The sequence below is a fragment of the Globicephala melas genome, chromosome 11 (assembly GCF_963455315.2).
Source record: "Globicephala melas chromosome 11, mGloMel1.2, whole genome shotgun sequence".
NCBI classification, from domain to species: domain Eukaryota; kingdom Metazoa; phylum Chordata; class Mammalia; order Artiodactyla; family Delphinidae; genus Globicephala; species Globicephala melas.
This window is the reverse complement of record NC_083324.2, coordinates 86,707,199-86,851,377: the sequence shown is the minus strand read 5'-3', so window position 1 is coordinate 86,851,377 and position 144,179 is coordinate 86,707,199. Positions and strand designations below refer to the sequence as shown.

Here is a 144,179-nt window from a genome sequence, read left to right as displayed (position 1 = left end):
CAAAAATGAGGAACTAATATATTAATGAGCATGTACCCATCACCTAGCTCCAATAATTCCCACTCTTATGTCATCCATCTCTGCCCCTTTCTACTCACATCTCTTATTTCTACCAGCAGAGCAGTTATATTTCTACATCACTCTTCTTATATAAAAATATATTTGCTCCTGTTGGTCACTGAAGACCAGGACTTGCCAGAAATAGCTAGATTAAACAATAAACAACGGAGTAAGAAAAGAAGATTGCTAAATACGTATTAAATAGTTACAACGAGTTAGGTGCTATTTTAAATGGATCACACGTAATCACTCATTTAAGCCTCTTAGGAACTCTAAGAGGTGGGTAAAATTAATTACCATCATCCCATTTTACAGATGAGGAAATAGAGGCACAGGAAACTAAGGAACATGTTCAAGTTTGCATAGCTAGCTAGTAAGTGGTAGAGACAGAAATGGAATCCAAGCAGTCTGGCTCCAAAGCCCATGCTGATAACTACCTCACTGCTCTTGAGGGAGCCTAATTTCTGTGGCTGGTTATAGCAAATTCGTTTGTACGACACACTGAACTGATTCTCTAATCCACCATTATCCCAGTTACTGGGGAGATATTTGAAGGTTGAAGATATATATGGTGCCATTTGACCAGATGGCTCAAGTACAAGTATTGCTGGTTTACGAGTGGAGTCTTGTGAAGAAAAAGCCAGTCTGTGACCACCTGGAGGGGGGGGGATAGGGAGGGTGGGAGGGAGACGCAAGAGGGAGGAGATAGGGGGATATATATATATGTACAGCTGTTTCACTTTGTTATAAAGCAGAAACTAACACGCCATTGTAAAGCAATTATATTCCAATAAAGATGTTTAAAAAAAAGAAAAAGAAAAAGCTAGGCTAGGAAAAAAGGCAACTGTGTTATAGCCTAGTAAAGTCAGGGTTTCTACTGCATATGGAATAGGTCTTTTTATACTGAAAAGGAAAAAAAATACAACTTCTGGATTAATACAGTGGAATAAAGCTGCATCTTACCTAATTCCTAAGGAAATAATGGAAAAAAGTAGAAGCAAGTCCTCCAGAAATTCACCAGCAGCAATCAAATGAGGGAAGGCGCACATTCCCATGGTATAAACCTTGACAAGGTGGTCCGGGAAGGACATAGATTTGGGAGTAAAGCAGGGCAGCATCTTGGTAGAGCTGCCAACCCCAATTCCTTGTGTCACAAGTTATAAAATCCTAAGCATTCTCATCAATACTCCAAACCTGCACATCGGTGTGGTTATCCTTATTTTTTCTGTTTTCTGATTGCAGGGAATGGAAATGGCTGCTGAGGTGAATTGGGTGAAAGAGTCCATTGGAATAACATAGAGGGGAAAGCTCTAGGGCTACCCTCTTAACTGGAGAAGGGATCCAAAGCCTGTGGAGATGCAGGACACCAGGTGGGATGAACTGAGAAGCACAAAGCTCGGGTTTTCCAAGAGGGCGCCAGCCTCAGCGGAGCCCCCCTACCATGCCCAGAAGGTGCAGAAAAACAGGAAACAACTGAGCCCGCCAATTTCCCAGCACCACGATGGAAACAAACTGGCCTCAGATAAGCTGGGAAGGCAGTCACAGAGTCACCCACACTCCATCAGGGCAAACAGGGGGTTTGACAGAGCTGCCCGAACTTCAGCAAGATGAAAAGACTCAGCCCTAGAAAGGAGGCACCGGTGTCTGCAGGGCTGGGAGTGGAGTAGGGGCGGAAGGAACCAACTGGAACAAAAGACAAACATGCACCGCAGCCTGCATGAAAATGTGACTCAGGGACAAGAAAGACTTGACCTTACCAGAGCGTCCGGGCAAGGCAGAGCCACGGCGGGATCAGGGCCTTCCAGAGACTGCCATAGAGAGGAGGGGTCGAGGAGAAGAGAACCAAGCAGGGCGTGTCCACGTCGAGGAGAAGAGAACCAACCAGAGCGTGTCCACGTGAGACAGCCTCCGAAGGCCCAGCTGGAGAGGATTGAGACCTTATTCCTTTGTGAGATTCAAGGCAGTGAGCCAGCTCCAGCCTTAGGACCAATACCGAACCCTTCCGAAAGAAGACAGCTATCTGAGTACCACAGTGTTTTAGGTACTAAGCTCCTTTCATGTATTAAATCATTGAATTCTTACAGCAACCCTGTGAGATATACTGTTATCATCCCATTTTACAGATAAAGAAATTTTACCCAAGGGCGCACAGCTGGTGAGGTGGTCTGGGTCCAGAATCTATTCTCTTATCCATTAAACTCCCCTGGCTCTCCCTTACTCAAAAAAAGAAAAAAAAAAAAAAAGCTGAATCTTCCTCCAGAGCTGGAGAAGCCCATGTGGTTTAATGGGTAGACCCAAGAGCTAACTGCAGCCTGCCTCATCTAGGAGAAGTTGAGCGTTTTTTTGATTTTTTCCTCCCCACTCCTATCCCTGGAAAGTAGCTCAAGGAGGAAGACGTCAGCCATCCAGTTGGTTGCACTTTCTTTTGCTAACAAACCTTATTTTCCAGGTAAATAACCAGGTGAAATTAATCTGATCTCTACTAAGTGTTAAGATCTTTCTCTTAGGTAAATGAAAATCCCTTCACCAACAGGTTTAGCCTCCCAGGCTGTGGACAACACCCATACATAAAACACCCACACAGGCACACACAGCTTGCAGCAGTGTTTTCACACAGACGTAATTATGACTCACAAATAACCATGGCTGGAGCATAAAGCACTCAACCAGAAGTTACATAAGCATGGATGGCATCCATTTTCTACTAGAGCAGTACTAACATGAGGCATAGTGGGTTGGAGAGTCAATTAACAGAAGGCAGAAAGAGGCCATTTATTGTAATGAATTCTTGAAGGGGGGTATCTGTCTTGTAATCACTAGTCCACTGCGGGGAGTGTAGTATTTCACCAATTAACAATAAACTCGGCGATAAGCCCAAATGTTGCTTCCAGAGAGGCATTTGGTCTGCAAACCAGTGACTCTAGAAACTTTCTCTGACTCAGTATCTCGTGTTCTAGAGTTGATTACCCTTAAATAATTCCCACATGTGAATGATTTTTTTTGGTATCTCCGAGAAAGTACATAAATTTTATTAAACTCCTCAAATAAAAAATAGGAGAGGGGGACAAAGCCAGGTTCTCAGCTCAGAAGCGTAAGGGACACATGAAATGCCTACAGCATGTGGGGCAGCAAAAGCGTTTGGCCCAAATGTTGTAACTCCCTCCCTATTTAACCCTCTCTGTCTTATTTGCTCCTTGATCTTTCCCTAAAGTTGTTGATGTATTAGCATATGGAAAACTTGTGAGAATAGGAGGGGTAGAAGAAGTTGATTATTGGAGCGTTGATTATAAGAAGTATAAAGAATAGATTGTTGGTTCTATTTTCTCTATTGCCCTGCTTCCAGTGATCTGTTCTCTATTATTATTAGTATTAGTATTGCTTTCTCTATGGTACACCCATCTGTTGGCACACGTAAAGGTGTTAGTTGAGAAGATAAGGAGGAAGAGAGAACAAGTGACATCACATGGAGGATAGTGGCTGAAAACTGTATTGGCACCAGTAAAATTTCTTCCTCCAGTGACAAGGCTTGGTGTAGGAAATTATCTCACATCTCTGCAGGCTCTGGGGCCATCCCTGAGGCAACCATGAGTGTTTAGATTCAATTTAGAACAAGTCAGTAAGGGACTTCCCTGGTGGCGCAGTGGTTAAGAATCCACCTGCTAATGCAGGGGACACGGGTTCGGTCCCTGGCCGGGAGTTGCCGCAGAGCAACTAAGCCCGTGCTACTGAACCCCACGCACCCTAGAGCCCATGCACTGCAACTACTGAGCCCGCGTGCTACAACTACTGAAGCCCGCATGCCTAGAGCCCGAGCTCTGCAACAAGAGAAGCCACCGGAATGAGAAGCCCACGCACCGCAAGGAAGAGTAGCCCCTGCTTGCCGCAACTAGAGAAAGCCCGCGTGCAGCAGCAAAGACCCAACACAGCCATAAATAAATAAATAATTTTTTTAAAAAAGTCGGTGAGAACTACTACTATTTAGAATCATCAAGGGTATTTAAGTACTTGTAGTGCTACATGTACGGGGACAGAAGAACGAAGTACATCAGTGGAAGAATTAGGAAGACTGAGAAAAAAAAGGACCAGTGAAAAGCAACTACACAGAAGCCAAGAAATTAGGGAGTTGGAAGAAGAGAGAGCAGAGCTAAAAGTGTCCAAATATTAGGTTTCTTGAAATGTTTTCTCCTTTAAAAAAAAAGTCCTGTCTGGATCCTACGTATCTCCCTTGTACTCTCCCCCAACTACTGTCTAACCACATTCTTCCTCAAGAGAAGTCCACTGTCCTTTTCCCACTCTCCGCCCCACCACTGAGTAATTCCATCTACTTCTGTAACCAAGCAAGACCCTGTGGGTCCTCCCTGGACCAACTCCTCCCCCATATCCTCTGCTGAAGCTCCTCTCTCAAGTGCCCAGATAATAGTATCTGTGGCACGTTTCCTGAGTTGTTTTACAGATGAGAAACCCCCACCAAATGGAAGAAATTAACTGCTTGATGACCCTGAGCACGTAGCCCTCACACCTACTAGGGCCTAAGGATTGATCACGTTAACCCCTGTGATGCCTGTTACCTCGAGCTGATCACATACCCTGGGACGCCCCACCCTCACCTGGCCTTTAAAAATGCTTCCTTGAAATCCATCGGGGAGGTCGGGGTTTTTGAGCACTAGCTGTCCCGGACCCTTTGCTTGGCGCCTTGGAATAAACACTGCACTTCCCTTCACCACAACGTGATGTCAGTAGATTGACTTTACTGCACGTGGGTAAGTGGACCCAAGTTTAGTTTGGTAACATTTCTCTTGTTTTAGCCACCTCTTGTCTACATGCTCAGGATTCTCAAATCTATTCCTCCTGTCTCAACCTCTACCTGAAGTTTAAGCTCATTTTTTTGACTACTTGCTAAACAATTTCACCTGGACATCCCACAGACCCAGCTGAACTCTTTATTGACATCCCTGGTCTATAGCTTTCAGCTGGACCCACCACTATCTAACAACTACCCACTCTGGAAGCCTGTGAGGCATCTTGGATAGTGCCTCTCCTCCAACCCTCATTTTCAATCCCTGAGACTTGCCTCTTTTGGCTCCTAAGCATTTCTCAGCTTCATCATCCCTTCTCCACACTGAGTTCCTGTCACGTCATCTCTCTCCTCGACCACCACTGTGATCATCTGTTACTGGTCTCCCCTTCTCTGGTCCTGCCTCCCTCAAATCCATCCTTCCCACATTCTCAGAGTCAGCTGATTGCAAAGCTCACTCTCCTGTTTAAAACTTTTCATTTTCTGCCATTATCCATGGACACTATGGAAACAACTTAAGTGTCCATCCAAGATGAATGGATAAAGAAGATGTGTAGACATTTCTCCAAAGAAGATATACAGACGGCCAACAAACACATGAAAGAATGCTCAACATCATTAATCATTAGGGAAATGCAGATCAAAACTACAATGAGATATCATCTCACACCAGTCAGATGGCCATCATCAAAAATCTGCAAACAATAAATGCTGGAGAGGGTGTGGAGAAAAGGGAACACTCTTGCACTGCTGGTGGGAATGTGAATTGGTTCAGCCACTATGGAGAACAGTATGGAGGTTCCTTAAAAAACTACAAATAGAACTACCATATGACCCAGCAATCCCACTACTGGGCATATACCCTGAGAAAACCAAAATTCAAAAAGAGTCATGTACCAAAATGTTCATTGCAGCTCTATTTACAATAGCCCGGAGATGGAAACAACCTAAGTGCCCATCATCGGATGAATGGATAAAGAAGATGTGGCACATATATACAATGGAATATTACTCAGCCATAAAAAGAAACGAAATTGAGCTATTTGTAATGAGGTGGATAGACCTAGAGTCTGTCATACAGAGTGAAGTAAGTCAGAAAGAAAAAGACAAATACCGTATGCTAACACATATATATGGAATTTAAGAAAAAAAAATGTCATGAAGAACCTAGGGGTAAGGCAGGAATAAAGACGCAGACCTACTAGAGAACGGACTTGAGGTTATAGGGAGGGGGAAGGGTGAGCTGTGACAGGGCGAGAGAGAGTCATGGACATATACACGCTAACAAACGTAGTAAGGTAGATAGCTAGTGGGAAGCAGCCGCATGGCACAGGGATATTGGCTCGGTGCTTTGTGACAGCCTGGAGGGGTGGGATAGGGAGGGTGGGAGGGAGGGAGACACAAGAGGGAAGACATATGGGAACATATGTATATGTATAACTGATTCACTTTGTTATAAAACAGAAAGTAACACACCATTGTAAAGCAATTATACCCCAATAAAGATGTTAAAAAAAAAAGATGTGTTATCAACATACAATGGAATATTATGCAGCCATGAAAAAGAAGGGAAATTTGCCATTTGCAATAAAATGGATGAACCTTGAGGGCATTAGGCTAAGTGAAATAAGTCAGAGAAAGACAGATGTATGATCTCTCTTATTTGTGGAATCTTAAAAAAAAAGCTCATAAATACAGAAAACAGATTGGTGGTTTCCATAGGCAGGAGGTGGGTATGGGTGAAATGGGTGAAGGTGGTTAAAAGGTACAAACTTCCAGTTATAAAATAAACAAGTCCTGGGGATGTAATATACAGCATGGCAACCATAGCTAATAATACTGTGTTGCATGGGCTTCCCTGGTGGCACAGTGGTTGGGAGTCCGCCTGCCAATGTAGGGGACACGGGTTCGAGCCCTGGTCTGGGAAGATCCCACATGCCGCGGAGCAACTAGGCCCGTGAGCCACAACTACTGAGCCTGTGCATCTGGAGCCTGTGCTCCGCAACGAGAGAGAGGCTGCGATAGTGAGAGGCCTGAGCACCACGTTGAAGAGTGGCCCCCGCTTGCCACAACTAGAGAAAGCCCTCGCACAGAAATGAAGACCCAACACAGCCAAAAATAAATAAATTAATTAATTAATAAAAAGCCAAGCATTTGAAGCCATTTAAAATAAATAAATAAATGAATGAAAATAATACTGTGTTGCATATTTGAAAGCTGCAAAGAGAGATCTTAAAAGTTATCGTCACTAGAAAATGTAACTGTGATAGGAGATATTAACTAGACTTATTGTGGTGATCATTTTGCCATATATGCAAATATCAAATCATTAAACTGTACACCTGAAACTAACATAATGTTATATGTCTATTGTATCTCAATTTTTAGAAACTGTTCACTTGCTGCCCATCATCCATTGGATAAAATTGCCATGGGCCCTCCATCATCCAGCCCCTGCCTCCCTCTTCCATCTCCTCCCAAGGTCCCCCTCCCCAAACTCCAGCAATAATGAACTTTATGAGGCTCTGATTACACATGATGCTATTTATTCCTTCATTTCTCTGCTTATGCCCCTTCCCTGAACCTAGCTCAGCCTGACCATCTCACATGCACACTCTAAGATTCATCTCCACTTTGCTTTCTCCAAAAACCTTATCTGGTCCTTCCAGGCTAGTTTCCCTCCCAATACCTTGTACATTTTTTTAGTTCATGCAGTGAAACACTCAGAATTATGCCTAATAGTAGCTTAGAGTAATAACTCCAGTGTACGCTAGACAGCTACTCCATCACATCCCACATTGTATTATAAGTGCCTGTTCTTATTTCTGTTAGATACTGAGCTCCTTGAGGACTTGCAGGATACCTTTCATTTGGCTGTCCAGATCCACCCTACCCTTCTCCCTCCTACTCTGCTCAAGGAAACTAATGTATAGACACATCAGTTGGCTTCCTCGTCCACTGGCTTCCAATTGGTTTGGAAGGGACACAGCAGGGTGAGGAGAAGTTCAGGGTATTTATTCCTCAGCTCAGTCCTCGCTAGGTTGTCATTGGCTGACTTCTCCCTTGACTGGAAGCCACACTGGACAGGAAGGATCTCTACATAGTTTCCTGGTACTTCTTCTCCTTCACCTCCCATGTTCCAGTAGCTTTGCTCGCCATCTCCCCCAGTTTCAGGCCTAAGGATGGTAAAGTGTTCCCACTGTCATTAGCTTTAGAAGACTACCCTATCCCATGTGGTTTCCCTACACTCCGTCTACATTCTCTTCAAGTTCACCAATTTTAAATACCATCTGTTTTTTCTACTGGGATGCTAACTGATCCAAGGATAAAGACGGATTCTTTTTTGTCTCTGAAGCCTCATATTAGGCATAGTGGCACACAGTAGGTGCTTAGTAATGACTGGGTAAATAAATGTGTCATCCTGCTGCAGTTCATCAAGTCACACCCAACTAAGTCTGAGATAACAGAAAACAGTGGTAATTGATGAACTAACTAAACTTTAGTTCAAGAGAAAATAGAAATGCTTTCAAAAGCCGAGGTAGGGGAGTAGTCTCAACAGAGGGACTTGTAATCAGTTAGGATTAGAGAAAGCAGGGATGGTCTTGATCTTCCTGGTAAATTTAGGAGAAAGGAAGTTCACCTCTGGAATTTGTAAAAGGTTGGAACAATTGATGAGAGGAATGAGATATGGAAGATATAGACAAAAGAACTGACAATTAGCAGAGAAAGCACAGTTGACACTAGTGTTTGTATTTGTGCGTATCTATAGTATGCCTGGATACAAGAAAAGAATTCAGATAAACACTATGTTGAGCACTCCCATGGGCCAGGCATTGGAGTAGGATCTGGAAACATGGTAATGAATGAGACATAATTTCTATCTTTGAGAAGTCTGCAGTAGAGAGAGGAAGACAAACACAAAAATAGATCATTTAAGGGCCACCTGGTAAGGACTATGATCTGTGGAAAGCTCCCACAGACACAGGAAGGTTTATCAACCCAGCGTGGAGGAGAGAATGGGAAAGAAGTCCAGAAAGACTTCCTGAGGAGGTGAGCTCTGAGAGGTGTCCTCAGAGAGGCAGCCAGGTGAAGAAGGGCAGCCCAGGCTTGGAGTCAGTACGGTGAGCAGAGGAGAAGGTCAAAGGGGTAGAAGCACAGGACTCATACACCCAACCCCAGACCCAAGATCCAAACACTATGACCTGCTTGGAAAACTATTGGTTTTTTTGTAATTAGTTTTAATTACAAAAGATATCATTAAAACATGTCTGCAAATAATGTAAAGAAACTTAAAGAGGTTTTCAGAGTAAAAATAGAAAGTCTGCTTTCTCTTCACTATCAATTCCCCTCTGTTCCTCAGCAATAAACCTCGCTAACAGCTAGGCAGGTTTCCCAAATATTCTTCTGGGTGTGATAGAATAATATGTTGGTACATTAATCAATGTGATTTTGTCTTTGATATTTGTTTTTGTTTCTGACTTCTTTTCATAATTCTTTTTTATCTGATGACCCTTTCAGTTATACTCCCTACACACCCTACACACACACACACACACACACACACATGCACACACACCATGAAAGCAGGACCATGAGGCAGGGGCATTGTAAGAATCAAGGCAACTCACGGCCAAAGCTTTAGATTCCAACGACCTGACATAAAAGTATTCTCAGTTCCCGAATCTTGTTGTTATGTATCAACATCAAAGCCCTAAGGTATCTGGGGCTAAAAACTCATGACGTAAACAGTCATTTGCAAATAGAAAGGTTGCAGAGGCCAACTTCCCTGCCACCAGAGACTAGACAGGAAGTGGAGTGATGGAAGGGACAGGACAGAGGGGTGGGGACCTCAGGCTGAAGGGCAGGACCTGAAGCAGCCACATCTGTAGAAGAGGAGACTCCGCCTTCCTTCCCTGTGAGCAGTGGAGAGCCACCAGGGGGCCAAGGCAGTGTCTGCAGAGGGTCCAGCAGCCGCTTGAATGAGCAGAACCAAGGAACCCTTCAGCTGTTCTGGTTGAACCTCTGGCGAGGGCTTCCTATAGACAGCAGCTGGACAGCCATCAGTTGTTCAGCAGATATGATGCCTGTTTATGCCCCAGAACGTTGCCCTTTTCAAAGGCCCAGGCCATTTATAGGCCTCCAGGATGGAGGGTGGAGCCAGGATACATAAGAAGTGATGTGCGGTCAAGCAAGCTCCGGCATCCACTTTGCGTGGCCTAACGAGAAACAGCTGGCCTCCCTGCTGCCTGGACAGAGGGGACCACAGCCCGACGTACGTCTGTACATAGATGCAGATTATTGTTTAACACTCACCTTACATTCCATAATTTCATACTTTTAACTTTCAACACCCAGAACAGTAAGGTCAAAGTAAATCCTCAATAAATATTTGTTGAATAAATGAACGATATATGGGTGATCTTTCCACGTAGAATGTATGGATTTCCATTATTCTTTCTATTGGCCGCTCAGTATTCTATCATATGATATAATCTATTTAACTATTTCCCTACTAACAGACATTTCAGCAAGCATATTCCTGTAGGCTAGATACAGAGTGCAACTGTTGAACCAAAGTATACAGACATTTTGATAGATACTGCCAAATTGTCCTCCAAAAAGCTTTGCCAATTTATGCTTGTAGCAAAGGCATATGATATGAGAGCCAACGGTGACTGAGAGTTTATTGTACCCAAGGCACAAATATTCTGCGTGGATTGATTTTCTGATTCCTTCAAATAGCCCTTTAAGATAGGTCTTATCTTCATTTTATATATTTAGAAACTAAAGCATAGGCAAGTCAAATAATTTGACCAAAGTCATGGATTAGTAAATTGGACTCCAGAGCATATGTCCTTATCCATGTGCCTCTCTAAGGGAGGGTATCTATTTCCCCACACCTTTATTAATAACAGGGATTTATGCATTTTTGTCAACTTCATGAGATAATGTATGTGAGCATACTATATGAGCTCTGAAGTAGATGTAAAGGTAAAACCTTAGAAAGTTGACTCCACGTGGCTACCTCTCCAGTAGACCCAGTTTTTAATATTTTTGTGACTGAAAGAAAAGTCCTGCTGTTCTTGCTGACAGTGTAAGAGTATTGGTGAGGGGTCTGATTCGGAGACAGCAGAATCACTGTACCTAGTCACAACAGAAATGGATTTATCATTGCTATCTAAGCTTAAGGAATTTCCAAGAGGGACGAGACCAAGTTTGGCAGCCATATGGCCAGAAACTATGCTGCCGGGAGAAACACCCAACCACACCAGGAGCCTGTCTAACACCAGGAAGCCTCTCAGCTGCTGCTGGTACCACTGGACACAGGACAGTTGTGCCACCACCCAGCTGCCCCGGAAGAATCAGTCTCCACCACAAGGTCCTGTCTCCCCGCGGGCTGCCAGCTCATATCATTTGCTCCACCTTCTAAGTTTCTGGTGGAAGCTACTGGAGTCTGCAAAGTGGATTTTTAGCTTTCCAGCCTCTGAAGTACCATCCGGAAGGGACTGAAGTGAGTTCTACACAACCGACAGATTCCACTACAAGGAAACATATACTTTTTCTCTCTAAGAGTTCAATAAAGTTTTGTCCTCTGTGAATGAGAGGGGAAAATATTTATTTATTTATAAATAAATATGATTTATAAATATGATTTATAAATAAATATGATTTATAAATATCTTTATTTTTCCTGATTTAGTACTCTTGCAATTTGTCCTAAACTTGAGGGCAGCGTTATAAGTGAGAATTAGTGGCTCCAGCTATGAGAGCAAAGTGAGAACTGGAAACCGGTGAAGATTTAACATTCCCAAACCAAGACAATCGATCACCTGTTTATATAGATATAATGGGGGGAATTCCCTGGCGGTCCCGTGGTTAAGGCTCTGCGCTTCCACTGCAGGGGGCCCGGGTTTGATCCCTGGTCGGGGAACTAGGATCCCGCATGCCACACGGCGAGGCCGATAGATAGATAGATAGATAGATAGATAGATAGATAGATAAAGGTAGATAGAAAGGTAGGTAGACAGATAAATGATATAGATATAACAGTAATGGATATCTGTGGCACTGTCCCCCCAGCACTGACTTCTCTGCTTCTGAGAAGGGCTCTCCCCAGCACCACTCCTATGTACATGGCTACTATAAGACCTTCCTTGTTCATCTATGCTCTTGATAATTCTTGCATGACTACAACTCCCAGCCAAATGTGACAAAGCTAAGGGTGAGCAACTGACCCAAACCAAAATAATGAGTGCCTTTACTGGTGGTTTTGAATTTGTGACTCGGTGGTGGAACCCATAAGATATGACCCTAAAGAGCTGTTGGTAGCCCGGTCTCTTACTAGTCTGCAGTGAAAGAAATAAAGCCAATCCAATTGAGCGAAGCCACGGCCATAGACAGAGTTCCAGTAGCGTTTGAACTTCTGGTTCAAGTCGTCCCCAAGACGTACCTGCATTACAGCCCTCTTTGACTTACCATACCTGATCAAGTTTAAGACACCATCAGTTAAAAGATGCACCACTACGTTATGTATGTATTTGATGTAAATACTCTTGTAATGAAATAGTAATGTGCTATCAATTGTTAGACTCATTTCGGAGCTGTTTTTTAAAAGTGTAATGCAAATTTTAGAATCAATGAGCTAGAGCAGTTATTCAACTCTTCCTTGGCATCTAAGCAAATTCAAGTTGGCTTGCCATGACTTACAATCACAAGACTAATATATTATGGACTAACATATGTGAATATGATGCAGAGAGAAGTTCTGACCTGGGAATAAGATAATGTGAAAAACACACAGCAGTAAGTATTTCTTAAGGGAAAAATTATGTCATGTAAGAATTTTAAAGAGCATAAATTACCCTGAAAGTAAGCATGATTGCCAGTGTCCTCATTTGCTCCAGTATTACTTGGAAGCATCCAGTGACCCATCTTGAGGTGAAGAACTAAAGACAGTAACAATCGTTTCAAGTAAGTCAATGAAGCCATTTTCCTATAATTATCAAACATAAACACAATTTCGGATATTGGTTAATATACATGAGCATCTTCTCAACAGTGAGAGAGTCCCCAGATTCCATCCTCTTAACGTAACTAAACCATATTCTAACAACTAGTGAAGAAAGAATGATTCAAACTAAAGAAAGCTTTAAAACTCCACAAATCAGCAAACTTTTCTTTGGGAACAAAACAGTTTAGAAACTCAGCTTTACCTTTGCCAGTACAGGTAACGGGCCCTATCCAAAAGGCTACAGAGATTTGCCAGCTGTTCAAGGTGGTAGTTTGAATTTATGGAACAAAACAAGAATTCATTCTTACGGGTTCAAGTGTCCTGTATCTCACTTTTATTTTAAATTTGGCTCGTGGTCTCCCGTCTGCCGTAGCGTGAGTGGTGAACTCACACAGTCTGCCAGATGGCAGAGGGAAGCCCATTAGTTATGCATCACACATCCTGATCAAAACTGAAAGAAAGTATGCTCAGATTGAGGAGGGATGCTCGAGAGCAAGGCAATGATTAGAATATTCTGTATTTCTACAGAAGATTTCACATCATCGTTGTCCATAAATAAACTCATTCTTATGATCTGCAGACCCAAATCTGGGATTGCTTCCAAAGGAACTTCTCTCATGGTTTGGGTCAAAACGCACACGTTCCTGTGATATTCATTAGAGAATGCCACAGAGCCGATGCCCTTTCAAGGTTATCTCGAGAAGTCTGAGAATTAGACTGTGAGATAATACATTAAATGTTGTGCCTTTCAGAGGAGGTCTGTTCTTTAATAGGTACTGGGGAGAAAGAAGAGGAATTCAGTTACAAAGGAAGCTTATTAGAAACTTCGAGAGAACAGGCTTGATGAAAATTAATGGGAAATGCAATGTATAAATACTGCTGACGAGAAAGATACCAAGAAGTACTCTGAAGGAGCTGAGAGACCCAAAAGTGTATAGAATAATATTAACTGATTGCTTTAAGGAAAACCAATCACTGTACATATGTCCATGGAAGCCAATCCCAGCTCCACTTGGAATTGTTCTTTTGACAAGGAGCAAATGAATAACTATTTCTACTCCTCGGTTGCCCCATCTATAAAATAAGAATAAAAATACCTGTCTTTCCCCACCCACTAGGATTCTGTGAAGAAAAATGATAGAGAGAGACGTTTCAAAGGGGGGAAATCTCTGTCTCAGTTGAAGAAAGGAAAAAAATCTTTCTTCCTATCCCGAACTTTCTGAAAAAGCTAGAGAAATAAACAGATATTCACTGAGCATCTATGATAACTCCAGGTCAGCTCTGAGGGTAGCTTAGAAGACCACAAACATGCAACCGCAGCAATAGAAGTAGAGAAAATAGAATAGAAGTGGTCCAGGGTAAAGATGGCCCTCCAGTTGTGAGGGATGCAACTTGTACAGTTCCTGTTCTCATGCAGTTTCTGGTCTAGTGCCCAGGGGAGCCCTGGGGCTGCAGTGTCCAAGCCTGGATCTCCATTAGAATTGTGTGGGAAGCTTCCTAAGATCAAAATCCCTGGGTGCCTCACCCAAGATCCAGTGAATTGGAGCATCTGAAATGAAGAGGGGTGTGACGGGTAGAGAGGTGATTGGATGACGACCCTGGACGTCTCATGCAAACTCGCATCAGTGTTGTTCTGCCCTTATTTACATTCAGCAAGATTTTGGTTGAATAGAGAATTCAACATCAAAAATAAAATAAGCCTTTGGTTTTGCAAAATCATAGGTCTAATGGGTTTCCTCATAGACAGGAAATTATTTCAAGAAATTCTTTCATTCATTCATTCATCATTCGTTCACTCAACAGACACTTCTTGTATGCCTCTTGTGGCCCTAGGGTCTCAGCAGTGGAAAGGACAAAGTCCCAGCTCTTATGAAGCTATCACCAACATAAACTGAGCATCCAGACCCCCAGCTTTTGTTTTTTCAGGTTTGATTCTTTAACTGAACCAGATGTTCTTCCCATAATTCCACACATTCCTTCTCACCCTACCCTCTTTCTGCCACCCTTTCTTCCCTCCAGAAATTCATTTCTATTTATTTGCAAACACAGATTTTAACATTTGCTCATCTGAAGTCTATTAGTCTCTGCATACTTCTGCCCTTGATTCTGAACCAGGCAGTGCAGTAAAACAAGTACGTCTGTGTAACACGTGCTTGTTCCTTGCTTCATTTTCTTCTGTTTTATATTCAGGATGACAGGAACTATATCTTGGAGCAAGATGTTTACATGTACATACCTTGGGTAGATAGGATCTGATGGGCGATGTAGACATGATCAATCGACAAATATTTATGAGACATTCCTGAACTTATAAAACAATCTCCTTATTCTCAAGAAGCGTATCAAGCTTCCTGTGATGGACAACTCAGTAAAGGTAACAGAGCCCTACTCTCTCCCTTCGGTAATGTGAGGAGAGGGGAGGAAGGATTTTCAAGGTGGCAGGCAAATTATCTCCTCTTGTAGTGCAAGGCCAAAATAATGCCTGCCTTGTATTGAACAGTTCCACATTAGGTACTGTGGGGGTGTGTGTGAGGCAAAAACAGGACTAGTGGTACCTAGAGGGATAAACTTTTCACTCTTCCTGGTGCATATCTCACCAGCTTTGCGCAGGATGAAAATAAGGGCAATTCTTGATAAAACCAACAAAAGGGAAGATGGGAAGTTGACCCTCTGAGCATCCTTTCCTCCTTTGTTCCTTCTGCTCCCCTCAAGTGGGCTTTCTCATCACCATCGCCGCATCAGCACCGCTCCCATCTTTCTGTTCCCAGAACATTGCTACCCAAGGCCCCACTGTTTGTCCCACCTCCTCGCTAGGGTGTGAGGGCACAGCATTCTACCGAGCCCCCTCCTTCATTTGTCAACAGAGTGAGTCCAACTGCTCCTTGGCAGGTCCTCCCTGCTCGAGAACGTCCCTCCTAAAGCTGGCTGGCCAAAGGGAGAGGACGACCTTCCCAGATAGAGAAGGACTGTTGTCCATGTGAAGAGTCTACTGATCTCTCCAACAGCCCTCCAAGCTCACATTATTGCACTTTCTCCGGTACCAAATTTAGCCTCTCTGATCCAGATTCTTTGACATTGCTGGTAAACTTTAACAGATCAAGTAAATTATTCCAGGCTAATCAGCTCATGGGAAAACAGCCATGGAGAATCTAAACACTCATCTGTTACCTGTCTCAGTGTCATCTGTGAATTATTACAACCTCTCACGACAACGTCCTGACCTTTGTTCTCTTAACCCAAGGAAACGCCCCTAAGAGAAGGAATTTCAGGCTACGGTAAAAAGGGCAGGAGATATATTAGCACTGGAGGGTCCTTCACCTCATACTATTATCTGTAGGTCATCCTCCAACACAAAACTAGTTCAACAAAGAAAATTCAGTGACCTTCTTGCAAGGAGAGGAAAAAATTAATATATACTTCAAGTATTAGCCATGTTTTATACATTTTCTGCCATAGTTTAAGTTGAAAATGTTTTCATAGAACCATAATGTGTAAGTAGTTCTCTGTGCATTTCCCCCGAAATAACTCAGAGTTTAAAAAAATATCCATTTTTGTAATAAAATGTTGGGAAAATAACCTTAGAGATTAAATATCAACTACTTGCTCTTAAACCAAGGACATGCCATTCACCTTTAAACCCTTAAACCATCACTGAGTAACTGAAAGATACAAATCATATTGTTTCTGGTTTTTTATAAGAGCTTTGTTTTGTTTTGAGCAACTTAACATATAAACAGAAAATATTACCCTGAAGAAAAGAATGTGATCACTTTTTTTGGCAAGTAAGATGTTAGCAAAGACATTTACCTTTGTAGAATTTATTAGAAAGAAATTTACCTGCTGTATTAGTGTTCTAGGGCTGCTGTAATGTGGGATTTTAAAACAAATGAAATTTATGTCTCGCAGTTCTGGAGGCTAGAGGTCTGAAATCATAGTGTTGGCCAGACCACGCTCCCTCTCAAAACTGTAGGGGAATCCTTCCTTGTCTTTTCCAGCTCCTGGGAGTTTTCTGGCAATCTCTGGCATTCCTCAGGTTGTATCCACACACTCCAAACTCTGCCTTCATTATCACATGACATTTTCCTTGTGTCTGTGTCTTCACATAGCCATCTTCTTATGCGGACACCAGTCTTGTTGGATTAAGGGGCCACCCTATTCCAGTATGACCTTGTTTAACTCAACTAATTATATTGCCAGTGACTCTATTTCCAAATAAGAACACATTCTGCAGTACTGGGGGTTAGGACTTCAACATATCTTTTGAGGGGGACACAATTCAAGCAATCATATCTGGAATCTGTAATTTCATTGGAGAATGACTTGGAAAGCAGGTCTTGCCCTCTGGAGAAGTTGGGTACTCGGTCTAAACCAGTGTTCCATTTTCAGAGCTATGTTATTGATATATATAGGCCACTGGGCTCCCATTTAGGGTGGTATGAGTTGTAGAAGGATCATTGAATCAAGAGTAGGAATATCTGAGTTAGAAATTCAGCTCTGCCATCTAGCAGGTGTGTGACTTTGCGCTAGGTGTTTGATATCTGTAACCCTTTGTGTTAGAGAGGGTAAAAATACCTAGGTTTTTCAGAAGGTTAGAAACACCTATATACCAATACTGCATAAGGCAAAGGCACCTAGCCTTGTGGATTATTATGAATATTTTTAATTATTCAAAACAAGACTGTATTCATGTATTACTTGTAAAATTAAAATACCTTCATTAAAATGCATAAGGCTTTATAATCTGTAAAGCACTCACAAATTAAGATATTATTACATTTAATAAATCATACCCAATGTCTTAAAAAATATTAATATTCCTCCCAAAATATCTACTATTCATCTTAGGTTTCACTCGAGCAAGTAAATGGCATTTGAGGTAATTGTCCAAAGCACTCCCACAATTCCATATTCCATCCCTTTATTTTTCTTCCTCTCACCTTTCGCCTTTCCCATTTGTTCTTCTTCTGCTTTTCCTCTGTTGTTTGTTTTAGGTCTTCTTCTCTGCTCAAGGGCATTCCTAAGAACACACAGGATTAACAGAGGTTGCTGACCATTAACACAGAATAGGTCACATATGTGGCCTGTCCACTCAGTGCCCTGTGTTATACTCACTTCCCACTCGTCTGTGATTTCAGAGTAGTTGTGGGGAGTTCCATGCACCCCAGTGCTGTTGCACCTCAGGTGTAAGCCCAGCATCTCCCTACAGTTCTGCTTGAAGTTCTCTCCAAAGGTAAGGCAGCCTACTCAACTGGGTGCACCAGCAGCTCCAAATTACAGATAAATGAGGGACGAGAGATGCTGGGTGGATGCCTCAGTTTCCCTTCCTTTGGAGGGACAATTCTGAGACATTCTACCCAGAGGGTCCCCAGGTCATTAACAAACCCCCTTTATTGGCTTTTGCTCTTTCACTCTCACTGCTCCTTCACCCCTGCTTTCTGATATCATCTCCCAGCACCCCAATACTTATCTCAGGCTCTGGAGCCCAAACTAACACAGCACCTGATAGGCTTCAGCTCTATAAGCCTTTAGACAGGAATTATTCCATTTGAAGTAACAGAAACTCAACTCAGACTAGCTTAAGCAATGAGGGTCCTTATTAACACACATAACTGAAAAGCACAGGAGTCCAGTTTAAAGTGCACCTAGACCGAGGGGCTCTAATTATATTATTAACACTTGGAGTCTCTTCTTTTTTTACTTCCATTGTCCTCTGCATTGACGTCATTCTCAGGCAGCCCCTTTCTAAATCATGATCTCAAGATGACTTTGTTTAACCCAGTTTAGAAGAAAGAGTTCCTTTTTTCCAATAGGTAGAGAAAAACAAAATCCTGAGTTGAGTTTCTCTGGCTTGGTTTAATCCATATGCCCACCCACGACATTTGATTCCACCTCATCTTATCTTATTATTTTTGGTGCCACGCGAGAACAGGACAAGTGAGTACCTAGAGGGGTAAATCTTTCAATTTTACTCATGGATCTCTCACCAGCTTTGGGTAGAATGAAAGTAAGGTCAACTCTAGGCAAAATCAACTAAAGGGAAAGTGACCCTCTGAGCTCCCAAGTAGGAAAACCTAAGGCTTAGAAAAGACTTACTGGCCAGGCCCAGGCCACATTCCCACTCTTGAAGCGGGGGTAAAAGTTTCCAGCTTCAAATAAGTCACATGGTTCCTGGCAATGGGAAGTAGGGACCAGCAAGCAAAAGTAGCTGATGCTTTGTGTATAACTATATATGTCTCACACCCCTACAAATCCACATACATCTATTTATCCAACAAACACTTAACAAGCATGTACTATGTGCTAAGCATCAAAAAGACAAAACTGACTAAAGAAAAATATCTACTCTCAAGATGTTCACAGTCCAGTGGAAGAGAGAAAAATAGAAAAACAATAAGAAATCAAGAGAGTATCATTTTAATTCACATGCTATGGAAAAGGAGAGAAGGAGACATCAAAGTCTGCCTGGGTTGTCTGGTCTAATTCACTAATATGTCTTACCTAAACAGGTCAGAGGTTGGAAAACTTTTTCTGGAAAGGGCCACATAGTAAATATTTTCAGCTGTGTGGTTTAAACTCTCTCCATTGCAACTACTCAACTCTGCCCTTGTAGCCATAGACAATATGGAAACAAATGTGTTTGGCTATGCTCTACTAAAACTTTATTCATGGAAACCGTACTCTGGATTTCTTTTAAGTTTTCACATGTCATAGGATATATTCTTCTTTTAATTTTTTTCGATCATTCAAAAATGTAAAAAGTATGAAAATCACTCTCAGATTTCAGGCTGTACAAAGACAGAGTGGGCCAAGTTTGGTCCGGAAGTCAGATTGCCCATCCCTGACCTAGATCATTGCCACAGTCCTGGCCACTCCAATACATTCCCCATCCTGCAGCCAGAAGAATGCTTCTAGACCAAATGTTATCTTGTCACACATCTGTCTCAATGACTTTTCATTGCCTTCAGGATAAATTCCAAATATCTTGATCATTGTAAGTTTCTTCACAACTCCTTGCTGAACCGCTTTTATTTCCTCCAACAAACCATGCATCCCATATTCCCTGCTCCCATTCCATAGTACCTAAATAATCCCTACTCTTTCTTCTACCTATTTTTTTTTTCCTCCAAGAAACCTTCCTTAAACTCTTCCCCAAGCCTGGGTTAGGTGTCCTTAGTGTTTTGATAGCACTGTATATTGCCTCACTTCACAGCACTTATTATATATTATAATTATTATCATAGTATATAATTACAATGATACCATTATTATAATTCCCTGTTTGCTAGCCGCATCTTCAAGCTGGATGAGGACACCCTTAAGCCTATCTCTTTCTCACTTATATCTGCCATTTCTAATTTAGGGTCTGGCACAAAGTAGATACTCAACAAACATTTATTGCATAAATGAATAATATGAAGAGGGGTATCTTAGGAGGCTTTGCAGAGGAGATGTTCCACGAGCAGAGTCTTAAAAGATGAGTAACAGTTTATAATTTTGACAGGGAGTGGTAGGTATTTTTAAGCAGAGTGACAGCTAGATCAGACGTGAAAGTGGGAAAGACCATTTGCGATACTCCAGAGAGTGTGGTATGGCTGGAGTTCATGCTAATTGGAAAATGATGTGAAATGAGGCTAGAGAGAGAACCTGAGAACTTGTAGGCTAAGATAAGGAATTTAGTCTTAACTCTTCAGGTAATGAGGAGCCTTAGAAGGACAGCTGGTTGAATTTACATTTTAGAACGCTCTTTTACATCTCATTGCCCATGTAGATAGTCTAGATACAATTAAAGTGCCTGGGATAAAGGAGACAAGATCATTCTGGCAGTAGAGTTGACTGAAATTTGATGCCAACCTCCCATTAGGAAATAATATTGGAGTCTGCAGCAACAATGCATGTAAGAAATAAGGACCACATGAGTCAAGGAAATGATAGTGGAAACTTAGTGGAAGTGTGTATTTAAAAGAGGAAAAATTGTGAGATTGAAAATACAGAATTAGAGGAAGTCACAGCCTATGGATATATGCTGTCCGATTCACTAGCCCACACGTGGCTATTTACATTTGAATTTAAATTAATTAAAATTATATAAAAGTTCAATATTCAGTTCATTCGTCACACTAGCTACATTTCACGTGATCATCAGCCATGTGTGGCTAATGGCTACTGTACTGGATAGTGCAGAATTACAGAACATTTCCATCATTATAGAAAGTTCTGTTGGACAACATTACATAGACTTAGTTGAAGTTATAGCTAAAGTCAAGATCATCCCAGGAGTTCCTCAAAAAGCTAAATATAGAACTACCATATGACCCAGAAATTCCACTGCTAGGTGGAATACATGCACAGCTCATTTTATATTGTGCTTTGCTTTATTGTGTTTCACAGATATCGCATTTTTACAAATTGAAGTTTTGTGGCAACACTGCATCGAACAAGTCTATCGGCACAATTCTTCAAGCAGCATTTGCTCATTTTGTGACTCTGTGTCACATTTTGGTAATTCTTGCAATATTTCAAGCCTTCCACCAACAAAAATATTATGCTTCACTAAAGGCTCAGATGATGGTTAGCATGTTTTACCAATGAAGCATTTTCAAATTAAGATATGTACGTTGTTGCTTTAGATATAATGCTATTGCACATTTAATAAACTACAGGATAGTGTAAAGATAACTTTTATATGTGCTGGGAAAACAAAAAATGTGTGTGGCTTGCTTTATTGTGATATTCATGTTATTATGGTGGTCTGGAACCAAACCCACAATATCTCCAAGGTATACCTGTATATTCAAAATAATTGAAAGCAGGAACTTGAACAGATATTTGTATACTAATAGTCATAGGAACATTATTCACAATAGCCAAAAGGTGGAAGCAACCTAAGAGTCCACCAACAGGTGAATGGATAAACACAATAAGTGTATACATACAACAGAATATTATTCAGCCTTAAAAAAGAAGAACATTCTGACATGCTACAACATGGATAAACCTCAAAGATACTAGGCTAAGTGAAATAATCCAGACACAAAAGGACAAATGTTATGTGATTCCACCTACATGAGCTACCTAGAGTACTCACATTCATAAAGACGAAAAGTAGAGGGCTTCCCTGGTGGCGCAGTGGTTGAGAGTCCGCCTGCCGATGCAAGGGACGCGGGTTCGTGCCCCGGTCCGGGAAGATCCCACATGCCACAGAGCGGCTGGGCCCGTGAGCCATGGGCGCTGAGCCTGCGCGTCCGGAGCCTGTGCTCCGCAACGGGAGAGGCCACAGCAGTGAGAGGCCAGCGTACCGAAAAAAAAAAAAAAGTATAATAGTGATTACCAAGGACTGTGGGAAGAGGGAGATGGGGAGTTATTGTTAATGGGTGCAGAGTATTTGTTGGGAATAATAAAAAAGTTTTGGGTATAGATAATGGCAATGGTTATACAACATGTATTTAATACCACTGAATTTTACATTCACAAATGGTTAAAATGATAAATATTATGTTATGTAGATTCTACCATAATAACAATATAAAAGATTATCCAGAGAGAATGACTAGAACAGGAAAAGGGGAAAGAGATTTTTAAGGCAATAAAGAAGGAAATGAAGCCATCAAGGAGATCCAGGAAGTCAGAGGGGTAGAATGGGAAACTAGAGGGAGTGCTGCCAAGGAAACTAAGGTGAGAAAGAAAACAGTGATTTTCTACCCACAGGCCCATTTGTGATATGCTGCCAACCATTTTCCCTATTTAAAACCCACAAGCAAGAGGTACACCCACACCACCAAGTCTGAAAAGGTAGCTTGCGACCCTCTGCTTACTCCTGTCCCAGATCTCACTCTAACCATTGTCTAAGTGAATGAAGGATCTTGATTCCACTTTTCTTCTTCGGTTTTTCAAGTTCTCTCTGAGAAACTGCGAAGAAAACAGCTCATAACTTTCCTTTCCCTTAATGCTTGTTGGAGACGTTTGCCTACGTGGCATCATTTCAATGACACTTCAGCGTGGTAGGTTCAAAACAAACGTTTAAAAAGGAAGGAAAGGTAAATCTGAATGGGCGATGAAGCAGCATCGTTCCTCAGTCTCTCCTTACTCCCACGTGAAAACAGAAAGCACGTCTACATAGGAAAACCAAACACCACGGGCTACATTTACAACAAGACTTAGTGGCAGAGGTGCCTCCACGAATCCCAGAATATAAATGAACGTGAACCAACCACCGGCTGCCATAAGAGTTGTGTGGTATCAGCCCCTGTACATGAGGAAGAAGGAAAGACTTGGGTGGTGTTGGGTGCCTGTTGGACCTAAGAACAGGAGGAGCCCCCAGAGAGCCAGTAGATCTTCACTGGGATGTGAGTGGGCTGATGGGGCCATGGCAGCTGAAACTGAGAGAGGGTTTTGCTCCCCAGAGGTAGATGACAGTAAGGGAGGGCAATAGGAAGGTCTAAAGGGACCACAGCAGTCTTATCCAACTCCCCTCAAAACTGACCCTCAGGGCTCCCTTTTCAGACAGGGAGGAAGACCAAGGAGGAACTGCTGGGGGTGGGAATCAAAATTGATCAGGACAACATGGAATCAACCTAAATGTCCATCAACGGATGAATGGATAAAGAAGATTTGGTTTATATATACAATGGAATACTACTCAGCCATGAAAAAGAATGAAATAATGCCATTTGCAGCAACATGGATGAACCTAGAGATTATCATCCTAAGTGAAGTAAGTCAGACAGAGGAAGACAAATATCATATCATATCACTTATATATGGAATCTAAAATCTAAAATTGATACAAATGAACTTATTTACAAAACAGACAGACTCACAGACATACAAACTTATGGTTACCAAAGGGGAAGGGGGAGGGAATAAATTATGAGTTTGGGATTAACAGATACACACTACTATATATAAAATAGACAACCAACAAGGACTTACTATATAGCACTGGGAACTATATTTAATATCTTGTAATAGCCTATAATGGAAGAGAATGTAAAAAAAGAATATATATATCTGAATCACTTTGCTGTACACCAGAAACTAACAGAACATTGTGAATCAACTATATTTCAATATAAAATTTTTAAAAAAGAGACTTAAAAGACATATCAACATTTTTTAATGGGCAAGACTAAACTATGTTTCCTGGAGATGCATATTTGGGTGACAAACTTTTTTAAAAACAAGGAAGTAAAGACTAAAAGATATTAGGCTAATGGTACTTTTAGTGGGAGGGAAGATGTTGTGATCAGGATTAGGGTGAATGAAAGGGACTTCAGGGGTGCAGGTCAAGTTCTACTTCTTGACCCAGGTCGGGGTTACAAGAGTGTTTACCTTATAATAATTCATTAATCCATGATTTGTTTTGTTTAGGTTTCTGTATCTGTATTTTTTGTTTTGATAAAAATCTGTTTCAAAATGGCAAGGAAACACACAGATTTGAGATAATACCTTTTTTTTCCTTCCAGTATATTTTGTCTGAATCACATTACTTGTTAACTGAGCAGAAAGAGCTTTAGTAGAAGAGGCAATTTGCAATCACAGTACAGTCTAAATAAATAGTTACTAACAGTGGTAACATTAGTTGCCCTAAGATTCTATTAACAAGGGAGTTTTCCATGTCATCATTGCCTAGAAGCCAATTTATAGAGCAGAGACTGCTTGGTCATGGGTGCCCGTGTGGCACTGTTTCCCAAGTGTACCACCTGCATCACAATTATCCTGTTTATAATGCATATTCCTGGACTCCAACCAGAAATTCAGATTCAGTAGATGAGATGGGCAGCAATGCTCTATGCTGTAAGTTCATCCTAGATTTATTTAAAAACACAAAAGCTCTATCTAAACAGTACCTTCCTGGTCTGGTCAAAGAACCGAAGACAAGAAACTCTACGCTCGTGCCCAAACCACTATCTATAACAATATTGGTCAATTTTCTAGGATGAGTACCTAGAAATTTTGTTATTAGTGTTTGATGTGGTAATGGCTTAAGGACATACTCCTCATTCTTCCTAACCAGGAAAATAAAACAGAGAATGTTATTTCTATGTGGGCAACTAACTGAATTGCATAGAAAAGACTTAGACTCAGATTAGTTTTTTCCAGACCCTAAAACTTAAAACTTTACACTCTCAATCCAATGTGACAACCAGATCTGGCTAAACTAAATTAGAGGCACAATTTAAACGTTAGATGTTCCAAAGATTTTCTGGGCTTGTGAAGAGTTTCCTTAATCTCAGAAACCTATAATATTTCCATCTGAAGATTTAATATTGAATTCCCAAAAAAACTGTTTAACAGTATTGTTTCTTGGGAGTTATTTATATAGATCTTATGGATGTTGGCAAAACTGTATCCAAAATGGAAAATGAAAGCTTTTAGAGAAAACTGTAATGTCAAATTTTATACCTATAGTATGTATAATGTACATATATAAGTGTATATATGTGTATATGTATATGTGTGTGTGAATAAAAATTCAGAGCTTGTTATGGTAACCAGCAGGGTGAGAAGGTGTAGTAGGGGATTGGAAACACCCATCAAGTTATTAGACAGAGGGGTGGCAACGCTAGCTGTAGCAATGGGATATAATGGGCGGAAGTCCAAAGTCATACAGCTGACTGTGGCCCTCGATCTCTAGAGCATAAAGGAATTACCTGGAGGGACTTGTTAAATGAGCTTCTTTGGTCCTGCCACAGGGATTCTGATTGGTTGCGAATCTGCACTTTTATAAGCTCCTTGGGTGAGTCTGCACCGGGTGGTCAAGAAGTGATGCTTTGAAGAATCTTCAACAAGCTGGCAATAAGTTTCATCGATGTCCAGTAAGGAATCATATCTTGGCAGCAATCCAGAACAAGTGAGTAGCAGCTAAGAGGTCTGAGGTGCAGGTAGGCAGGCTAACAGACTGCATTTGTTTCTCAGGGCTGCCATAATAAATGATCACACGCTGGGGAGCTGAAAACAACAGAAATTTATTCTATCACAGGTCTAGTGGCCAGGAGTCTGAAAGGAAAGTGTTGGCAGGGTTCCGCTCCCTCCAGAGGCTCTAGGGGAGATTCTGTTCCTTGCTTCCTCCAGCTTCCGGTGGCTGTTGGCATTCCTTGTCTTCTGCTGCTCATCCTAACCTCTGCCTCTGTCTTCATGTCTCCACGTGGCCAACTCCTCCTCTCTGTATGTCTCTCTTCTGGGTGTCTCTCTCTCTCTTTTTTTAATTCAGAGAGGAGCACGAGGCTTTGTGTTTCTTTCTTTCTTTTTTATAAATTTATTTATTTTATTTATTTTTGGCTGCATTGGGTCTTCGTTGCTGCACGCGCGCTTTCTCTAGTTGCGGTGAGCTGGAGCCACCTCTTCGTTGTGGTGCGCGGGCTTCTCATTGCGGTGGCTTCTCTTGTTGCAGAGTGTGGGCTCTAGGCGCGCGGGGCTTCAGTAGTTGTGGCTCGCGGGCTCTAGAGCGCAGGCTCAGTAGTTGTGGCGCACGGGCTCAGTTGCTCCACAGCATGTGGGATCTTCCCGGACTAGGGCTCGAACCCGTATCCCCTGCACTGGCAGGCGGATTCTTAAGCACTGTGCCACCAGGGAAGCCCCTAGGTGTCTCTTATGAGAACATTTGTCATTAGATTTAGGGTCCATCCAGATAACCCAGAATGATCTCATTTCAAGATTCTTAACTTAATTACACCTGCAAAGACCCTTTTTCCAAATAAGGTCACAACCACAGGTTCTAGAGATTAGGACAAAGACATGTTTTGGGGGGACAGGCACCACTCAAACAACAACACAGGTCGATTCTGGGACAATTAGCTGCCTTGGGTCACTGTCAGATCAAGGGAAAGGATGGCAGTGATTGGCAAGAATAGTCTGGCTCTAGTGCTAGAGCAGTCTGACCTTCGCGGGAAGGTCTTGGGGACTCAGACTAAGTAACCAACCAGAAGCTGCCTATGAACAGACGAGCAGGTTAGAGTAGGATGAGCAGCAGAGCTGACTTTATTACCTTGAACTTCTGAGTCAGGATTCTATAATCCCTACTAACCAAGACACGATTGTGCTCCTACCCTGTGACAAAGTGAAGCTGCCACAGTAAGTGGACATCTGGGGCAGTATGAAGATTAGAGGCTGGGAGTCAGCTTGGACTACAAAGAGCTGCAAACACAATCACACAAACAAGTAGAATCATAAATACCTACCACTTATTGAGCACTTGCTGTATACCTGGTAAAGTGCCATTATTATTGCCTCTTTTCCTCATAATCTTGCAATACTGGTACTACAATATGGGTTCCCATTGAACATACAAGAACACAGGATTTTAAAGATTAAAGTTATATAGCCAATCAGTGGCAGAGCTAGAATTTAAACCAGATCACTCTGGCTCCAAGGCCCATTTTCTTTCTTCTAAAACATGCTACCTCTCCACAAATTAATAGCCTGCCCCAAATTTTAGCATCTTAACTTCTAACACCTCGTCTTCTCTCTTTGAACCCTTCCCACCCCATCCTGTGGTTCACTAGGCATAAAATGTCAAAACATCTGTTTCTCTATCGAATACCCTACATGAAAAATTATAACTTGGCTAAGGTAGAATGGTAAATATTTCAAAGCTTTCTAAACCAGAACCACAGGTGTGAATCTAGATGGTGAACACTTGCTCCCTTGTGACTGTGTTATATCCATCTTACTGTGACCAGTGAAGAGAAGTGTGAGTTCAAGCAGAGATTCTGTGCACAGTCCCAGGTCCTAGGCTTGTCTCTAATCTTAAAATGCAAGTCTTATAATGACTGTGCATGTTGCACCATTCCCTCCTCCCACAATCCCCACAAGAGCCACCAAATGCATGCTGCCAGTGATGTTCTACAGCTGGTGATATCCAAGTAGTTACAGTACAAGTTTCCTCCATAGTGACCCACAGTGGAAAGTAACTTTGATGGAACAAGGTCAAGGAAGTTGCTAATACCTTATGCCTCTAGCCCAACCAGCAATTGATGCCCCTTGAATAGCACCTAATCTGCCCTAAAGATAGTGTCAGTTTGATGACACATATCATTTATGTCAGTAAATGTTTGGCTACTGGGCCTTGGATCCTCAATTAGCTTGAGTGCAAGACCAAAATATTCCTGAGCCTGGTGCAAGGTGTAACAGTACTTTGAGTTCACCCTATTTCAGGTAACAGGACTGAAGTAGTAAGGACTCCTAGCCTGAACTGACATATCTTGTCAGGCCTTTCAGAAGACTGAGCATATGAGCTTTGAAAATTAATAATAATAAAAGTCTTGCAAAAGGGCTTGAGGTATTGCAATGCTCACCACCCAGTGAGCACCAGATCAGCAGCTATTTTGTGCAGTTCTCAGTGACCAGAACTGTAAATGATGACCTGACCTAGGTACACCTTTTCCCACAACCTGCCAGGGTCCCTTTTCCTGCTCCGTCTCACAGGCGCAATCTTCAATTTTAAGACCCATGAACACTTGCACCAACACAGAAGACAATTTGACAATAATTTAATATTTTTCTGGTGGCAATTTCTAGTTTACTTAAAAAAATTCTTTTAAAATATTTTGGAAAAGGTTTGGGTCATTGTGTCAGAGAACTTGGTAGGATACCGAAATTGTAAAGTGCTCGTGGCCAGCGTGCAGTGTTTGTTAGGAGCAAGACGTCATCGTGGGAAGCACGTACTTCTTCGGATTACTGTTTGGCGGATTAGAAACACGCAAATAAGTCCTAGGTTAGCCCAGATTAACTGCCCTGGGTGCTTCTGGGCCAGTGGGTAGGGTTTTGGGGGTGTCTGCTGGACTCAAACCAGTACTTGTGGTAAGATTTCACTCGGCAAAGCATTCGGAGTTAATTTTTACTTAAACCCCAACCAGGCTAATAACGAAGCTACCGGTAATGATCTGGAATGGTAACTAAATGGTGCCCGCAATCACGTCAGTCGAACCTTCTGCCCCCACGATTCTGTCGGCCCACATGCTTCTGTCCATCAGCCTCGGCCTCGGGATCAGCTCTCGCCGCGGCATTGGTCGGATTTCAGGAAGAGAGAAACCCGCGATTTAAAGGGCTCGGTTTCCACCTGCCAGGCGTCGTTCGCAAGGTCCAACTTGCCTTTGGCACATACTTGGGAGAATCTCTCGCTGTTGTTCATATATTACACTGACTGGTCAAACAGAAGAGAGTTCCCGAAAGTGTCCCCTTTAGTCACCTTGACAATTTACAAAAGCGAAACTTGCGCTCTAGGTTAGATCCACACTGAGTCTGCGGGGCGCGGAGTCCCTGCCCAGGTCAGCAGTGCCCGCCCGGCTGGCGGGCGGGGACGGGGGCGGAGCCTTCACCAGGCGTGGTCTTCCGTGGGAGAGAAGGCGGACTTTACCCCCACCTCCTAAAACCCCTACTCCCTCCCAGCCAATCAAGGAAGCATATGCAAATAGGGCTCCTGTCGCCCCGGCAACCATGATGCACGGCAGCCAATGGAAACCGGCAGGTTGCGACCCTGCTCCGTGATTGGGACGGAAGGAAGGAGACAGAGGCCCAATGGGCTGTGGGAACGGTCCTCGGCGGGTTGAGGGGCGGGGATATGCAAATATGGTTTGAAAAGCCGGCGGGAAATCTGAGTTTCGCGGGAGGACCTTGGCGCGTAAACCGTATCCCTTCATTCATTGTCAGCAGCAGCTTCCTGGAGCCATTTTTCAGCTGCCGGCCGCAGCACCCGTGCTGCCGCCGCCGCCTCGCAATCCATTGCATCGGCCGCCCCCGACGCCTCCATCCCCCCTCGGGGCCCGATATCCGTGCGCCCGGGACCCTCCTCTCTCCAGAGCCCCGATTATTTTTGGCCCCCGGGGCCCGGGCGGTGCGGAAAAATAAAAAGAAAAGGGAGAGAAGGGGCTCGGAAGCGCCGGGCGGGGAGGAGAGAAGGAGAGACTTGGAAACTCCGACTGCAAATAATAAAGAAATTGAAAACAATACGTTAATATACCATAGCAATAAAAAGAGCAGGAGCGAGAGATGAGAAAGGGGATCCAGCCCGCCCTGGAGCAGTACCTGGTGACCGCCGGGGGTGGGGAGGGGGCGGCTGTCGTCGCCGCCGCCGCTGCAGCCTCCATGGACAAAAGGGCACTGCTAGCCAGCCCCAGCTTCCCCGCCGCCGCCACCGCCGCTGCTGCCGCCGCCCCGAGCGCGTACATCCAGATCCTCACCACGAACACTTCCACCACCTCCTGTTCCTCCTCCCTCCAAAGCGGCGCCGTCGCCGCCGGCCCCCTCCTCCCCAGTGCCCCCGGCGTGGAGCAGACCGCCGGCAGCCTCCTCTACACCACGCCGCACGGACCCTCCAGCAGAGCCGGGCTGCTGCAGCAGCCACCAGCGCTGGGACGCGGCGGCGGCGGCGGCGGCGGCGGCCCTCCGGTAATGCCCTCCCGTTCCCACCGTCCCCAGCCCGGGCGGGAGGTGGGCTCGCACCGCGCGGGGTGGTGGGCGCGCTGCGGGCCGCCCTGGGAGAGCGCGGGGCCGAGCGTCGTGGGCCTCGGCGGCTGCCCCTCCAACAAGAGTTTATTGTTAGACTTGTGTGTTGCCCCCGAACCCCCGAAGGGTCTGGGGGGCTCCGCCAGGCAAGCAGGGCAGCGGGGATCGCCATGGCGCGAACCACATCAAACACTCCGAAACTTTTCGCGGCCCCCCCCTTCCTTTCCTGCACTTTTCCCTACCCCCACTCTCCCCTCCCCTCCAACTCGAAGCTTCCTCTTTCTCGGGCGTAGGAAGGGGTCACGCCCCGGATGGAGAAGGGGGTGGGGGAGGGAGTAGTGAACTGGGGAGTGGGAGACTCCAGGGGGGTGGAAACCGGGGGGCCCTGGGGGTGATGGCCGCCCGCCGGCCTCGGAGGCCCTTTGGCAGCCGGGGGTCCCTAAGGCGTGCTCGGAGTGCAGGGGCTCTGCCAGGCTGCGCTTGACACATTTTGGGATCTGTAACTGCCGGCAACAAAGGGGCTGGGGGAAGCCGAGGGGAGAGGTGGAGCTGGAAGCCGGCTGCAGGCCGGGGCGTGGGCTGTCTGGGGGTGAGGGGCTAGCGGGCGGGCACCCCGGCCTGGGCGCATCCCGGTGGTGGCAGCGGCGGCGCCCGCGTGGCCCGAGCGCCCGGGCCTGGCTCGCCGGGCCCCGGGCCTGCCCTTGACCCGCCTCTCCCCTTGCCCCTTCCTTCCCCGCCCTGTCCCCCCTCTCCGCCCTCCGGCGACGGAGGGCGGGGGCAGCCGTGTTCCCGTCCCGCCGCCTGGGTCTGTCCCTCTCCCCGGGACCCGCCGGTGACGTTTCGCACACGTGCGCGGAGGACGCGCCTGTGACTGGGGAGGAGGCGGCGGCGGGAGGGGGCGCTGGAGGGGGAGAGGGGGCACCCACTTCCTCCTGCTCGCCGGCTCCCTGGCCTGGGACGGTCCCGGCGCCCTCGCACCCGCCCCCGGAGCGGCCACCCTCCCTCTCCTCTCCCCAACCCCCTCCACGGGCGCCCGCCCTCGCCCGGCGCCGCCGGTCCGTTCGGCCCTCCGGGCCCCCTCTCCAGCCGGCCCCCCCCCACCTCCCCCCGGAGCCAGGCTGGTTTCGGAAATGCCCTTACAGCAGCAGGTTAGTGACCGGGACGGCTCGGGGGCCGCCGCCGCCGCGGGGGCACCGGATTCTGTTGGGGGTTGGAGCCGTGAGGGTAGGCGGTTGAGCGGGGTTTTGGAGTGGGAACGGGGGGTTGGGTGCTCGAGGGAAATGAGTAAGCAAGAAAAATCTAACTAAGTAAATGCCCGGCCTCCGGTTCTAGGAACCTCGGGGCAGGAGTGTCCGCCCCAGGGGGTGGGTATGGTGTTTACGTGTGTGTTTTTCTAGGGGGCCGAGGGATGGGCGATCGAAAACCGGAGGGGGGGCTTCTCGCCAATGGCCGAGTTGAGCTCTGCTTTCTATCTTCCTTCCCTTGTGCTGGAGGGGGAGGGGGGCGGGTCAGAGGGTAGGGTGTCTGTAGGATTCCCAGGCCACTCGCCACCCCCTCCCTTTGTCCCTGTAATTTATAAAGCGCCTTTGAGAGATGATTTAGGTCAGTATGCGGCTTCTCTTTTTGTTGATACTAGAAAGAAGTGTGGCCCGGAGGTCTTCCTCCTTTCTCCTTTTCTCTCCTTCATTCCCTTCCTCCATGCCTCCTGTCTTCACCCTCGTGGTGAGGCTCGGCCCCCACGAGGCTAGAAACGAACCAAACCCAGTTAGATTAATGGTTGGCTGATAATATCAGTCGTTGACCTCACCTTGTCTCGGCTCCGAATGGGCTGAATTTTTGAAGAATCAAGATTTTGCAGAGGTCTTTAAGAGAGTCGGCACCCAGGCAACACTTTGGGGGATGAGATGGGTTTTGGAATAATGAAAAATTTTAATTCATGACTCTTCCCAATTTCTCCTCGAGTTGGATCTTAACTGCTTTGCAGCCCCAGAGATACTTGCTAGGGATGTGTGATACCGTCTCAGTCAAAGAAGCTCATGGTGTTTTAGTGACTAGGGTCTGCCAGCAGGGGGGAAAGAGTACAGTACCTGCTTACACATAACAGTATCCAGTGTGCCGGATTCTCAGACACGAGAATATGCCACGCTTTTATCAGCATTGAATACTATTACTGACTTGACCTAAACGTGCTTGGATATATTTTAAGCATATTTGCTCCCTCAGGGTTCTGTCACTATATCATAAACCTAATCTGAAACAGCCAGCTATTGACATACTTCTGGGACTTGATTCAGATTTATGGGAGGGTAGTTTTGACAATGGGAAATTGTGAGACGACCAGTTTGCTTTTTTTTTTTTCCTTTTGAATTTTAGCGCACCTGGGCCAGGTCTCTGAAACTGCCTAGCCAAACTTCTATGTAATTCATTGTATTTAAGTATTTAAAGTATAAAAATTACCCTCACCACCTTCCAAGCTACTTCAAAACTTTATCCTCCTTGCCACGAGATTATTATTCCAGAATCATGAGCACTGTATATAAAGTTTGGTTTCTTTTTTTTTTCTTATCAAAATTATATTAGACTTCTATTGAAGTCTTGAACTTTTGTTGATATTCTTTCCCTAAGCAGGAGGGACAGCATGGGGATGGCTAAGTGATTGGCTGAGCAAAGAGATCATTTAAACACTTTCCATCAAAGAAGAGGTTGAGAACTCCTGTTCAAGTGGCCACAGTTACAGACTCACCTGGCTCTGATTCCATGTTCTGTCTCTAGAACAACCAGGAGCATATTCTTCACCTTTTTTTTAACGTGGAAAAAAAAATATATATATATATATATATATGTATCTCAGTACTACCTTACTAGCTGTAATTGCCTCTGTCATTTACAAGTCGTTGGATCTTAGGCAAATAAACTCTCACAACACAGTTTCCTCTCTTGTAAAATAGGGACAATAACAGTACGAACTTGAAAGTTCTATTTAAGGGTTAAATATGATAATGCATGTAAAACACTTAGCACAGTGCCAGGTAAATAGTAGATGCCCAATCAAATGAATATTCAGAAATTTATATTTTTTTGGAACTTAGAGAAATAATGTAAGACCATGTGCACACTGCCCCTTTGTTGACATATATGAGTAAAATGGTTAAAAGTTTTAAAAAATGATATGTAATTAACTATTTATACCTAGTTAACTTGAGTTTTTAAACCCATAAATCATGGCTCTCCTAAGAATGGATAAAATAGGGACACGTCAGTACCACAGGCCTGTGTTAGAGATGGTGATGATGAACTGCCCCAGTATGAGCTTGTGCCTTGAGTTGTGACAAATTTAGATCAACTCATCCTCACTTTTTTGCCTCGCTCCTCCCTTGACTGCATGGACCGGCCATCTTTTGCGTGCAGCCCGTGCTTAGTGGCTTTTGTGGAACTGAACTCTTAATCATCACCATGTCAGAGACATGCACGAGATAAATTCAGCTCTAGATGGTGAACTGTTGGACGTGGAAGGAGTCTAGAGAAACCAGAGTCACAAGTGCTGTATATTTTCTGGAATTGAAAGGGCTTCATCATTTTCTGCCTCTGCTAAAAAGAAGCTGAAATGATTTCATTACGCTTCTAGAAAGTTTGGGATCTATTAATGCAAGAGACAATGGCCTGTCACATCTGATTTAATTTAATCCAGTCATAGCATCCCACTTATTAGACTTTGGGAAGGCACCCACAATGTTTGAAATTTCCCTGTAAGAATGGAGAAACCATAGGTGCTACAGCTGAGTTTCTTTCCTGTATAAATATAAAAGAAGAAAAATGCTGGGTTCCTGTGGTTCTGTAGTCAATAATCTTGCTTCTGCTGAGATAGATGGTTGGTGCCAAGTTTAAGCTAGGAGAGAATTTTTAGTCACTACATACCCCAAAATGGAAGTTTTAATATAATGCAGTGCCCAGACTCAGGCAGTTCAAATAGCTCCACTATAATCAGTGCCCAGGGCACCACTCTAATCATCTTCTGAAACAAAGCACCCGTAAACGTGGCTCTGTGAGCTAAGGAACCCAAGCTTGTGAACAGGAAAGGGTTTTTTTTGTTGTCGTTTTTCTATAAATCGTCACCTTATGTAATACTTGGAAGGGTAGATTCTGAGATTAATGTTGTGCTGTGTAAAGCTAACATGAAAACAGAAAATAATACTCTAAGCTTAGTCGCAAATAGATGATAGCACCTGGAGATTGAAAGGTTGTAGGGAAAAGTGGCTTTTATTCTCATTTCTCATAGGTATAATCCATAGTGGTCTTTTATTGCCATCCCCAAAGACACACCATCCGTACCTTTAGCCTTTTTCCAAAGGACCTGGACCCACTTGGCAACGCTTCAGATATTCATAGTTGATTTTTCTGGCCAGTTTTCTAATTTAACATGACTTAACATATATTCCATTTGTATGTCTAGTTTACATCCACTTTCCCAGGCCGACTGACTCCAATTCCTTTTTAATCACCTACTTTCTACTAACATTTTAAACTAGGAAGAGTGAAAAATCAGCCACTGCCTGTGCTGATTAAATCACATCCCTCCTAGATGCCCATGAAACCGCCCCAAATAGTGCAAGGCAAAGAAGGTAGATTGCAGTTCTTATCAGATGCTCTGTTTCATTTTGGTTTTTAAAGAGGAACTTCCCTGAATTCTTTGAGGTACTAAGCATGTGGTTTAATGCATATTTTTCGTGCTTGTTAGCAGCTTAAAAGTGTTTCGGGGACTATTTACAATTGCTAAGAAGCATTTTTTCTACTAATCATTTTTCATGGGACTAAGAAGGGGAGCTAACTGGGAAAGCAGTAAGTATAGGAAACCACTAATGGTATCTCCTTCCTCCTACCCTGACCTTCTCTTTGGCTTCCAAGAGTGGCTTGGAAAATGTATCTTACACAAGGAAAAGTTATACAACAGAAGGGACAAAAAGACAACAACTGGGATGGGGGTAAGGAATCCTGGAGGGCAGGAGTAGGGTTAATATAGAGGGATAATACATATAGCTTTGGGGCCAGTAAGAAGGAAATCGGTTTATTTTCTGTTGTCGCTTTTGCTTCAAACGCTCTCCTGACAAAGCAATGCGTTTTTAGAACTCAAAGAATGTGTAAGTTACAAGGATGCATTCTCAGTCCGCCTCCAACCTTAACTGGGGGTCAGTCTTGTTGCTGTGGCGGCCACGATCATCTACAATATAACTTTGAAGGGGAAGAGGTAAAGCCCACTGGTTGCCAGGTTGCAATCACAAAGCCTGGGCCCCTTGCTTTGCTGGAGAACCTGGTGAAACAGACCACTGCTTAGCTTTGTAAACTAAGGCCGGGGTTTATGTCAGCGGAGGTTGATAGCAGTGAGAATGGACAGCTGATGGAATAGAGAGGCGATAGGAGGAAGTAAAAATAAAAGTAATTGACTTTAGTCTGCTTTTTATTACTGTAGCCCAACCGTCTGGGGCTATTTCTAGTGTCCAGACAACATTCTTATAACTAATTCTTCTAATTAGCATAGGCAATAATTGATATTCCCAATGGTCTTTGATTAGTTCCCCCCCCGCCCCCCCCCCGTACGCGGGCCTCTCACTGCTGTGGCCTCTCCCGTTGCGGAGCACAGGCTCCAGACACGCAGGCTCAGCGGCCATGGCTCACGGGCCCAGCCACTCCGTGGCATGTGGGACCTTGCCGGACCGGGACACGAACCTGTGTCCCCTGCATCGGCAGGTGGACTCTCAACCATTGCGCCACCAGGGAAGCCCCTCAATGGTCTTTGAATCGTAACATGTGAGAGCTGTAAAGCAAGAGTCATCATCTGACCCGATCCCCTTCATTTTGCAGGGGAGGAAATTAAGACCCAATGCAGTTGTTACTTACCCAAGGTCACAGGCTAACTAGTGGCAAAGCCAGAACTGAAACTGGAGACTGGAATTCTTAGAAGCAGCCCCATTTGACAAGAGAAAGTTAACTAAGTCTCATGTACCCTATATGGGAAAATTGGGATGTGTAGAATACATTTAAGATTGCCTTCAGGAATGGTTACATTTTTAAAATAGACACATACAGAAGTGTCCTTTGAACAGTTGGCTTTAGAGTAACACCTCATTCTCAAAGGTACAAAATACGCCACGCTCCTTTAGATGTTCAATGAAAGAGAATTTTAAAAAATGGAAGGAATGACAGACTCTTATAGAAACATGATAGTAGCCTTTTTAAAGCTTTATTTGTTATTTGCAAACTTTTGTGGATATGACACTTCCAGTGCTGAAACGGTGAAACATACTTCACTGAGAATAGAACCTGAAAGGATTTTTGCCGCTCTCTTCAGGAGAAGGGCACAGTATAGCTCTGGTGTTGGAGGTTTGTCCTGGGCTGTCCACATCCTGGGTGACTGTTGTGGTTTTCAGAGGTCCTGGGGCCCTTGCCCAGTGACATTAGACCAGGTGCCCTTCCTTCAGGAAGATTGCTGGTTTAATGAAGTTTAACTCTTTCAGGGGAAGAAGTCCTCATCCCCTAAAAACCAGAACTAATTTCCTTAAAACGTCTTCTTTTACTTGTGGAATTGAGAAAGCTTAAAAATAGAATCACTTCAAGCCCTGAAGCCTAAAAGTGAAACATAATCCAATGTCGCTGTAGTTCACCAACGGGTTAGGGGCGGGGATATATGGCTTGTCTATAAACCACAAACCAGAAAGGTGCCATGTGTAGGTGCGGTCTTAGATCAGGGAGCAACTGCTGGTGAGACCTGTAGTTATCAGTGAAGCTGATCCCCCTGGAGGACTTTATGGCGGATGGAGTCCATCTCCGGGAGCAGAGGAACTGAACGCCCTTGGTCCTCCCAGTCAGCTCGTGCCTGGCTCCCCAGGAGACCCTGCTGGCTTCTGCAGCACGCACCTGACTGCTGAGAAGGGCTCCCCAAGCTCTGGTCTTCAGGATCCTGAAAGTTGCAGCTCGGGACGCTGGGGGTCACAGGAGGTCAGCTCAGAGCCTATAGATTTCACCCCTCCCTTGCCCTTTTTCCACGTCTGATGCTTTGAGGCTCCAGAAATATATAACCAGAGCAGCAGCCCTGTGACCCCATACCTTCTGAGCCTTTCTGGGCCTGGCAGCCCTTAGGAGAGGTGAAGGCTTTTATGGACCTAACCCACACCCTCCACCTAAAAGGCAAACTGAAGGGCAGCCAAGTATAAGAGTCAGACGATGGGGCTTGAAGCCAGAGTGTCTGGGTTCTTATTCTGTGTGACTTTGGGCCACTCTGCTTAACCTGTGCGTCTTAATTTCCTCACCTGTAAAATGGGCAAATCCTAGTAGCTACCTCATGGGGACCGGGACGATTAAAGGAGTTCCTATTTGTAAGGTGCCTAGGCCGGTCCCTGACCCATGGGAAGGATTCGGTAGATACGTGGCGGAATTGCCCTTTTCTTCCGTGGCTGTCCCTGGGGCCCACCCTGTGGTGGTTTAGTTTCTGAACCAGCCCTTGTGTTCATCCAGACCCAGGTTACACCTCTAAACATGGCGGTGAGGAAGCAGAGGGGTGACCCACAGGGCGGTTGTCTCCCAACGTACTCTTTAGGGCCTTTGTATCTCTTCATAAGCTGTGCATGGACTCGGGAGAATGAGCAGAAAGATAAGCGTCGCCTTATAGCAGTCCTTGTGGCAGTGGTAGTGTCATGACGAAAATCTTTATTTCTGTGATGATCTGCGTTAATGGAGTGGCACTCTTAACATGATTTCACTTCTGTACAGCCACCCAGGGCTTAAGACTGAATGGTGGAGATCAGGGTGTCTGAGGCGTGTGGGGCCCTGCGGGACTGGAGACGCCACTCCATGTGCGGAGGGGAGCTACCCCCGGGCCTCCCTGGCCCCTTCTCTTCTCCCTCTCGCAGTGTCTAGTTGTTCAGTGTGTTATGCCTGTTCCTCCCACTTAGCCCTCACCTCTCCCTCTGCCTGGCTCTTAGAAGGAGGCCAGAATCACAGCCTTCACGGGCTGCTTCCGTGAATTATCCAATTAATTACAACCCTTTCCCTAGCGTTTGAGGTCCAGTGAAATCTCGCCCTTCCCGTTCTGCTCCCATTCCTCCCCACTGGGATCCTGGCACTTATGGAGGCTGCTGCTTTCCCTCCGGGGCATTTATTCGCTTGTTCCCCTCGCTGCTGCCGTCCTTCCCACCAGCCTATCAAGGACACCCCCTGCACAGAGCCCTCCCTGATTCCCCAGGCCTTGGGCCCCTCCCTTCCCATAGGACATCTTCGTCCACCTTATATCCTCATCAGTGGTGCCCTTGACTTACTCTTCCTCTAAACCCACAAGCTTCAGGAAACCAGGCTGTGGTTTTCGCGTCACGTCGTCCTTGTGATGGCTTCTCCGTTGTGGACGCTCAAATATTTGACAAGAGGCGTTGTCATCAGGCACCCACAGTGTGCTTGGCACCCCAGTCTTCCTGTTGAGGATGCAAAAGAAGTATGAAGTATGATCCACCCACTCTTGAGTTTTATGGTCTGTTTGGGGAGACCAGCTTTAAACACAAGTTGAGTCGCAAGCAGGACTAAACAGGAGTCAAACAAGACTCATCTTGTCCTCGGTTGTACCGTGTCGACAGGATGTGCCAGCTGGACCGTGGGAATGGGCAGGCCGTGGCTCCCATGGTCACCGGCCTTAGAGCACATTTGGGTGCATATTTGAATCATCTTGGCACTTTTGAGAAATACCCCCATCCAGACCTGAGTATGTTTTGAAAGTGTCCCATGTCATTTTGACGTGCACTCAATTGGAACTGCTGGACTAGGTGGACGGGGAAGGTTTGGGAGGCTGTTCATGGCTGGGGGAAGGTCATGAGGCCAAGGTAGGAAGGCAGGAAGTGGGCTAGCATAAGGAGACCAGTTGGACTGGTGTCAATATGGGGGAATAATAGAACCTAACACTGGATACATTGGTAAAGTTGGTCTGGAATAGAGATTGCCTTCCTACAAGGGCCAGGCAGGGAATTAACTGGGGGGTATGGAAAGGTGGGGATAAGTAGTATGGGAGTTGGGCTTGAACAAAGAAGAAATGCCCTGTGAGAAGGCAGCCGAGGAGGGACCCCGCCCCAGGTGATGGCTTCCAGAGAGGAAAGCGGGTCCCATTTGTTGCCAGATCTTCAATTTTCTTAAAATGCCAGAAACCTACCAGCGTTAAAATGCAGGCTCAATTAAAAAGGAAAATGTGCAAGCCAAACAAAATAGGTCTCTGGGCCAGATTTGGCTTCGGGGCTGCCACTCAGCAGTCTCTGGTCTGTGGGATGATAATAGCTGATGTTTATCAAGTGCCCACGCGCATGGGGGGCACTAAAGTAAGTGCTTTATGCGCATTAACACGTTATCCACATAACCTGTGAAGTGGGTATCATTACCACGCTTGTCCTGCACAGGAAGATGCAGACAATGCGGGCTTAAGCGGCTGGCTCAGGGCTCCACTGATGAGAGAGGCAAGTGCAATTGAACCCAAGGAGCCTGGCTCCAAAGTCTGCAGACCCCAGAAACCTGGGCCAGGTGCACTGGTACCCCATGCCGACCCTGGTACCAGCTTCTGGACTTCCAGGTCATTGCCAAGGCAAACCATCCAAAGACGAGTGACCCAAAACCCAAAGGAGGTGAAACCAAAAGCACTCCCAAGGGGCTGAGAACTTAGGGGGTCCAAGCAAGCACTGTTGCCTGGCACCAACACCACTGGGAACCAGGGTGATACGCTGGACACCCGGCCCTCAAGGGATTTACTTTACCCTATAGCAGGAAGACTTTCCATTCTGTCGGGTCTGGGCCTGCCTGGAACAGGTTACCAACTGGACAGAAAGGCAGAAGTTCCCCTGGGAAGAAAAGTAGGGCATACCATTTAGAGCATGGGTGCTACAGAGCTGATGAGTCTGGAAGCAGGACAGCAACAGTGATGGTGTGAAAGGCAAGATGGAAGTGAGAGACAGGCTAAGGGAGAAAAGACATACAAGACCTTGACTCCCAAGATGGTTAGCTCCTGGGGCTGAAAGAATGGACAAGGCTGAGCTTTTCCTCCGTCAGGGTTTGCACCCTGTGGAGGGAATGGTGAGTTCGGAATGAGCTGGCTGTGAGGGAAGCCGTGGGCCACCCAGCTTTCTAAGAGGCTAGGACCCAGCCCTGGGAATGTGGTTTTGGCAACAGAGGTTGGAGTGGAGGCCTTGATGAACAGCAGCCAGCCAAGACTGGCCTCCTTAGCTTAAAAAAACAAAGAATTAAACGTGGTGCTACAAAAACCTTTCATCATTTTCATTTCTCCTTCTATAATATGAAAACAAGACAGATTCATCAGGTTGATTTGGGGGATCAATACTGTCAGGGCTCCCAGAGACGAGCCATCAGATGTTATTTATGACATACTTTCCCAGGTCTGGGCCTGGCTCCTAGCTGCTCTGAGAAAGCAGAGAGCCAGCTGCAGAGTGCTGTGCATAAGGAAAGGTCACGTAATTATGTCTTGAACTAAGATGGCTTTTTTGACCATTGTTTCCTGTGCTGATTTTGCAGATTAAAAAAAAATGTATCTTGGATATATTTTCTTAAGCCCTAGCATATTAAAGTTTAAAAATGAAAGAGCCATGTAAATTCTAAGTATCTTTATCATTGATTTTTAAACATGTAACTTGTATTTAAGCCTATTTGCAGTAACCCTTGAATTGACCAACTTTGTTGCTATGTTTGGTAGCAAGACTTGTGATCACACTAATAATGTGGTCAAGTTTTCAACCTTTTCTGTTACTGTTTTCCTTGCTAGCATCTCAGACACTCTAATCCTGGGACTGGTCTTTAGGAGGGAGGTTTTCAGCTCTGGGGACCCATGGCACGGTCGTGGGGTACGGAAGGAGCCTAGGGCTTGACATCGGGCTCCAGAAACGTGCTCTGTCGCTTAGCAGCGTGTGACCTTTCACAAATTCTATGAGCTGTAGTTACCTAAAATAGTGTTCCTGTCTCCTTCAGTGGTTGGAAGGATTAATTGAGATAAGTTTATAGGAAGTGTACTGTGTGTTCCTAACTTAGTGTGTTCACCCCGCTGCCCCTCCTCCATGGCTAGGAGTGAGTTCTCAGCATTTTTACCCATTTGAGGGAAAACAAAGTACAGGACACTTACTGAACACCCACTCTGAGCTGAATCGGTTCCCAGTATTCTGGGTGTTTCAATGACTAAGATGTTCTTCTGGCCCTCAAGGGAGGTAGGGGAGATGAAGCAAGTTCTCCAATAACTAAGACAAGATAAAAGACAGTGAAGGCTGTTAGAGAATATCGATGAAGTTTCTTAGGCATCCAACCTGGGGCGGGGGTGGGAGGGGTGAGACAGAGAAGGCTTTGAAATTGGAGCAGAGTTTCAGCACCATTGACATTTTGGCCAGATACCTCTTGGTGGGGGGAGGCTGTCCTGTGCCCTGTTGGCTACTCGCTACTCTAGTGAGTAGTGAGGACTCCTCACCAGACGCCAGTAGCACCCTCCAGTTATGACAATCAAAATCGTCTCTGGACACAGAGACATTGGACACATCTGTCCAATGTCCCCCGAGTGCAAAGTCGGCCCACATGTCTCCCCTGCCCCCTTCCCTGCCCTGTTGATGAACCACTGAACTAGCCCTTTATGGGGCATGCCTAACCCCCACATGGAACCCCGGCGCTGTGATTCAGTGTCCCACTCTTGAGAGATGATACAGAGAAAACAAACTGTGTAGCCAGCCGGAGCCGTGCCTGTTTTACGATCAGGCATACTAGGAATGGGCCACGTGAAGCCTCTCCGTAACTTGGAGAAGAAAGGATCAAAGTCTGCAGTTCAGAGAAGGCCAGAGAAGTTTTGCATTTATCATTTACTCAACTGGGTAATTAAGAGAGACCTTCTGCTTGGGACCAGCTTCTCCATAGATAGTTAGCTGGTTTGGGAGCATCACTTCCTTTCTAACCTGTTTCCTCACCTGGTAAATGAGGAGAATCAAGGTTCTCATCTCATAGGTTGTTGTGAAAACTGAACGCCCCAAAGCATGTAAAGTGCTGGCTCTAGCTCCGGCCACATACCAAACACTCTGACGTGTTTGTTAGCATCATGTATATTATTACTGCTGTCGTTGTTGTTGCCATCCTTGTTAGCAAGTTGAGCTTCCCTTTCAGGGCAAGTTAGCTGTTAAAAGCCATTCCCTTTGTTGCTGGTGTTTCCACAACCACTTCCCTTGCTCCTCCATCCCAACGCTGGCCCCAGTTTCCAGCACGGGGCATACTGATTCATTTGACTTACTTAGCAGTTATGTGTATAGGGCACCTAGTGTATGCCAGCCCCTGTCCTAAGTGCTGGGGATGCAGCAGGGTCGACACGGACAAAATCGCCTGCCTTGTGTGGCTTGGATCGTGAGTGATGCAGATATGGCCGTGTAACAAATAACCCCACCACCACCCCGCTTCCTGTCTTTGATGGATCCTGTCCTGTTTTTTTCACAACAGTGGTTCTTAAATGTGTGGTCCGGGACCAGCAACAACACCTGGGAGCTTTTTAGAAATGCAAATTTGGGGTTCACACCCGAAACCTACTGAGTCAGAAATTCTGGGTGTGACCAGCAGCTTGGGGTTTGACAGGCCCCCCCGAGGTCTTTCTGATGCCCAGGTTTGAGAGGCACAGTTTGGGAAAAGATACCTCTCAACAAGAAAGGACTAGGGGAAGCCAAGGCCTGGATTGGGCTGTCGTGTTACGCGACAAAGAGGGTGTTGCCCATGCAGTGCATTTCCAAAAACAGCAGCGCTTACAAAAGATCTTAGGTGTATCAAGACAGTTCAAAACTGGCAGTGCCCTTTGATCTCTTCTGGGCCTGGCATCCCTTTTTGAAATGGGAGGACTCTGGGAGGATCCTGTGAGCCACAGCAGAGAACTCAGTAACAGACATTCTTAGCCTTCTTTGGGCTTTTCAGCAGCATCCCGTGAACAGGAAAAACTGCTTCCCTCTCTTTTCTCCAGAGGCTTTTGATGTGTTTGTTTGACAATTATGTTCCTCCTTTTAATTTCTTCTCGTTTAATCGTCCTTTTATCTAGCACCAGTAAAAATCCTTTTATCTATAACCGAATTGCCAGCCAGATGTACCAGGCTTCTCTGGAAATGAAATGGTTGCTCTCCTTACATGTCTGGTAATTTGGGTATTTAAATATATCGTGAAGAGTAAATGAAATGAGAGACCCTGGGCCAGCGTCCAGCCTGGAGCTGGGCACAGAGTGTCCGGCCACTTGATAAATTCCCACCCCTGTTCCCAACCCATTATGAAAACCAGTAAAGGCAATAAGTAGATACCACAGTTCTTTATGTGAAAAGCTTTCGACTACCCACAGTTTGAATGGGTATGAATAATCATCATATAAATTATAACCAAAATCATGGAATCAGAAGTTCTGATCAGTTAAAACTTAAATATATATGTAATTAAATAAACTTAGAAACTTAAAAGAAATAGATGTTACCTGATTTTTTTTTCATGAAGATGGATTTTTTTTTAAAGCCCTAATCAGATTGACAAATTCTTTCCTTCTGCACTAGCCCAAGATTCTGCTCATACATCTAAATTGATAGATTTTTTTTTAACTCTACAAAATATTTTATTGCTTGGATGTGCGAGATAAATTTAGGAGGCAGAAGAATAAATATTGGCTTTCAAATTTCTTTGCTAGTGATACACAGAATACAAAAGGAATAGTTTCACAAGTTACAATCAGTTCAGTTTGGGATACATTGTTTGAGTATGAGTCTGAAACACCAAGAAGAGTCCTACATATAGAATTAAGTTGATTCTTTTCATGCAAAAATTTCTAGCACAATATATTGATTAATCAGTATAATGCTAATTTATAATAACACCAAATTCTCATTATATGTGTGTCATTTCCTGAACACTATGAACTGTTACATTGACATACAGTACTTGCCCACTCCCATGCCAACATTACACTAGTTTTATTTTAAAAGTCTTGTTATTGCATAAATAAGTCTCCACACCTTATCACTACCACATCTTCTTCTTCCTCTTCATAATTGTCTTGGCTGTTTTGGTTCTTTTTTTTTTTTATACAGCAGGTTCTTATTAGTCATCAATTTTATACACATCAGTGTATGCATGTCAATCCCAATTGCACAATTCATCACACCACCCCCCCCGCGGCTTTCCCCCCTTAGGTGTCCATACGTTTGTCCTCTACATCTGTGTCTCTATTTCTGCCCTGCAAACTGGTTCATCTATACCATTTTTCTAGGTTCCACATATATGCGTTAATATACGATATTTGTTTTTCCCTTTCTGACTTACTTCATTCTGTATGATAGTCTCTAGATCCATCCACATCTCAACAAATGACCCAATTTCATTCCTTTTTATGGCTGAGTAATGTTCCATTGTATACATGTACCATATCTTCTTTATCCATTCATCTGTTGATGGGCATTTACGTTGCTTCCATCACCTGGCTATTGTAAATAGTGCCGCAGTGAGTATTGGGGTGCATGTTTCTTTTTTTTTTTTTTGCGTTATGCGGGCCTCTCACTGTTGTGGCCTCTCCCATTGCAGAGCACAGGCTCCGGACGCGCAGGCTCAGCGGCCATGGCCCACGGGCCCAGCCGCTCCACGGCATGTGGGATCTTCCCGGACCGGGACACGAACCCGTGTACCCCGCATCGGCAGGCGGACTCTCAACCACTGCGCCACCAGGGAAGCCCGCATGTGTCTTTTTGAATTATGGTTTTCTCTGGGTATATGCCCAGTAGTGGGATTGCTGGATCATATGGTAATTCTATTTTTAGTTTTTTAAGAAACCTCCATACTGTTCTCCATAGTGGCTGTATCAATTTACATTCCCACCAACAGTACAAGAGGGTTCCCTTTTCTCCACACCCTGTCCAGCATTTGTTGTTTGTAGATTTTCTGATGATTCCCATTCTAACTGGTGTGAGGTGATACCTCACTGTAGTTTTGATTTGCATTTCTCTAATAGTGATGTTGAGCAGCTTTTCACATGCCTCTTGGCCATCTGTATGTCTTCTTTGGAGAAATGTCTATTTAGGTCTTCTGCCCATTTTTGGATTGGGTTGTTTGTTTTTTCAATATTGAGCTGCATGGGCTGTTCATATATTTTGGAGATTAATTCTTTGTCCATTGATTCGTTTCCAAATATTTTCTTCCATTCTGAGGGTTGTCTTTTCATCTTGTTTATGGTTTCCTTTGCTGTGCTAAAGCTTTTAAGTTTCATTAGGCCCCATTTGTTTATTATTGTTTTTATTCCCATTACTCTAGGAGGTGGATCAAAAAAGATCTTGCTGTGATTTATGTCAAAGAGTGTTCTTCCTATGTTTTCCTCTAAGAGTTTTATAGTGTCCGGTCTTACATTTAGGTCTCTAATCCATTTTGAGTTTATTTTTGTGTATGGTGTTAGGCAGTGTTCTAATTTCATTCTTTTACATGTAGCTGTCCAGTTTTCCCAGCACCACTTATTGAAGAGACTGTCTTTTCTCCATTGTATATCCTTGCCTCCTTTGTCATAGATTAGTTGACCATAGGTGTGTGGGTTTATGTCTGGGCTTTCTATCTTGTGCCATTGATCTATATGTCTGTTTTTGTGCCAGTACCATACTGTCTTGATTACTGCAGCTTTGTAGCATAGTCTGAAGTCAGGGAGTCTGATTCCTCCAGCTCCGTTTTTTTCCCTCAAGACTGCTTTGGTTATTCGGGTTCTTTTGTGTCTCCATACAAATTTTAAGATTTTTTGGTCTAGTTCCATAAAAAATGCCATTGGTAATTTGATAGGGATTGCATTGAATCTGTAGATTACTTTGGGTAGTATAGTCATTTTCACAATATTGATTCTTCCAGCCCAAGAACATGGTATATCTCTCCATCTGTTGGTATCATCTTTAATTTCTTTCATCAGTGTCTTTTAGTTTTCTGCATACAGGTCTTTTGTCTCCCTAGGTAGGTTTATTCCTAGGTATTTTATTCTTTTTGTTGCAATGGTAAATGGGAGTGTTTCCTTAATTTCTCTTTCAGATTTATCATCATTAGTGTGTAGGAATACAAGAGATTTCTGTGCATTAATTTGGTATCCTGCAACTTTACCAAATTCATTGATTAGCTCTAGTAGTTTTCTGGTGGCATCTTTAGAATTCTCTATGTGTAGTATCATGTCATCTGCAAACAGTGACAGTTTTACTTCTTCTTTTCCAATTTGTATTACTTTTATTTCTTTTTCTTCTCTGATTGCCGTGGCTAGGACTTCCAAAACTATGTTGAGTAATAGTGGTGAGAGTGGACATCCTTGTCTTGTTCCTGATCTTAGAGGAAATGGTTTCAGTTTTTCTCCATTCAGAATGATGTTTGCTTTGGGTTTGTCGTATATGGCCTTTATTATGTTGACGTAGGTTCCCCCTATACCCACTTTCTGGAGAGTTTTTATCATAAATGGGTGTTGAATTTTGTCAAAAGCTTTTTCTGCATCTATTGAGATGATCATATGGTTTTTATTCTTCAATTTGTTAATATGGTGTATCACATTGATTGATTTGCATATATTGAAGAATCCTTGCATCTCTGGGATAAATCCCACTTGATCATGGTGTATGATCCTTTTAATGTGTTGTTGGATTCTGTTTGCTAGTATTTTGTTGAGGATTTTTGCGTCTATATTCATCAGTGATATTGGTCTGTAATTTTCTGTTTTTGTAGTATCTTTGTCTGGTTTTGGTATCAGGAAGATGGTGGCCTCATAGGATGAGTTTGTGAGTGTTCCTTCCTCTGCAATTTTTTGGAAGAGTTTGAGCAGGATGGGTGTTAGCTCTCCTCTAAATGTTTGATGGAATTGACCTGTGAGGCCATCTGGTCCTGGACTTTTGTTTGTTGGAAGATTTTTAATCACAGTTTCAATTTCATTACTTGTGATTGGTCTGTTCATGTTTTCTATTTCTTCCTGGTTCAGTCCTGGAAGGTTATACCTTTCTAAGAATTTGTCCATTCCTTCCAGGTTGTCCATTTTATTGGCATAGAGTTGCTTGTAGTAGTCTCTTAGGATGCTTTGTATTTCTGTGGTGTCTGTTGTAACTTATCCTTTATCATTTGTAATTGTATTGATTTGAGTCCTTTCCCTCTTTTTCTTGATGAGTCTGGCTAGTGGTTTATCAATGTTGTTTATCTTCTCAAAGAACCAGCTTTTAGTTTTATTGATCTTTGCTATTGTTTTCTTTGTTTCTGTTTCATTTTTTTCTGCTCTGATCTTTATGATTTCTTTCCTTCTACTAACTTTGGGTTTTGTTTGTTCTTCTTTCTCTAGTTCCTTTAGGTGTGAGGTTAGATTGTTTATTTGAGATTTTTCTTGTTTCTTGAGGTAGGCTTGTATAGCTATAAACTTCCCTCTTAGAATTGCTTTTGCTGCATCCCATAGGTTTTGGAACGTCGTGTTTTCATTGTCATTTGTCTGTAGGTATTTTTTTATTTCCTCTTTGATTTCTTCAGTGATCTCTTGGTTATTTAGGAACGTATTGTTTAGCTTCCATGTGTTTGCGTTTTTTTCCCTGTAATAGATTTCTGATCTCATAGCGTTGTGGTCAGAAAAGATGCTTGATAAGATTTCAATTTTCTTAAATTTACTGAGGCTTGATTTGTGACCCAAGATGTCATCTCTCCTGGAGGATGTTCCATGTGCACTTGAGAAGAAAGTGTAATCTGCTGTTTTCGGATGGAATGTCCTATAAATATCAATTAAATCTATCTGGTTATTGTGTCATTCAAAGCTTGTGTTTCTTTATTAATTTTCTGTTTGGATGATCTGTCCATTGTTGTAGGTGAGGTGTTAAAGTCCCCCACTATTATTGTGTTACTGTCGGTTTCCTCTTTTATAGCTGTTAGCAGTTGCTTTATGTATTGAAGAGCTCCTGTGTTGGGTGTATATATATTTTTAATTGTTATATCTTCTTCTTGGATTGATCCCTTGATCATTATGTAGTGTCCTTCCTTGTCTCTTGTAACTTTCTTTATTTTAAAGTCTATTTTATCTGATATGAGTATTGCTACTCCAGCTTTGTTTTGATTTCCATTTGCATGGAATATCTTTTTCCATTCCCTCACTTTCAGTCTGAATGTGTCCCTAGGTCTGAAGTGGGTCTCTTGTAGACAGCATATAGATGGGTCTTGTTTTTGTATCCATTCAGCCAGCCTGTGTCTTTTGGTTGGAGCATTTAATCCATTCACGTTTAAGGTAATTATTGATTTGTATGTTCCTATGACCATTTTCTTAATTGTTTTGGGTTTGTTTTTGTAGGTCCTTTTCTTCTCTTGTGTTTCCCACTTAGAGAAGTTCCTTTAGCATTTGTTGTAGAGCTGGTTTGGTGGTGCTGAATTCTCTTAGCTTTTGCTTGTCTGTCAAGCTTTTGATTTCTCCATCGAATCTGAATGAGATCCTTGCTGGGTAGAGTAATCTTGGTTGTAGGTTCTTCCCTTTCATCACTTTAAGTATATCATGCCACTCCCTTCTGGCCTGTAGAGTTTCTGCTGAGAAATCAGCTGTTAACCTTATGGGAGTTTCCTTGTCTGTTATTTGTCGTTTTTCCCTTGCTGCTTTCAATAATTTTTCTTTGTCTTTATTTTTTGCCAATTTGATTACTATGTGTCTCAGCGTGTTTCTCCTTGGGGTTATCCTGTGTGGGACTCTCTGCGCTTCCTGGACTTGGGTGGCTTTCCTTTCCCCTGTGAGGGAAGTTTTCGACTATAATCTCTTCACATATTTTCTCTGGTCCTTTCTCTCTCTCTTCTCCTTCTGGGACCGCTATAATGCGAATGTTGTTGCATTTAATGTTGTCCAAGAGGTCTCTTAGGCTGTCTTCATTTCTTTTCATTCTTTTTTCTTTATTCTGTTCTGCAGCAGTGAATTCCACCTTTCTGTCTTCCAGGTCATTTATCCGTTCTTCTGTCTCAGTTATTCTGCTATCGATTCCTTCTATTGTAGTTTTCATTTCAGTTATTGTATCGTCCATCTCTGTTTGTTTGTTCTTTAATTCTTCTAGGTCTTTGTTAAACATTTCTTGCATCTTCTCGATCTTTGCCTCCATTCTTTTTCTGAGGTCCTGGATCATCTTCACTATCATTATTCTGATTTTTTTTTCTGAAAGGTTGCCTATCTCCACTTCATTTAGTTGTTTTTCTGGGGTTTTATCTTGTTCCTTCATCTGTTACATAGCCCTCTGCCTTTTCATCTTGTCTGCTAAATTGATAGATTCTTAATTGAATCTATCAATTGAAGAGTCATCTTCAGTTTACAAATGGTAATGAATTACTATAACGTTGATTATGTTAAAAGGAGTGTTTGAGGTGGATTGATAGTTCCTTTTGATAAAAGGCTGTGTCTTGAAAATGCATGTGGAAGATTATAAGGCTTTACTATGGCCCAGCTTTGTCCTGTTGTTCTCTTCTAGAAATGTCTCTCTGGCCATCAGTTGGCATTGCCACCCCCTTTCCCTCCACCTTCAGCCAAAACAACTTCTGGTTACAGTGACGGTTTTAAGTTTGCCATTTGTGGTTGATTATATTATAGAAGTTGGGAAAGTAAGGCGAGCAGTACTCATTTCTTGCTTCCTGCCTTGCTCGAGAGTGAGGATCAGCTTTTCTAAGTCCTTGACTTTCAAAGTTCACTGCTCTATATGGTACGGGTGGCCGAGGTGTGGCCCTTACATGCCACCACCTCTGAAGGTCTAACATGAGTCAGCGCCTGCCATCCTTTCCAAAACCAGGTCTGGGGACCAGGGTGTGGGCCTCCCCTCCGCCTTGCAGAGAGAGTAAAAGAAATTAGACTAGACTAGAGCCATGCCATCTACACAGTTGAGTTCTATAAATATTTTTTAGATAGATTGTTACATTTGACAGTAACAGGTTGATGAGCGTTGGGCTCTTTTGAGTCTTGCTTTTCCTTTGCTGTAATGTAAGAATAATGGTACAGTAGTCAGCTTATTGGCTGCCCGTTTCAGGTAAGGTAGGTCTCCGGCTCTTTTAGCACCTTCGAGAAGTGCTCTCAAAAGGACTAGATATAGACCCCAACTTCGCATGATTAGGGACTCAGATTTATTGCTCTGGGGACAATTTTGTGTAAATCGGAGTTCTGAAAGCTGATAAACTAGAATGCAAACTTATTAATTTACCATGAGAAACGTAACTGCCAAGTGGACAGTTGCAGAAATTGGTATTGCCTTGGGTTTCCGATCAGAAGGCTATTAGCTGACTCAGAATAAAGGGGTTGAGTTATCCTTTTAGTACCCTCCCACTGTGCTCGCTCCTCTCTGGAGCTCACCTGCAGGGGTGGGAGTCCTGCTGGCTGTTTAAGGAACATAAGGGACACTGTCATTTACTCAGGTGTCCAGTGATGACTGTTATGAAACACTGACTTTGTTGCCCCTTCCTTTCTTTTTTTTTTAAGAAAAATACTTGCTTTTAGTACAACTTTGTTATTTAAAGAAATCAAAGATGGTATAAGTCAATGGACTAAAATCTGAAATACACTCTTCACTCCCTCCTGCTTCACTTTCCAGAGGTAATCACAACTTGGTTTGTCCCTTTTATATCCATTTGAAAATATATATTCTATATAAAGCTGTGAATTGTGGCTTGCAGTTTGTTCTTAACAAGGTGTTAGACACGTTTCCATTTTGGTATTAATTACACCTTGTATTGCCACCCGTTATATGGATGTGCCAGAACGTAGTTAACTCTTCCCATTTGATTGTTATTCCTAATTTTATAAACAGAGCTGCATTGAATATCCTTGTACATTTGTTTTTGTGCATGTGTGTATTTCTGAAGGCTAGATTTTTTTTAAATTGAAGTATACTTGATTTACAATATTATGTTAGTTTAAAGTGTACAATACAGTGATTCAAAATTTTTATAGATTATACTACATTTAAAGTTATTATGGCATCATGAGAAAATCTACAAACAACAAATGCTGGAGAGGGTGTGGAGAAAAGGGAACCCTCTTGCACTGTTGGCGGGAATGTAAATTGGTACAGCCACTATGGAGAACAGTATGGAGGTTCCTTAGAAAACTAAAAATAGAATTACCATATGACCCAGCAGTCCCCCTACTGGACATATACCCAGAGAAAACCATAATTCAAAAAGACACATGCACCCCAATGTTCATTGCAGCACTATTTACAATAGCCAGGTCATGAAAGCAACCTAAATGCCCATCGACAGACGAATGGATAAAGAAGATGTACATGTATACAATGGAATATTACTCAGCCATAAAAAGGAACAAAATTGAGTCATTTGTAGAGACATGGATGGACCCAGAGACTGTCACACAGAGTGAATTAAGTCAGAAAGAAAAAAACAAATGTCATATATTACCGCATATATGTGGAATCTAGAAAAATGATACAGATGAACTGGTTTGCAAGGAAGAAATAGAGACACAGATGTAGAGAACAAACGTATGAACACCAAGGGGGGAAAGCGGGGTGGGGATGAATTGGGAGATGGGATTGACATATATACACCAATATGTGAAAAATTGATAACTAATAACCTGCTGTATAAAAAAATAAAATAAAATTCAAATATAAAAAAAGTTATTAGGTAGGCTAAATTTCTATGTGTGTATTGAATTTCTATCACAGGGCACATATAGTAAAATGCTGTACAGTTAAAGCCAAATTATCCCCCCAAAAAGGCCAAACCGATTGATCTTCCTCTATTTTCTCATACTCTTTCCAAGACTGGATTACATTAGTCTTTTGCAGTTTTGCTCATGATGGTTTTGCTAGTGAAGCTAGATACTATCTCCTGATTTTTATTTTGTGTTTCCTTAATTATACTACTGTTATCACCACCACTACTGCTATTATGACTGCTGCTGGTTAATATTTATTGAATGTTTTATGTGACAGGATTGTTTTAAGCACTTGACATGAAATTTACTAATTTAAAGTTTAACATCCCTGTGAATTTGGTATGATTATTGTTGTCATTTTACAGACGATAAAAGAGAGATGAATTAGTAAATTTGAGCATCTCTGCTCAGTTGGTATTTCTGTGAATTTCCTCTTTGAATCCTTTATCATTTTTGTTTTTAAGGCTTTTTATAGTTTTCTTACTGATTTATTGGGACTTTTCATGACTTATTGGAACTTTCCAGGTATTGGACTTTCTCTGGTGTGTGTGTGTGCGCACACGTGTGTGGTAAATATTTCTTACCAGTTTGTTACTTTTCTTTAAATTTTATCTATGAGATGTATTTCTCTGTACGGAAGTTTTGCTCATTTTTTAACATGGAAAACTACAGTCTTTAGTTGATGACTTTGGTGGCTTGTTTTGGGAAAGCCTTTCCTAATCCCCAAATTATAACCATATTCTTTATTTCCTTCTTCTGACCTTATAATTTTATTATTTTGATATTTAACCTCTTCGGAAGGGGTTATGTGTATGTGTTAAAGATCTGACTTTATATTTTTCCCAGATGGATAGCCAGTTATACTAGTGCCATTCATTGAGTGGTTCAGCATTTACCCATGAATTTGAAATGCCAATTTTGTTGTGTGTGTGTGTGTGTGTGTACATGTGCAGGCTCGTGCATGGGTCTGTGTTGATCTGTACCCGGACCTTCTAATGTGCTCTGTTGATATCTTTGTCTCTTTCTAAGGAAATAGCATCCTTCTTTAAATACAGTAGCTTTATGGTATGTTTTGCTACACATAGGGAAAATCCCGCCCCCTTTCATCTTATACTTGGTTTTTTTCATTAAAATTATAGTTTTCATTATTACATTTTCTTTACACATTCTTGCAATTGTACAGCTTGGGGTTCTGTCTCCCCCATTCACTGTCAATTTGAGGTCATAAGAAAGATAATACTTGCCTACCTTATTGAATAGTTTTGTACACTGGGAATGGCAGTGAGCATTTTACACTTGTTATTTCATCTGATAAAGCAACCCTCTCTCATCTGTAGAGGAAGAAAGTGAGGCTCAGTGGTTAAGCAGTTTGTCCATGGCTACACTTCCAGACGGCGGTAGAGCAGTGGGTCAGGGCGTGGTTTGTACAGAGGTGAAGAGGACACAGCCCTTGACATTAAAGGAAGGGGCATTCTAGTGGGAGAGGCCACGGACACAGGAAAAGGCAACACGTGTTGACTCCCTAGTGGAGAAACAAAGGTCTGCGGTGATCCTGAGAGGGGCTTTTAAATGGGGGCAATTTTCCTCTGTGTCTAATCCATCTACCTACCAGTCTAAGCCTTCTCTTCCCTCTGGTGGTTGCCTCTTGATTCAATTTCTCTCAGGTGCCTTCTGTGGATTCTTACGGGTGAACATCAGGAAAGTAATTTTCTTTGGAGAACTTTGCGTCCCAAACAGAAGTCCAGCTGAGCTCCCATCGGGAGCCTTGGGAAGGTAATCCTGTTTAGTAGTAGTAGTATATTGATTTTGTGTGTAAAATGGACCCAGAGGCCTGTGGCAATGAGTCCGTTTGAAATTATAACTTAAAATATCTAACAGAATAGCTGGGCAGAAGTACCAGCCCAGAATGTAAATGATGAGATGCTTAGTGAATTTCTCGTGTGTGCAATAATTAAATTGGCAATTGGTAGGTCAAGTTTTGTTTTCGTGTCCTAAATCCTTTAATTTACCTTTTCTTCAACAATCACTGGTGTAAGGATAGAGGCATAGCTATTAAATCTTAGAGACCTTTATAAAAATACATAGTTTTGCTTCCTTGTTTAATTAGCCCACTTTGCCCAATCTTGTACAATAAAACAGAAGGCATTTCATTAAAGAATTCTTCTTTTTATTGTATGAGTACACTCTTAATTTTGTGAAAGCTTGCAAGGTTTTCTTCCAGATTGAAAGGTAAACGTATAATTCTTTTTTTTATGTATTTAGCACTCACTGCCCGACCTTGTTTCTTAGGTCTGCAGTTATGGCTGGTACGTCCATTCCCCGCCTCCCCGTTGCTAGTGTCTCTGCGGTCACCACCTAGTGTCGCTCCGGGATTATGACCACAGGTGGGGCTCCTGGGGCAGCACCGGTGGTGACTACGCCGGTGCCGGTAACGCTGCCATCCTGGCTTCGCCTCTGCTGACCCCGGCTTTCTCTCACTCTGAGGGCTGAAGCTTTAACTCTGCCCACTCTGTTAGCTGTCGTTCTCCACCTTTCCTTTAAAATATACTTTCACGTCTTCCTTCCCTCCCCCCCCACCCCAATACGACTCACTACCCTGGCCTCCTGGCTTTTTCCATTCTTGACAAATGATCTGTCCACTGTAACTGTAGCTCCGCTGTGCTGATATCTGTTGAAATTAGACCTAGAATCTAAATGTGGCTTCATGAAACGATAGGTGAGACATTTTTCTCTTTGAGTAGTCTGTGATCTACTGGCACCCCAAACCACGTACCTGCACCTTCTCCACTGTGATATTGGGGGGAAAATAGGGAAAGTGATTTAGAATTGAAAATTCTGTATAAGGCACCGTGTTAGCTGTTTCTGCATCTACAGTGAAGCCGAGGGCTGTTGGCCGCCATTGCTGCCTGCTTGCCCACCCCCGCAAGCATACTGAATGGACTTCAACCTAACTGCGTTTCCTATCTTGTAATAGGAATCAAGAACCTTCCCTTTGTTTGTTCCTACAGCTGCTTCTTGCCCTAATGAGACTTTGTAACTCAAAGCTTAAACGTTTCAGTGTGCTTTAGGGAATGAGTTACCCAAACACTTTGTATTTGGGCCTTTTTCTTTTAGAAGTTCAAAACAATAATTGGGTCCTGAAACTACTCCTGCAAAATAGGTGCGTGACAAATATGACTGTTTATGTTGGAGGCAGGCCAGACTACGCTGTGATTTCTTACATGGAACGGGAGGCCGCTTAGGAAAGAAGGATTAGCCGGGGCCTGGGCAGCACAGGGGCTTACCATGTGGTCAGACTTCTCAGGGGGACCTGGGGCCTGGCAAAGCTCACAGCCGGAATGGGCTGGATCAGTTCTCTCGCATCTAGGCTCATTTCTCTGTCAAATGTGAGTGATCTTTATGGACCCTTCTGCTCAGATCTCCTGTGATTTTGTCCACGAAGCTACAGGGGTCCTCGGGGAGGTTTGGAAGCTCAGCGGAGCCACTCAGCTGCAACCATGCATTGGGAGTTCCACTGGAGGTGACTGGGACCTTAGCAAGAAGGGAAAGCCACCGAGGGCGGGATCTTCCCACCACTCGCCACACCCCTTCCCAGCCAGACTTGAAGTCTCTCGCTTCTCCTCTTTTAAAGTCCTAAGGGTTAATTATGATGTTTACTATTTACATTTGCATTCCTGATAGTGCTGATAGTGCTTTTTCACAGTGAGTTGACTCCAGTTCATTTTCTAGTCTAAGTAGATCTCAGAATCAGGGTGTGTTTCTTCTGGCCTATGAGATGGGCAGAGTTCAAGTACCTCAGGCCTAGGGGAGTGTTACAGTCATTCAGAAATCGCTGAATATCACTGCGCGCCAGTGGCCAGGACTTTGGGCCCTGCCCTCCAACAACTCACTGTGAACTGCCTTTAAGTTCTTGCCGCGATTCTGAGAAATACTGAGAAACAAATACTGAGAAACGTTATTTCTGGGTTACAGGTGAGGAAACGGAATGAAGGTCAGAGACATTTAGTGACTTGTTTTTCCGCTAAGGTGAGAGAGGTGGTTAAGGGGTTAGACTTTGCAATTACTTGGGTTTAAAATCTCACGAGCTGTGGGAACTCGGGCAAGTTATTTCACTGTTCTAGACCTCAGTTTACTCATCCGTAATGTAGGACAATTAATGGCCTGCCTCTCTGGGTGGATGGAGAGACTGAATGAAAAGGCATGTCATAGAAAGTGACCAGAAGTTTAGTTCTTCCTAGATATGGTGAGCAAGTGAGAGAGATGGGACTGAAAACAGGTCTCCGGCCTAAACCTTGTGTTAGCAACAACTTCCTGTGCATAAAGAGAGTTAGAGGCATCTTTAGATAGATAGACCTATTTCATTTAATTATACTGTAAATATATTTAGAACAATTTTGATCAGCATGGATTTGGTGCAAATTTTGTTTTAGTTGTTTTTTGTTTTTGTTTCTCTCTCTCTCCCCCCGACCTCTGTCTGTTATTCTAAGCTGCCCTGAAATGATATTTTTAAAAATTGCTGGGAGCTCAGGACTAGAGAGAACCAAGACACTAAATGTTCTCCTAGGCCAGTGGTTCTCAACTGGAGACAATTCTGCCCTCCTGGGAATGGACACTTGGCAATGTCTGGAGACATTTTGGGTTGTCATAACTGGGGTTGGGGGACATCTAGTGGGTAGAGGCCAGGGATGTTGTTAAGCATTGCACAACACACAGGAGGCAGCCCTCCCCATAGCAAAGGATTATCAGGCCCCAAATGTCAGTAGTGCTGCAGTTTAGAGGCTGTGCTCTCAGGTAATCCCATTCCTATTGCAGTCAAACTTCCTTCCCTTATTGCAAAGTCATATAAGTCTTTTCAAACAAGGCATACACATTTTCTAAGGTATATTGGTTTTCCATGTGAAAAATCTTCAAAGTCCTGAAAATCTAGGACCATTTCTCAAACTGTAAGGGGAGGAGGAGGTTGGAGAGGAAATTGTTCAGATTGTTCTCAAGGTGTGTAAAGCTTTCAAATCCAATCAGAAATTTTCTCAACAACTTTCTTTTTTGTGTTCCCCCCGCACCCCCAGGATCACATAACCTACGTTAATGCTTTAGTTTTTGTAAGCACTAGGTAAACGGTGGCAAGCTATACAAATAAAATGTGTTCTTACTACATTTTAATTGCTCTTTTTTATACAAATAATTTATGGCTTTTGGTTCCTACACGTTGATTTCAGGGCAATTTTAGTATTTATTTTTAAACTATTTTATTTCTCTCAAGTTGAACTACCCTAATTGTTAGAATGAGCCATCAGTTCTAAAATGCATCTTGTTTGTTAGAATAGCAGCTTGTTCTAACTAGTTATGCTTTTTTTTTTTTTGCGGTACGCGGGCCTCTCCCTGCTGTGGCCTCTCCCGTTGCGGAGCACAGACTCCGGACGCGCAGGCTCAGCGGCCATGGCTCACGGGCGTAGCCGCTCCGCGGCACGCGGGATCCTCCCCGACCGGGGCACGAACCCACGTCTCCTGCATCGGCAGGCGGACTCTCAACCACTGCGCCACCAGGGAAGCCCTAACTAGTTATGCTTTGAGCATGTGGTTTATTGAGGTTAAAACAGGAGCTTTCAATTTTAAGAAGAAATTCGACTTTTAAATTCTAATTTTGATAATTTCCCATTCTGGAATGTTAAGGTAGGTAGGATTGCCATGTAGAATATAAGATGCCGCATTCAATTTGAATGCCAGATAAACAAGTACTTTTGGTGTAAGGATGTGGCGTGCAGTATTTAGGATATGCCTATAATAATAAGAAGTTATTTGCTGTTTGTTTGAAATTGTAATTCAGCTGAGTGTTCTGCATTTTTATTTGCTAAATCTGGCAACTCCAATGATAGAACTCAGAGTATCGGAAGATACCAGGAAATACCACTCAGGTCTGGCATCTCCCTGCATAACTTCATCTTGGATGTTGTACTTTACAAAACTGTTAAATAATAAGTCTCAGACAATTATTTGCCAAAAAGATGGAAATAATTTTCTGAAGGCAATTTGGAAAATTTGTTCTGCAGTCACATTCATTGGTCTTTAAGGGCAGCTTGAATAAACTAGAAGAAATCTCTCACCTGATGTTCAGAAGTGCCGTATATTGGACCGTAAAACTCCATTTCAGAGGTGAAGGCTGGATGGGAGGGAATCCTTTCTATGGTTTGGCTTCCAGGGATTACGTAGGACTTAAATGAGGTGATTATACAAAATCTAAACTCTGCTGCTCTTCATAAGTGGTAGAATTAATTCCTTTTAGAGCTGAAGGGCCAGTTACATCAAATGAAACAGGTGTATTGTAAAAGACTTAGATTGGCTCTGGAAAACAGCAAAAAAAGCCCAACCAAAATTCTTATCTAAAAGACAGAATTTGCAAGAGTCTGCTGAAAGCGGGCATGCCCAAGTGAGTCTTCTTTAATGTTCTCTCCATTATTTACTGACACCCATATTTACCTCTCGGGAGGAAAGCAACTCTCATGGAAGCCAGCATCTTTACATCCTTGTGGCCTCGAAATGGGTCCATCGCAGGATCTTGCTGCCTACAGCTGTTTTAAGGATGTTTTTGCCTCTGGAGGAAGAACCAGCTGTGTCAACTGTCGTCACCTAACTTCATGTTTCCTCTGGGCCCACCTCACATCCCCGTGGCCCACCCTGTTTTGGGCCACCTCTGGTGCATGCAGTACTGCTTTTTGCTTTCTCCCAAGTAGCTTCTCTAGTGCCCCGGCCACACGCACTGCAGCTTACATGTCAAGGGCGCTAACATCCCTGAGGCAACCCTCCACCCCTTGGGAAAGGAAGGGGACCAGGGGGTAAATGTCCCTGCCTCTCAGAACAGTTCTGGAAGCATTCTATTGACAGATGCTTCCTGGGAGACCCCAACAGAATTAAGCCCCTGTCGCCCATGGCCATGAGCTGGTTCACACACTCTTAAATCATACACCTGCCTCATGTCCCCTGCTGTCTACTCCTGCTTCCTGGGACCACTTCCAAATAAACCACCTGCACCCAGGTCCTTGTCTCGGTTTTCGTTTTTGGAAATGTCTAACTGTAGACACCTGTTGTATTAGTTTGCTAGGGCTACCATAACAAAATACCACCGACTGGGTGGCTTTAACAACAGAAGTTTATTTTTCAGAGTTTGGAGCGTGGGAAGTCCAAGACCAAGTTTGGGTTCAATTAAGATCAGCAGGATTGGTTTCTTCTAAGGCCTCTCTCCTTGGCTTGCAGGTGGCTGCCCTCTTGCTGCCTCTTCTCATGGACCCTGTGTGTGTGGATCCTGGTGTCTCTCTGTGTGTGCAAATCTCCTCTTTTTTTTTTTTGCAGTACGCGGACCTCTCACTGTTGTGGCCTCTCCCGTTGCGGAGCACAGGCTCCTGATGCTCAGGCTCAGTGGCCATGGCTCACGGGCCCAGCCGCTCCGCGGCATGTGGGATCTTCCCGGACCGGGGCACGAACCCGTGTCCCCCGCATCGGCAGGCGGACTCTCAACCACTGCGCCACCAGGGAAGCCCAAATCTCCTCTTCTTATAGGGACACCAGTCATTGGATTAGGGTGCACACTAATGGACTCATTGTAACTTAGTCACCTCTGTAAAGATGCTGTCTCTAAACTCAGGCACATTCTGAGGTACTGGCCACTAGGACTTCAACATGTGAATTTTGAGGTGGACACAATTCAGCCCATAACACCTGTGAAGAAGAAAAACTCTATCTAGAATACAGGCTACCCCACCATAATTATTTGGTCTCAAGTTTGTGGTCGTTTTCACAAACTTTTCTGTCTTGTCTACCCTAGGACCTTAGAGAGGTGGGTCTGTGAATTTGGAGTGGAAAAAGCTACATTAGTTGGCTATCTTGCTTTAAATGTAACGAGCAGCCTGTATGTGTCCGCTTCTGCCCCGTACATTCTGGAGAAGACATGCCAGGCAAGGCTGCTGCCTCAGCCTGAAGGATCTTAAAGTCTAAAGAAGAAAAAGAGACCATTAGACACACATCAGCAGAGCACAGTTTGTTTGTTTGAGACGAGCTATATGATACAGACCATACACTTAGAAGTTGAGGGGAGATATGCTGCTTCAGTGGGGTTGAGTTTCTTGTCCCTGAAGGAATGATCAGATTATGATAGGTAATGTTTGACTTAGGTGATTTTTGGAACTTCTGCCCTGAAATTCTCTGACTGAGAGATCAGTGTGGCCTGGAGCGTGGGAACATGTGATAGATGTAAGGAAGAAGGGAGGTTACAGTAGAAATGAACAGAGCCTCTTCTGCTTCCTCCGGGGTCTTGAAAGAGACCAGAGGGTCTGTGTGAGAGAGTGGGAGGAAACGTTGATAGGTTACGGTGAGGTCAGGTGTGTTTATATGTTTGAGCAAGGGCCCCACAGCACAAAGGAAGATGTACTGGGCAGCGCCGTATGGGAGAGAAGATGGGTCCAGGGCGGAGAGCAGCATTTTAGGGTAAGATAGGAAGTGAGAAAGGCCCGAGCCAAGCTTCTTGCTGCCTCAGAGCCTTTGCACTTGCTGTTCCCTCTGCCTGGAATGGCCTCGGCCCACATCTTCCCACGTGACCTTGGCTCCTGGTCACCACTGACACTCCAGAAAGGCCCCTGCCATCATCCAGTCTAAAATGCCCCTCCCAGCCACTCTTTATCCTCTTTTCGTGTTTTATTTTCTTTACACTAATCTCTGTCTGAAGTTAGGATCTTCACCCAGTACCTAGAAGGTGGCCGGACAGTTACCAGGTGCTCTGTGAATACTTGCTAATGAAGGAAAAACTTGATTGGGCTCCGGGACCCTGGCCGTCGGGGTCGACTAGCTGTCCCACAGGCTTGGCTTTCGGTTCCTGTGCACCGAGTTGTGCGGTCTATTGCAGTGTATTAAAACCCAATATGTTAACAAGTATACGTTTATTTTCAATGGCTGGCAGTAGGTGGACTCGCTGAGATTTGGGAGGTGGGAAGGTCACTCAGTTTCCTTGACTCCTTCCTAATTCTTTTTTTTTTTAAGGTCACATTTACTCAGTTCAGTTCAGACATTTACTGAGTGTCTGTCTCGTGCCGTGCATTATGCTTTTTAGGTATCAGGAATCACGGAATGAATAAGACCTTAAGGACATCACAAGCCAGGGTATGGTTCTTAACCTGGGTCCCCGAATAGAATTCTAGAGTTTCCTTCTTTCTTTTTACTACCCTGTGACTGAAAGTTAGCATTTCCTTTCATTACGAATGTAGGCAATAAACCACAGTAGTACCGGCAGTGCCTTTGACTTCGTCACCTACAGAAATCACAGATATTTTCATATCACATTACACTCGTTGGCAGGTATCTTGAAATGCTGTGTATGCTCATCACAACTTCAAAATTTTGGACCTGCAACTGGATATTTTTATTGAATGCATTAGTAAAACACATAGATTACTGTATCATAAGTTTCTTTTTAATATTTTGTATGGCTGTATTTCAGTACAAGTGTTTCCTTTGTGATCCTGTGTATTTTATTTTAGGTATATAAAAACATTGGTCTGAGAAGGGGTTCATAGGCTTCCCCAGAAGGCCAAGGGAGCTCACGGCACAAAAGAAGTTAAGAGCTTTAGTGGAATTATGTTTAAATAAATAAATAAAAAGAGGTCCTATCGCTTTATCTTAAATTATGATAGTAATTCCTATCAAAAATGATCCCACCCCCTGCTCTGGGCTTACTGATTCTTTTTGAGTCTTCTTCTTCCCTCCCCCAGGAGCTTGTATAATTTTGAAATGGACCTTTTTGTGAAAGATTCTTTTTCTCATAGTTTGATTGGAAGATGTACTCACCTTGACAGGACTGTAAGAGGATATTGCAAGCTTTGATGATTGAGCAGAAAAATCTTAGGACAGCTGGTCAAAACAAGCTTGTCCTGCCTTGTGGGAGGGACAGCGCTTTCCAAATGATCTTTTGGTTTAAGACCTTAATTAAAAACAGCCTAAATTCACTCGTGGCAAGAATTTATTAAAGGAAAATAACCATGAGTAAATCCCTGTTGTGGTCTAAAGAAAGGAGCGATCCAGTGGGGGTCAGGAGGCTTGAATTCTGGTGAACTCAGTGCAGGGTAGCCAAGAAACCTCGGACTGGTCACTTAACAGTTTGTGATCCATATAATTAGGGGATGGGATGGTCACTAAGATCTAAGAGTCTCTGAACCTGAAGACACTATGATTTGTGGTATATTTAGGTATAGTTTAACTGTGATATCAAGATGTCAGAAGAAAAATTTACAAGTAATACATCTCAGTTTTGCTTCTCATGGGAGAAGCCACTTAGACCTTAGACCCACTAAAAGCATCTCAATGCATCAGTGGATTTTTCAGTATTACCAAAAGTGTTCTGCTTGTTCTTTCTCCAGAAAGTACATAGAGAAATGCAGGTTTCTTCCAAAATGCCTTTATTAAATTTAACTGTCGTACCTGGCAGCTTCACTTCTTTGTCTCATTTAGGATCAGAAGGGGCCCAGGTAGCTGAATATCCTTTCCCTGCCCGGACACCCCATTCACTGCTGCAAACTTTATAATGCTTGTGGGCATCCTTGGAATGAGAGAGCACTGGGGACCAGCCACCGATAATACTGAGCAGAGCCAGTGACTTCTACTTTTCAAAATTAGCAAAGGCACACGCACATAATCAGAGCATGGCAGATGGAGAGGGGGTGGGGAATCTAGAGGGTGACCAGTTCCGGGCATAAGCAATGGAGGAGGGCCCTGGAATATGGCGCCAGAGCCAGAAGAGTTGGCACCGGCCCCGAGTGCTCTGTACAGCACTGATGGGCCGCTGGGTGTGGCCATGGATGAGTGAGGTCCTGCTGGATTGTTTCAGAATATTTCATGATGGTTTTTATGTGTTCTTCCCAGCAACAGCTCTTTGAAGTAGGTGGATCCATTTTACAGAGGAAGGACTTGAGACCTAGGTTGGTTGTAACTTGCCCAAAGTCATGTAAAAAATTAAGTCAACCCTGAAGATGGGGAGACTTGAATATTGCTTGGCCTTTTGATTTGATAGCGAGACCAGACCACTTTAGCATCATAAAAGCTGTAGAAGTTTACAAAGTCAATTTGTTAACTTAAATAAAAAGAGAGAGGGAACAATGAACTTTACTAAAATTCATTGAACTGCTGAATACCGTAATTAAAGGAATACCAGAGGTAAGAAGAATGGGCTCCTTTTGTTATTATAGAACAGTAATAATAATAGTAATAGCAATTGTTATTACAGCTCTTTCTTTGCTTGCTTTCTTGTTCCTCTCAACCGCCCCTGGGGAAAAAAAGAACTTTACCAAAACTCAGATCGTACACTAAAGAATTGTCTTTGTAAAAGAAGAATGTTTGGGTTTTCTCTTAGAACGTTTACGGTAGAATGGAGATTCTAGATTTTCTTCCTCTCTCTGTATATTAGAAGCTTTCTCTCATTAGCAGCCCTTTCCCTCCTCCTCCCTTAAACAAAAGTACCAGGCAGGAGTAGGAAAGCATGAAGGCAAAGGTAACACAGTGACTGTAGTTCAATCCCTTGAATTCCAGTAAAGTTCTAATACAGACTTATATAAAAGTGTAACAAATAAGTCGAATTAGGGAGCAGGAAAATCTTTCATACCTTTTAAAACATCAAAAATCAACATTCCCAAGTGGGATGTGCTACCGAGAAAACGAAGTCTCTTGGTTGGACCTAGCTGATACGGAAAGTAAAACCTCAGTCATTGTGAACTACAGGTGACTGGGAATTTTGAATAGAATTTATCAGCTTTTGAAATGGCATCAATTTAAAAGGAACAGTCTTTGTCTCTAGGGCAAGACTGTTCTTATTCTGGCTTTCTGATACCCTTGATCTATCAGAAGAGTATAAAAATTGGCTGATGCAAATCCAAGTTGGAAATAGAACCAAGCGGCACTCTAATCTACAGAAAACATTGAATAATTCTCGAAACGATTGTTCTGTAGTGTTCGTATATTGCTTTGCTTAGGTTGAGCAAAAGTTGGTAAAATGCATTTTAGAACTCTGTTTTTGTTTAGCTGGGGAGAGTGGAGAGCAATTGACTTGGAGAAGCATCTAGTATCCAGAAGGGAAAGAAAATCGACACTGAATTCTGAGTAGGCGTGAACAGAAAAAGCTGAAGCCACTTAGCTTCACAGCCAACTTGCTGTTGAAGGGCCTTTTAGAGATTCTTTACTCAGTCCTTTCGCTTTACTGATTAGGAAACTGAGTCAGAGAAACCCCTGGCCCAGGGTCAGAGAGAGCCAGTGGGAAAGCTGCTTTCCTCATTACCACCTTCCCGTACAAACTGTGTTCTCCAGCCGTGCTGGGTTATAAGATTTATTTAATGACATGTGTTGACTCTAAGACTGTGATGGTGAATACCTCAGATTTGACTGGGTAATGTGATCTTTTTTATTTACTTTAAGTTAACTTTAGCCTGTAGCATGGTGTGTTGGAAAGGGCACTAAACTTGGATCTAGAAGACTTGGGTTCAAGTTTCAGCTTTGACCTTAGCTTTTTGCTTCAGCAATTCTGAGAGCCCTGTTTTCTTAATCCGTAAAATGGGAATAATAATACTCACCCAATCTACCCTCCACAGTTGTGAGGATTAATTAATGTGAAGGGCTTTGTAGAGTATAAAGTACTATATATAGGCATAAGGGTATTAATCTCATGTTTTGGGTGTTAGGCTAAAAAGACATATTTTCAAATTTTGCTTACTCTAATTGCATAATCATACACATTCTTCCTCTATTTTTACTCTGAGTATCTTTTTCCTTTAGAATTTCTAGATGCGCAGAATGATAGCATCTCTGTTGATCTGGCCTTTGTCTTAAGGTATATACATTCAAAGCAGTGCCTCGAGGGCAATTTGTCAGTTCTTTGGCCTATTTGAAATTTTTGATTCTTTGTTCAGCATATGAACTGCATCTTACAAGGCCATAGGACACTTTAGCAAATGTTCAGGCTTATATTGTGAAAATCCTAGCATGCTCTTCACTGGGGAAATGGAGAATTGAGTATGTGGTTTGTGATAAGAGCATCACCTTAAACAACCCACCTAGGCAACACAGATTGGAAGGAGATTTGGTAATTACACTCTTTCGTTCTTCTGTGAATATAGCCGGTCTGGGCAATTTGGGCACCAGAGTGAATTTTTAGGCATGAATTATCTGGTTAAGTTAGCCAGATAATTGCCAGCTGTCTCCTTTGCTCTCTGCTCTGTAGACCCCAGCCTGAATAATTGTCTTCTGTTTACTCGGGCAAGCAAGTTGCTGGTTTCCATTTTCAAACAAAAAGGAACTACATATTAGAATGGTATTTTAATTGAGCTATTTTTCCGGCTGATTCAAAGGTCCCCCACCCCTTGCCAAAGGAGTTGCCCAGATGAGAACCCACTAATTTAGTTGATTTGGGGGCTTCCCTGGTTGAGTCTGGGAAAGACTTAAATATAGTGAAAGAGATTTGGAAGTTGATGCTATGAGATTTTGTGAAATATTCAAAACTTATCTCAAATTCTGACCAAACATTTTTCTACTAATTTTCCTAACTAAATGAAAACTGCAGCTGTATAAATAATGATTTTTGTTTGAAAATATTTCTTCCCTTGTTTTTAGAACCATCAGGGGAATTAAATTATAAATAAGTAGCAGCAAAGAACTACTTTGTCAATGGGAAACAAAATGTAAAATCGCTCAAATTTTGAACTGAGTTTTCTTTTTCTTTTTTTTTTTTTTTTTTTTGCGATACACGGGCCTCTCACTGTTGTGGCCTCTCCCTTTGTGGAGCACAGGCTCCGGACGTGCAGGCTCAGCGGCCATGGCTCACGGGCCCAGCCACTCCGAGGCATGTGGGATCTTCCCAGACCGGGGCACGAACCCATGTCCCCTGCATCGGCAGGCGGACTCTCAACCACTGCACCACCAGGGAAGCCCTGAACTGAGTTTTAGAATGTAGACACCACCCTTCCACATGGGTTGACAAAGCAAGCTGCCCTTTCAAGAGGGAGGAAGAGGCTTACTCAGATGTTTCTTTTCGTTTGTGTGTATGTTCATTCTTATTTGCCCATTTCTCTTTTGGATCTGACTTTAATCCTGCAGTTCTTTCCTCATACTTTTAACTGATTACAAGTGCAGTGATGTGTCCCTCTGCACCCATCTTTTTTTCCTCGCATTTTTTTCTTAAAAAAAAAAAAGGAAAAGGAGAACTCACATTTCACTGACCTCACAAACCTCGTCCTACTTAAGCATATGTAAAGAAAATACCTGAATTTATGATCAGTACTGATACTTTCCTTTCTGTATGTTTGTGTTTTGTTTATAAACTCCAGTGGAGAAAGCAGTGACCCATCATCAGCCCAGCCAGGGTGCTCTACCCAGTACTTCATCTCCTGCCGTGAAATCTCCTTATCAAAACGTTATGCGCCGTCTGGACCCTTTGTCGTACTTTCTCGAAAACTCCCATCACTGTACGTCAAGGACATACTCACATTATTGAACTATGGGCTTCACGTATTTTGAACTCATCTTTGTTTTGGAGAGTCATTTTTCTTGGGTTCTTCATTCCGCAACTTACCCGATGCATATTTGGTGACAGGGCTATTACTGCCAAAGAAACGGTAACAATTATTTAATTCGGTTATCCAGGAAAATTATAATAACCTAGGTTAATATTGTCACCATTATCTTACATTGAACATTCTTTCAGAATTACTCAATGGAAACAAACGGTTGCTGTGAATTTTTATCTTTGCCCCAGCTTACTTTATAACTTAAGACAGTTATAAAGAGAAATATATCCATCCATCCAAAGAAGAGAGGAGAAAATTCAGCCTTCATGTCAGGGAGAGTGAATGATTCACCCATCCACACATGGAAGGCTCAGCCCCTTTTCTGTGTCTCGGGCTTTTTAGTAGGAAGTCAGTGATACCAGTACAAAAGCCCATTTTTCTTAGGATTTGGTCTGCTCTCTGGAACCCACCGGAGACACTGAAGTTTTCTCTCCATGATGATCTTAAATGTTGGTAGTTACCGCCTCTGTGAAAACTCATTAAGAATGAGTTCTGGGCTTCCCTGGTGGCTCAGTGGTTGAGAGTCCACCTGCCGATGCAGGGGACACGGGTTCGTGCCCCGGTCCGGGAAGATCCCACATGCCACGGAGAGGCTGGGCCCGTGAGCCATGGCTGCTGAGCCTGCGTGTCCGGAGCCTGTGCTCCGCAGCGGGAGAGGCCACAGCAGTGAGAGGCCCGCGTAAAAAGAATGAGTTCTTTTCCTTTGGAAGGGGAGGTCACATGCTGGAGCTCACAGTGGAGCATCAGAACCGAGGGTCACAAGCCTCCTGCTTTAACTCTGGTTCCCAGATTTATTTGAGCCTACTTCTGCCAGGAGTAATTTCAACGGACATCTCACAGTGTACAGATGGTCAAGGAAAGGGAAAGTGGTCAGAGGTAGGGGTGGGGAGATCCTGCAATCCAGTGAGGACACACCAGGGAAGGACCTGCAGGGGTGAAGGTATCCTTTGGGAATCCATGTTTTATTTGTTTTAGTGTGGTAAAATATATATACAAAACATAACATTTATCATTTTTAGGTGTATAATTCAGTGACATTAAGTACCTTTATAATGTTGTACACCATCACCATTTCCAGAATTTTTTTCACCATCCCTAATAGAAACTCTGTACCCACCAAACAGGAACTCCCCTTGCCCCTCCACCCGCCAGTCCCTCATAACAGTACTGTCTCTGAACTTGACTGCTCTAAGTGCCTCATATAAGTGGAACTGTAGAATATTTGTCCTTTTGTGTCTGCCTTATTCCACTTTGCATAATGTCTTTGAGGTTCATCCATGTTTTAGCATATATCATAATTTTACTCCTTTTTATAGCTGTATAATATTCCTGTGTGTGTGTGTGTGTGTGTACCCCAGTTTGTTTATCTGTTCATCTGTTGCTGGACTCTTGGGTTGTTTCCACCTTTGGGCTATTGTGAATAATACTGTGTAGAAGCATCTGAGTTCCTGCTTTCGATTCCTTTGTGTGGATACCCAGAAGTGGGGTTGCTGGATCATATGGTATTTCCATGTTTAACTTTTAGAGGAACCTCCAAACTGTTTTCCACAGCGGCCACACCATTTCACATTCCCACCAGCCTTGCCCAAGGGGGGAATCCTTGTTTTGACCCCTCTGAATGTCACGTAACTCGCATATGCTCACCAGGCCTCGTTCCTCACTGGGTTTCCCAGGAGGAACTGTTTTTGCTGCCTGGTGAGTTAGCTTTGGCTGGGGGAAAGAGCGTTTCTGTTTTGTTACTACCTGGTTGGGTATGGCCACAACCACATGTTTATGCAGGGTAGGAAGGCTTCCTGAGCCTTGGCTCTGGGTCCTGTCTCCTGTAAAGGGAGCCAGTTGGGTGTGGGCTCACTGTGCCTCCAGAAACAGCCTGCCCTGGAGTCTTTTCATACGCCCACTAACCATCCTCTTAAGATCTGCCGGTTCCTCTAAATGAAAAATTTATCTTGTGCGGCTTGCCCAAAGGAAAGGCTCCTCACCTGCCAGATGTTATTTTACCAATTACCTCGGTAACTTCTGTACTTTTAATTTCTTCAAGCAAAGCTGAGAATTATTTGAGTCCCCGTAACCTTCAACTTTTTACACCTTTTTATTATCATCAGGTAGTAACAGTAAATTAAGCAACCTTTAGAATTATTTGAAATGCTGTAACACCTTCAGTTGTGTGTGTGGTGTGTGTGTGTGTGTGTGTGTACTTATATCTGGACATGATTCTTTTCCTTGATCAATGCAGGTAAAGCCTTTAGTGAACATTTAGGTTTCTCAGATAATCACTTTTATGGAAATCTCAGATCTGTTTTTTTTTATTTAATGTAACCTTTGAAACATTTGCGTGAAGTAGGTGGCTCTCGAGCACGATTCTTTTGGCGGGAGAGGAAGGGAGCATGTCTGTCAACAAGGAAAGCTGGACCTGCCCAAAAATTCCCATGGGGGTGCAATGGGGGAGAGGCCGGTGTAGGCTGGGTACCACTGCCTGCGATGGGGGGTGGGTAGGCACGAGTGGGGTAGAGATGTCTGCTTTCATTTCTGTGACTCTTTTCTCTGTAGCTGTGTCCTTCTCGGGTCCTTGTTCTTTTTCTCTTCATGGAATTATTATGTTGGATATGGACATAATTATCCCACATCCCAACTCATCATTTCCCCATACCTTCACACTTTACAAAATACACACTTTCTTAATCTGGAATCCCCAGGGTGGTGTTATTAATAACGTTTTTTTTTTCTTTTTTTGAAAACTGTAGTGCTTCAGATGCTGTGTCGGCCTGTGTGAATTCCCATGGCTTTATTGCCTATGGAACTCATTTGACAGTTTAATTGTGTGTACTGATACTGCATGTCTTCCATAAGTTAAAAGTTAGTTATTTTATTTTATTTATTTTACTTTAATTTCCTATCAACTGTTTGATCACTGTTTAGCTTGTAAGCTTTTTCGATAAAAGTTCCATATTAGTGGCCCCATGGTGTCTGTACCACATACTTATGATTTGATATGGTGCTTTCAAAAAAGAGAGATTTTTTTTGGGGGGGGCTGCATCGTGCAGCATGCAGGACCTTGGTTCCCCGATCAGGGATTGAACCCGTGCCCCCTGCGTTGGGAGCGTGGAGTCCAAACCACTGGACCTCCAGGGAAGTCCCACAAAGAGATTTTTAATATTAGCTACTCACGATTCATCCCAGGTTCAGCCTCTGTGAAATAAGCTTCGTCAGATCCTTGAGATGTCCAGTGCGTTTTGCAGTAGAGCTATGTAGTTGACACCTTGAATAGATTAAAGGTTTATCCATTTCTTCGTTCATCCTTTCACAAAACAAGAACACCTGGTATCTAGTATGATCCCTAGTGGGCCCTCAAAAAATATTAGTTTCCACCTCCACCTTAACTCAACTTGTAGGTCTGTTTCTCTCTGTCCCATTGCATGTGAGTTCCTTACTGCAGCTGATTCCAGAAGAGGCAGGAAAGCAGTGTGAGTGCTGTCCGACTTGTTTACATCCTCACCCAGAAGCAAGATCCTTGGAAATGAAATGTTATGTCAAAAGAAAAAACAAAAATCAAAAACAGAGAAGACACATTTTCTTTCTTAACCATTCAATTCAAAACTTTATATCAAGTCTTAGGAAATGTTGCAGAGTCAATCCAAAGACCTTGGAAAGTCGCCCTGAGTCATGAATGGGTGTAGCTAAGGGCTGGGATATGGCATCAGGACCTCTGGGCTTTCATTCTGATGCTAACTTCCCCGAGGGCAGGCAGCACAAGGAGACCCAGGCCCAGCACAGTTTGCCACATAATAGGTGCATGTTTCTGGAACTGCACTGCATTGGCTCTGCCACTCCTTGGGCCCTTGGACAGATCACAGCCTTCTGAGCCTCAGGTTCCTCCTCAGTCGGGGTGGGGAGTGGGGAGCAGGTCATAGTGAGTTGTTTCTTTTGTGTGGGAATGAGGGTATTTTCTCCATTTTCTTAGACATAACATTTTTTGGCAGATGTCATCTGCCATCGATCTCTCCATTTGTTTATGAAACAGTGATACTTCTTGCAGTCGGGGGCTTCTTAGAGCCGAGGACTTGTTTTCTCATCCACTCTTGGAGGGAAATTGGGTATTAGAAAGACGGGTTCAAGTGGCTACTTTGCCACTTTCTAGCTGACATTGCTTCCTTATCTGTGACGTAGGAGTTCCAGGAGGATAAAATGATCATTTTGAGCACCAAAATCCAACTTTCAACAGAGGCTCAGTGCATGTTAACTCTAATTATTTCACCAAAAGGTAGGAACTTACCCTTTAAAGCACGAGGAGTGCCTACTTGACACATACAGGGGTTGGGTACCACCATGGGCAGCGCTTAAGGTTGGAAGCTTTGCTGACCCCTGGTGTAAAATATCTCTTTCTGAATTAGGAAATGAGAAGTGAGATTTGAAATCTACCCTCTGTCTTACTCTTGACAGGCGACGCAACATATACACTTAGAGGGAACCTAAAAGGTTAAAAGTAAGAACAAATAAATCTCAACGCCAGCAAAGCAGCTTCATAAAATGTCACTGTTTTACTGCATCTTTATAAAGCAATGCAGCCACCTTGGACCCAGAAGATGTTCGTTTTTTTAAACGTCTTCCTTGGATAATATCGGGATGCAACGTAATAAGTTAGGTGAACGTAATATATTAGCTGTGGCTTCTTGTCAGGGAAAACAGGTAGGTCCTCAGAGCACAGAGGAGAGAGGAACCACCACGTTATCTTGTTGAATGTCGTTTGGAGGAGGAATAGGACCCGCCACTGCTCGTGTTCTACAGCTTTTGACGGACTTAGGGAAAGGGCCTGGCCTCTCTTGTGAGGTTTGTTTTTTTTTTTTTCTTTTGCCCAAGGGACAAATGAGTTAAGCAGTACTGCATTATTGGTTGTGTGTGTGTGTGCGTGTGCGTGTGGGAGAGAGAGAACCGCACACTGGCAGAGCTGATAAGTCTTGGCCATTTTGCTTTCCATCTGACAAGCCAAGCCACTGCCTTCTCTGCTTGGGCCTCTCAACAAGGCAGCTCCCCACTGCCCCAGACGGAGACCCACAGTGATCTTCTGGGATTCTTTTTTTTCCGAATGTCGGTGATTTGCACTGATCCAGACTCCAAGGGGAAGGGACAGAATGAAATAGAGAATTTATTTTTATATTATGTCATCTCGTGCAGAGACTGCTACATAATCAGGAGTCAGAAATCGAAAGGATTAGACTGTGAAGTCATTTTGCCCACGAGTTGGGTTACAACACATTCATTCATTGTAAGCAGTCATCAACAGAAGAAGCCACTGTCGTCCCCATAATTTATTCTTGCCAGTAAATTGGGTGTTTTAGTGACAGAGTAAGCTAGCGGAATTAAGCAACCTGGAGTTCCAGTCTCTGTTCATGAGTGCAGGGAAAGACCTCTGTGAGACCTCAGGTATCACCACCGCATTCCGATGAGTAAATGGAGGCCCAGAGAGGGACAGTGACTTGCCCAGGGTCACACAGTGAGTTAAGGCCCTATCAAGGACTAGAAAACAGGCGATTCTTGATACTCTGTCCTTGGATCTTTCTTCTCCACTTTCTGGTGACACAGTGGCTAGGATTTTACTCAAATTTCATTCCTGGGGGTTGATGTGAAAGGATTTTCACTTGTCCAAACCCATTCTCTTTTTCCAGGTAGATTACAGGTGGTAATTTTAGAAACTGAGCAAGGGATGCTGTAAAGCTAGTTTGTTGGGTGGGCTTTTTTTTTTTTTTTTTGGTTGGTTTGGTTGTCATGAGTGCTCTCCGTTTATAGCGTAGAAACATCTCCAGAGAAATGATAACCGGCTCTCCAGCAAGTGCTAGTGCGATGGCAGGTTCGTGCCTGCTGGCATATACCGTCCAGTAAGTTCCTGCTGCTGAGAGCCGGTACAGGAAAAGTCAGCTGACTTGCTTTCTTTCATTGAATCATGACAGAAAGTCATAGAACCATAACTCTGGTGTCTTGACATGTGCCCAGAATAAGTTAAATGTGTTTGTCTTTATTTTTTAAAAAATTTTATATAACATTTATATAAGGTTTACATTAACTTTATAAATTTTATGTAGCAGCAGTCTGAACATAGAGGATGATTTTAAAATATGATATTTTAGGGACTATGTAAAAACTGGCATCTCTTCAGGGAGACGTGGAGGTACTAAAAATTTGGTTACTTTGCCTCGTTTGAATCCTCTATGCGGTGTACTTCGTACAGTATCTAAAGGTGCTTCCTGGTTTTGCGTTAGAGAAAGGACAGGTTTGAGGGCTGGGGGGAGGGTAGAGTGTAGTTCCTGTCTGATCTGGGGAATTTCATGTTCCTGAAGTCTATAATTAGGTGCTTCTGTTGGTTGTTTATTTATTAAAACAAAAGTGGGGAGAGTGCCACTGAGTGAAAAACATTCTATGGCAAACATCTGAGCGTGGCTTAAAAGTATGGGCTGCAAAGAAACATAAATTCATCGGCTTAATTGGAGGAGAGTATTTACAGAAATTGAATGATACGGTAAAACTAAAAGCCTGGCTTCTTTCATCTTCAGAGACCTGTTGTAGTAAATGCTCTTCCGAAAAGCACTTGCCTGCAAAGTGGACTTTGCCATCTAACATCTGGCCTTCTAGAGGTCAGTAATTTTGGCCTAGCCCTATCGCTTGACTTGTATTTACTAAGTACTTTTTTTGAGGGGAGTGCAGGGGCGGGGTTTTGAATGGTGCTGAAAACGTGAAGAAAAAATATTCAGACACCAAAGTTTTCTCATGTTTTAAATAATACTACAATTTGATTTCAATCACTCTTATAAAGGAACTTTTATAAGAAGACTTACTTGAAAATCTTGCTCTAAGGCCTGTTCCCATCCACCCTAACCTCCTATTTCCATTAGTTTCTTGTGAATTCTTCCATTGTTTGTGCAAACTCAAAAGATTAAATATTTTTATTTTCCTCCTTTTCTTAGAATAGAGGGCAACTGTTATGTTATTCTGCACCTTGTTTTCACATTTAATGATATACTTCGAGCCTTCCGTGTCAGAACATACAGAGCCACGTCATGATTTTTAGAGCTAAATAATATTCCATTGTATGGATGTGTCAGTTATTAAACCAGTCTCCTATGAATAGTCTCATAGGTTCTGTCAATCTTCTGCTGTTACAAACAAAGTTGCACAGGTATCAGCTTTATGCACGTGCAACTGTAACTGCAGAGGATAAGTTCCTACTTACTGGCGATGGTGTTGATTGCCCTTGCACCGGATTGTTTCATTTTGCTCTCTTACCAAGAACTTATGAGAGCTTCACCAACAGAGTAAGTTTCCACACTTTGGAATTTTTGCCAATCTGATATGCAAACTATATCTCAATATGGTTTATATTTGCATGCCTTTTTTAAAGAGTGTGAGGTCAGACATCTTATCTGTTTAAAGGCCATTTGTATTTCTTGTTTTGCAAACTGTATCTTCCTGTACTTGACTTATTCTTCTACTGGGTTGTTGGTCTTTGTCTTATTGATTTACAGAGCACTTTATGTAATAGGGAGATTAATTAGCTCTGAGACCATGATATGATCTCCAAATATTTTTCTCAGTTTATCATTTTCTTTAGTCTTTGAGGTTTTGGTTTGCCACATACAGAAGTTAATTTTTATAAAGCATATTTTTTTTCCATTCTTTGCTTTGTGGCTTCCAGATTTTGAGTCACAGGAAGCATCCTCCTCTATCTACCTTCCACACACATGTACGAAATTGACCCATATTTTTTTGCAGAATTATGTAGATTTTTTTGTTTGTTTTACATCTCAATATTTGCTCCATTTGAGGTTTATCCTGCTTTTCTACAAAGTACAGAGTCAATTTTTTTTCCAGATATTACTCAATGGCCCTGACCGCTTAGTTAAAAAGCCCACCTTTATACCCACTTAAATGCCACATTATGAAATAAACATTTTGTAAATGAAAAATAGCCAATATTCCTTTCTGAAACAAGAAACCGTGGGTCAACGTTTTTTTGGGGGGGAAATGTTAAGGTCTTTCTCTTTTAACTTAAGACAGCTCTTTCGTCTTCTCCTCCAAGCGTATCATTTGCTCACAAGTGAATGAATGAAGTTAACTGAACCCGTCTGTGCCTCTCTAAGGGAATGATAAGATTTTACCTCTTGGCATAAGTCTCAAGATTTATCCTAAGACAATGTCTCGTTTCACTCAAAGTGAGTTTTCTCTTTATCACAAAGCCTGAAGCAAGACAGGAACATTTGTTACTCTAGGAGTACCATTTGTGAACATTTGTTACTCCAGGAGTACCATTTGTGAGCACCTGGAACAGGGGTCCTCAACATGTGGTCCTCACACCAGCAGCATCACCTGGGAACTTGTCGGAAATGCAGATTCCCACCCTCGACCTACAGAATCACAGACCTGTGCCGTGGGGCCCAACCATCTATCTGCATTTAACAAGCCCCCTGGGTGATTCTGAGCATGGTCAAGTTTGGGACCCATGGCCTTGGAAGTTATATTTAATCTCTTAATGGAAAATTGCAACCTTATGTCACTGCCTTTTAGGTGGACAGGTTTGGCCCTTATCTTCTTGCCATAGAAAAATGTAAAGACTGGTAGGAAATGACAACATCTGGTTCTTTGACAGTGATATTCTTAGAGTAGAAAGCTTCTCTGGATTTTTTCCGGAAGTCATAGAGATATGTCACTAGTGCTTTGGACTAGTACATCTTACATCCAAAATTCAGACAAAGTGCTTCCCTTTGTCATATAATAAAAAACCAGCAAAACTGGTTTCCATAATACGCTAGGAAGTTCTGTAGCACTGAAGACTTGTCTTACTGCTACAAAAGCATCATTGTTCCTTCTTGTCTCTTGCCCTTCTGCCTTTAAAAATAATTTGGTGTCAGAACAGAATACATATTTCCCCCGATGAGTGTTCACCACACCATAATTGTGCTTGTATTTGGCAAGGTAAGGCAGACTTCCCATACACGGCAGTAACTTCTGAGCCTAATTGCCAACCAGGGTTTACCGTGGAGCCGTAGTTCTAAAACTTTGCTAGACGTTAGACTCACTTGCGTGGCTTTTAAAAATCTTGCCACCCGTGCAGCAACACGGATGGACCTAGAGATGATCATATTAAGTGAAGTAAATCAGACAGAGAAAGGCAGATATAATATGATATCACTTATATGTGGGATCTAAAAAATGATGCAAATGAGCTCATTTACAAAACAGAAATAGACTCAGACATAGAAAACAAACTCATAGTTACCAAAGGGGATGGCGGGGGGTGAGGGGGTGGGGCTAAATTAGGAGTTTGGGATTAACATACACACACTAATATATATAAAATAGATAAACAACAAGGACCTACTGTATAGCACAGGGAACTGTATTCAATATCTTATAATAACATCATGGAAAAGAATCTGAAAAGGAATATATATACACACATATATGTATATCTGAATCACTTTGCTGTACACCTGAGACTAACACAGCATTGTAAATTAACTATACTTCAGTTTTTTAAAACAGGTTTAAATAAACAAATATTAACATTTAAAAAAATCTTGCCACCCAGACCACACCCATATATACCTAATCAGTATCTCAGGTGGGACCCAGGCATCAGAAATTTTTGAATGTTCCAGTTGATTCCAATGTATATCCAAGTTTGGGAACAAGGATTTGTGCATTTATTTTATAGTGATTTCAGTACCACAAGGACTGTAACGGTGACCAGATATCACATGCAAGAAAATCATCCTGAAAATATCAAATACAATCTGAACAAGAAAGAGCAACTTGCTTGAAACTTAAATCACCTGCTTTTTTTGGGGGGGTTGGGGTTTTTTTGTTTTGTTTTGGCTGCGTTGTGTCTTCGTTGCTTCACCCAGTCTTCCTCTAGTTGCGGCGAGCAGGGGCTACTCTTCATTGCAGTGCACGGACTTCTCATTGTGGTGGCTTCTCTTGTTGCGGAGCACAGGCTCTGTGTGTGCAGGCTTCAGTAGTTGTGGCTCGTAGGCTTCAGTAGTTGTGGCTCGCGGGCTCTAGAGTGCAGGCTCAGTAGTTGTGGCTCATGTGCTTAGTTGCTCTGCGTCATGTGGGATCTTCCTGGACCAGGGCTCACACCCATGTCCCCTGCATTGGCAGGCGGATTCTTAACCATTGCGCCACCAGAGAAGTCCAGATCACCTGCTTTTTGGATGACTTTCTCATCTTTCAAAGATTACAGGTTGTAGCATGTGTTTCTCTCCGAATCCCCTGTATTTTGTTGTAATAGTCTTGCTGATTTTGTTGGCAGTGACGAAGTGCCAGGTGGGTCACTTTGGACTTTCCCGTTGGTTCTGATGTCTGAGAGACGTCCCTCAGCCTCTCTCTCTCTCACAGACACAGACACACACACACACACACACACACACACACACACACACACACACACACACACACACACACACACACACACACACACACACACACACACACACACACACCCCTTGCCACTCCTCAAGTTTAACGGTTGAAGGAGCTGGGGAGAGAGCAAGCCTTGTGTGTTTGACTATGAACTAAGTCACAATCAAGAGACTTTTGGTATTCTTAAATTTCTGCTTAGGTTCTCGGATGGTTTTTGAATTATATTTTCTTTACCTTATGTTCGTAACTAATCTAGTAAAAATTTCTGGTGAATTTAGCACTTGCCAGGTTCTGGTTAGAACACTCACACACAAGGGCTCTTGCTCAGAAATGTAAATGCAAGTGAACAAAAGAGGTGAACTTGGTGGCACAGTGGTTGAGAGTCCGCCTGCCGATGCAGGGGACGCAGGTTCGTGCCCCGGTCCGGGAAGATCCCACCATGCCGCGGAGCAGCTGGGCCCGTGAGCCATGGCCGCTGAGCCTGCGCGTCCGGAGCCTGTGCTCCGCAATGGGAGAGGCCACAACAGTGAGAGGCCCGCGTACCGCAAAAAAAAAAAAAAAAGAGGTGAACTTTGTTAGTAGAGAGGTTTCAGAGATGCTCACAGGCCTTGAGGCTCTGGAAAGTACTCCAGGGATTTTTCCAGTCCTCTCTTCACTATGTACAAACAAAGAAACGGAGGCTCTGCAACTGTCCCTCCACAGTCTCACAGTTAAAAAAATTTTTTTAAGTTATATTTTGCGAACTGACAAAAAAGAATGATATAGTAACATGGTGGAAATAACGCTCACTGTAATGTATCGGTTCTTGTAGTTTCTTATTTTATTCACCTTTATAAACCGCTCCGAGAATATCATCATAAAGAGCGTTCTCCTAAATTGGAATGTGATTCAAATAGCCCTGTCTCTTTTCCTCCCTTCTTTTTATGAAGCAACTGCCTACACCCACACGTCTTTTAGTGAGCAAATGCAATGTGTGAGTGCGAATAGAAAAAGATTTTGTGAAAATTAATGTCATCAGTCCAGGAGTTGAAAAAAGTATCAAAGTAATTACAAGATTCATTAATCATATGTTTAATAACACTATCAGGGTTTTTTGGATTGGTTCGTTTTACTCTATAAGACTCTTTAACATCCTCAGATCGGTAAACTTTAACCGATTTGTAGAGATCAGGAAATTTTATTTACCACACAGATAAGTTGTTTGTTATTATTTTTAATAATCAGGTACTTATTTGTTATTATTTTTAATAATCAGGTACTTATTTTGCATTTGTAATGACCAATTGTAAAAAAGTTAACACAGGTAATAGGAATCTCTGGATGAATTCCCAGGGTGAGACCTCAGGCGGTTCTTTGACGTTCTGCTTGGGGTCGCCCATCAAGAAAAGCAATGCATTTCAGGTTTGTGAACTCACTTTGCCACCGCGAGATTTCCAGGCTGAGAAGCAGCGGGAGGAGGGGCAGTGGGAGGATGTGATACAGGTACAGCTTCAGAGATGAAGAGCGTGTTTGTGCTTCGTGCACCCACCTTGCCTACATCTGGAAGTAAGTTCAGTCGTTTCTCGATTTCCTGGGGGGATTGGGTCCAGGACCCACGCGGATACGAAAATCCGTGGACGCGGAACCCACTGAGACGGAGGGCTGGAGGGCGTACTGTATATAGACTGGGGGAGAAATTGTTCTCCAAATTGTCAGGTTCAACGAGTAATTTTTGTAATCTCTCTTTAGTCTCCCAATTAACATAACATCTATTGGGGTAACATCCAGTACCTAGAACTGTTGTAAGGTATATAGGCTAGAGGTAGTGAAAAGATAAATGGGTTAGAAAAAAACTCACTTGTAAAAAAAGGAGACAAGCTATATTGCCCCCTAAAGAAAGCCTGATTTGTTCCACCTGAGCTTAAGCCCTGTTCAGATAAATCGCTGCTTTTCCTGTAATTACCAAGCTGCCGAATAGAGCTAGGTCCTTGCTAAACTTTATAGTTTGTTATTGATTTTCATCATTAATAAACGTTAGCATTTATCATCATCTCCTATACAAGACACTAGTATTCTTTTTTTCAAAACTCGTTTAGATGAAAAACATTTTTCTTTGCATGTTCTTTGAATTCAGTATTATCAAGTTTGTACAGTTTTAGAGCTATTGTATCACCCCTATTCCATCCCACATTTTTCTTTTTTTAAAAAATTTATTTATTTATTATTTATTTGGCTGTGTTGGGTCTTAGTTGTGGCATGCGGGATCTTTGTTGCCGCACGTGGGCTACAGAGCGCTCGAGCTCGGTAGTTGCGGCCCACGGACTTAGTTGGCCCAGGGCGTGTGGGATCTTAGTTCCGCGACCAGGGACCCATGTCCCCTGCACTGGAAGGTGGATGCTCAACCACTGGACGACCAGGGAAGTCCCTACCCACATGTTTCATAGTATTTTTTCCTAGTATGTTTTCAAGATCTTTCTGTGTGCATTTGGGAAATGAACATGATTTCATATGTATTCATTAGCACTCACTGCCGTAGGCCTTTCTTTTGATTTTTCTTCTGTACCTCAATGGTAGTGGCTCATTATGAGGTAGAAAAAAGCTAAGACCTTGTTTTGAACCTTTATTGGGTAAGTGAGAGGCTTCTGAATCATGATCTCTATCAAAATGTTTGCCCACATTAGTATAACGGGGAGTTAAAGTCCATTTCGTGTGTTAGAACGTGGGGAGTCAAAACTGCAAAAATGAGTGGAAGAATTTGACTCCTTTCAAAGAGTTGTATTTTTTCTATTTTGATGGCTGTATTGTTTTGCCCTGTAGATCTAAAAGGAGAGGATCCATACTTTGTGTTCTCCAGATTGAGGGGTCTTTGAATCCTAGGTCAGGCGGTACCTAATAGCAGGAATCGCTCTGCTGCTAAAGTAGCCCATTAGGGGACCCCCTACTCACCCAGCGGGGCTCCTCTGGAGCCCCCCTCCCAGACCATTTCTCCATTTCCTCAGCCTTAGAAAGCTCACTAGTGGTCCTATTTGGTGAGAAATTTCTGTTCTTTATTGTTTCTTTTAAGAATGTTGAATTCTCACCTGCTGTATAAAAAAAAAAAAACTAAAAATTAAATTAAAAAAAGAGAAGAGCATTGACACAAGAAGAGATAATAAAAGAATATTCTTCTTCAAAAGTAAAAAAAAAAAAAAAAGAAAAAGGAGGAAGCCCCCAATTTCTCCTAACATTATCATTTTTTTAATTTGCCAAAAATGTTGGATACATGTATATCTATAACTGATTCACTTTGCTGTACACCTGAAACTAACACAACATTGTAAATCAACTATACTCCAATAAATTTAAATAAATAAATAAATAAATAAAGTAGATAGCTAGTGCAAAGCAGCCACATAGCACAGGGAGATCAGCTCGGTGCTTTGTGACCGCCTGGAGGGGTGGGATAGGGAGGGTGGGAGGGAGGGAGACGCAAGAGGGAAGAGATATGGGAACATATGTATATGTATAACTGATTCACTTTGTTATAAAGCAGAAACTAACACACCATTGTGTAAAGCAATTATACTCTAAGAAAGATGTTAAAATAAATAAAGCTTCTGTGATAGAAAAAAAAAAAGTTGAATTCTCATCTCAGAGCCAATACATGTCTTATCAGTATTACTTTATATACTTTCCAAAGAATCCATTCTATCTTTTAAACTCTAGGAGATTTCTCAAAAATAGGTAGGTCTGTTGGTAAAATTGTCATTACAAAGGGGGTAAACTTGCCTTTTGTGTGTGTGGGTAATGCATTTTAAATAATCCATTCCACAGAAACAAGAAGCTTCTGTGGAAGTTACTGGGGAAGAGATGATTAGAATAATGGAGGCTCTTCCATCATCTGCCCCCCATCTGGGTGTTTTAGGGTGATTCTCCCATCTCAAAAGTTGTTTAATACCATGTCTACTTTGTTGGGGAGCATATGAATTGGGATCTATGTTATATTTCCCACAGTTGTTTGCTCTTTAGTGATCTAGCTAGGAAGAGCACCAGTGGGAGGAATGAACTTCACAGGGATTATCTGAAGAGACTTATTAAACCCAGGATAACCTATAAAAACCAAGGCTCCCGTATACCATTAGATGAGGAGACCACAGTCTGCCCTTTTCTACCTGCGGCTTCCGTGTTCACAGATTCAGCCAACCTCAGATTGAAAATATTCAGGGAAAAAAATTCCAGAAAGTTCCCAAAAGCAAAGCTGGAATTTGCCATGTGCACCAGCAACTATTTACATAGCATTTACATTGTATTTACAACTATTTACATAGCATATTAGATATTGTAAGTAATCTGAGATTAGTTGAAGTATACCGGAGGATGTGCATAGATTATATGCGAATACTGTGCCATTTTATATAAGGGACTTGAGCATCCTCTGATTTGGGTACCCTAGTTGGGGGTGGGGGTGGTCCTGGAACCAATCCCCTGTGGATGCCAAGAGACAATGGTGTTCTGAAGTTCTCCTGTTGCAATATATTATGTTTAATATTGTGCTTCTGAATAGGCAGTGTATCTGAGAATTGATATCACTATGTTTACATTGATTTTCTTTAAATACAAAGAAATTTTCATCTTAACGAATTAAGTGTGTTAGAGGACCCACCTTTCCTTCATTAAAATAATCTGTTTGAAAGTACATGGTAGGCATTGGATAAATGTTAGTTTCCTTTCTGGAAATTTCGGAGTTAGTTACCTAACTAGGGAAGTGGAAAGGTGATATTGTAGAAATGGTCAGTAATCCTAAAACCTGAAGTCTCCCATCCCCCCTTCCTTCCTTCTTTCCTTCCGGCCTTCCTCCCTCTCATCGGTCCGTTCTTTCATTACACTTTGTCCTTTGTCATTCTTCGCGGAGGCTTCTGTGCACCCCATCTCCCAGAAGCCCAGCCATCTCTGAACTCCTCACGTTCGCTGGCCCCCACTCTTCTCACCTTTAACTTCTGGTTCCTCAGATTTGTCATTTGGCCAATCCCTGGCCCCTAGGCATTTTTGTTTACAACATGTTTCCTCTGTTAATACCCTATTTTCACCAGTTTTTGAGATGAGTCACAGAGCTAGTGTATTCTCACACACCTTCTAGCAGAAGTCTATGGAGTGTATCACCTCCTGAACCCTTCACCTTCCTCCTCATTGATGGGCTTCCTTTGAGGCCTTTTCTGTGTATTTTCGACAGTGGTTATTTTTGCCTTTACAATAGGAGATTATAGGGCAAATACCGTTCTGAGTTGGTTTTTTTTTTTACTAGGTAAAGCCAAAGGTGGACCTCACCGTAAAATAATGCAGCTACGTGATGTTCTATAATGTGGGTGTATAATATTGAGTGGTTTACTTAACCATTCCCCAATTAATGGACAGCGGACATTTAGGTTTAACTTCCCCTGTTAAATATAATGCTGTAACAGAATGATTGTACTTGCCTCTCTGTGTACATGTTTTTAGTATTTCTAAATTGGTCCTCAGAAGTACAATTGTAGCATCAAAAGGATGTGTATGTTTCAAATGTTGATCATACTGCCAGATTACCCTCCAGATTGTTGGTCACATACCTACTCTTCTCTCACTAGCTGACTCCTATTCATTGTTTTAATTTTTCAAAATTTATTATAAAATGTTTCAGATACAAAGGGCAGAAAGAATAGCCCCATATACTGACATTAACAATGCAGTTGAATACTCTTTTGTTTCCCTCTCCAATAGTCTTTTTTTTATTCTTCGCTCTCTGCACTTACCCCTACTCATTCTTTAGTTCTACTTAAAATTATACCATGTAGGGCTTCCCTGGTGGCGCAGTGGTTGAGAGTCTGCCTGCTGATGCAGGGGACACGGGTTCGTGCCTTGGCCCGGGAAGATCCCACATGCCGCGGAGCGGCTGGGCTCGTGAGCCATGGCCACTGAGCCTGCACGTCCGGAGGCTGTGCTCCGCAGCGGGAGAGGCCACAACAGTGAGAGGCCCGCGTACCGCAAAAAAAAAAAAAAAAAATTATACCATGTACCTTATGATAATATACGTCCATTTCTTCCCTCCTGGCCTTTATGCTAGTATTGTCATGTATTTTACTTATACATATACATGATACAATTTACTATTTTTGTTTAGACAGTCAATTGTCTTTTAAAGGGATCTAAATATAATATAATGGAGGGAAAACCTCCTATATTTACCCATGTAGTTACCATTTCTGATACTCTTAATTGCTTTGTATAGATCCATATTTCCATCTGGCATAATTTCCTTCTGCTCAAGGGACTTCTTTTAATATTTCTTTTAGTGCAAGCCTACTGGTGAAAATTTTTTTTGGCTTTTGTATCTCTGAAAAAGTCTCTGTTTTGCCTGTGGATTTTGAAGCATATTTTTGCTGGGTATGGAATTCTGGTTTGACAGTTTCTTTCAATGCTTTTAAAGATGTTGCTCCACTATCTTCTAACTACATGGTTACAAATGAGAAACCTCCCGTCTGTTTATTTCTCTGTTTGTAACATGTCTTTTTTTTTTTTTTTTTTACCCCTCTGACTGCTTTTAAGATTTTCTCTCTTTGCCACTGATTTTGAGCAATTCGATTGTGATGTGCCTTGGTATAGTTTTCTTTATATTTCTTGTGTTTGAGATTTATTGAGCTTGAATCTGTAGGTTTATGTCATTCATGTCTCTACATAAGTTTTTGAACATATGGAATATAGTTGCATTAACTTTTATCTATCTACTAATTCTAATATTTGTGTCAGTTCTAGGTCAGTTTCTGTTGATGGATTTTTTTTTTTTTCTCCTGAATATGGGTGGGATTTTCATGCTTCCTTGGAACCCTGGTAATCTCTGGTTAGATGGTAATCATTGTTGGGTGCTAGACATTTTTGTACTTCTGTAAATATTCTTGAATTTTATCCTGAGATGCAGTTAAGTTTCTTAGAAACAGTTTGATCTTTCAGGTCTTGCTTTGTTGGGTGGGACCAGAGCAGTGTTTATTCAAGGGCTAATTTTGCCTCACCAATGAGACAACACCCTTCTGAGTATTCTACCCTATGCCTCATGAATTATGAGGATTTTTTTTTTTCAGTCTGAGAACAATCGTAGGAACAATGTGCCTGCGGTTTCAGGCCCTGTGGGAGCTCTAGGCACTGTTTTCTATTCCTTTCAGGAGTTTGTTTTTCCTAGCCTTGGGTAGTTTCTTCACATGCATGCACTGATCAGGGGTCTACTGAATCCAAGATGCCTTCTGCGGATTTCCAAGTTTCTGTCTCTGAATATTCTTTCCTTTTTGGTCCTCTGTCCAAATTCTAGCTATTTTGATCTCCCCAGACTCTGAGCAAAATCTTCTCAATTTAGGGAGTGTATCAGCCTCTACCTGGGCTCCTCCTTACTGTACTACAGCCTGGAAACTCCCAGACCTCAAATACAGGATTAGAGTTTGCCACTAAATGGAAGTTGAGTGAGCAGGAAAGCAGCACTTTTTGGCCATCAGGTCAATTGTACAAGTATTGGATATTCCTGACGTGATACGACACTAGCAGATGTCAGCTTTCAGTTCTTTGTATTTCTTTTTTTTTTTTTCCAGTACGCGGGCCTCTCACTGTTGTGGCCTCTCCCGTTGCGGAGCACAGGCTCTGGACGCGCAGGCTCAGCAGCCATGGCTCATGGGCCTAGCCGCTCCGCGGCATGTGGGATCTTCCTGGACTGGGGCACGAACCCGTGCCCCCTGCATGGACAGGCGGACTCTCAACCGCTGCGCCACCAGGGAAACCCAGTTCTTTGTATTTCTTAAAGTAATATTTTACTACTTTAAGAGGGAGATCTTCAATTGGTTCTTAGGGTCATAAGTCTTCCAGAACCATTCTTACTTCTTGAAGTCCATTTATCATGCTCCTGCACCAGGAGATAGTTTGTGAAACTATGTCCTCCAGAGCCAAGTGCCCTGTCCTTTGGAGCCTGAGTGATAAACACATGCTCTTTTTCTGAGATTTAAGGTACCAGCTGCTGTGCTGCAAGCCATTTTAGCAGCTACGCTCTGAAGTAAGCTTCTGTGAACTCAACCAGTTGAGATTCAGAACAGTTACCCTCGTGTGTTAACAGTAACTCAGTGGGAGAGGGTTTACGGACAGATTTTATTGGTGCTAGTTACGAAGCAATTGAATTAATACTCTCTAAAATTGATCTGTCAAACCCATAGTAAGAATTTATTTATAGCCCTTTATTGCACCTATAAACTATCTTTTTAGTGATGAATGGTTGAGGACATAAAAAGGAGTATCTTCGTGTATTTAATTATCATTGTTTTCCATGGATGGTGTTAGGTCCAACTATTCAGATGGATAGCTCAAATTTGCTTTTATTTTTAGTACTTGTTTCAAGTACTCACATATAACACAAAGCATGACAGAGATGTAATTTCATTAACCCAAAAGATGATTGGCTTTCTCACTTCATAAAATTTTAGTGTTTGGTATGAGCAACATAGATGTCCTTTGATAAAACATAATGAAAATTTTTAAGAGGATAATGATTTATCCCATGAGTGCACAAACTGTGGCCTGTGGGCCATATCTTGTCCACTGCCTGTTTTTAAATAAAGTTGTATTGGAATACAGCCAAACCCATTCATGTGTGGGTTCTGGCTCCTTTCTTGTTACAATAGCAGAGTTGAGAGGCTACAACAGAGCTGTGTCCCACAAGGTCTAAAATATTTACTACCTGTTCTTTTACAGAAAACGTTTGCCAACTTCCTGGTTTATTGCACTGCTGTTGAAGTGAGGTAAAATCTTAAGACCAAAACTAGGAATTGGAGAGGGAAGTAGAGATTAAATAGTACTCGAGTGGGAGATTCAAGTACACTATTGCAGGGGGACATCTGAGCAGCAGAATGAGAGCCTAAGCTTCCTAACTGCCCATCACTGAATATATTTTAAATACTTCGCCAACCTCCAAATCGGAAATTCAGATGTCTGAAGAGAAGAATTCTTAAATTCCATTTTATGGACAATAGCTACATATTTAAGACTAGCAATCATTTAAATTACAGAAGAACACATTATGAACATATGAATAAATGTAAAACTGTCTTTTAAGTTAGCGATTTAATTGCACCATTTTCCCTGCCGTTTATTTTTCTGTAAAAGCATAGAAAATTCAGACTTCGAAGGGAATAGTGAAGGGAATAATAAAGCTTAAGCATTGCATGGGGGATAAAAGCCTTTTGCCCACTCTGACGTAGAGACCTCTATGACTCACAGATAAAAAGGGTCATCATAGTGTCTCTTATTATTAAAAGTAATACTCATTTTTTCTTATTTCATCTGAGTAACGTTAGGTCTATGTAATTTATTAATCAGGGCTTTCTCTTAAGCTTCTTACCCATTTACTTTTAGTTTGGTATAGATAGATAGATAGATAGATAAATAGAGAATTAGTCTGTAAAAGGTTTTCAGAGGTCTTGGCTTTTTAAGATCAACATCTAATTGTTGGGGTAGAGACTTAGGTAAGAAAGATATTAGGGCTTCAGCATTTGCAAAAGAAACAATTGCCTCTATTATTTGAGTTCAATTACTGATACAAAGTGCCAGGCACAGTGCCTTATACTTAGAGACCCATCAATACCACTTGCTGATGAATGAGAATTAAACACATAGAGGGACACTTACGGTTCAGAAAGGCAGATTGTCACACGTATTTATCTTCTTTGTCTTGAAACTCTGTGAAAACAACAGTAAACAATTTTTTTAGTCATTGAAAATAAGAGGGGGGCAACTAATGAGAACCTACTGTATAGCACAGAGAACTCTACTCAGTGATCTGTGGTGACCTAAATGGGAAGGAAATCCAAAAAAGAGGGGATAGATGTATATGTATAGCTGATTCACTTTGCTGTACAGTAGAAACTAACACAACATTGTAAAGCAACTATACTCCAATAAAAATGAATTTAAGAAATAAAAGAAAATGAAAGGGGGGCTTTTCGTGCCCAAAATAATCCAACAGATCTCTGGAACACAGAGAACTGGTAGAGGAGCGGCGATCATTAAGTAGAACAGAGGAAGCCATGACCAAAGAGGGTATCGGTCAGCTCTGGAGAGTCACAGAAGCTCGTGGGACAAAACCAGAGATAAAAGGGGATTCTCATCAAGGTCTTCATGCAGAATTAACGCCCAGAAACCAGAAGAGTTTTCCCCAGACAAATAATTTTTTGAGAAATCTCAAAATAAATGGATTGGCTTCATTCTGGCACTTAAGGGCATCACCTCAACTTGAATCATACAGCTCCCAGTCGTCACTGTACTGTTTTATTCTCAAATATGTGTCTTAAAGACACAAAGCTTGGTGAGACATTTGAGAAAAGACTACACTATAGAGTGAGACCAAGATTTTTTTTTTTGGAGGGGGGGTAGGTAGTTATGACTATGGAGAAAACAAATGAAACAGGAAACAAAAGAAGACTTTAAAAGAAATAATTAGTGGTGTTGGAGAGGCTATGCTATTCATAAAACAAGATGCTATAAAAATAGGTTGATCAGGGAGCAAAACAAATGTTCTTGGAAACTAAAAATCTAGTTTCCCATTTTTTTTTAAGTCAAGTAAAAGCTAAATTTGATGTAAGCAAGTAAGTAAATTTGATGTCAGTAAGTAGAACAACAACAAAAAAGACATGGAAAATAGAAAATAAAAGCTTTAGAGGATCAATCCAAGAGGAATAGGAATTCCAGAAAGCTTAGACCAAGACAATGAGAGGGAATGGTTTACAACATGCATGTTTCTCACAGCTGAAGGCCAAGCACGTAGTTTCTAGAAGCCCATGATTTCCTCACACAGTGAGTGAGAAAACGATGCACACCTGAATACGTGTTATGAAATTTTACAATAAACGTTAAGACAGGCCTGGAAGCTTTCAGGGAGGTTAAAAATCGAATAGCTTCAAAGGAATGAGAATCTGCGGCTGCAGGTTTCTCATCATCAACACTGGATATCAAAACCCCAGGAGCAGTGCCTTCAGAGTTCTGAGGGCAACAGATGTTCAGCCTTAAATTCTTAGACAGACTATCAAATGTGAGGGTGAAATACGCATTTCAGACATATAAGGGCTCAAATTTTCTCTTCCATACTACGGTTCGGATATGTTCCAGGAAAACAATGGATTAACAGTGGGATCAGGAAACTGACTCTGTTGCAAGCAATTGAACACAACTCTGGCCAACTGAAGCAGAAAAGATGTTTATTGAAAGGATATTGGATAACTCGCTGAATTGTCAGGAAGATTAGAGAACTAGGCTTGGCAAACAGGCAGGAACAAGGAAGTATCCCTAGCCAGAACCACAGCTAAGACATCCAACCACAGCCATCACCTCCCGTCTGCTGTTTTGCAGGAGCAACTCCAGACTCCAAATCTAGGGTGGGTGTGACTGCCTGTCCCAGCCTAGGTAGCCCTAGCCCAGGTTCCAGGGAAGCTGGGAGAGAGGATTGGGGGTCTTCAATTTCTATGGTTGATTCAAGAGGGGGGAATTCTTCCCCCACCCCTCCTGAGTTCTTTTGGCTAGTCTGATGATTAAATTGACACAAGACAGATTAACAGAGGAGGAAAAAAGACCAATTTAATTCATATGCACGGACGTCTCAGAGAAATGGGACCCCCCCCAAAGTGACCAAAGCAGACTTTATATATGATTTTTTTTTTCTTTTTTTTTTTTGCGGTACGCGGGCCTCTCACTGTTGTGGCCTCTCCCATTGCGGAGCACAGGCTCCGGACGCGCAGGCTCAGCGGCCATGGCTCACGGGCCCAGCCTCTCCGCGGCATGTGGGACCTTCCCGGACCGGGGCACGAACCCGTGTCCCCTGCATCGGCAGGCGGACTCTCAACCACTGCGCCACCAGCGAAGCCCTATATATCATTTTTAGACGAAGCAACAAGTATTTGTGAAGATTTAACAAAACCAAGGGGCTTGTACTTGGGGTAGCAGACTAATGAAGAAGTAACAAAGTTTGCTTATACGGCTCCCTTAGCCTTGAATTCCCTAATTCCGATGATAAGGATGCTTTTTATACTTTCACATGGGAGATTTATTTCCCACTTTCATGGGGGACGGGGAGTCAAAGTATTTTGGTTTTTTTTCCAGCTGTTTCTCAAGTTTAATTCAAAATAATCATTGTGTTATGGAGGCATATTTTAGGGTGGCCTGCCCTGGGCCCAACGGTAAGAAGGTGGCTGTGCCTCCCACCAAGACTGACAAAGTGGGGAATTTCCTAACCCACAGGAGGGCAGGGAAGGTTCAGAGGCTGGGCAGTCAAATAAAATGACAAATGTCCACCTCAGGCCTCAACACTGTATGTGGTGAGGGAAAACTGCAGAATGACAGCGATGCAATGACCTGGAGAACCGTGCAGGGTCTAGACAGTAGGAGGTCCAAGAGCTTCAGGGAGAAAAAGTGGGGACTTGATAGAATATCTGATATGATGGCGAGTTGGAAAAAGTTGAAGATGTGGTGAAGGCAGACGGTGCCAACGAGCGGGAAAGACGATCGGGAAAAACTCCAAAGAAAACAAACCAACTTTACAGACAGGAAACGCGCTCTCAGCATCCTGTGTGACTCTGAGGGAGCGATATTTATGTAGTCAAAATGCACAGCACTGGCTTTTAATTTAAACAAAAATACTGATGTCACTGTCGGGAGAAAGGGTGGAAGAAAGGTGGCTGTCTTATCATTGAAGAAAGTCCTCATAATAGCTAGAAATGTCTGTGTAAGCTTATTTTACTTAGAAATAGGGAGGTGACCTCCAGGAAAAATAGTAAAATGTGTTCCCTTGGCGAGGTAGATCCCTGAACTCGTGGATTTTTTAAAAAAATCATATGCATCTATTTGTTTTTTAATTATTTTTTTAAGTGATATAAAAAGGAAGGCAGTCACCAGTTCATAAGTAAATGGCTTCTATTCCAAAGTTAGACATCAGTTTGAGATTCCTTTTCCTTTAGAAACATTCATATGTATGTGGTTAGATTCCCCAACCAGTCCACAAATACAAGTTAGAGTGAAGTTAAAACGCCTAGATCTGTAGTTTAAAAGTCAAAAGGAGAAAAATGGTCAAGTTTGGGATCCATTCTAGTAATCCAGTGAGAAATGATGGGGGGATCTGGCTGGGACAGTGGGGCAGGCGTGGAGAGGGACACCTCTGAGAAAGGAGAATATTCAGCCCACCAACTGCTGGGTGGCTGGGATGTGGAATGTAAGGGGAGATCTCCACCAAGATAAAATGCATACTAGCTACTCCTGGTGCCAGGTTACCTCCGTCTGAGCTTCCGGCGTGCTCTTCAGTTCATCAGTTCGAGATATATTGGTTTCTGATTAAGCTCCCCGCCTAACAGCTCATAGAGACGCTGCTCTTGATAGGTTCTGAACTTACCTATTGCTGGGGGGAAAACAACAACAACAGCAACTCCAGAGGAGACCTCAGAGCTCTTCATCTTAGGTAACCTTATATCAATGAAAGGTTGATGCTGGGAGTGTGGTTATTCGCCTGGCATGTAAGGGACCATGATTTGGCCCTTTCTTTATCCTCTGCATCAGAGCCCCCCTCCCTGCCACCAGCACCTCCAAACTGGGGCCCTTCCAAGTCTCCGTGCTTCTGGTTGTGCTTGGACAGCCTGCTTAAGGCCCCTAACTCCCACTCCCTTTTTAAATGGTTAACCAGATTGAGTTAATATATAGTCACAGCTGGAAACTAAGTATTCTTTTCTTAAAATCCTCGTGCCCTAACCCACTGACCTAATGGCCAGAATCCAAGTGGGTCTCAACTGTGGTCTAGTCTCAAGCTGGAGGTCCCCTCCTTTGGGTTATTTCAGTATTGTATTTAATCTGGTCCTCATTCTACTGATTTAATCTCCATTTTCCTCTATTTCCCTTCTTCCTCTGTTCAAAATACCCTGTCTCACCCTTGGCTTTGAGACAAAATGTATCGTATATCTAGTTCTTTCCCTTGCCCAGATCTATTAACTGGGGTAAAGGTAGTTTATTTTAGTGTTCACAATTTGTTAACCTACAGCCAGCATGCCTTTTTCTTGATTTAAATTTTTCCTGTGACTCAGTTGAATGGCAGATAAGAACACCACTTTCTTTCCCACCATGAAAATAGGATGCGCATTCTGGTAGCATACCCCATTTTTGTTTTGAACCGATATCCGTACATGTTGAATGGGTATAAACCACCAGACCTCTTTTGTTGAACTCCAAATGGAAAAGATTTTTGTTTTTCTTGTTATGCAAGAAACCCACACTCACTTTAAAGTGATTTAGTAATATTAAAAGTTAAGAAGAAGAAATAAAGTCACCATAATCCTACCACCCAAAGATTAATACTCTTAAACTGTTTGTTATATATCCTGACTTACTTTCTTTCTATGCATATAGTTTCCCCACAAAAATAAAATTTTACTATTCACACTTTTTTAAAAAAGACTTAGATATATAGAAGTACATCATTATTAATTGCATAACATTCCATTATATAAATATACAATAGCTTACTGAATTTTTCTTCTGAGATTGGGCATTTATGTTGGACATAAGTAGAAAAGTATAAATATTCAAGAAACTGGCTGTGCTGTTTTTAATAGACAAACCCTAGAAGCAACATAAATGTTCTCGGAATGTATTCCAAAAAGTGGAAGTGTTAGTTTGAAAGATATAAATTTAATATGTATATAGACATATCACTTTGTAAAACCCAACCAAATATTATACAGCTATAAACATGAAATCATTACCTCATATTTAATTTTACTTCTCAGAGATAATCTCCATTAACATTTGCTGTGGATCTTTCCAGACCTTTTTCCTCATGGATACATGGAAAATTTCATATTGAGATCTATATAGTTTTATAGTTTTTTTACCCCTATGAGATTGTATTATACATAGCCTTCTGCAACCTTAATTTTTCCCCCTTTATATTTCTTGAAAATCTTTCCAAACATGTAGATTAATCTCCAGCGTGTGTAAATATATATATATATATATTTAAGTATCCCCTTTACAGGTGGGTAATGTTGGAGCTTTGTGATTTACCTGCCAAGAGACTTCGGGAATTTATTCCTTGGTTCATTCAAAATAAATAAGTCAGTTTGACTGAGTGCATGCCATATGTAAGGCTCTGGGAAAACTAAGTTACTTAAGACCTGAGATTGCACTCAGGTCCAGTGCAGAAACCCGGAGTATATATGTGTTATGATGGTGAAATCATGCCCCAGCAGCCCAGAAATTGCTATGGCAGCAAAGGAGGGACATCTCAATCAGTCCAGGGAAGTCGTGGTCACTGACAAATTATTTGAACAGACCCGGGTTCAATCCTGGTATCTGTGACTTATTAACTGAGACTTCAGGTAAATCCTTAACTTCTCTGCCTCAGTGCAAGATGGGTATAGGAATGCGTACCCCACAGTGCCGTCATGAATATTTATTGGGAAAGTGGTTATAGCAGAGGAGTGTTGAATGTCCGTTAGTAGGTGTCTGGCTAAGTAAACAAATCATGGTATATTAATGAATACAATATTATGAAGCTCTAAAAAATAAGGTCGTTCTATGTGTACGGATAGGGACCAAACTCTGAGACATGTTATTAATAGTGTGCGGTTTGCTACCATTTGTGTAAAAAAAATTTTATAAGGTGTGGTGGTATAAAACTGTATATATATATGCTTGTATTTACCTAGACTATCTAAAAGGATATCTAAGTAACTTACTAGTGCTTGCCTTTGAGGAAAGGAACTGGGGATCATGAGTGGGAGAAAGACACATTGTAAATCGACTATACTCCAATAAAAATGTTAAAAAGACTAAAAAGAGTGGGAGAAAGTTGTTTTTTTTTTTAATGGTTATGAAACACACAGTCTGGTTTTTTATTTTTATGTTATGTTATTTATTTATTTATTTATTTATTTTTGGCTGCACTGGGTCTTCGTTGCTGCTTACGGGCTTTCTCTAGTTGCAGAGATGGGGGGCTACTCTTCGTTGTGGTGCGCGAGCTTCTCATTGTGGTGGCTTCTCTAGTTGCAGAGCACGGGCTCTAGGCCTGTGGGCTTTGGTAGTTGTGGCACGGGGACTCAGTAGTTGTGGCTCGCGGGCTCTAGAGCACAGGCTCGGTAGTTGTGGCGCACGGGCTTAGTTGCTCTGTGGCATGTGGGATCTTCCCGGACTAGGGATCGAACCCATGTCCCCTGCATTGGCAGGTGAATTCTTAACCACTGCGCCACCAGGGAAGTCCCTGGGAGAAAGGTTTGCTACCCATATATATCCATTTGTGCTGTTTGAATTACCATGTGCCTTTTATGTAAAGGAAAGGATTTTTTTTAAATTATGAATAAAATAAAACTTAAGTTGATCATAAAGTAAGATGGTATCAATTTAATATAACTTTTCAACTATTTTTATATGGCAGTCTTTCACAGTCATTTTATGGAGTGGTTATAAGCACGGACTTTGGAGTAGGCTTGTTTACTGGCTGTGGGGATCTTGGAAAAGTTATTTAAGAGCTCTAAACCTCCATTTTGTCCTGTAAAATAGGAAATAATAATAACAGCTATCTTATGGGGTTGTTGTAAAAATAAGATAACACAGTCAAGTGGAAAGCAATTAACCTGGCGTATGACCTATTGTAAGCACTCAGATGTTGAGTGCATTGTGGTTCATGCTAAAAGCCTATATCTAGGACTCTTGATTGCAAGTGGTAGTAATCTGACAGTTTTCTCCTACCATAAAAGGGAATTCTTCACCTCACACAAATGAAAGTCTAGTAGATCTGTCTTTGGGACTGGTAAGATCTTGTACCTCCCTTGAAGGCACTGGGACGCAGTCTCTCTCTAGCTCTTAACTCTGCTTTCTTCTCTGTGGGCTCAGTTCCCAGGTAGCTCCAGGCTTACATCCTACCAGCCTGATAACTCCCAGTGAAAAGAACCCTGTACTTTCCAACAAAAATCCCATCATTGAGTGATTCATCCTGCTTTGGTCATGGGTAAACCACCCGGAAACCAGTCACATTCGCCAGCTGACTGGACTACACTGATTGGTGGGCCTAGATTAAGGTGCTTACCTCTGTAACCTAGATAGTAAGGGCTAGCCTAAGATGTTGAACAGTGTCAGGCCTTTTGTTTTCAAGCCTGTTTGTTTTCAAGAGAAACCACCTGAACTAAGAACTGTGGAGAAGTTCCCCAAACGAAAAATTAGGGCAACAAATGCCAGGTAGACAGAAACCATGGATGTTCCCCTCGGCCCGCTGCTTGGCTGCCTGACAGTTACTCCTATCATTTTCATACGTACATTTTCTGAAACGCGTAACAGTGCAACTGTTCCTTGCAGAGGCATGTTGTCATAGTTGGGGCTGAGGTCCTATAGTTAGCACATACTTCCTTTCTAGTAAAAGCCACCCTTGATAATAGCTCAGGTAGATGCCCTGTGGGTGATCTATAGAGCATCACTCATGTTCGGCCTTTACTCCTGCTTAGGACCAAACGGCTGGGCCTCCTGTTAAGCACCAGATATATTAGTTGCTTTACTGGTAGGGGCCATGTAATAGGAAGGTCTGTTTATAAACAGGACAGCGCTCTGTTCAGCAAGATGTTCACACTAAGAGCAAACAAAAATTGAGATGACCGAGAGGAGATTTTTTTTTATTTGATTTTTTGATTGTGTTTGACTTACAGTATTATTATTAGTTTTAAGTGTACATGGAACATTCTCTAGAAAGTGCTGACAGGAAAAAAAAATCAACCCAGAATTCTGTATCCATTGAAAATATCCTTCACAGATGAAGATGAAATGTTTTCAGAAAAAATAAAACTAAGATTATTTGTCACCAGCAGACATACACTAAAATAAAGGCTGTAGGACATTCTTCAGGCGGAGGAGAAATGACACCAGGGGATTACACGTATCTTCAGGAGCCAACAAAGAACAGCAGAAAAGTTGAATTCCAAGAGGAGATTTTTATCTGCGCTGGTGCTCTGTCCAGGGCAAGGGGGTGTAGGCAGAGACTACCTGCCCTGTTTAAATCCTCCCTTCTGGCTTCTTGTTTGTTTTAACAAGCATGTGTGCGCAAACACACTAAGGTAAGCATCAAGGTAATGCTGCTTCATCACAGCACTTCCCCAAAAGGAAGTCCAGTTACAGTGCCCATCGTCAGATCTAGGACCTACAAGTACTATGTGTTCCAGTTTAGTCCCCACTCACTCAGCAGTGGAGGAAAGGTAACAGGATAACCCAACAGAAACATCCTTCTGGAAAAGAGGAAATCACACACGGTGGTCACCTCCCGGAGCATGTCATGTCCCCCCCAACAGGAATAGCAGGCCCTTGGAGACTTGCTGGAGATGTGGCTTGCTTGTGGCTCCAAGATGGTGACCCCGATTTCTACTCTCTGGGAGGATTTTCTGGGGCTGCCTTTCTTTCACAGCTCATTTCTTTTCGGTGTGAGTCTTATAGGTTTAGGGATTGATTCACTTAAAGACTGAGGTCTCATAGGCCTTTGCTTCCTCTGGTGCCTTTCAAATGTAGTAGATTTTCTATCCAGTATTGAGATTTGTCAACTCTAGGGTTTGGTGCTTGGTTACCAAAGTCACACAACCTGACTAGTTCTGGTCCTTGAAGTTAGATCGCGGTTTCTTAGCAACAGATCTTGGAATTTCCCCAGCCTACAGCACATTGCTTCCACAGGCCTTAACCTCAAAGCAATTTGAAACAGTAGCTGAGCACTGGGGAGGCACAAAGGACATGCCCCCAGGCTGCTGGCCAGTGGGTGGTTCTTCATTGAGGGTGCGGGGAGAGTGCAGGCCTTAAGGGGCCAGGAGCTCAGGGGCCCAAGCCCTTTTCCCCTTTTGCCTTCCTTCTGTGGACTTTAGCAGGGGCAGAGAGTACAGCTGTATATCTTCTTGGATTGCTTTCTACTGAGAAAAAGCCTCCAAAGCAAAGCTGTTTTCTCCTTCTCTACTTTTAGGTGAGCCTCTACAAAGCTTGACTCTATCAGTAGTAATTTACTGCAGGCCACAGGAAAGAAGTGACCAACACACCTGGCCCCTTGCTATTAGCAAGGCATGCCAGCTCCCCATTTCACTGGAGCCCGTCTTGACTCAGCCATTTCCACAGGTTGTCACATATTCCCCACACTTTCAGGAGCCCAACTCAAAGTGCTTTGAGCTAAAAGGAGACTTTATTGGCTAATGTAACTGATGTAACTGAAAAGTCTGGGGGAGGCCAACTGCATGACCTGACCCAGAGTTTTGAATGATGGCCTCAGACCCCTTTCTCTCTGTTTCTCCACTCTGCTTTCCCCTGGGGAGGCCTCATTTCCAGGTAGCTTCCGGCTACCAGCTTATCAACCTTACTAAGAAGGCGCACCCCTTCCTACCAGTAGTTCCAGAAAAATTCCTGGGGTTGCCTTCGTTCACCCAGCTTTGGTCCTGTGCCAGAAGGACTGCAATCACTGTGGGCGAGGGGGAGGATGGAGCATAAAGACCAGCCCGGCCTGGGTCACCTGTGTGCAGCAGGCCACTCTTAGTCTGTGAGAGGGAAGGGATGCTCCCCAAAGAACAAGCAGGGAGTTTTGCCTGATGAAGCAGGAATGTTCACTGGGCCAACCAAAGCAACAGGCCCACACAAGGATTTGACAAGAGTGTTTGGGAGCAGACAATGAAATTAAGAAAGTTAATTTGCTAATTGTCATTCCTAGGCCTTTGGAGTGGTGATGCACTGCTCAGCAGAAAGATAATGTGTGCCACAAATGCAAGCCACATAGTAAAAAGATACATATATTTTCCGTATATATATACGGAAAGAGGTGAAATGATAATCTTAATAGCATCTTATTTAGTAATATTTTATAAAGCCGAAACAGCATCCTTTTAACATGTAATCAACATAAAAATTATTCATGAGCTCTTTCAGCCTTTTTCGTGCTAAGTTTTGAAATCCAGTGTGTGTTTTACACGGACATCACGTGTCAGATCGGATGAGCTGCCTGTGGCTCATGGCTTCTTAGTGAACAGAACAAGTTCAGCTGATAAGTTGTTACTTCAGTTTCTATGTCATGGGGAGTTATTTTGAAATTGTGAATCTCCTCATTAGAAGCATCCGCCCTGAAATGAGCCTCAATGCACCTTGTCACGTGGGTGTCTAGTTGGTACCACCCCTGTCTGAACACCCTTCACACCCATGCAGTCAGTACTCAACAGTTACTTATTTCATAATTACCTGGCTTCTCTCCTGGACTCCACGCACTAGGAACCAAGGGACTCTTATCTGTCTTGCTTACCTCTGTTCCCTTCGCCCAGAGCCCAGTACATAAAAGACATGAAGTGCATATTTTTATATGAAAAATCAGATTAAAAACTTGGGTGAGAGCTTCTCGTTTGCCCAGTTTGATGACCAAATGGGGAACGTAATCCTAGGTGAAACCCAGGATTGAGTGTTTGCGGTATTTGTTATTCTGATGAATGAGCATTTGCAGTCTGTGACCGGTTGTGTTACTATTCAATCACCCTTTCTTTCACTGAATATATATATATATATATATATATGGAGAGAGAGAGAGAGAGAGAGAGAGAGAGTGTGTGTGTGTGTGTGTGTGTGTGTGTGTGTGTGTGTGTGTGTGTGTGTGTGAGACTGAATACCTACAGAAACCCAGGCTCTGTACCAAGCCCTGCGTATACAAAGATAAATGGGAAGCAGTCCCTGCCTTAAAGGAAATGAGAAACAGATAAGTAAAATAACTCTTACATCCAGCAAGTGTTACGATACCCATAAACACAGAGTGTTTGGGGAGCACAAGGAAGGGGATTCAACCCAGGTCAGAGATGGAGGCAGAACCAGAGGTTTGCTGGGGAAACGTGAATTTAAGTCCCGTGATGCCTGCGGTATTCTTAGTCTGCAGCCCCATGCCTGGCACGTCTGTTGAATCAATGAGTAAATGAACAAAGTGACCCCAGAGCCCAACCCTGAAGGATGGTTGGATTTGTCCATCTGAGCCCAGGTGGCGAGAGCTCCGCCTCCGGAGCCGGAGCCCCGGCTGGAGGGAACCGAGCCCCTGAGTGAAATGGAGGGGGCCGGCGGGGGCTGGCGCGAGCCTGTGGCGTTCAGCTTCACTTGTGATCGTCCACATGACCAGCGACCAACAACTGTCCTCTCTTATTCCAGGCAAAGCGCAGGCTGGAGCTAGGAGAAAGCGGTCAGCAGTACCTCTCAGATGGTTTAAAAACCCCCAAGGGCAAAGGAAGAGCTGCGCTCCGAAGTCCAGATAGTCCAAAAAGTAAGGATTCCGTGATCTCTTCCTGTCTTGGGTGTGAGCCTCCCAACTTTCAGAGCTTGTGGCTGAAGGGATGGCAAGGTGTGGATAATTTTGGCATGTTTGGTTCTTTTTCATTTCTGCCTGTGCCTATCCAAAAAATAAATATGATGTCTGCAGACACCCAGTGAGAGGTTTACAGAGTCCCTCTGATACCTGAATACTGACTGCAGGGGAGGCCTCTTTTGATGTGTGCAGTTTCATTTTTCAACTCAGGATACAAGCTCTTTGGCACTGTTCCATAGTCAAATCTAACTTTAACTTTCCTTCATGGACCTTACTTCAGGGACCAGGGCTAGCTGGGTGTAGGTGATGTCTGTGCCAGCCTAAATCTCGAGTTCAGCGTGTGGCAGCGTAAGGATTGATTGAGACCAGTAAATTGCAGCTAGTTTCCATTTCCATCAAGCACAATCGTTCTTTCTTTTGGGAGAGAGAAAAGTAGGTTGGAAATAGCTAAATAGTCCTTTACATCTTTGGCATTTAATGCAAAGGCTAAATTAATTTAGACTTTGTCCTCTCCTATCCCGTAGTGTATGAATTAGGCAATCCACAAATTGTGTGTCGTACTCAGTTAAACCCTTGACCTGTGCACCTATAAGAGAATAAATGCAATATTAAATGAGGACAGTTCATTCCAGAGGGATGGGGAGACTGGACTGAACGACCTTTCCAGGTATTCTTCATCTACATTATTTGAAAAGTTGGTGAACAAGTTATATACACACAGAGACACTGGAGTCTGAAAGGGCAGTTAGGATGGGTCTGTCTGGGTCCCATTGTCAAACGCTGGCGAGATTCATAGCCGGACCCCATCAAGTTAGGCTCCACGTGTGCTGATCCCGTGAGGCTACAGCACTTTTTCATTCATTCAACAGATATTTTTGAGCACCTACTATGTGTGAGATACTTCACTAGACCCCAGGGAGTAGGGTAAGCCAAAGTAGAAACTACTGAGAAATGCACAGTAAAATGCTTTAATCAAACAGGAGTTTTTACTGTCCCTTCCTTTCCTAATAAAGCAATTTCATAGCTTTCTATAACTCGCCACAAACATCAGCGACAACAGCTTTACTTCCAACACTAATACCTGGGCTGCTGGGGGAATGGGGGCTTGCTTGACTGCAAAGAAACCCTTCATTTCTTTACCTTTGCCCCTATCCCCCCACCCGCTTGGCTTTTGTTTTTCTTTAAGCTCCAAAATCTCCCTCAGAAAAAACACGGTATGATACATCACTTGGTCTGCTCACCAAGAAGTTCATTCAGCTACTGAGCCAATCACCTGATGGGGTCTTGGATTTGAACAAGGCAGCAGAGGTGCTGAAGGTGCAAAAGAGAAGGATTTATGACATCACCAATGTACTGGAAGGCATCCACCTCATTAAGAAGAAGTCTAAAAACAACGTGCAGTGGATGTGAGTATGAGTCACGGGGCCCGCAATTCACTGGCTCTGGGGTCCTTGCAAACTGCAGAGGGGTTTCTCCCAGGCCCAACTTTCACGCCCATGTCCACACTTCATTCCTTTTCTCTCCTACTTCTCTCTCCTTCTCTCTTCCCTCCTCAACTCCTTAGCCAGAAGTTCAAAGTCTCTTTACAAAGAGACCTTCTGTTTAGATGCTGTCAGAGATAAAAGGGTTTATATTCAGTTAGCCTCAAGCAAGGGGATCCTGGGATTAAATGGAGCCCTGCATCTGTAAAGTAAAACGCTGTCATCTGTCACCGTGATATCTGCGTGTGTGCTCACATGTGTAATCTAATAGATGCTTACACAGGTCTGTGGCTTGTCTCTAATAGGAGTTGAGAAACTATCTGTGGCTGTGTATCAACACATCTATGTGTACGCACAGTTGTCAGGTATCTTTATTGATGGTTCTCATTGCCGATTAACTCACTTTCTGTGTAAATTAAATCAAGGTTCCTTCTGGAAAACCGGGATGATAATACTTGTCATCTACACACCCACATGTATGATTAAATGTATGATAATGTCATTTGTGAATTATGGACAGAGCATCTGAACACCCAGTATATCAGAAGGAACTATGAAAGCATTATTGGAGGGAATAAATCTGTTATGGGTTGGCTTTGGAAAAAACATTACTTCAGACATGATAAAATGAACATGTACTTTTTTGGAATTTTATGACATTTCAGTGACCCATTTTAGCCTGTGGTTGAGACAAACCTGTTGGGAACTGGGTTTTGTTCTTGCGTCCAGCACATATACCTGTTTTCTTCACCTCCTTTTCCTTTTTAGTTGTTGGTATAAGACCCTCAGAAATTACCTAGGTCTTTCATGCTTTTTTTTTGGATGACGTTTGGTTGAATTTTGAACCATTCCATCTTTTTCTTCAAATTTTTCTATCTTGCTATGTCTTTCTATCCTTTTTCCCCTGTTTCTTTTCCCCCCCACTGGGAGGCATGTGGCAGGAAGGAGCCGCCTCCTTTGGCCCTTTGAATTTGAGTCTTCTGAAGAAACAGCCTCCTCTGGAGGAAAGAAACCTGAAAATAGCAGTGTTTTTTCACTTAATTTCTATGGTGTGAAAAGTGAAGGACTTTATGTACTGAAAAATATGTATAAACATTCTAATTTTAACACTTGGCTAACAAACAGTGTGACCTCCTGCATCAAGAGGGGACATTTACCCAAAGGACCGTTTCTCCCAGCCCTCCCTTTCGCCCTCTCCCCTTTGGCCTGTCGAGCAGCCATGCAGAGTCTGTGTTTGGGTTTCCAGGGGCTGCAGTCTGTCTGAGGACGGGGGCATGCTGGCCCAGTGTCAAGGCCTGTCTAAAGAAGTGACCGAGCTCAGTCAGGAAGAGAAGAAATTAGATGAACTGATCCAAAGCTGCACCCTGGACCTCAAACTGTTAACCGAGGATTCAGAGAATCAAAGATATCCTTTGTGCCACCTGTTTGGCGGGGGTTACTGCCTTCTAGACTATTTCCAGAGTTGATGATCTGACTTTTATGTACAAGGTAGAATTTTACTCGTTTCATACAAGTAAGCGTGTGTGTGTGTAGGTGTGTGTTCGGTATTTATGGAATGATAGTCATTAGACTGCATCCTATCATATCTCTTTTTTTTTTTTTTTTTTTTTTTTGCGGTACGCGGGCCTCTCACTGTTGCGGCCTCTCCCATTGCGGAGCACAGGCTCCGGACGCGCAGGCTCAGCGGCCATGGCTCACGGGCCCAGCCGCTCCGCGGCATGTGGGATCTTCTTGGACCGGGGCACGAACCCGTGTCCCCTGCATCGGCAGGCGGACTCTCAACCACTGCACCACCAGGGAAGCCCAGGCAACACTATTAATGAGATATGTAAGGTGTCAGTATTAATGATAACAGCAGATTCATCTTGGGCTTCCCAGGTTTTAGGTGGGTGTTAGCTGTCACTGTTGGGGTTCTCATATTCTGTTTGCTTTTCATCAGATATTGGGGGCAACTGGAGTTTGTTGAATCTGTAATTGAACTATAGTTGAAGGAATTGAAAGAGTATAGAAGGATCATTCTATAATTTTTAAAGCACATTATGCTGAATCACAGCACCAAAAACTGATTTCAGAAACACCTCAAGGCCTAAGAAATCTCAGCTTATCCATTCATCCACAAACATTAGTCCTTGGAAGTAAAAATATAAAAAGCCAACTCTTGTTCTTAACTGGCTGACAGTCTGTTGACCACCTGAGGAGAACTTACTGTTCATCACCTCACTTCAGACCATAGAGGAGAGAGATTACTTCATCATGCTGACGAGAAGATTTTGCAATTTTCTCACTTATTAGTAGGAAACAAAACCAGTATTTTAAATAATCTCATCTCTGATTTTAGTTCCCCATTTATCTTCGTTAGACAGAAAATAAAATGTGACCTGCCTGGTTTCTTCTAGTGTCTCATCTCTAGTAGGCTTTCCCTTGGAGTTGTGGGGACATTTATTTTCCAGTTTAAGCGGTTTTTTTGGAAACTCTGATTGTTCATTTCCTGTTGGCCAAAGGATTAACCTTGTCAGCTGCTGCTTGGTGAGCTGGGGAAGAGGCGTGCTGATTGGGCACCGCCCCCTCCCCCCTCCCCGTGGTGGCCAGAGTGGGCTTACACTGGAAGAAATGAGAGTAGCTTTCGTTGGGCTGCTTCCTACATTGTTTACTCAGGAGCCCCTTCGGGGAGGAGACGTGGCTGTTCCATGTGATGGGCAGCTTACAGCCTTGTCACCTACGTTAGCTTTCTCTGGTGCCTTTGTTGCAGAAAACGAAAGCTTCCTTGCAGGGGGCTGCTAACCCAAGAAGCAAATTCAGGAGGGAGCCCCGATGGAAGCACTTCTAAGTCTGTGAGATTAGAGACTATGTTTGCACAATTTATTTCCGTTTGCCATCCAGTTCCGAATTTGGTACAGCTTGCTCACAAATGTGTTGAAATTTTCCTTCCTGCGGCACGTTGGGTAATTGTAGATGAGGTTTTATTTTAATAAGTGGTTGTCGAATAGCTTTTTGACAGTGGGCTGTGGAGTAAGTACCTAGTTATCAGTTTCCCCACTGTTCTCAGTAAAAATTCGTAACTGTCAGGTCTTCTGTAAAGACAGCAATTGGCTTCCTTGATGAAACAGATGATGACCTAAAACCCAGAATCCTGCGTGAGCTGTCCTGTCAAGCTCAACACTGAAATAGCTGTTGTCTGAACTACTGAGACTTAAAGATGCTAGTCTGTGATAGCTGCCCCTAAATGTACATGCAGATTTGGGGTGAATGTGCTTTTTTCTGGACAGCAGGTTCATAGCTTCCTTCAATTTCTAATAAAAAGCTACTAATCTCAGGGACATCATTTCCTCTAGGCTTTCTAAGTCCTATTTCTGTATTTAACATGTTAGATCACAGACTCTATTCACTACATTATATTACCTCCGGAAATGCCTTTGTTGGGTTGTGATTTGCTGTTTTATCCTAGGCATTTTTTGTAAGTTAATATGAAAAGCAACTGGCTAAAGACATTGTATGTTAATTATGGTACTCCGTGCCCCTTATAAAAGAAAGCTATGCAACCTATTCTCTTGTAGTACCAAGTCAAAGCCTGTCTCTCTAAGCAAGCTAGCATGAATACTTTATCATAAAATAAGTACCTTGTTCTTTCGTAATATCCTCTTAGGTTTAACTGTCAGGGCACTTTAAAGAATTGTTCAGTGCTCGGAAGTAACTACCAAGAGTACTGAAATATTATTTTACTCTCTTTTCCTAAATCATTTAGGTTGCAGATCATCTGGAAGCTGCTTTCCTCCTTGTGAACACTGAAATGTTGTAGTTAATAATATCATACAGAGGGTAATCTTTCTAACAGAGAAGTAATGATACTCTTATCAGTAGGCAATATATAATCACAACCAGCCCAGGTACACTTAAGAAAACAAGCTCTCTGCCTGAGCAGTACTCGGAGTTCTTCCACTGATACATAGATTTCATTCATTCATTTGGGTGGCTGCTGACACTTTTTAATAATCAAGTAGCAGATAGAAGTTACCGGTGTTTCAACAAAATTAGGGTTAATAGGGCTTAAATTTTTTCTGTGAATTGGGATCTGCCATCATTCAATTTGAGTGACAGAGTACTTCACTGGAGTTCATGCAATACCTGTGCTGCAGAGGAACCTGGTTTGAAAATCCTGACGAAATTGGGTTTCAGTTTTCTTTCAAGAGTTTATTTTAACTATTCTGTTTCTGTGTTTATGTTAATATCTTAAGTAGCCATGAACTTAGAAATGGAAAGAAAAAGAGCTAGACACTTCTTTCGTTGTTTAGAATAACAACCAGAGAAGAAGATTCATGGAAGATCCCATATATTTAAAGATCTAGAAGGAGAGACAGATATATTCTTCTAAGAAATAAAATACTTAAAAATCTTTCCATGCATCTATTTTGTTATCTTCATAATGGTTACATCCGAGACGATTAGTTGGAAGATTTCCTTAACGCTCATTACGTTAGCTTATGTTACATATCAAGATATTCGAAAAATTAGTGGCCTTAAAGACCAAACTGTTATAGTTGTGAAAGCCCCTCCAGAAACAAGACTTGAAGTGCCTGACCCGATAGAGGTAAGGAGATAACGTCTTCGTTCATCTGTACAGATCTTTTGGGAATGCCTGGTGTTAAAGAATCATTGACTCCTGGTTAAAGTGTATTCTCCTAAAAGCTTCATAGTTCTTCCCCATCTGTTGTACTTAATCCTAACTTTAAAAACATTTCAACAGTTTGATATGTATTGAGTGTCCAAAAATTCTAATTTTAACATAGCAGGGCATTCAACTCAAAGTGGTATATGGGGCCCTGTCCCTCTTGTATTTTCTCTTTCTCATAATTTGTTATATGGTAGTTCTGATCCATTTGAACCGGTGGGGAATTTTACGTGGATTACCCTGGATGTGGTCCCCACCGTGGACAGAGATATAAATGTTTTAAAGTAGTTCCCTAACTTATCTTAGGACATTTTAAGAATTTATCATTTATAAAACATTTACTTTTAAGAAATCAAATGGGACTTCGGGTTAATTGATAGACTAGAATATTGTAAGAAAATAAGGAGCATAGTTTTGTGATTGCTTTCAGATATACTTTGATAACATAGACCTAGACTGTAAAAGATACAGAAATGTAGTAAAAGAATGTGTAGAAAATAAAAAGAGAATGAAATTTGCAAGCTCCCATCTAGGGTAGAGTTCTCACCTTAAATGATAATAATAGCTCTATGACCTAGATAAAGAAGAATTTTAAATATTAGTGTGCTGCATTCTCTCATTAAACTCAGTTCCTAGCACTTAAGAGTACTATTCCTCCAGTGGCTATTAAAGTTCAACATAAAAAAAACCCCTACTGTTAAGGAATAATAACATGGGAATACTGTATTTGGAACACTTAAAAGACCTTCTAACAGTTTGCATAAAAGGAATATATATATATTTTTTAAATTCACCTCCTCTTGGCAAGGGTCAGCAAACTTTTTCTTTAAAGAGCCAGACAGTAAATGTTTTTGGCTGTGTGAGCCCTACAGTCTGTTGGGACTATTCAACTGCCCAGCTCTGCCATCATAGCATGAAAAAAAAGAAAAGAAAAGAAAAAAAAAATCAGCCAGAGGCTACACACAAACAATGGGAATGGGCATGACTCTGCCAATAAAACTTTATTTGCAAAGCCAGTTAGTGGACAGGATTGACCCTCGGGCTGCAGTTTGCGGACCCCTGCTCTAGAGGATGACAGTCATTGATTGAGGTGGACTACCAGTAGAGAAACAAAAGGAACAATGAAAATTACCCTTACTTTCCATTTTTTGATGAAGATTACTATAGCTCTCATTTCCAAAAGAACTTTCTGTTTGAACTTATCTCACTTCTTCTGTTCATAGAGCCTACAAATACATTTGGCAAGTACCCAAGGACCCATTGAGGTTTATTTGTGTCCAGAAGAGACTGAAACACACAGTCCAATGAAAACGAACAACCAAGACCACAATGGGAATATCTCTAAACCCACTTCCAAAGGTAAAAATTCCACTTTTGTCATTTGGAAACTATGTTAAAAATGAAATGTGGCTAGAAGGATCCTGTATCAGAATCACAAGTCTAGGCAAGAAACAAAAATTTCTGTTATTAATGTTATTAAGGTAACATTTTTTTTCAAAAAAGTCATTCTGAATAGTTTGCAGAACAAAATAATGATCTTCTTCAGGGCAAATGGCTCCTCCACCCACTTAATGGAGCCCCTACAGGCTTTTGCCGTCAGCAGAAACCATTTCTTTACAGTGTTTTGGAAAACCAGCGGAAGTGAGGAGTGGAGCTGGAAGCTGTCTGGGTGAATCACCAGCGACACTTGGCCGCACACCTCTGAGTGATACCGCAGAGATCATTGGAGAGGGAACTGAAAAAAGTTAGGAGAGAAGAGCCTTTTGCCAAAGAAGTTTTATCCTAATTTCCCCCGCCATGTGATGGGGAGAGAATAAGGGAGGGAAACCCCAGGAAAATAAATCTAATGCATCCCTCCACTGTCCACACAGCGAGGGAAGCTTTTTTGCAGTCTTTTCGTTTTTTTCAGATTGGAGATACGCATTTAATTTTCTTCTGCTACCTCCCGATATAGGAGCAAGAATAGGAATGATTTAAGTGATCAGGTCTGACTTAATATTGAGGGGGAGAAAAAAATGCTACCTCAGACGGTAAAACAAAAGACCACTTTTTTTTTTCCCACCCTAGAACTTCAAAGTGGATGTGTCTTTTTATTTGTATTTTTAGAAGTATCTTTAATAAGCTAGTTGTTCAAAAAAAGACTAAGTTAAAATCGGTGATCTCTACTAAGGAGCCAACTTTTCAGTCTGTAGGTTTTGTTTTCTTTTGTTTTTCTTTACAGAATGACTAACTGATAGCAGGACAGTTTTTAGCTTGTTAGCCTCTAATCTTTGAAGCTACGTGTATTCTTGTTTGCTAACCGTCGGTATTTTAAAAGATGAGTGAGTAGACAAGAACACAGAAAGGCTTACCAGAGTCACTGCTCACAGAGCCTGTTAGCATGAGGTGATCTATACTGTAATGTCATCTAATTGTCCTTAGCAAAGAGTGTGCAGGCTTTCATAACAGCAACACGTACATACTTCTCCTAAATTAATTTGATTGTTGCCTAACTTATTTTCTTGTTTCCACCAACTTTTTCCTTTCAGACTTGGCTTCAACCAACTCAGGACATAGTGATTGCTCGATTTCTATGGCAAACCTTTCTCCTTTGGCCTCCCCAGCCAACCTTTTACAGCAGACTGAGGACCAAATTCCTTCCAACCTAGAAGGACCATTTGTGAACTTACTGCCCCCCCTGCTCCAAGAAGACTATCTCCTAAGCCTTGGGGAGGAGGAAGGCATCAGCGATCTCTTTGATGCTTACGATCTGGAAAAGCTCCCGCTGGTGGAAGACTTCATGTGTAGCTGATTATGCTTTGTGTGGACTTCCCTTATAAACCCATATTTTTTTATTATGAAACCGAACATCTGTCATGCAGTGTTGTCCCTTCCTACCTTCTTCCTCCAAGATAGTATCATGAAGTAAACTACAAACTTCAGAACAAAGCTGACATTTTAATGAATTAAAAAAAAAGAAAAAAAATGTCTAAACGCACAGTTGCAGGCGCCCTTGGGAAAGCCCTGCCTCGCCCCAGGCTCCAAAATCTCCTGGATGAGTCAGCAAGTGAGAAAATGTGCAATCAGGTGTCTCTCACCCGTCCTTTTCCTCCCTCCCTCCTGGACTGGCTTGCTGTGCCTGACGGATGGGCTGTAGACTGGGGTCTGGCCACCTGGCCCACTCGCAAACAGCAATCTTCCTTAATAGCATTTCAAGCCGTGCCTTCTTCGCAGAATGCATGTCTTTGGGGTCTGCTAATTTGGAATGGAACTGCAGGAACTGTAAACTTGAAGTCATGCAAAAGTATGAAATGGATTTCTTCAGCTCTTCTTAGGAATATTTAAATTACTGTCATAATTCAGTTTAAGCTATGGACCGCATGTCCCACTAGGAGGTCAAGAGATCCTCCACAGCCTTTCAGATGAAGAAACTGTTTTCAAGTATTTGTCGCAGATACAGAAGAATAGTTGAGTTCTGCCCCTCTGAGCTGTTGTGGATTTTTCCTGTCTCCATAAACCACTTCCACTCCCCTGCCCCCAATGTATTCGTAAGTTTGAAGTTGATTTGTAGCAAATGCCTACTTTGGAGTTCTTTGTGGATTATTTTAGATTTTTTTTCTTAAGCTGCCATTTAAGCATTCCTGTGGCACCCATCACCATTTCAATTTAATTGTTTACTTTGAAGCAGTTTTTGCTAATTCAAATTATTTAAGCAGAGGTAGAGAACCTCTATTGATCAGAGCATCTAAACGTGTGTGATCTAAGGTTTAACAGCCTCTGCAAGAAGCTTTGCCCCATCTTGCTTCCTTTCCCAGGAGGGGGCGCTTGGAGCCAGTGGAGCTCGCTGACAGGGGCGGCCCATCTGGAAGGAGAACCAGGTCAGATGACACAGCAGCCCCAAGGAGCAGCAGGTGTGGATCCCTCCGTCCTTGGGCTTCCCGGGCCCCCGTGACCGGGGAAAGGGCTCTCTTATACTGCACTCAGGGAGACCACTTCTCAGGATGGGGTCAGATGGAGAGGCCTCTGGGGAGAAAGACATCCCCCGTTGTGAGTAGGGTTCTATCAGTGGCATTTACTTCCGCTGGTGAGAACAGCTCCCATTCCCCTCCCGCTACGAAGGAGTGAGCTGGACCAAGGGAAGTCAGGGATGTAGAAAAAGCAGGACGGGATGCCAGGGCATCTTCCCCTTAACTCTTCAGGAATGGTGTCCCAAGTTGGAGGCTTCGTGACAGCTGCAAATCCTACCAGTTCTGTCCAAGAATGGCTTTCCCATTGGCCAGGGGGAGATGGCCCTCTCCCGCTGGGAATGTGGCAGAGTACCTCACATCCATTCCTTGGATGCTAAAGACTGTGGGAATGAGGGAGTCATCTAAAAAACAAACCTCAACACAAAGAACAGTTAAATTGAAATGCTATGTGCCCAACACAGCGGTAGGCACATAGTAAGGCACTCGATTCACGTGTTCAATTGAATGGCAAATATATCCCTTAGGAAAAACACAAAACAAAACCGCGAAAGCCCTAGCCGGGTTAGTCTAGGTAGATTTCCACAATATGCAAAGTGGTGGTCGGGTCAAAACAATGACACCAGCACTTTAAACTATTTGTGTAGGTATGCATGGGTGTATGTTTGAGAAGAAAAACAAAGGTGCAGATCATCCTCCCTTTTCTTCTGCCTCCATCCCCACCCCCGTCGTCCCCTCATACACACACTGGACTTGGTCCGAGATGAAGCATTGGGGGGGTGGGGGGGGGAAGGGGGAGCTTTGTGTCAAGTGCCTACTGGAAATGCACTGTGGGGTGTTTTCCTGTATGGGAAACCATTTATGCCAAGCTTTTCCCCATTTCCCATATTTATCTCATCTGGTTAGCTGCCTCCGCTTCCAGCTTTGTGTAATTCTCTTTGCCAGCTGCACAAAAGCTGATTTTTTCCCAAAGTCTAAAGACTGAGCTCACCTGACTAGGTGTTTGTGTGTTTGGTTGAATTTCTCGTTAAACCTTTTCGTAACGTGATGCCGTATTTATTGTTTTAAAAATGAAAGGAATCCTAATAAGTCTTACAAGTTCCTTCATGCATAAGGTTTTCCCAGTTAATGGGCTTAACTGGTGTACATTAATTAGACGTCCATACTGTATTCTGTTTGCATTATTAGTCATTTTATTTTTTGCATAGTATCTGGCACACAAAGTGGGTTAGTACTACAGTATTTGCGTTACTTTAAGTACTGAGTATGCAGGTTTCCTGGTACCATTGAGTTGCTGCTATTAAAGCTCACACATGAAATGGCTAAAAGTTACACGTGTGCGTATTATGACTGCGTGAGCCTTAGAAAGTAAACTGTATAAAGAGCAACACATGAGCTGTCAAACAGTGTTAGGTGTGTGTTTATATGTACAGATCTGTGCGTAGCAATCGTTTTATTTAAGTTGATACGCAGCCTACTCATATTTTCATTATCTAGCAATTTTGTACAAAAATAGCAATTAATTTGTAAACACTGCCAGAATATTTTCTAGCTGGTTTGTAATTTTTTAAGAGTGTTGTTTTGTTTTTGTTGTTGTTGTTGTTGCGTGCTTGTGTTCATTTCTGTTGTAAGTGTAGATCTGTAAATACAATTGCAGTATTTAAAGCTTCAGCTTTCAGGAAAAAGAAAAGTAAGAACTCAGCGTGTGCATGACAACTCGTGTGTACAAGAGGAGGGATTTGAAGGAAGATGCCTTGCAGAGTGAGTCGGGTGGCAACTGTCAGATTGTGGGAATTTCTTTTCCTATGGGGTACGTGATTTTGTCAAAAGTAAGTATTTCTCCCAAAATTGGGAGCAGGCAAACTACTAATCAGTTTAGCTTTGTGTTGGATGCTAGTTAAAAGAAGAAAATATGTAATATAATGTAAAAAAAAAAAAAAAAGCTTTTATGATGGATTTTGTAAATAGATTTGTTACAGGGTAACCTGTTCTCTAGCTGTGATCTTACCACTTCAAATGGGTGTAATTTGAATAAATTTTGTATGGTAAAGGATCAATAAAATGATTTTTTTTAAAGAGCTTAGACTTGTGGATGGATTTTTCTTACTATTGTCTTATGCTCCTACATTAATTTTATTTTTAAAGACACGCTTAGCAAGTTAAGGGGAACGTTTGAACAAAAACTCACAACATCATATGTCTTACCATTTAGTTGGGATTTGGGGAACATTAAGCAGAAAATTTTTTGAGCACCTGTGTTATGCCTGCCACTCCGGGAAGCAGAAGGACTTGCCGTGTCTCTGATCACTTGGCAGAAACCACTACCAGGTATGGAGGATTTTTACACTGAGAAAGTGACAAGTCAAGTCTTATTCCTCATAAGGAGTATGAAGCCAGTAGATTCTGTTTCTCAAGATTGGTAATTACCTTCCTCGTTCTAGATTCTGTATTTCTTATAATGCCACCTGTGAACAACTTCGGATTTTTTTTGACTGCCATGTCACTCCTAACTCAGAGCTCATCATGTAAAAACTTCAAAATGTATATCGTATACACACACAATCAATGCACAAGAGTTAACGTAGAAAAAAGAAACATCCCCTGCTGCCCCTCCGCCCCCGTCTATTCACCCCAGAGGTAACCACTATTTTCATTTTTCCTGTGTGTATCCTTCTGGTCTAGGTGTTTTCTAGGCATATATAAACACGCGTTTATATACAGTTTTTAACATAAATTGAACTTAATACATATATGTTGATGTTTAGCTTTTTTTTTTTTTTCCACTAAATAGCATCTTGGACATCTTTCCATGTTTGTACTTAGAGATCATGTTCATTCCCTTCAAAGCCTGCATAGCATTCCAGTGATTAAAATTTTATTTAATAATTTATTTACCTAGCTAATTTCCTGTTTGAAGATATTTTTGAAATAGAAAATATGTTTTATTGAATGCTTATACTATGCCAGGTACTATTTTTTTTAATATGGTAAAATACACATAGCATAAAATTTACCATTAGTGACATTTAATACATGCACCATGTTGTGCAATGATCACCACTCTGGTTCCAGAACATTTTCATCATCCGAAAAGGAAACAGCACACCCATTAGGCAGCCAGCCCCATCCTCTTCTAGTCCCAGCCCCTGACAACCACTAATCCGTTTTCTGTCCCTATGGATTTGCCTGTTTGGGTTATTTCCTATAAATGGAATCATACAATATGTGACCTTTCTGCTTTTTTTTCACTTAGCATTATGTCCTCAAGGTTCATTCATGTGGAAGCACGTGTCAGTACCTCCTTCCTTTTCATGCCTGAATAATATCCCGTTGCATGGATATACCACATTTCCATTATCTGTCCATCAGCTGATAGACATTTGGGTTGTTTCCACTTTTTGGCTACTGGAACACCAGGTACTATTTTAAGTGCTTCATGTGAGTGCTCTGTGGTTTTTCACGGCACACATCACTAGCTAATCCTATATACGTTATCGCTCCTCTTCTAGAATGTGAGCTCAATGAGGAGAGGTACTTTGTATTACTCGCTGTTGTGCCCCCAGTTCCTAAAATAGTGCCTGGCACATAATAAGCACCTAATACATATCTAAATGAATGATTTGTATTTAGCAGATGAGTCTGAGGTTTAAGAATGTTAATTAAAAGGCAACACAGTGATATAATGAGCTCAAAGGCTTTCTCACCTCATTTTGTACCTTATACTGGACTTTTTTTTTTCACATTTTTGCGTTTTATTTTTAGTTCTGCTTGGAGTCCTGTTTTCCCAGAGTTGGAGCACCTGACTTCTGTCATCCAGCATAGCCGCTCTCATATCCAGGGGTGTGCCCCTTTGGTCAGCAGGTATTCTATAGTCAAGCCAGTGACGGAAGTTGAACAAAGTGATACAAAAATGGATCCCTTCTTCCAGGTAGACTACTGAAGGTGGTGGGGGGGGGGGGGTAGGAGCTAGCAAATAAAACAAGAATTGTCCATACACAGTTGAAAAATGTAGAGAAGATGAATTTGAATCAATTGTGTAGAGCTGCATCTTTTCAAAAGGTGAATATATGACTAGGATGTGTAAACAGTTTATAATTCAGAAACTTACCTGAGTATTGTTTTAAAATGGGCTCACTCTACTCTGGGGAGAATTTAGAAATCAGTCTGTAATATTGAAATAGAAAATAAAACCATTATTAAAAAGTTAATTGTATTCCACTCATTTAATGTCCATTAAGAGAAATATCAATAGTTATTCATTTATTCGGTCACTCTTTGAATGAGCATAAAGTGATTACTATATGCCAGACACTGTTGTAGGTGCTGGAGTGCAAATGGAAAAAGACATAGATCCTATTAGCAAGAGGAAGCTTATAGTCTAGTGGGGAGAGGAACGAGTTTTAGTTAGGAGAAGTAAGTTCTGAGGGCCAGGTCTTAAGTGATTTTTCCTTCCAAAGCCACATTTGGAAGACTTGGAAGGATAGATGGTTAGAGGCAGAAATGGAAATGAAGATGTAGACTTTCTGCTGGAGAGCTTTACAAAGCAGGAAAGCTTCTGATCCAGGATGCAGGAGGGCTTTTGCAGAAGACTGCCCAGGTAGGCACAACTCAAATGTGAATAAGCCAATAGATTCATTTTCTAGGATCTAGGGAGCTGGGGAGCCTCAATCCAATCTCGACTACAACCCGGATACCGTGAAGGAAAATGACGAGATTAAATGGTAGGTCATGCCTTGGGATAAGAATGAGAACCCCTGCCCTGGCTACTTAGAATTAATCAGCTAGGAGTCAATCAGAAGTTAAAAGAAACACCATTGCGGTGCGCGGGCTTCTCATTGCAATGGTATTTCTACTCATCCCCATGTTTCATGGGTGGGTGCTATCATTATTCTCTGTGTCTCTGTGCACAGTAACAAATTGGGAGAGATGGAAACCATTGGAAGGCCAAGTTGGAGGACTTCTCAGTGGTTCTTTTGTCCTCAGTCTTTGATAAAAATGGATTTGCTCTGTTTAAACAGAGGAATAATCAAATTGGCAACAGCTCCTAAATAGGATGTTCCGCCTCTGCCTTGAAAGACTCAGACTTCTCTTCCTGTACAGGCTACTTTTCAGCTTTAGAAGCCTTTAAGACAGTTTTTCTGCATCATCAAATTCAGGGGCAGTTGCCTCAGGTGAAGCCTAAACTATACTGTCTCTCTCTCATCCTTGAACAGCCCTTAGCATTGTACAAGGCTTTACAGTTTACAAAGTATTTTTGGTTGCCTTGTCTCTGCATCTAAAGCCATTTGTAACTGATGGCAACAGCTGCAGAAGTAGCTAATCAATTGAAAAATGACAAACAGTATGTGGGCAGTGATATAAACAAAGGATGAAAAGCATTTAGCTTTAACCCATACTCTGGAGACCAAGGAGCAAGAAAGAACACTGAAATTCTACAGGAGAGACCTGAAATAATGACGTCAGTAAATAAAAATTAAACCATGTCAATAAAGAGAGCATGTTTAAATGGGTTAGAGATGGGAATAGAGGTTGTATGTGCTTAGAAATGGAAGGAGACAGAACAAGACCCAAGATGCTTGAAAAGAGCTACAGCTAAATCCTATCCTTGGCAAGAAACCAAAGAACGGCTGTTCCTTTCATCAAAGAGAAGGTACCATCACCATTGATTCAAAGTTTGGTTATCTATCAAGGGAATAAAGTGGGTGCTAAAGACAGGGGCAGGCATAGGGGTGTAATGAAGGAAAGGAGACAATAGAAAGTGTGGAAATAATTCCCTTACCTGGTCCTGGGAAGGAGATAAACCAGCAATTGGGGGGACAAATTAGTTATAAGTGAAGAAGAAAGAATTGGATAAGACTCCAGCTCTGGCAATACGGCTGATTAGATGGCCAGGAAACCCTCTTGTTACAAAAAACCTAGATTGCACAGAGAAAAAAAAAGCTTTTTAATCTTTATTGTATTGCTGAGATTACAGGGAATTCCTGAGGGCCAGAAGAATAAAAAAGAAAACTGAGCTGAAAAGAAAGGTTGAAGAGCCTGTAAATGGGAAAGACAGGTAAACCTTAGGTTGAAACCAATTTCATTTCTAATACTGTTACTGGAATTGAGAAAAAAAAGTCTTAGGCCAACAAAGAAAGAGTGAAGTACTGAACCTAAGACTCAGATTAAACCAGAGAAATTGGAAGAAGGCACTAGTGCTCCAGGTCAGAGTCATCTGGCGTTCAGCAGAGCAAACACATATCCTTTCTGGACAAGACCTCCTTAACGTAGGACCACAGACTGTAACTACCAAATACAAGATCACAGTCACAGGTCAACAAATATATAAGGAAACAAACCAGCATTAATAGCAGAAGCAGGAAACATCAGATTTAGACCTCAAAGAATTCAAATAATGGAACTATCAGATACAGTATATAAAATAAATATGTATGAAATGCTTAAAGAAATAAAAGATGGTAACACAAAACGAGTGGTCAAGAAGAGATGATCAAAACGTGCTGCACAGATTAGAAATAGAATAAAATAAAATGTTAGAAATTAAAAATAAAATTGTTGAAGAAAAGAAAAAAATGATGGCTAAACCAGCAGATTAGATACAGCTAAAAAGATCATAATAAACTGGTGTGGTAAATCTGACAAAATTACCCAGAATGTAGCACAGAAAGAAAAGGAGATGGAAAATACAAATAAATTTTAAGAAAGAGGGAGCAGGGACTGAAAAAATAATTTTTTTCTGTAAAAAATCCAGATAATAAATATTTTAGGCATTGTGGCCGTAAGGTCTCTGTCAAAACTATATACTTAACTCTGCCTCTGTAGCGTGAAAGCAGCCTTAACCAGTCAGCAAATAAATGAGCGTGGCTGTGTTCCAATAAAAATTATGGATGCTAAAATTTGGTTTTCATGTTATTTTCACTTGTCATGAAATAATATTCTTCTTTTGACTTTCCCCAACCATTTTAAGAGTAAAAATTGTTCTTTAGCTCACAGGTGGTACAAAAAGAGGTGGTGAGCAGTTTCTGGTCCAACATGTGGAGGGTGGAAGTTGTCACGCCTGTCCTCACAACAAAGAAAAAAGCTGAACAATGTGAAAATCAACAACTCTCCTTAGAGCTATGAGAGAATTGAGGTCCAGGACAAACTACCACCCTGAAAACTGGAGAAACGGCAAATCCAGAGAACCAGAGCTACCCAGAGCAGAAACGGCCACTGGAACCAGCAACTGGTATGAAAACCTCAAGGGTAACTGACTAGTTGTTGGGGTCTGGGTGTAGACTAGCTTGAGAAATGGAATCTCCGGAGGACCCATTCTTAGGACTCCTCACACCTTCACTAGTTTTCCCTCCAGGTGGGAAATAGGGAAACAGAGATGGGGAGCAAGGATTGGATTTTTTTTTTTTTTTTTTCTGTAAAGAGCCAGATAATAAATGTTTTAGGCATTGTGGGCCATCAGGAGAAGGACCTCAGGGTGAAGATCTGAGAAAATCTCCCTCATGTTTCTGGTAGGGGGAGGGGCAAGTAACTATTTTGAAATATGCTCAGACCATTCTGTTCTCCTTAATAAAGGCCTGTCTTCAAGGAAAACCATTTTGCCAGAGCCGACCCCATGTGGATTTTGCCAGAGTCTTCCCAATGTAGGGGAAAGGAAATACCCAATTCCAGCCCTTTCTAGCCTTCCTGTCCCATCTAAGGGGGGAAAAAAAGCTGAGAAGCTTGTGAAGGTCACAGCCAGAGGCAATAAAAGACTGAGATCTAATCATGGGATTACAGAACGCTTACCATTGTCCACACCTTACCACCACATTAATAGGGCTGTGTATAATCATAGGGCACTACAGTGGAAAGAAATGCAAGCCTCAGACTCTTTTTAAAAAGAAGTTTCTAGAGCTTCCCTGGTGGTGCAGTGGTTGAGAGTCCGCCTGCCAGTGCAGGGGATACGGGTTCGTGCCCTGGTCCGGGAAGATCCCATGTGCCGCAGAGTGGCTGGGCCCGTGAGCCGTGGCCGCTGAGCCTGCGTGTCTGGAGCCTGTGCTCCGCAACGGGAGAGGCCGCAACAGTGAGGGGCCCATGTACCGCAAAAAATAATAATAATAATAAAATAAAAAGGAGTTTCTAGTAAAACCCAAAGACAACAGGAAAGGCAAAACAACGACGCTAGAGAAAATTTTAGCCACTGACACAACAGCTACAGCAAATAGTACACACAGCCTACTTCCTAGCCAGATAAACTTAAACCTCACACTAAAGGGCTATCTACCATAGTTCCTTTTACCCAATATATAATGTCTGAATTCCAGCCAGAAATTACAAAGCTGGGAATTCCCTGGTGGTCCAGTGGTTAGGACTTGGCACTTTTGCTGTGGGGGCCTGGGTTTGATCCCTGGTTGGGGAACTAAGGTCCTGAGTGCTGCGAGGTGCAGCCAAAGAAAGAAAGAAAGAAAGAAATTACAAGGCACACTAAAAGGCAAAAACAAAGTGAGGAGACAAAGCAAGCAACAGAACCGGACTCAGGTATGGTAGAGGTTTGAGAACTATGAGACTGAGAATTTAAAATAACTGTGATTAAGATACTAAGGGCTCTAATGGAGAAAACTGACTTCCTGCAAGAATAGATGGGCAACGTAGGCAGACAGGTGGACACTCTAAGAGAGAATCAAAAGGAAAATACTAGAACTTAAAAACACAGAAACAGAAATGAAGACCATCTTTGATGGACTCATTAGTAGGTTGGACATGGCCAAGGAAAGAATCAATAAGCTTGAAGATATGTCACTAGAAACTTCCTAAACTGAAAAACAAAGAGAAAAGAGAATGAAAAAAATAACAAACTATCCTAGAACAGTGGGGAAATTACAAAAGGTGTAATATGCACTTAATGGGAATACCAGAAGGAGAAGAAAGAAAGAATGAAACAGGAAAAAAACATTTACATAATAATGGCTGAGAATTTTCCAAAAGTAATGACAAACACCAAAACACAGATCCAGGAAGCTCACCAGAAACCAAGGAGGATAAAAGGTCTAGACCTAGGCATATCATATTCAAACTGCAGAAAGTCAAAGACAAAGAAGAAACCTTGAAAGAAGCTAGGGGTGAGGAGGACACCTTATCTATAAAGGAGCAAGGATAAGGATTACATTGGACTTCTCAGAAAAACCACGTAAGCAGGATGAGAGTGGAGTGAAATATTTAAAGTGCTAAAAGAAAAAAAAAAGACCAATCTATAATTCTATATCCAGAGAAATTATCCTTCAAAAATCAAAGAGAAATAAAAACTTTCTCAGAAAAAATAAACATTAAGGGGATTTGTTTCCAGCAGAACTGCCTTGCAAAATATGTTAAAACAAGTTATTCAGAGAGATGGAACATGACAGAGGTCAGAAACTCAGACCTACCTAAAGAAAGGGGATTTGTTAGAGAAGTAACAAATGAAGGTAAAATATTTTATTTTTCTTACTCATAACTGAGCTAACAGATAATATATTGTTTGTTCAAGATAACAACGGCAACAATATGTTAGATGATCATAGCTTATGGATAAGTGAAATGAATGACAGAAATGTTATAAGGCATGGAAGAGGGGAGTTGAGATACTGTTAGGAGATACCTGTACTACATGTGAAGCAGAATACTGCTACTTGAAAATGGACTCAGATTACTGAAAATTCTATGGCAAAAACTAAAAATTTTTTATAAAGTATAATTGATATGTAAGAGAGGAGAAAAATAGAATCTTACAGAATACTCACTTAAAACCAGAGAAGAGAGAAAAAAAGTGGAAGACAAAAAAAGGGGGGGCAACAAATAGACAACAGTAACAAATACGGTAGATATTGATCCAACTATTTTCAATAATCACTTTAAATATCAATGGTGTAAATATACCAGTTGAAAGCAGAAACTGTCAGAGTGAAATAGAAAATAGGAGCCAACTGTGTTATTTATAAGAAATCCACTTTAAATATAAAGACAGCTAGATTAAAAGTAAAGGAATGGAGAAAGATATACCATGCAAATACTAACCAAAACAAAGTGGAGTTACTATATTAATTTCAGACAGAGCAATACCATTTGCATTAGTCCCACAAAAAGCAAACACTTAGGCATAAACCTAATAAAATATGTGTGAGATCTACATGAGGAAAACTATGAAGCTCTGATGAAAGAAATCAAAGATCTGTATAAATGGAAAGCTATTTCATGTCCATAGATAGGAAGACTAAAAATTGTTAAGATATCAGTTCTCTCCAATTTGACCTACAGATTCAACCCAATACTAATTAAAATCCCAACAAGTTATTTTGTGGATATCAACAAAGAGATTGTAAATTTTATATGGAAAGGAAAAATCCCCAGCACAGCCAACATAAAACTGAAGAACAAAGTTGGAAGACACTACCCAACTTGAAGACTTACTACAAAGCTATAGTGACCAAGTCAGTATGACACTGGTAAAAGAATAGACAAATTGACCTGTGGAACAGAAAAGAGTGTCCAGAAATAGACCCACAAAAATATAGTCAACTGATCCTTGAGAAAGTAACAAAGACAATTCGATGGAGAAAGGATAGTCTTTTCAACAAATGGTGCTAGAACAATTGGACGTCCACATGCAAAAAAAAAAAAAAAAAAAAGAATCTAGACACAGCCTTTACCTCTCTCACAAAAATTAACTCCAAATTAATTATAGGCCTAAATGTAAAACACAAATCCATAAAACTTCTACAAGATAGAAGAGAAGAAAATCTAGGTCCCCTTTGGTTTGGTGATGACTTTGAGATACAACAGCAAAAGCGTGATCTGTGAAAACAATATTGATAAGTTGGACTCAGTTTGATATAATGGTACTGGTGCCTTATTCTTAAAATTATGTAGTGAGTTCACAGGTACTCATTTTATTATTAAGCATCAAAACTTACATTCATGCTGCACATAATTTTTTTTTAAATGAATTTACTTATTTATTTATTTATTTCTGCATCGGGTCTCTGTTGCTGCACACGGGCTTTCTCTAGTTGCAGTGAGTGGGGGCTACTCTTTATTGTGGTGTGCGGGCTTCTCAGAGCAGTGGCTTCTCTTGTTGCAGAGCACAGGCTCTAGGCGCGTGAGCTTCAGTAGTTGTGGCACACGGGCTCAACAGTTGTGTCTCGCAGGCTCCAGAGCGAAGGCTCAGTAGTTGTGGCGCACAAGCTTAGTTGCTCCATGGCATGGTGGGATCTTCCCAGACCAGGGCTCGAACCCATCTCCCCTGCATTGGCTGGCAGATTCTTAACTACTGCGCCACGAGGGAAGTCCATGCACATAATATTTTTGTATGTAAAATTATTACACAATTTTTTTTAAAATTTTGAGGTTGGGCCTCAAAATGTCAGAAGGATAAAGGTAAGGGATTGGCAACTGTGACAACCAACTGGTCTTTAGAGTACCAAATGTGATAGATCATTACCTGATATATAGCTGACACACCATAGATTGAGCTCATCTTTTTTTTCTGTGCTGTGCACTGCAATAAAGCCTTCTGATAGATACATAAAAATAGGGAATTGGGCAGAATTAAGAGAAAGGCAAAGCTTTACAATTCATTATTTTTTTTTAAAAAAGCCAAGAGTTAAATCAGAAACAGAATATTTAGAAGAGAAGCAAGGAGTCAGAAAAAACTAGAATTTTACCTCAGCAGGACTATGGCGTGCTTTGCTTAGCCCTTCTTTAAAGTGCTGATGTGTACAGAGTGCCAGGAACTGCCCTTTATAGAAACTGCTTTTCCTCCAGGCCCCTTGTCCAGCTGAGTTCAGTTACCTTTCCAAAGGCCCCAGCCACAACTTGCTTGTGGATAGGTGCCAACAGGGTAGAGGCCGGTGAGCGCAGGTAGAGGCTGGTGAGAGCAGGCAGAGCTGAGGGGCAGGAAGCACCACTGATACTGTGTTGTGTGCCCGCCCCTTTCGTAGTAATTTCATGAAAATAGTAGGCAAAAAACCAGAGTAAGAAAGGCCCTCTGAGCCATTCTTGCTGATTTATTCTTTCTTACCTTTCTCACCTCCAAATTCCACAGCTTCTATCGTATCATCTGTGCTTTCTCTTACTTCTTTCCTCCCTCGGGCCCGCTGTTTGTCAGGCCATCACAATCAGTGTGAACTTGACTTCGATGCACCTGCCCAGCATTGACCTCCTACCCCTAAGCCCAAATCCCCTCCTGCCACCTAGGGCTTGTATTTGGCATCTTAGACCTTACTATTCCAATTCTGGCTATCACAGCATGCATTAATGGAAGAGCAGAGACAATCAAACAATATTGTATTCATTATTTTCTGGAAATAACCATTCAACTCAGTTTACAATCTTCTTTGGGCCTCTCCTCTTTTCTTTTTTCCCCATTTATTGTACTTTGGGGGAAATGCTACATAATCTATACATACTCTTTTCATCCTTTGTTTAGCTTTTTTTGTTTTTTTGCTTTCAAACGAGATTTTTATTTATTATCAACATTTGGCTTGATACATGAAGGTCTAGAAGAAACCAAAAGTTATTTTTGACTTTTCATTTCAGTGATTACCTTTCAAAAATCAGAAACCCTACTATAATTGAGTAAAGCCTTAAAGCAGGTTAAAATACAGGTGTGTGGATTTCTTCACTAAGGTCTCACGTTTCCTCCCAAGCAGTCAACCAATGTTCATCATTAAGCCCCAATTCCCTAGCCATCTCTCACATGTTCAATGTGGCCTCTTATACACACAAGTCCAGTGCAACCAATCCACCCATAACACACACATCAAGTCTCTCCAAGTCAGCCACAATGCACAACACCCTCTCATCACTCATCTGGTTGCTAATCAAGGGCCATTCTTCTTGACACTGCCTACCATCTCTTTTTCCATTTCTCCCACAATACTCACTGCTCAAAACAACAAAAGAAACAAGTTCCTTTTCCCCAACCGCAGACGAAACAGCTTCTTTAACTCTATTCCACCCCAGCCCTCGCCCCGCTTATCCTGTACCCTGCCTTTATTATTCAGAAAGCACAGGGCCTGGTGAAATCTCACTCACCTCATGCTATACGTACCAGCACCCAGCTACTGATGAACCCAGGGCAGAAGAGCATCAAAGTCCTGCACCGGCCGTATTCAGTCACCTCATCCACCAGAGGCAGCGGCAGAGCCCAGGCCATCCTGGCTCCTTCCATACCCCAGAGACAGCGTTTCTTGTACAAAGGCAAGTACTGTGATTCTACCCAATGGGACCAAGACTAGAAAACTGTAAACCAAGATCTCCCACGCAGTACCCACCAGCCAGCCACCCCCGAGGCCGACCCTCACTGCCCGCACCCTTGGGTCCTTGCTCTTGGCTGCCCTGACTTCCAAATTCCGTCTCCGCAGTTCTCCGCAGCCGCGCGAGGCCCCTTTGGCTTAATTCTTCCCGACCGCCCGGAAGCCCTCCGGGCTCCCCGCATATCCCACTCGCTGGGCTCCCCGCTTGAGATCGTGGTGGTCACTCGCTGCTTTCCAAACAGACCAGGGCAGCGACCCGCCGCCTACCCAGCGCTCCCAGGCCGCTTTCGCACCTTTCCCTGCCCGCTTCTGCTGGAAGCCCCTCCCTCCCGGGTCCGTTCTCCTGCTCCCCTCCAGGCCTTGCTTCCGGTCATCCCAAGATCACTTCCGGTCGCCCTTTCTCAACCCCGCGGCTCTTAAGTGAAATCCAGGTTTCCGCTGAGCTGACTCCCCGCCCTTTGCAGCGCCCCACGGCCTGGGAAGAAGGATGGGGAAAGCCCAGCTCTGGCTTGAAACCCAGACTCGCCAGGCTCCTCCAATGCCCCAGCTGCTTAGCTTCAAAAAATTACAAAGGTATTCTCTTCCTGGTGAAATCACCAGTTTTGTCTTCTTATATTTCTTTTGGCGATTATTTGACATAACTGAAATAGATAGTACTAACGCTATGTCATTTATGAAAGCTTTTGTTTTAGGATGACTGTTTGTCTTACCAGGGCAAGAAGGTGACATGACAGTAGAAAAGGAAATGGAGACCACTCTGGCCTCTTCCCTCTTCTAAGTGGCCTGTACCACTTAGAGCTGCCATGCTCAGGACTGCTTGAGGGATACTGAATGAACATCACATAGAAAGCCTCAACTCTTGGGACTTCCCTGGCGGTCCAGTGGTTAAGACTTCACCTACCAGTGCGGGGTGGGGGGGAAGGTTCGATCCCTGCACCTTCCAGTGCAGGGGGGTGAAGGTTCGATCCCTGGTTGGGGAGCTAAGGTCCCACATGCTTTGCAGCCAAAAAAACCAAAACATAAAACAGAAGCAATATTGTAACAGATTCAATAAAGACTTTAAAAAAATGGTCCACATCAAAAAATTTTTAAAAGCAAGCCTCAACTCTTAGCATTAAGGACATAATAAAGTTCCTATTGCTTCAGTTATCAAAAATATAGTGGTTTCAATGTAACCTCCCAAACTTAATTATATAGCGGTGTAATTAAGGAGACTTTCCAGATGGTTCAGGAAATTTCTAACATCAGCCATGGTTATTGAACAGATTCAGCTATAATTCCCTTCTCTTGGTTCTCGATCTCAGCAACTCTCTTACTTTTACCTCACTTTTTAGCTCTAGCGCCACTAAACAAAGGGCTTCTTCTAGAAATCAACATATTTGTAGATCTGAGACAGTCTACATTTTAAAATGATTGGAGGAGAGTAGTTTAAGCTGGTTTAAAAAAAAAAAATGCCTGGAGGTGTTTTGACAACACATTGCAGTGTTGAGCACTTGGCTTTCATTATGCTGTGAGTGGTAAGAGATTGATGATAAGTGCTGAGTTTCTTTTGAAACTGTAAACAGGAAGGCCGGAATGGATGAGATGTGGGAATCAGATCATACGATGACTTCTATAGAAGAGTGGTCTGTGTATATATATACATATACACATCCTATGGGTTCTGTTTTCTGGAGAACTCGACTAACGTAGCATCTGTGTAGTAGAAATCATGTCTGTGCTTCCTCCAATATCAAACCATAGGGTCACAGGTGGATCCTGTGATTATTAGTACATGACCCCTCATTTGCTAGACTCAGCTGGCTGAATGCAGTCTTTTCTCCAGGAATTGGAATTGGGGTTAAGAGGAATTCATGTCTATTTCTTGAATGGAAGAGATGTAACCACTCAGAAGTGTTGTGTAGCCATCTTCTACATGAATTGAGTAGCAGAGGAAGCCATGGCAATTAAAGAAAAAGGAACTCCAAGTTTTAAGAGAAACGAAGATAAGAGACAGAGAGCAGTGAGTTCCACATGCTTCCTGAAGCCAGCAGCACTCTGGCCCTGAAATTCTCCTTGTAATGAATTCTTCATTGCTTAATTGGGCTTCAGTTTGTTTGTATTACTTGCAACCAGAAGATCTTAACTAATATAATAACCTAGCATGTCAGACAGTTTGTCAGCCACTAGGGATATAGAGATTTAAAAAAAAAAAAAAATGGTATGGTTCTCATCCCACCACTGCACAACTCCCCACCAAAAAACAAGTCCCTTCCTGCATGGAACCTCCAGTACCCAGGGGAGAGGTACACACGTAAGCAGATAAAGTCTACACGGTATAGTAAGTGAGGAGATACTTTGTGTTACCAGATTTAGAAAACAAAAACAAAAGCAGGAATGCCTGGTGAAATTTGAATTTCAGGTAAACAATGAACACATTTTAGTGTAAGTGTTTCCCAAATATTTTATCCGGCAACCTCAGAGATAGACCGTAGACAGATGTTAGAGAAGAGAGGCGCTTAACCCAAACTAGGGTGTCTCAGAAATCTTGTTTTATTTGTTTATTTACCTACCTGGTTAGTTCTTTTCTGGAGAAAGAATGCTTGGGTTGAGTTTGGAAGGATATGTAGGAGTTCACCAGGGGAAGAAAGGCAGGAAGAGTATTTGAGTGAGAAAGAAAAACAAGAGGACTAAAGGCACAGAAGCATGACACAGCAGTGTACGAGAAGGGAACTCAAGCATTTTGGCATCACCAGAGCTCAACAGTACAGGCAGTGAGATTTAAAATGTCAGGAAATGTTTAGGGATTCAGATGGTATGCTAACACGATGATTTTCCATCCCATGCATACGCCTATTGGAATGTCAGGAAAGATATTTTAAAAACAGTAATTCATAATGACACTAGAAATGTAGAAGGGCTGTAGGCAGCAGATAAAAGAGTTGAGGAATTCCTGGAAAACAGAACATTTATAGCATCACATTAGCAAAGCAACAAAATGGAGAAGCCGTAGCCAAAACACAAAGAGGAGAAAGTCACTTCAGTGACATTTCAAGGGTGAGAATGGATTTTCCTAGGGAAACCCCAAGTTTGTTGTCCATAAATAGAAAAATAGAGCCTGGACACATCATAATGACAATTACTGAAAGATCTGACTTGGGACAGCAGTATCTGTTGGATCTCCCTCCCCTCCCTATGTTCTAGCAAAGTTTGTTCCCAGAATAAAGGCCTGAGAATGTTTTTCTCAAAGCATGGCAAGGAAGGGTTAGGGTTAGAGTTAGAATTATCATGCTATTTGGGTCAGAGAGCAAAGCAAGAAGGCGCCAGAGGTAACTCTAGACTTTGGCCAAGACTATAGAGGGTGAAAGATTCCAAATTAAGGTCATGAGCACGGCTCTCTAAAGAGAGAATTGTATTTCAAAAGATAGGTAGAAGGCACCAGGTAAGAGGAAGGTATCTCCAAAACCACAAGTCACCCTCAATCTCTCTCTCTCTCTCTGTATATAAACAAATACATACATACATGCATATATATTATGTATGTATTATCTTTCTAAACGACAAATACTCCTTCATAACAAAACTTTTTAAAGTATGCAAAGCCATGGTTTTGCAAAATATCAAAGGTGTCTGACTTTAATAGTATTGCATCTGTCTGGATACTCAGTTGATGGACCAATCATGCTTAAATGTGTAAAAAAAAATCTAATTCATAAATGATTATGTATTTATCCCATAACATTTCTTTTTCTTGACCATTTCAGATTATAATCAATATTTTCACTGAATTTGTGTTCTATTGACAGTTATTATCTGAGGGGTTAAAAATAAAATATAATTATATTTGAAATGTACAAAATTTCAATTATTTTAATCAAAATGTAAATTAAAGTAAATATGAAAATTAATTTTTATATAAGGTTTCAAATGTTATTTTTTCTTCTTTTTTATTATTTTTTAAATTTATTTTTGGCTGTGTTGGGTCTTCATTGCTGCACGTGGGCTTTCTTCTAGTCGCGGTGTGCGGGGGCTGCTCTTCGTTGCTCTATGTGGGCTTCTCATTGTGGTGGCTTCTCTTGCTGTGGAACACAGGCTCTAGGCGTACGGGCTGCAGTAGTTGTGACACGCGGGCTCAGTAGTTGTGCCTAATGGGTTCTAGAGCACAGGATCACTAGTTGTGGCGCACGGGCTTAGTTGCCCCGCGGCATGTGGGATCTTCCCAGACCAGGGCTCGAACCCGTGTCCCCTGCATTGTCAGGCAGATTCTTAACCACTGTGCCACCAGGGAAGCCCAAATGTTATTTTTTTCTGAAGTGTTTTAAATTATTAAAATTAAATGACAAACTACAAATTAAAGTTAATGAATATTGAATTTTAAAATCAAATTATTTTTAAAGCTGAAATTTAAATATAATTTTTTAAATTTATTTAATGTTATTAGTTTTAAAATAAAACACACTAAAAGCTAGTCAAATATTTAGTTTTCACGGTCCATCTGGTTGCCAATAGAAAGAATCAGCATCATGCGACATGCCTAAACATGCGTGTATATGCAAATTTAAGAGTAATATGAATTATTTAATATTGGGAAATTTTATTCACCTGTCGTGTACAATTGTTTCAAATGTTGAGCTAATATAAGAGAACATTCAGATTCACAAAGGCAAGCAAGAAAATGGAAGCTGAGCCCTCTTAGAGAATAATCCTTCATTATGCAAGAATCTACCGCATCCATCTTGAGAGGAAGGATTTGTCACAATTACTAATTTGTATCTTCTCTTTCTTCAGTGTTTCTGCCTCTCAAATTCTCCCTGCTGAAACAATACCCATTTCCAAAATCGGTAGGGCACAACTCACAAACATTGAGGACATTTGGACAGGATTGCCCTTTCTTTCAAGGTCACGGACATGAGGAAATGTGTTTCTCTGGGGCTTGAACAGTGTTAGCATGACAGCAGATGTTTAGGGATGCAGATGTTGCTGGACCAGGACTGAGTGCCAGCCTGAGTGGGAAAGGCACCTGTATTTTCTTTAATAATTTACTTTTGTGCAGTCTTTTATGCCCAAGTGTCAGAGTGTGAATGCTCCTTTTGCCACATGACCCAGCTCTCACCTGCCATCATCAAAAATAGTTTTCTGTGATCAGAACTTGAACCCACTGATAGGTAACCAGAGAGTGTTATTTGGGCGTGGAAATAAGATGTTTAACCTAGGTCCACACAGCAAATATTAACAGGAAAGAAAAAAGTAAAACAAAGCAAGAACCACCAAACATCTGAGGAAAATCAACACTTTGAAAGACAGGCACGAAAGGCAACAAATAAGGGAATTAACACTAGGTTACACTGTGTTCATTAGAGGAGAGACAGGCGACAGCCAGATCCTGACGGGCCGTGCTGGTCATGCTAAGGAGACTGGACTCTATGTAGCTGTCAGGGGGTCAATGGAAGTTTCACCAGGGAAGGGCTTCTCATGTTCGTGTTGTAGACAGGTCACGGGCTGCCGTGTGAAAAACAGGTTAGAGGGGAATAAGATTAGAGGCAGGAAACTTGTTAATAGTCCAGATGGGAGTTGATGGAAGCCTGAACTAAGGCAGTGGGAGTAAAAATAAAAGAAAATTGACTGAAAGTACTTAATATATATAATCATTAGAACATAATGACTGACTGGATAAAGAGTAAGAATAAAATCAGTCAAGGGTAATATCCAGTTTTCTGGTATTTTGACTGTCTGGATCATTATGTTACTAACTGATTCAGAAAAAACAGGAGAAACAGATTTGGTTAAAAGTAAAATTTAAAAAATAATAGTCATAACAATAACAGCAAATAATAATAAAGATGGATGACATTTAATGAGTTTCTACTATGTCTCTATGATTCCATTTTATTCTTTAAAATATCTACATCTATTATTAGAGTTAATGCTACAGACAGTCTGAAAGATGGACACTATTAATTAGTCCCCTTTGACAGATGGGGAAACTGAGGGGTAGAAAGGTTAAGTAACTTGCCAAAACTCACAGAGCATACCCTTAGTAAACAGTGTTGCTGTTATTGTAGCAACTAGTTTATTAGGGTTGTTTCTTTTAATGTCTGCTTTAATCTATTGCCACATAACCAAATACCAAAACCTATTGGCTGAAAACAACAATAAACATTTATTATCTCATACAGTTTCTGTGGATCAGGAAGTGGGGAGCAACTTTGTTAGGTGGATCTGGCTTCAGGGGTCTCATGAGGCTGCAGTAAAGATGTCAGCCAGGGCGGCAGTCGTCTGAAGGCTGGACTGAGACCAGAAGATTCACCTCAAGTTAGTTCACTCATGGTCAGTACGTTGGTGCTGGCTTTTGGCAGGAGGCCTGAGTCCTTCCCATGTGAACCTCTTCATAGGTTTGCTTTAGTGTCCTTATCACATGGCCACTGGGCTCCCCAGGTTGAATGATCCAAGAACGAAAAAGATGGAAGCTACACTGTTTTTATATGTCCAAGCCTTAGAAATCACACACAGTCATTTCCTTAATATCCTAGTGGTTATGCAGATCAGCCGGATTCAATGTGAGGGGGAAATATATAAAGCTGAGCCTCATGGGGGTCATCTTGGACACTGGCTGCCATATGTTCTTAACCTGGCCTTGAGGCATTATGTCATCGTACCTTTCAGCAGTGCAATTCCTCTCTCAGCTCATCTGACTTAACCCACAGATAGATTTTTAGAGACAAGCATGCACTCCATACCCTTAAGGCAATCCTTTATTAATACTGAATCTGTCAACCAAGCTTTAGTCAATGTTGAGCATCAGGAAATTTGACACTGTAATCGCTGACAGGTTCCTTGAGGCCAATGAACCTCTCTTGGTGGCTAACGGTATAGAAGGGCTAGCATAGCTGATCTCTGCCCACCTCCTCTCAGGCCACTCTCTTCCCATTCATACATTCCAGTTTCACTGGCCCTTTTCCCCACCTTGGAGCCTTTGAATTTGCAGCTCTCTCTGCCTAGAATTTTTTCCCTTGCTTCCTCACACTCTCCCTCTCCTCTGGCTTCTTATTCTAGGCTTCAGTTTACACATCACTACCACAGAGAGAACTTTCCTGCTCATGTGGGATTCAGACAGAGAAATGGCCTCTCATAACTGGCGTCCCTGAACCCATCCTGCCATGAAGCAGGTGAATAGAAATCTACTCTGCGTGAGGAAGGTAGCTCCATTAGCACCCACGTGGGGAAGAAAAGGCGCTATTTTTCTTGTTATTATGAAGGATGATAAAGACAATTATTGCTACCATTTGTCAGTACTTAGAGAGCAGTTGTACCCTTGTCCTCATCTCCTTCAAGAATTCATAAAAAAAAGAGTGAATAAAAGTGACTTTATTGAAGATGTCAAGGGAAGAATGAGAAGAAAACAATCTGCAAATAAATCTCTCTTAGATATCTCTGTTCCAAAGCAACTGATATATTTTATCCAATGTTGTGTTTTTACCAGCCAGCTCTTTCGGGGGTGGGAAGGACTTATTTGTAGAGTTGCCAACTGCTGTGGTGTAAATATTCCCAGCATGGTTGCTTTTACACTATGAACATGATGTCACTGAACACGCAGTTAGGAATAAATGCCAACAATCAGCCCTTGGGAGCCAACAGGAGCCGGCTCCAGCACACTAATACCCCATCAGTACCAACCACGTTGATTTTTTTCTTCTTCCTCACAGATTTACCCCGTCTCTCAGCTCGTAACCATCAAACATTGTGTATCCAAACCCTCTTCAACATTCAGAAAGACAAAGGGCCTCCAGTCGGTAGGATTCACCCTCCCTAGAAGGCAGTATGTTTTGTTGGGATCTTAGTCATCAAAGTATTTCTTCCAAACTCAGGTACTAGATCATAAGAGAAATTCAAGGGAATGTCATCTCCTCTCTCTCCTTATACGTAGGTCATCTCATTTACAATCCCCATGGCTGTCATTTGGGATATTATTATCTCAATTTTCCAATTAGGAAATTGAAGTTCAGGGACTTTAGCCGACTTTCCCAAATTCACTGAGTTAGGAAGTGGAATAACCAGGATTTGAAGTTAGGGCTGTCTGGTTCCTTGTCTGGGCCCTTGATCTCTGCCTTACATTTTGTGCACCTGTGAACCATGCTGTGTTGTCAGGCCCTAGCTGGGAAGCACTGAGAGAGTTGTTTCTCAATCAGTCCCACAGCCGTCCCAGGATGTTGCTGGAGAATTACAGAATTAACACTACAACTCAAACAAATAAAGTGTTTTAAATAAGGAAATTCGGAACACTTTTCTTTTGTGTCAGTTTTGTGCAAAACACAGAGCCAGATGGGGCTGTGAATATAAACCAGGACTAAGACCTTTTCAATATTTGTAGAAAAGCAATGATTGAGTTGTTTTAGGGCAAGTCTCACAGAGTGTTTCATCTTGGGGGCAACCCAGAGGATAATTGTTAACAGAGTGTCAATATATCAGGTGAGAGCCTTAGAAAATCAGTTCGTACTCCCTAAACTCAGCTTTTGATGGACAGCATCCATTTACCCTTCTTCTTAGAGTGCTCGTTTTATTCTTGTCTCCCCAGCCTTCAGTCCAGATGCTGCAGGTGGCATTCATTCCATGTCCTGCTTCCAGACAGTTCATGTGGGATGAACTTTATGGCATGTGAATTTTTTCTTAATAAAGCTGTAATTTAAAAAATAGAATTCATGCAACTTAGTCTGGCTAATTAGAACATTACATTCTCCTGGCTACCGTGAATTTGTTCAGGGACAGTTACATAACCTAATCAAGCTAATAAAAAGAAACGAGACTTTTGCTGGGATCGTTGAAAGGCACACCTTTAATTTTTTTTTTTTTTATTTGAATTGAATATGGGAAGATGTTTCTACAGGCAGCCATCTTGTTACCCCCATGGAGCCAGAGAATAAGCCCAACCTTTTTGAGACAAGAAATTGAAATGGCTTTTCCTGATGACATTTTGTTTAACCTTCCTCTCGGTCCAGCCTTGACTGAAGCGATATCTTAATCAAGACTTCACTAACATAAGCCAATAACTTATCTTTCTTTATGTAAGCCAATCTGGATTATGCTTTCTAGTATTTGCAATTAAAAAGAAGTTCTAAATGATGAAGAAATTTATACCAGAATTGGGGTGTAAAGGACACTAAACTGTAGAAACGTCTAGGTTAAGGGTAGTTTCAAGACGAGTGAAGGATCCTCTCTCCTGGGCTGGAAAGTTGGTAACTCTTAACCTTTCATATGAAGTAGGAAACAGCTGGTTGAATGACTGCCGTGTATTTTATCTTGGGACTCAGACTGTTTATTGACAAAGGATGGAACATTAGAGAACAGTGTAGAACAATGTCAGAATTTTAGAGTGTGTTGGCTATTTCTTGTGGCCTATGTTCTTTTGCTCCAAAAAGGAGGGCTTAGGTTGAAAATGGTTCATCTGAAATCGAAGAGCCAGCATCCATGTTTTTAAAACACTCCTGACCCCACAGATTCTATCCAACCACCTCCCTTAATGTACTTCTTCTGCCTGAGAAAGTGGGCAATTACCATTTACAAAAAACGTGGCTGGAATGTAGGCCTGGAGCAGAATAGCCTCACCTACCTACCCCAGAGCATCGTTTTGACCTCTTCAAGACAGACGTGGAGAGGAAGACCCCTAAGCTAAGGCCTGTAGAAGAACAACAGAGCACTGGAATCTGCTGCTAAGGAACAGAAGTCCATAGATCCAGTTCTAGACTCAACTAGCTGTCTGGCTTTTTATTAGCCCAGAGAATTGCATGGAAGCAAAAGCTAACTAAACTCCAAGTCTGGCAAACAAAAACTAGTGACTATTTCACGTCTAAATCTCTTGCCACACTCTTGGTTGCTAAAGAGATGTGACCTCAGGAAGGGAAATCCTCCCCAATGTCCACCTCAAATGTGGCCATGGAGGAAAAGGGACCATTTTGGCCTATTAAGAAACTCACTCCATTGCCAGGATTGGAGACCGAGACCTAGCTGTTCCTGTCCAGTAGTGTATGATGTAAATGGACTGGAGACCGCTGTACGGTTTTTTTCCTACTATTCCCTTTTCCAAAGAAAGGTTGATGGAAGCTTGGTCACCAAGACAGAAGATGACTGACAGATCATGACTTCACTTTTATTTCTGATTCTCTTCTCCAGGTACTTCGGTCCTGGGTATAGAGTGTTGTGTTGGTTCTAGTTGATCAGACTAGAGTAATGTCTGTAAAAGATGAAGGGGGAGCAAGCTGGGTAGTGAAAGCCTTCAGCTTACAACACCGATCATGCAAAATCTGGGTCAGTGCCATGGACGGCTCTGTAGCAAAAACTGCAGTTAGAGTCGTCTGCACTGGACTGAAATGGCTACATATGAATAAGCCTGTCATGCTTAATTATTGCCTGGGGGAGTTGCTAAGAAAGAGCCTCCCCTCAGCTGAGGAGCTGGGGTGGGTTCTGAAGGTGCTGCTGAGGAAGCTGGTAGCTAATTGCACTCGTCCCAGCTGAGCAGCAGGTACTTTCTTGAGAGCAGACCTGCTGGTTGTTCTTCCGTGGCTGCCACAGGGTGATGACCGGTTGATTTGACTATCCTGGCAGTTTGGTTCTCTCATTACCGTGAATACTATTATATATTGGGTATGTTGGTGTGTGTGTGTGTGTGTGTGTGTGTGTGTGTGCTTGTGTTATTTTTATCATTTTAGTTGGGCTTTGCTAGATTATATGGAGTCACCCAGAGAACTTAGACATTTCAATGGAGCAACTAGACAGGACTTTGAGTTGTCTTATTTTAAGGATGGAGTGGCTGTATTTTGACTGCATATGATATTCCTGTATAGAAGTGTGGGCACGTTTTAAGCTGTATGTATGGAAAGAAGGGTGTGTGGGAATGTTGAGCTGCTGAAAGGAGTGAACTGAGTAGTGAAAATCTGTTTTTCTACCCAGTACCCATTCATCATTCCAGTTTTCCTCTATGGGACCACCCTGTCCCACACCAGTCCAGGTACTTTAGAGAGAACTTATTCCACCCTTGCCTCCAGGGGTGGGTGTGGCTCAACCACTGCACGGCATTCCCCCTGCCAGAGGGATTCTAAGGAGAGGCACAGGACCCAGTCAGAGCCAATGATATGCAATGAGCCTTTTTTTTTTTTGAGATTGTTGAGTGAAAACTAATTTTTCTTTTTTTATGGATTTGAATATGGAAATTGGCCTGGAAACTAATGATAGAGTCTTGAGAATGAAAATGAAGTCAAGATGAATGACAGAGTCAAGATGTGGAGGGAGAAATTGGTCCTGGGTGAAATTATTTGAGGCTCTAAATCCATTTTTGCCTGAAGCATGAACCATCCTAAGATTTAAACATCCTGTTTTACTTAAGAAAATCTAGTTAGTGTGTATACACACACACATCCCGCCCACACGTGTATTATGTATATACACATGCTGTTCCTTTTCTATTTTCTTCTATATCTACTGCTATCTATTAAAAACGAGTTCACACTGACATCTCTAATTCAAATCCAGTACCACAGGGTTCTTCCTTATTTTCTCTGTTTTCCTCTTTCTAATTCTCTTGTTAGCGAGAAACTTGGTTCCCACTGTCCTCAATATATTATTTGCTTGATGCTCTTATATGTCACCAATCTCCCACTGTGGCCACCATGCCTCTTCCCCTGTCATAGACACCCTCCTCACCCCACTTGGAATCTGACACCCCACCCCCAGCCTTGGCAGACACTACTCTTACGCTGCCAGGGCTCTGATACTTTGTGCCAGGCTGGTACTGGTGCTGTCCTATACGGATATCCTCTTCACCCAACTCCAACTCTGACATCCTAAGTTGGGTCCCCCCTGCTGGATAGTATCCACAGTACGGATGTACCATGGTTTGTTTAACCATTTACCTATTGAAGGACATGTTAGTTATTTCCACTGTGGGGTATTACAAATAAAGCTGCTGTGAACAGTTGTGGACATGTTTTTGTGTTAACATAGGTCTTCGTTTCTCTGGAATAAATGCCCAGGAATGCAATCATTGGGTAAGAGCATGTTTAGTTTTTTAAGAAACCACCAAACTCTTTTCCAGAGTGGCTCTACCACTTTCCATTCTCATAGTCTAATGGCTTTTTCACCTCATTGTTCAAGAAGGGCAGGGCAAGGGAGGAAGACAAGGGAAGGGAAGGAAAAGAGGAAAAGGAAGAGATAGTTGTAAACTACCACCTATATTTAAGTCTATGTCTGGTTTCTTTAATTTTTTTCTTTTGATCTAGATTTCTGTTTTCATACTATTAACATATCATTTTAATTTTAGTCTATGGAATATTCTTTTATAAGAACACTTTTCACTGGTTCTTTTTAGCATTATTCTTTAATATTTTGTCCATTAAAAATTTTAAATCCAGGTTTATTGAGGTATAATATGCGTACAATAAAATTCACCATTTTTAGCGTGTACAATTCTAAGAATTTTGACAAATGCACAAAACCGTGTAACAACCACCACTATTAAGATATTGAACATTTTTAACACCTTAAAATGTTCCCTCTTGCCCGTTTATAGTCAGCCCTTCCTTTACCCCCAGTTCCTGTCGGTTGATGATCTGTTTTCTGTTTCTATAGTTTAACCTTTTCCAGAATGTCATACAAATAGAATCATGTAGTATGTAGCCATTTATGTCTTTTTCATGCAGCATATTTTTGTGTATGTTGAGTTCATTCATTCTTCTTGCTGAATAATATTCCATTAAATGTATGTACCAAAGTTCAACTGTTTACTACTTGAAAGACATTGGTTTTTCTGGTATTTAAAAAAATGAATTTTATACACATTTCCTGATTTCTACAAAAATTCTTTTATGATACTAATTTCTTTCCTTTATAATTTTATATTCCTTTTTATTTGCTTGCCATGTCTGTGTTCTTGTTTCTAATTACTGTTTTTTCTTTTTATTGTGTTATATCTGTCATTTGTTATAGTAGTCTCTTTTTAAAAAATCAGCTGTTGATTTTACTTGCGTGTTTTTGTTTTTTCTAAATATGATTTTTTAAATTTTATTTATTTATTTAATTTATTTACTTTTGGCTGCGTTGGGTCTTCCTTGCTGCATGCGTGCTTTCTCTAGTTGCGGCGATCGGGGTCTACTCTTTGTTGCGGTGCACGGGTTTCTCATTGCAGTGGCTTTTCTTGTTGCGGAGCATGGGCTCTAGGCACGTGGGCTTCCGTAGTTATGGTTCGAGGGCTCTAGAGCACAGGCTCAGTAGTTGTGGCGCATGGGCTTCGTTGCTCCGCCCGCGGCATGTGGGAACTTCCCGGACCAGGGCTTGAACCCTTGTCCCCTGCACTGGCAGGTGGCTTCTCAACCACTGCACCACCAGGGAAGCCCCTGTCGTGTGTTTTTAATTTCTAATTTTCTTTACTATGCTTTTAATATTTTTTCACCCAGTGCTTAAAAAGTTTCTAAGATCTTAAATTTAATGTTTATTTAATTAACTATTAGTAATAAAAAATTTGTTTTAGTAATAAAATAATTTTAAAGCATATATTTTCTTTTTCTTTTAACTTTTTTTTTGGCCACGCTGCACAGCTTGCAGGATCTTAGTTCCCTAACCAGAGATTAAACCTGGACACCCCCCAACCCCCTCTCCCTGTAGTGGAAGCGTGGAGTCCTAACCACTGGACTGCCAGGGAATTCCCAGCATATATTTTCTTCTAAGAAGAGTTTACCTGCATTTCACAGTTTTTGAGAAGTACTTTATTATTTTTTTAAATAGATTTTTATTGCATTCTTACTTTTCTCCTTGATAAGTCTATTGTTTAGGAGAATTAAATTTTTTCATGTAATTAGGGTTTTATGGTTTTATATTTTTGTTATTAATTTCTGTTCTTATCACAACTGATGGCCTGGAGAATATTATGTATGCACTATAAATAGAATTCCTGCACCTCATTTAATTTATTACAAACATCAATTAATTCTGTATTTGAAGATGTCAGGACCTTTTATACAATACTTCATCCACTCAGTCTCTCATATTGACAATGGAGAATTAAAATCTCCAGTATAATTTTGATTCTGTCAATTGCCTGTATTTCTAACAAATGCATATACACCAGGGCTTTGACACTTGGTTCACATTCTCTACCTAATTTCTGCCACTTTTCCAGGTAAATTATACATTCTATTTCTTAGTGTCAGCGTTCCTTAATCTCTACTCCAACTCTTACTTCCTTTCAACAGACCACTCTCCTGGCCACATCCTGGACCTTGCTACAGTTTGGGGCTCCTCTACCTTTGACATCTCACTCTCAGACCACATCCTTCCCCTTGATTCCAGGCTCCCACAAAGCAACAAACTCATCTAACCATGCCTTGTAGTCTCTCAGCTCTTTTCCTTCTTCCAGTTGGATTTATCCCATTTTGGATTCTTGTTCTTCTCAATCCAATTTGACCCTCATTTTCAGCCACTTCAACTTTGTTCTCACTGGTACCTTCAATTTCTTTCCCTTCCTGTCCTTCTATTATATCTGTCCTACAGATTCCCAACCCTGGGTCAATACATTCATCTGCCTTCTCTGTCAAGACATTCATTCAGCTATTTTCAGGGGCTGCAGAATCAGTAAAGATTCTTGATTGACAATGAGAAACCAACTGGAGCTAGCGTCAAGGAAGGAAATTAACATGAATTAACATAATTAACAAATTAACATTTGTACCCACTCCAGGACTTCTCTCTTCATTTTCATCTCTGTTTCTCTCTGCCCAACAGTTCTTTCTTCTCTTATTCTCTCTCTTTGGAACAGCTTTCTCTTCTCCACAGTTACATGGAAGTTCCCTTATAAGCAACTCTTCTGTTAGATGTCAAAACTGATATTGGACTCTCTTAGTCTCAATTTTGAATTCATAGGGAAAGACCTCTGATTGGACCAATTTTGGTCAGAGGTCAACTCTAGAGTGATCAATTAGGGACAGAGGGCATGGTAATGTTTTATAAAAGTGGCAGCTGGGGACTGTTGTTACCATGGGATAGTTGTTACCATGTGCTCCTCCATGAACTTACGGCCAGGATTAGGATATGGTGACGGAGCTCGCCCAAGTTATATGTACTCGTAGAATCCAGTACGTATTGTGGTCAGAGGAATACTAGGTTCTGATTGAACTGGTCTTGGTCACTTTCCCATTAGTAGAGGCTGAAGTAGTCCATGGCCACCTGAACCACATAGAATTAGAGTAGGTTCTTCTGGATAGAGAAAAACAATGACTATCTGATATAGTTGCTAAATGATAGATAAGGAAGCTGAGAAATTTCCTGGTGCATCTATTTATTGAAAGTTTAACATATGCAGGGCTAGGCTATGATCTGAGTAAGTTTTTACTCAGTATGTTTTCGTTGCTTTATTTGAAGTTAAAAAAATCTTACTGGGCTTCCCTGGTGGCACAGTGGTTAAGAATCCTCCTGCCAATGCAGGGGACACCGGTTCGAGCCCTGGTCCGGGAAGATCCCACATGCCGTGGAGCAACCAAGCCCGTGTGCCACAACTACTGAGCCTGCGTTCTAGAGCCCGCGTGCTGCAACTACTGAAGCCCGCGCGCCTAGAGCCTGTGCTCTGTAGCAAGAGAAGCCACTGCAATGAGAAGACGGCACACCGCAACCAATGAGAAGACGGCGCACCGCAACGAAGAGTAGCCCCCACTCACCACAAACAGAGAAAGCCCGTGCGCAGCAACAAAGACCCAGTGCAGCCATAAATAAATCTATATAAAAAAAAATCTTAGAATGTTAAAAATATCCACATTCATTGCCAAATATCAATTTTTTTCAAAGTCAAATATAAATGACTTTAGATCATTTTGGATTAACCACACCATTGTTTCCCTCCATTAGCCGAGATAATCAGCAATCAACTAAGTAAACTTACCTGTATCATTTGTCTAATAAAACATCACAATTTTGTCAAAACAAGTCAACTTCAGGGAATACAGTTTTGCTCTGAGCAAATTCATTTAGGATATGAATTCTGCCCATGTTTACGTATAACATAATTAAATATATGCTTTGAAAATAAATGCTGTAATTATTCAGTGAGTGCCTTTTTTCTAAACATTTTTTTCTGCCTCCTTACAAATCATTTATTGAGAAATTAAAGAAGGTAAGTATAAGAACACAACAAAGAAGACAAAAAGTCTTGTTTCCCTTAATTTTTTCCTGGCTTGCTTTTCCTTTTGATCTCTGCTATTACTCTCCAACTGAATGGACAACAACCCCAAGGGGGTCTTTGAGAACTTTAGAATAACCAAACAATCCAAAACTGGACACTCCGTCTTCTTCCTCCCCTCCTAGCTGTTGCAGTTTAAACCTGGTTTCTCTGTAGCTTCAGGGAGTATATTCTCATGAAATCAGCTACCGCAAGAGTTGTTCTGTTCTCTGGTAGAGAGTTTCTGACTAGTAAAGCCCGCCGTGGCCTTTATTATTCCCATCACTCACTCTCAAAGAGATTTTCTCTCCGTGGAATTGCAAGTCTCTGAATTTCCCCTACAGATTTATCACTTGTAAGAAAGTATTTGGAAAGAAGCCAGTGAGAGATATGACTAATAGAGAGCATTTAATGAATGCATTTTTAAAAACAAAAGCCATGAGTATCTATGGTTAAAAAGAAAAAAAAAGAAAAAGAAAAAAAGGATTTTCTGTTTCCACATTTTCCTGGCAGTGACAACGTTCTGATGCTTGCCAGTGAAATATATCTGCAGTATAATATTTTAGTTGACTCTTGGTCACTACTAATGTCTTATTAGAAAGCTCTAGTCTTTAAAAAGTCACATTTCTTTTTTTTTGCGGTACGCGGGCCTCTCACTGCTGTGGCCTCTCCTGTCGCGGAGCACAGGCTCCGGACGCGGACGCGTAGGCTCAGCGGCCATGGCTCACGGGGCCCAGCCGCTCCGAGGCATGTGGGATCTTCCCGGACCGGGGCACGAACCCGTGTCCCCTGCATCGGCAGGCGGACTCTCAACCACTGCGCCAGCAGGGAAGCCCAAAAGTCACATTTCTTTAAATGTGTTTTTTAAAATAACATGAGCCAAATGTATTTGATTTTTTTAAACTAGGTGAACAGCCTTTATTTATTTTCCGAATATTTATATCTCAGTTACTATGATATAATGCTTAGAAAATAGTCACTGTCCTTTCTCAGGAGTATGACTTCAGCAGTTTCCTCCTCTCTGTACAATACTGTGGGTTTCCCCATCTCCAAGGGATTGTTCACATTTAGCATATCATCATGCTCTTGTTTTTCCTATCTTAAAAGAATTTTTTCCTTCCTTTTGAACCCATTTTCTCCACTGCTACAGTCCTATATTTTCACCCCTCTTTGCAGTAAATCTTCAAAGTTGTCTGTAAGTCCTATCTCCAGTTCTCTTCCCTTCCTCCCCCTTGAATCCACTTCATTCAACTTTTACTCACTCCGCTCCACCAAAACTACCCTTCCAGGTTGCTCCATTCAGTGATTTATTCTCAGCCTTCATCTTACTTGACCTATCAGCATAATTTGACAGTTGATCATTCCTTCCTCCGTGACATACTTTTATCATTTGGCTTCTGAGATACAACACTCTTAGTTTTCTTCCTACCTCACTAGTTGTTCCTTCTCAGTTTTCTTTGCTGATTCTTCTTCGCCCTCATCTTAGTATTGGAGTGCCCCCAGGTCTCAGTCTTTGATCCTCTTCACTTTTTATACCAATTCTAATCTCATTTAGTGTTTTGGCTTTATATATCATCTATATGCCAGTAACTCCCAAATTTATATCTTCAGCCTAACTTTCTCACCTAAACTTCAGAATCATAATTATAACTGCCAAGTTAACAGTCCAGTTGGATGTCTCATAGATATCTCAAGTTTAATAGGTTTAAAACTGAGCTCCTGAAGTAATGCCACCCAACAGCAATGAGCTCATGTCCAGTTCCTAAATACCATTTCCCACTAAAAGGAACCACTACTCCTTGGAGAGCTGGCTGATTCCAGGGATAGGGCAGAGAAAGTGCAAGATGAGCCTAGGGCATCTTGTGGAGCCAGAAAATAAAGAAGTGCAAAAAAAAAAGCAGGAATTCCCTGGCAGTCCAGTGGTTAGGACTCTGCACTCTCACTGCCAAGGGCCCAGGTTCAATCCCTGGCGAGGGAACTAAAATCCCACAAGCCACACGGTGCAGCCAAAAAAAAAAAGCAGCCATGTCAAAAGAACACAGATGCTAACCTGAAGGCCAATGGTTTGGCCAAGCTCATTTAATAATAAAAGTAGAAGGAGTAATGGAAATGGAAAATTACCATTTGTCAAATAGCACAGTAATAATTCTTGTCTACCAGAATCATTAAAGGATGCTAAAATGGTGGGCAAATACACTCTGGGAAACAGGATACTTATATACTCTCAAAGTATCTTCCCACGAGACACTTACTAATAATAATGGGAAAAATAGTAACTTTACATTGCAGAGGCCACCTTCAAAGTACATCACTGGTAAATGAGACCTATGAACATCATGTACCTCCCTGATATGATGGGCTGAGAGGGGCACAGCATCACTTCTGTAGTAGTATTGCCAAAAATTCGTAACCTGAATTTAGTCATCAGCAAACATCAGACCAACTCAAATTGAGGGACATTTTACAAAATAACTGATCTGTATTCTTCAAAAGTGTCAAAGTCAGGAAAGACAAAGGAAGAATGAAGAACAGTCATAGATTGGGTATCATATCAATGTTAATAGTATCGTATCAATGTTAATTTCCTGGTGTTGATAATTATTCTTTGGTTATGTAAAATGTTATCATCTGGGGAAGCTGGGTGAAGGTTATACATGAATTAATTGTAATAATTTTGCAACTTAAAAAAATCTAAAGTTATTTCAAAAGAAAAAAATAATAAAAGGCAAACAAATTAAGAATATACTGAAACCTGATTTCCCGCTTCTGCAATCTATTCCATCTCCATTGATAGCAATTTCATTCTTCTTATAGTCCAGGCCCAAAACTTGGAAGTCAGCATCCTTTATTTCTCTTTTTTTCTCTTATACCCTAAATCCAGTCTACAGGAAATTCTATGGGTTGCGTCCTCAAATACGTCCAGAATCTAACCACTTCTTATCACCTCTTCCTCTTGCCTCCCTAGTCCAGGATGCCGCCAGTACCTGCCTGGATTATTGCAACAGCTTTCTAACTGACATCCTCGATCCACCCCTCCTCTCAAAACCTTCTGAAGCCTCCCATTTCTTCCAGAGTAAAAGCCAGAGTTCTGACTGTGGCCCATGAGGCCACACATGATCTGGTTTTGTTCACTCTGTGACATCTTTTCCTATTTCTTACTCCATTCCAACCACTCTGACCTTCCTGCTCTCTCTCTTTTTAAAAAAATTATTTATGTATTTATTTTTCTTGTAGTGTAGTTGACTTACAATACTATGTAAGTTTCAGGTATACAACATACAAGAATTTTGATTCACAATTTTTAAAGGTTATACTCCACTTATAGTTATAAAATATGGGCTGTATTCCCTGTGTTGTACGATATATCCTCGTAGCTTATTTATTTTATACAGAGTAGTTTGTTCCTCTTAATCCCCTGCCCTTGTCCTGCCCCTCCCCCACTTCCCTCTCCCCACTGGTAACCACTAGTTTGTTCTCTAATACCTGAGTCTGTTTCTTTTTTGTTATATTAACTAGTTTTATTTCTTAGAGTCCACGTATAAGTGGTATCATATAGAGTATTTGTCTTTCTCTGTCTGACTTATTTCACTAAGCATAATAATACTCTCCAGGTCCATCCATGTTGTTGCAAATGGCAAAATTTCATTCTTTTTTATGGCTGAGTTGTATTCCATCATATATATATATCACATCTTTATCCATTCATCTGTTGATGGACCCTGCTATCTCTTGAACATGGCAGGTGTGCTCTTCCCTTAGAGGCTTTCCAATGGCTGGTCCCTTTTACTTGAATGCTGTTTCCCCACACATTCCTTTGCTAACCTTCTCATCTTTTTCAAGCTTTTGCCTAAAGGTCTTTTTCTCAATGAGCCTACCAATGTAGGCTTAAAAATTGCAAGTCCATCTTAAAAATTGCAATCCTCACTCTTGGTTCTCCTTAATCTGCAGCAAATTTTTGGCCATTTTATCACCTCTGAACACAATATATAATTTTTATTTATATCATATTTATTATGTATTATCTATCTCTACCTGCTGTCATATGAACTGTTAAGAGGGCTGAGATCTTGGTCTGGTTTTTTTTTTTCCCCCGGGGTGTTAAAACCGTCCTTGGTGCACTGTATATACTCAATAAATATATTATTATATAACTCAGTACGTTTGTTATTTGAGTCATGTATTACTGAAGGACAGAGAAAACATCATATGTCTCTTTCCCAATCAGGGAGTTAGACAACTGTTATAAATTGTTTAAAAGTTAAGAGAATATGTAAAAATAAGATGAGCCAGGACTCTTGGTTGCAAGTGAAAGAAATCCACTCAAGTTAGCTTCAGGGATAAAAAGGGGGATTTACTTGTTCACAGAACTGAAGAGCTCAGAAGTAAATCTAGCTCCAGGCCTGTGGATGTGGGGGGCTTACAGCTGTCCTCAGAACTTACTCATTTCTCCCTACATTGCTCAGCTCTACTTTCCTCCGAAATAGCCTGGGTCTCAGGCAGGTGTTCTCCACGTGGTGGTCCTGGAAGCTCCAACCACAGATTCTCCCACTTGACTGAGAGCCCAGAATTCACTCTGGCCTGGCATGGGTTACCTGCCCTGAGGCAAGGGAATGTGGTGATCTCGTGGCTTTGGCCTGGGCCACAGAAACAGCCCCCAAACCACCCATAGTGAGAGTGGGAGAAGGAAAAGATACAGTTAATTACAGAAATGAGCCAAACCAATTTGTGTAAATTGATAGAATAGTTGACATTAGAAGTATAGCACTCTGACCTCTAGTGGTTAGATTACATGGAGAAAATTCAGCATTAGCCCAAAGACAACAGCAGGTTAATTTATTTCACATCATGTTTTATATAATCTTTTCTCCATTTATTTAAGAACATCAGTGTCCTTCCCTTTTATGCTCTACATTGAAGCATTCACCTCTTTGGGGCAAATTTTCTTTTGACCATTCTTGTATCCTTTCTTTTTTCTCTATTTCTACAATCACCATCTTTCTTCTTGGTTTCATATTTAGACCACTGTGATAATCTCCAAACTTATTTACTTAGTTTTAATCCTTTACGAAAACAAACACCTGAAAAGCCTTGCTTAAAAACTGCTTTAGTTGTATGGTGTCCAGTTGGGGAATTTATTCTGACAATTTATCAGATCCAATAAAAATCCCTGGGTCTAGCATTAATTTTCATGTGCCCCCTCATCCTTTTGTAATTAAGAAATTCCAGTTAGCTTTCCACCACATGCGGTGGGAAGCTAACATAAATAATAATATATTTGCATAATACATGTTGACCTGCTGAACTTTAGAAATTGAGAACACATACTTTTCTTATCTCATATATAATAGATTAATCCATTTTAAATTTCATTCTACTAAACTTATCTAATATTCTACACAGAAAATTTCATATACACTTACTATCATTTTTCAAGAGTGAATTAAATGCATGATTTATTTATCATAAAAAGATACTGATTGGAACAAATTTATAAGTACATTAGCTAATTACTCAAATCATAAGCTAAATCTAAAATATGTGCTTCTAAAAACAAAAAAAACCAAAAATAAGATATGTACTCTTAAATTTTTTTTTAATTAATTAATTAATTTTTTGGTTTTTATTTTTGCGTTTGTTCTTCATTGCTGCGTGCAGGCTTTCTCTAGTTGCGGCGAGCAGGGGCTGTTCTTTGTTTCGGTGCGCAGGCTTCTCATTGTGGTGGCTTCTCTTGTTGCAGAGCACAGGCTCTAGGGCACACGGGCTTCAGTAGTTGTGGCACAAAGGCTCAGTAGTTGTGGAGCACAGGTTTAGTTGCTCTGTGGCATGTGGGATCTTCCCGGACCAGGGCTCGAACCTGTGTCCCCTGCACTGGCAGGTGGATTCTTAACCACTGCGCCACCAGGGAAGTACCTGTGCTCCTAAATTTTTATAACTTTATTTTATTCTTTCTTGATTAGTGGCTGAGACGGTAAGAATTCTCTAACTTCATTATTGCCCACATTTTCTCTTCGATTTTCACTGTAAAGAATATTAAAAGATTGAGTTAATTACTCTGAAGGTTTATAGATTTTATTGCACATTTCCCTTATCATTCTTTTCTTTTTTCTCTCCAATGTTTTTCTTTATTTGAAATTTCGCATTTTTAATGAAAGTATACCGTTTCTTTCTTCTGAAGTATAGAGTAAAAAAAAAAAAAAGTCCCTGAAGTCAGACTGTTTGAGCTTCAGTTTTCTCCTCTGTAAAAAGGGGATAATGAGGATAATAATAATACTCCTAATTTATAGGATTACTTACAGAGTCATTGTGATGAAAACATTTGATAATTCACATAGAGGGCTTAGGATGCTCACTGGCACACACATATAA

The 144,179-nt window shown here is 42.0% G+C and overlaps 1 protein-coding gene across 2 annotated transcripts; it reads left to right on the top strand.

The window, feature by feature from the left end:
• The first annotated feature begins 29,852 nt into the window (after nucleotides 1-29,852).
• Nucleotides 29,853-110,339, top strand: E2F3 (E2F transcription factor 3). Of its 2 annotated transcripts, none has more exons than XM_030881298.2 (7): nucleotides 29,853-30,251; nucleotides 98,136-98,247; nucleotides 99,476-99,695; nucleotides 101,017-101,175; nucleotides 104,241-104,355; nucleotides 105,660-105,795; nucleotides 106,965-110,339. In XM_030881298.2, exons 1-7 carry the CDS (start codon nucleotides 29,853-29,855, stop codon nucleotides 107,225-107,227), a joined length of 1,404 nt encoding a protein of 467 aa, XP_030737158.1. In that variant the 3' UTR covers nucleotides 107,228-110,339. The 2 variants fall into 2 exon arrangements, with proteins under 2 accessions (XP_030737158.1, XP_060164366.1); XM_060308383.1 differs by lacking the exon at nucleotides 29,853-30,251 and adding an exon at nucleotides 31,226-31,456.
• Nucleotides 110,340-144,179: the final 33,840 nt, after the last annotated feature.

Excerpts from the sequence above, each read along its gene's own strand:
- E2F3 (XM_030881298.2), top strand. The coding sequence starts at position 29,853 with ATGAGAAAGGGGATCCAGCCCGCCCTGGAGCAGTACCTGGTGACCGCC. Across the intron at positions 99,696-101,016 it reads AAAAACAACGTGCAGTGGAT|GGGCTGCAGTCTGTCTGAGG; the intron begins GTGAGTATGAGT and ends TTGGGTTTCCAG. Across the intron at positions 105,796-106,964 it reads CTCTAAACCCACTTCCAAAG|ACTTGGCTTCAACCAACTCA; the intron begins GTAAAAATTCCA and ends TTTTCCTTTCAG.